The 117,463-nt window shown below is 40.4% G+C and overlaps 9 protein-coding genes across 12 annotated transcripts; 4 read left to right on the forward strand and 5 right to left on the reverse strand.

Moving 5' to 3' along the window:
• Positions 1 to 7,930: 7,930 nt before the first annotated feature.
• Positions 7,931 to 58,821, reverse strand: LOC113010840 (uncharacterized). The gene is made up of 93 exons (XM_026150067.1): positions 58,683 to 58,821; positions 58,509 to 58,570; positions 58,372 to 58,410; positions 57,996 to 58,020; positions 55,909 to 55,977; positions 55,741 to 55,830; positions 55,589 to 55,657; positions 55,368 to 55,463; positions 55,137 to 55,223; positions 54,909 to 55,010; positions 53,457 to 53,522; positions 53,262 to 53,351; positions 53,088 to 53,174; positions 52,916 to 53,005; positions 52,693 to 52,782; positions 52,521 to 52,583; positions 52,332 to 52,385; positions 52,164 to 52,226; positions 52,015 to 52,083; positions 51,819 to 51,902; positions 51,536 to 51,622; positions 50,742 to 50,825; positions 50,603 to 50,671; positions 50,446 to 50,520; positions 50,247 to 50,363; positions 50,065 to 50,154; positions 49,835 to 49,897; positions 49,678 to 49,740; positions 49,534 to 49,602; positions 49,339 to 49,422; positions 49,153 to 49,239; positions 48,645 to 48,728; positions 48,486 to 48,554; positions 48,256 to 48,345; positions 47,914 to 48,003; positions 47,741 to 47,830; positions 47,595 to 47,657; positions 47,153 to 47,212; positions 46,997 to 47,065; positions 43,695 to 43,778; positions 43,448 to 43,534; positions 43,283 to 43,366; positions 43,111 to 43,179; positions 42,950 to 43,039; positions 42,819 to 42,869; positions 42,636 to 42,725; positions 42,457 to 42,546; positions 42,294 to 42,365; positions 42,098 to 42,160; positions 40,893 to 40,955; positions 40,736 to 40,804; positions 40,543 to 40,626; positions 40,357 to 40,443; positions 39,193 to 39,276; positions 39,034 to 39,102; positions 38,804 to 38,893; positions 38,462 to 38,551; positions 38,289 to 38,378; positions 38,143 to 38,205; positions 37,701 to 37,760; positions 37,545 to 37,613; positions 36,614 to 36,697; positions 36,379 to 36,465; positions 36,214 to 36,297; positions 36,038 to 36,106; positions 35,702 to 35,791; positions 35,521 to 35,610; positions 35,346 to 35,435; positions 35,165 to 35,254; positions 35,005 to 35,073; positions 34,821 to 34,883; positions 33,009 to 33,071; positions 32,770 to 32,916; positions 32,493 to 32,540; positions 31,685 to 32,238; positions 29,712 to 29,858; positions 28,241 to 28,306; positions 27,948 to 28,059; positions 27,802 to 27,857; positions 24,996 to 27,692; positions 20,684 to 20,830; positions 20,448 to 20,533; positions 15,257 to 15,314; positions 12,696 to 12,735; positions 12,257 to 12,399; positions 11,993 to 12,136; positions 11,663 to 11,858; positions 11,167 to 11,312; positions 10,671 to 10,778; positions 10,455 to 10,562; positions 10,070 to 10,364; positions 9,884 to 9,984; positions 7,931 to 9,798 (listed from the first exon to the last, which is right to left on the reverse strand). Exons 1-93 carry the CDS (start codon positions 58,756 to 58,758, stop codon positions 9,481 to 9,483), a joined length of 11,268 nt encoding a protein of 3,755 aa, XP_026005852.1. The 5' UTR covers positions 58,759 to 58,821; the 3' UTR covers positions 7,931 to 9,480.
• On the forward strand, positions 30,005 to 31,073 carry c18h14orf119 (chromosome 18 C14orf119 homolog). Of its 2 annotated transcripts, XM_026150900.1 has the most exons (3): positions 30,005 to 30,479; positions 30,627 to 30,758; positions 30,843 to 31,073. In XM_026150900.1, exons 1-3 carry the CDS (start codon positions 30,369 to 30,371, stop codon positions 31,014 to 31,016), a joined length of 417 nt encoding a protein of 138 aa, XP_026006685.1. In that variant the 5' UTR covers positions 30,005 to 30,368; the 3' UTR covers positions 31,017 to 31,073. The 2 variants fall into 2 exon arrangements, with proteins under 2 accessions (XP_026006685.1, XP_026006684.1); XM_026150899.1 differs by having other exon boundaries at positions 30,012 to 30,758.
• A 6,550-nt stretch (positions 58,822 to 65,371) lies between the features above and the next one.
• Positions 65,372 to 69,746, forward strand: dhrs1 (dehydrogenase/reductase (SDR family) member 1). Its single transcript, XM_026149512.1, has 9 exons — positions 65,372 to 65,525; positions 66,100 to 66,252; positions 66,455 to 66,598; positions 66,725 to 66,804; positions 67,785 to 67,917; positions 68,010 to 68,141; positions 68,232 to 68,301; positions 68,512 to 68,592; positions 69,147 to 69,746. Exons 2-9 carry the CDS (start codon positions 66,109 to 66,111, stop codon positions 69,281 to 69,283), a joined length of 921 nt encoding a protein of 306 aa, XP_026005297.1. The 5' UTR covers positions 65,372 to 65,525; positions 66,100 to 66,108; the 3' UTR covers positions 69,284 to 69,746.
• Positions 69,747 to 72,635: 2,889 nt separating this feature from the next.
• On the forward strand, positions 72,636 to 75,934 carry homeza (homeobox and leucine zipper encoding a). Its single transcript, XM_026150262.1, has one exon. The coding sequence runs from the start codon at positions 72,658 to 72,660 to the stop codon at positions 74,608 to 74,610; it is 1,953 nt and encodes a 650-aa protein (XP_026006047.1). The 5' UTR covers positions 72,636 to 72,657; the 3' UTR covers positions 74,611 to 75,934.
• A 152-nt stretch (positions 75,935 to 76,086) lies between these two features.
• Positions 76,087 to 82,904, reverse strand: LOC113010960 (RING finger protein 212B). 2 transcript variants are annotated; one of them, XM_026150263.1, is made up of 13 exons: positions 82,830 to 82,904; positions 81,708 to 81,820; positions 81,530 to 81,579; positions 81,362 to 81,436; positions 80,585 to 80,691; positions 80,391 to 80,493; positions 80,284 to 80,312; positions 80,163 to 80,203; positions 80,026 to 80,050; positions 79,882 to 79,945; positions 76,615 to 76,666; positions 76,451 to 76,481; positions 76,087 to 76,331 (listed from the first exon to the last, which is right to left on the reverse strand). In XM_026150263.1, the coding sequence occupies exons 2-13, from the start codon at positions 81,805 to 81,807 to the stop codon at positions 76,268 to 76,270; spliced, it is 741 nt and encodes a 246-aa protein (XP_026006048.1). In that variant the 5' UTR covers positions 81,808 to 81,820; positions 82,830 to 82,904; the 3' UTR covers positions 76,087 to 76,267. The 2 variants fall into 2 exon arrangements, with proteins under 2 accessions (XP_026006048.1, XP_026006049.1); XM_026150264.1 differs by lacking the exon at positions 81,362 to 81,436.
• A 1,467-nt stretch (positions 82,905 to 84,371) lies between these two features.
• On the reverse strand, positions 84,372 to 86,253 carry LOC113010553 (zona pellucida sperm-binding protein 3-like). Its single transcript, XM_026149657.1, has 9 exons — positions 86,168 to 86,253; positions 85,905 to 86,071; positions 85,725 to 85,828; positions 85,532 to 85,620; positions 85,274 to 85,454; positions 85,085 to 85,190; positions 84,917 to 85,002; positions 84,695 to 84,786; positions 84,372 to 84,627 (listed from the first exon to the last, which is right to left on the reverse strand). The coding sequence occupies exons 1-9, from the start codon at positions 86,229 to 86,231 to the stop codon at positions 84,572 to 84,574; spliced, it is 945 nt and encodes a 314-aa protein (XP_026005442.1). The 5' UTR covers positions 86,232 to 86,253; the 3' UTR covers positions 84,372 to 84,571.
• Positions 86,254 to 88,807: 2,554 nt separating this feature from the next.
• LOC113010543 (zona pellucida sperm-binding protein 3-like) lies at positions 88,808 to 91,157 on the reverse strand. Its single transcript, XM_026149646.1, has 9 exons — positions 91,064 to 91,157; positions 90,769 to 90,953; positions 90,577 to 90,680; positions 90,398 to 90,489; positions 90,146 to 90,326; positions 89,959 to 90,061; positions 89,799 to 89,887; positions 89,402 to 89,493; positions 88,808 to 89,275 (listed from the first exon to the last, which is right to left on the reverse strand). Exons 1-9 carry the CDS (start codon positions 91,128 to 91,130, stop codon positions 89,154 to 89,156), a joined length of 1,035 nt encoding a protein of 344 aa, XP_026005431.1. The 5' UTR covers positions 91,131 to 91,157; the 3' UTR covers positions 88,808 to 89,153.
• A 1,689-nt stretch (positions 91,158 to 92,846) lies between these two features.
• On the forward strand, positions 92,847 to 94,514 carry nedd8l (NEDD8 ubiquitin like modifier, like). The gene is made up of 4 exons (XM_026149593.1): positions 92,847 to 93,006; positions 93,784 to 93,831; positions 93,914 to 93,996; positions 94,090 to 94,514. The coding sequence occupies exons 1-4, from the start codon at positions 92,989 to 92,991 to the stop codon at positions 94,211 to 94,213; spliced, it is 273 nt and encodes a 90-aa protein (XP_026005378.1). The 5' UTR covers positions 92,847 to 92,988; the 3' UTR covers positions 94,214 to 94,514.
• A 75-nt stretch (positions 94,515 to 94,589) lies between these two features.
• ap1g2 (adaptor related protein complex 1 subunit gamma 2) lies at positions 94,590 to 109,739 on the reverse strand. 2 transcript variants are annotated; one of them, XM_026149592.1, is made up of 23 exons: positions 109,627 to 109,739; positions 108,938 to 109,036; positions 108,106 to 108,310; positions 107,516 to 107,640; positions 107,217 to 107,358; positions 106,736 to 106,832; positions 106,562 to 106,638; positions 106,369 to 106,464; positions 106,065 to 106,145; positions 105,173 to 105,271; positions 105,018 to 105,073; positions 104,159 to 104,272; positions 103,271 to 103,411; positions 101,854 to 101,908; positions 101,338 to 101,460; positions 100,670 to 100,759; positions 99,347 to 99,474; positions 99,150 to 99,254; positions 98,867 to 98,993; positions 98,112 to 98,274; positions 97,717 to 97,868; positions 97,252 to 97,350; positions 94,590 to 95,844 (listed from the first exon to the last, which is right to left on the reverse strand). In XM_026149592.1, the coding sequence occupies exons 3-23, from the start codon at positions 108,304 to 108,306 to the stop codon at positions 95,746 to 95,748; spliced, it is 2,370 nt and encodes a 789-aa protein (XP_026005377.1). In that variant the 5' UTR covers positions 108,307 to 108,310; positions 108,938 to 109,036; positions 109,627 to 109,739; the 3' UTR covers positions 94,590 to 95,745. The 2 variants fall into 2 exon arrangements, with proteins under 2 accessions (XP_026005377.1, XP_026005376.1); XM_026149591.1 differs by lacking the exon at positions 109,627 to 109,739 and having other exon boundaries at positions 108,938 to 109,082.
• Positions 109,740 to 117,463: the final 7,724 nt, after the last annotated feature.

Here is a 117,463-nt window from a genome sequence, read left to right on the forward strand (position 1 = left end):
GCAAGAGAAAAGAAATGCTTCAGCATAATTCTTCCCCACAGTCCTCTTTTCTGTGTGTGTAACCGGAGAGCTTTTCTTCACTGTCTGCAAAATGACTTCACAAAGCCCAACAAAAGACCACACCACAATGCCCCGGCCTCTTCCAGCCTTCTCCCATCCTCCAGTGCTCACATTTCACCCATATAAATGCAAAGGTAATTCCTGCATCTGATTCCACTTTGTCTTTTTTTTAAAGGCTGATTGACAAATTCTTCTATCCACCCCCCCATGCCATGTACTATTTTAATCTCCTTCTTTAATTCAATCAAGTTTTTAAGTCAGCAGGTTTCAATAACAAGCTGGCTTTATGTTTTATATTTCTCTGAGCTGGACACTTCCTGTCCTTCTGTCAGCTGTGTGGCCTGTAGGCTGATGAATGCAGAAAAACTCCCAAAGAGGGGAAGTCCTGCTTGGACCTATTGTGTTCCATAATAGCCATTACACCATAATTGCGAGTTCCCCGCTGAATGACAAAGAACGATGAGCAACAGCATTCTGCCTGGTAACAAGGATGTGGGCAGAAAGGTGGCAGCTGGTGAGTGTCTATATAGGTTACACATGGTTTTCATTTGCATCAGTTGAAGCTCAGTCACATGCTGCACTTCTCTTATTCGCACACAAACACACAAGGATTACACAAACAGACACATGGTGGCAATCGCGTCGCTTCTGATCACCACGTCCTTCGCCAAAACTCGTCTAAGAATAAAACATCCTGCATTTCCTATTATGTAATCTCCCTGCATCTTATAGGCCTCAGTCACGTAGGGCTAAAGACCCCACTGTGACCCGATACCAGGAAAAATGTGCATAACAGGTCTGCAGCAAATGGACGGAGGTTTTTGCACGCAGCATCGTACACTTCTTTAAGATCAGCTTCACCTTGCGACTGCCACCAAGCTTTTGCAGACTCGCTGGGGAATACTTATTTTTCCCTAGAAACCAGCGGTTGCCAGATGGTCACCAGCCTGTGTGCCTGGGATGTTAGAAAACAATTTTATTGTTTGGAAGATGCCTGTGGCTGCCAGAATGTAACAGAGGTCTAGTCTAAGTTTAGGCCAACTCCAAGCTTTATTGAGTTGCATGTAGGCAAATGCAGACAGAGCACCTCAGTCGAGCAGCTTCTTTAGTTTTAAAGCCATGCCTGTTCAGTACCAGTCCCATTCAATCCAGCTGAAATAGTGTGAATAGAGAGCAGTCATTGTTGAGGTTATCTACTAAACCTGTGTGCTTCTGGCCAAAAATGTGCTAAAAACGTCCCTTGGTGCTGTTATCTTTGCTTTCCATTCAATTGCTTTCTTGTATAGTTTTATCACACAAAATATGTTGACCTTTAAATAAGGCGCTCCGCAGTATTCCCAAGCGGTCGTGCACACAGTTTATTTGTGGCGTACGGGAAGAGAGATTAATACCTTATGCTTCTTTTTTTCCCATTTCAACTCCATATTAATATTCCATTTAGCTACACATGGAGCTATGCATGGAAAAAACTTCCCTTTAAACATATTTTGGCGTTGCGTCAGGCATTCGCTTTAACGATCTTCGTTTACTTGATCGCGCAGTTTTGCCAGACTCTGGCCCATCGGTGCTTCAACACGTCTGTTTGTATTACACTTATCACAACATCTGCACTTTGAAATGGGTGGTTCAAGTCACTCCGGACTTTCTGTTTTTTTATGTCAGAGTGAGGTGCTGTATGAGTGAAAAAAAGGAAGTTGAATAATCAACATTTTAATGCACTTCTTATTCTCATGTGGTGTGGTTTTCCCAAGCACTGCAGGAAAACACCTACATCATAGAAGATGCTGATTCAGGCTCTACAAAACCAGACTACCCTCGCCCCGACCCAGCTATAGCCACAAGGACACCCCCCCCCCCCCCCCCAAACACACACACACACACTTTCCCATGACACTCAAATGTGCATACATTTGCTATCTGAGCTCTTTAAATCACCAAAGTGAAGCAGCAAAACAACCACAACTCCTTATTCTTCCTCAGTCTCCCACATCTCCTGCAGCGTGCTAATGAACTAGCATACAAACTCATGCTTAGTTTTTTTTAACTCACTGCCTCCTCCATCACAACAGGCCACATCTGGTTTCCATAAGCATATACAGTACATGTCATCGTACAGAAGAGGAGGGGGCTGAAAGGAGGTAAGGACTTGAAGAGGAGGGGGAAGGGTTGTGTGGATCTATACTGAGGGAATTTTGTTCTTCAAGGAGTGTTAAAACTCTCACAAACCTCTTCTCGCATGATATGAGGTGGCCGGGGTCAGCTTCCTGTCAATAAAGAATACAAGGAAACTGCCATCAGCAAGTACACACGTGCAAAAGACAGTAAGGATGAGGAAACCAGGGGAACGGGATAAAAAAGCAAGAAATGCTCTTTGAGAAGAGTCAGTGAATCACGCAGAGATCAGAGAGGCCACATCAGACATCGCCTTTGAAAGGGGAGCCTGGCATTTCTTTGTGCCAAGATCCTAACAGCGGTGGATACGAATACCTTATGTGGTTACAGTGACGAGGGGAGGAGAAGGGCAGTCAGGGGGACTGCTTACAGAGCGAAAACATATTGTTCTTACTGCCTGTTAAACACCGGTAAGAGCGGACTCACTCAGCTGACAGGGTTTTACCAGTGACCCGACCTCTACTGTGGTCCTCCAGCTGCTGTTAGCAGCTTTGCAAAAGACCCACAGCTGTAGAAACATTGTTTTGAGTCATCTCTACATATGTGGACACTGCACAGTCCAGCCACTTCACTTCAGATCTGCTGGCTAAAGTTATGAAGCCACGACTTAAACTCAGAGATCTCTGTTCAACTTAGGTTAAAGCAACATTCAGTGGCTTAGCTGCTGATGGCCTAAAATGGCAGTAAAATAGGATTTTTTTAGGGTATAGTACTCCATTCCAGCAGACAGGTTGTGGATGAAGTAAAGATGTTCAGCTCAGTTTGGTGATGCCAGTTTTCTGGACAGATCCATACACTGGTTACTGTATAAGCTTTCAGTGGAGAGGTAATATTAAAGTGTGTTTAATCAATCAGTATTTTCTATCAACAGTACAAGAGTGAATGTAAACCGTAGACTTAAAATAAATGTCTCCCCACAGTTTACAGGTACTGTATTTTTCAGATTATAAGGCGCATTAAGCGAAACCAAACAGTCAGATAAGTCAAACTTTACTCAGCTCATTCTTCTTGCTTCCGCCACCTGCGTACCACCAGTGTTGGGACTAACGCGTTATTAAGTAACGCATTACAGTAACTACGTTATTATTGTGGTAATGAGCACGGTAACTAGTTATTTTGCCAAAACCAGGAACACGTTACTCGTTACTGGGATTTAGATAGGCGCGTTATTCGTTACTTCGTGTGGTGGCTATCGCGGAGCTTCCACAGATTCAGTAACATTAGCAAGTGGTGGAAGCCAGCAGGTGGATGAAGGAAAAGGGAGGCAAGAGGAGAGACCCGAAGCGGCCGCTGGTCCGAGAGTGTCAGGTGAACTGAACTTCAGGTAAGAAGTTATGACCTGCAGTCCATCTGGGTCAGATATGAACCAAGTTTAGGCGGAGTTTATTTTCATTATGCTGACTTTTTCGTACTGCGTGCTAGCTCGCATGACGGACTTTCTATACAGCTGGGTGGGTGCTATGAAGTTAATGATGTTGAACTTTATTTTGTTCATACGGTTAATTATTAGAGTTGCCAACCGTCCCGTAAAAAACGGAATCGTCTTGTATTCAGAGAAAATATTACGCGTTTCGTATTTAGGTGAAAAGGAACACAGTTTGTCCCGGACTTCAGCTACAATGAAAAAGACACAAAGCTGGAGTTATTCTGTGTTTACACTGCACAGCTGCCTCTTCTTCTCTCATTCTCTCCCCCCTCCCTCTCCTGTTTCTACTTCAATCATGAAACTGATCAATGATCAGCTGATTGGCTTTTCTCTCTTGTTTTTTTATCGCCCACTTTGCGCCAGAAAGAGGAAACCAGCGGATGTCGCGGTAAACAACAGCAGCACGTTTAAGCTTGATCAGCTGTTGTTAGAATTTATTTAATATTAATTTCAAGTATCAGCTGATGTTTGCTGGAGCCACAGCTGTAAAAGCTGCTGGTCATGATATCAGTTTGGTTATGTGGTGAGAGGGAAACATGAAGATGAAACCAGGAGATGTCCTTACTGGATCATCAGAGCTGAACAGGTGATGGAGAAACAGGTTTACCTTTTAGTTAACATGAATGAGTTGAAGGGAAGTTATGAACTGTTTCTGAGAGACAAATAACCCCAGGATCCTTTTTTAGGTAGCTGACAGCTGGTAACTGTGCAGGGGCGGGTCTAGCAAAGTGTTGCCAGGGGTCCATGTAGGGCATTAAAAGGGAAAGGGGGGCACAAAGAAATACTTTCTTATTCTCATTTAAAATGTCTCACTTTTAAAAAAAATAATTATCTGAGTCTTACAACAAACAATTGATAGATTAATACATATATACCATCAGAACAGTGTACATCACTGTCACAACAGTGTTTATTTTCATTCAAAGGCTTTATGATTTTTCCTATAATGGCGAGCCGGTCTCTAGTCAAAATGCCCGGGACTATTTTTTTGTCCCAGTCCAGCTCTGTATGCAGCTCATCTCGTCTGGTGTTACCTACATCTTCCTATTCAGAAGGCAGAATTTCCGAGTTCTGAGTACAATCGAAAGCACCACAACTGCAGTTTTTGTGTTGGATGTAAAAAGCAGGCTAGGATAGAATCAGGTGTGGGATTTCTCTCGTGGAAATGTGCACATTATTTTTTCCTTTCTATTGGTAGGTGGCACAGTGCACTTGTGGCAAGTAAGCAAGCTAGAAGACTGGCAATCTTGCTGGGTATCCAGTTACGGAAGCAACACATTAACAAGAGAATTCTGAGTAAAACCAAAGTTACTTTCCCTAGTAACTAGTTACTCTGAAAGTAACGAGTAACTTGAAGTAACTGAGTTACTTTTGATAGAAGTAACTAGTAATGTAACTAAGTTACTAATTTAAAGTAACTTACCCAACACTGCGTACCACTGATTCATTAATGCTGAACTCTCTGGCAGCGACTCTATTCCCATGTTGTTGCAGTATATTGATGACTAGCGTTGTATTGTGAATGGATTATCTCAGTTGTTCTCCTGACTGACCTTTAATCCGTTTACAGCATCCTGCCATGCGATTGTATTTGTCCCTGACCATCGGGAACCCTCACATTAACTTTTATCGAGTGGAAAAAAGTTAACATTCATCCTCCAGTTGCACTGTTTATGTTATGCTAACATAGCTGTGTTGCTAGCGATCACGTAGCACATCATTATATACCAGCTAGTCCAACTTCAGTAACCCCAGAAAAGTAACTGCTGTTTAGTTTTCTGTCTTCATTTATGTTGGAAGTGATAGCAGAGCTGTAGGTTTTAATTTTTTCAGAAATCTCTCGGTCAGAACATGGTATATCATGTTTAGGTGTAAACTAGCGAGCTTAACTTCCTGCTAACTTCTAACTCCGTTAAATTTAATAGATTCTGTTTTCATAGATGCCTGGATGTTAAACTTAATTGTTACACCTGGTAAAGGAGCAACGCTAATCATTTTATTAAAGATGACAGAATTTAGACAGTTTCTAACGCTCAGTGACACCGCAGTGCTCATTTGACTTTGGGACCTGAATCAGACAGAGTTTTGGACCCAGATCCAGTGTTGCCAACGCCTCAGTAAGGAAAATCGCTATTGGTTGTCCTAAAAGTTGCTAAATGACATCATCGCCTAATTTGCATAATTTGTCACCAGTGGTTCCCAAACTTTTTTTGCTAGGCCCCCCTTTGTTTTACAGGAAAAATGTTCGCACACGCACACATTCTCCAACCACACAAATCCATATTTTGCTCGTTTGCGGTTTATTTCACACCTCAAACATTTAGTAAACAATTAAGCAAATACAAGTAATCTGCAATAAATGACAGGTAGTAATAAAATAAACTACTAACTCTTTTATGCTACGTCTGCACGGGTATTTTTGAAAACCCAGCTGTTTGTCCACACATAAACGGCGTTTCGAATCACCGAAAACTGAGATTTCTTTAAAACTCTTTTTTTGCGTTTACGTTTGGACGAGAAATACAGAGTTCGTCATGCAACGTCAAAGGTATGCCTTTTTTAACAGGCAGTGCGCCACGTTATTGCTTACATGAGAGGAATTGCAGAATGACAGATAGAGACGAAATACTGTTACTGTTAATCTGACTATCTTCAGTTTTTACACGCTTACATATACACACGCAGTTACTGTCCCTCTTTAGAAAGGCAGAGGCTATTTACGTGTAGTTGTTTGTTTTTTTTCCTGTGTAATAATATTCAACATTGCTATCAATACATTTTTCAAAAAAATGCCTCTCTTTGCAAAATGGGTTTAAAAACATAAACAACTATGGGACAATGTTTGCACGTGATTTGAGGGAACAAATTGTGGCAGGATCAGCCTGATATTATTTGTATCCCACTGTAACTTTACTGTATAAAGAGCTAACTTCTCCAAAATGTCAGTAGTTAGTCATTACAACAAGTGTTTGTGAACTAAAAATCAAGAATCTGGGATACTGTTTGCCCGTGATTTGAAAAGTCCAGCACGTGCTCCTGACGAAGGAAAGACCAATTCTGCAGGGGAGACCATCACCATATTTTCTAGTCTTTGGCTTAGAATGAAGTTGGTTTGGAAACATATTCAGTTATGCTTCAGCTCCTGCTTTGCGTTTCTGTGGCCGCCCGTGCTAGCAGTGTCCAAGCGTTTTGTTAGCGTTTAAACCTTGTGATCCACAAAACAGCATAAGAGTAAAAGAAGAACTGACTGCGTTACAGTCAGTGCGGAAGCAGCGGCTTCGCTCATGCGCGATTCATTTGCTGTTTGGACGCATAGGTGTGAACATCTTCTGCCCTGATAGCGCTCTGCCCGTGAGCGCTTTGGAACGGGCGAAGTGCCCATGGCAGCACCCGTTGCTTGTTGAGAGTAAAAGCGATATGCGCTTTCACGTCAAAAAGTCGTCATAAATAAGTCTCCAATAACACCAGAAAAAGTCGCCAGATTTGTTGCTGGTAGCTGAGGGGGTCTGAAAACTCGCTAAATATAGCGACAAAGTCGCTAAGTTGGTGACACTGCCCAGATCACTCCGCGAGGCTCCTGACTACGGTAGCCGTAATGCTCCGACAATCAACTCCAAAGCACTATCAAACTATAATTGCTTACCAAAGTCGTACTAAAACATTTTTTGACAGATTTTTGAGTGTACCACCACATAAAATTGGTTCGAGGTCAGTAAGCACAACCAGAATTCATACATATGGCCACCGGATTAAAAAAGCACTGTCGATTATTTTTTTTCAGAAAATTAAAGGATTTTAAGTTCACCTTATGGTGCGAAAAATACAGTATATTATTTAATCCAGGGTTCAAAAGGCTGACATGATTTTTTTTATATTTTGGCCAGTACTGCAGACCCACCCCTGAGCTGGTATGGTGATGTGAAGCTCCTAGTTTGAAGCCCAGCTGAGGCCATTCTGTGTGGAGTTTGCATGTTCACCCTGTGTCTGTGTGGGGGTTCTCCCACAATCCAAACACATGCATGTTAGATTAAGTGGAGATTCCAAATTGGACAAGGATGATCTGTAAATGATTTAGAAGTTGCTGTGTGAATGGATGGTTAAATATCCAACCTGCAGTCATAAGTGCTTTGAGTGATCAGTAAGACTATGCAAGTGCCACGTAAATAAAATGTCATTATACTTAAATATAAACTACTATATACTGAACTGTTTGATGTTTATGAGCTGTCTTGTGTGAGAGAGGGGTGGAATTTGAAAAGTGAAATGTCATCATTACAGATGAAACTCTTTGTCAATCCAGCTTTGCTGCCCCAGTTAGAACTTTGCTCTTGGTCTGCCAGAGATGCCAGCTCAAGCGATTTGCTGGTCCTCGCAGAGTCCAGCCACACTGAGTTGTATCAGGGCAAAAAAATGTTATGCTCAGCGACCATAAGGCTGTAATTACATAGGAGCAGTGCTGAGCTCTGCAGGATAAACGTCAAGACCCAGAGAGATGGCACAAAGCAACTGAAGAGGGGAAATGTGGACACATTTACAATAAAGACAAAGAAAGTCAGGGCGACACAAAGACAGCTAGTAAATTGAGTAAACTGTAACAACTAAGAAAGCAGGTAAAAGTTAATAATCTGAGTCACCCAATAGCATTAGATCATTCTCATTCCAAAGTGATACATGAGTTGAGCCACAGCATGGTGTGACTGACACCTTGTGGATTCCAAGGATAACTGCTGAAGTCACATATTCCTAGTATTGCATCTCTACAGTACTTTTAACTGTTATCACAGAGAAACAAAATTGACTTCAAACTCAATCAGCATGGAGAGCGGAAAGAAACGTCACAGTCGTTTCAAACTTCAATTTTTATTATTTGTACATTCACCACTGATAGGCGTACTCAAGAAGAAATTAAAAAAACAAAAACAAAAAACAAATCTTTGTAAATGATAAAGATACAAAAAAAAAAAAAAAATTAAAACCATTGGTGAGAAAACTCATAATGCAACCTCCCCTCTCAGGCCTGTACTGACTACAGGGTCAGAGTACTGGAGGAAGAGGAGGAAAGGGAGAAGAGGAGAATCAATAAGGACATAAACATAATCTGTGTCAGCTGTGACAGACAGATTCTCTCCCACAGAGAATAAACTCATCTCTTAACAGAGACAGAGGAACACTGCATTGCCTTAGTAGTTATTCCACGCTTGTTTAAAAATACCCCAGAGCTGCCTCATTTAAAGACTTGATTTGAAGTAATCTTAAGTCTGTACAAAAAGCCAAACACACCTATTTCAGTATTGTCTGATTTATGCAGTCCTCTCTGCAGAGGACCGAGTCTTCTCTTTAGGCAGGACTGGCAGGAGGAGCCTTGTACTACATGCAGCAACAAAAGGATTCCTCATCCAAATTGTTAAACACAGAGGCGACAACAAGTGACTGCAAATCATAATTGGCACCCACACTATGAGGCAAATGGGGCACGTTGGGCTAAATAATCAAAATTACCCAGTGAGTCAAACAGCTATGCTGTCAAGACAAAAACTGAAGAAAAAGAGGCAAATGTAGAAAGAAAAATATCAAACCTTGACAGTAACGCCACGGACAGCGCTCTGAAAAACAACACTGCAAAAAAAAGATCATGGTCCCCTTAAAGCATAAATGTGTGTAGGTGTAAATGTGCTTTAAAATAAAAAAAGAAGATGACAATTTGAGAGATGGTAGCGACATCGGTTGGTCCTCTGTTGGGTCTTAGTTGTAACAAAGTACATGTAGTGAAAGGCAAATGGAGGAGGGCGGTCTCTAGGACAGTTCCATCAGTTGATTGGCCATTAGCGCCGCCTTTCTCGTGGTTCGCTGCGGCTGCGTGAGCGTCGGCCTCCGCCCGCCCCGCTGCCCCCGGGCCTACGGTAGCCATCCCTGCGTTTGTCGTTCTCCCTTTCCCTCTCTCTCTCCCTGTCTCTATCTCGACCTCTGTCTCTCTCTCTGTCCTTGTCTTTCTCACCCTCACTGCGTTCTGTTGTGCCTCCTCCAGTTTTCACCCTCTCCTTGCGCTCCTCTTCCCTTTTTTTCTCCTCCTCTTCTTGCTCCTTTCGCCGTTTCTCACGTTCTTTTGCCCGTTCTGCTCTGGCAGCTTCCCGCTGGGCAAACTACAATGAAAATGTAAAAAAAAAAAATGCTTTTTAAAAAAAAACCCAAAACCCCCAAAAGGTATGAAGTGGTTTGTTTCATCACCTGTTCATCTGTAAGTGGAAGCCAGTATATGCAAGGGGCAGCTTTAGTCTTGCGGAACAAGTCATCAAGCAGCTTTGCAGGGGGATCCTCGGCTATTTTCTCTGACAGAGAATACACACAACATTAGACAAGAGAACAGGCCTCTGGCAGCGGACCCGGTACACTGAGTCTAAATCCACGTCTTACCTTTCTTCTCCTTGCTCTTTCCCCTCTCCTTGCGTCGCCTCTCTCTTGATCGCGACCTTCGAGGACCTCCCTCCTTCTCTTCTCCGTGTTTTCCAAACTCTCTAACCTTGTCGCGATCCCACTCCCGCTCTGCTCGAGCTCGCTCCCTGCGTTCCATTTCGCGTTCCCGTTCAGCCCACTGATCTCGCTCAGGAAGGAGAGAGGGCAAGCCCGATGTTCGACCACGGCCGGAGCCAGGACCATGTTCCTCTGCTCCAGGTTTGTCACCTGCACCCAAACCTTTGTGGAAGTCCAACTACAGGGCAGAGACATGTTCAGATTACAGATAGCCAAACATTTAACACTTATGGAGGGGAAAAAAAACTCAAAACAAAAATATTCTTACTTCATCCTGCTGGCAGAAGTCAACAGTGAGAACTTTTGGGTTGCTCTGTGGCCATTTCACGCCATGAAGAGCTGCTCGTGTGGCGACTGCCTCCTCTACACTTGAATACTAGACACGGAAAGTATAGTGGAGGACCCGTGAGAGAGAGAAAATACTTCCAATGTCTAAAAGCAGTCTGAGCTGCAGATATATAACTCAATGCTTTTAATAACTTACAGTGACATAGCAGTGGGACTTGATTTTGTCAATCCAGAAGCCCTCCTCCATCAGACTGCCAGTTCTGCTGAGCAGTTCCTTAAGCTGTCCCAGAGTGAATGGCCTCACCTGAACAGTGTCACAGACTCCATTACAATATGAATAAAGTGCGACTACTAACAATTTACACACTGCAAACAAGATAAACACAGTGGAACAATTAAATAAAAACACATGCAATAAGAAGTCAGCAAGATTACAAGAGGAAAAACTGAAACCTTTCCATACAATTATTCTTTTAACTTAATTGTTTTGATTTATTATAAATTAACTGGGTCTATGACAGTAGAAGACAATATATTGTGGAAGTTTTATACCTCAACAAAAAAAATGAAATAAAAAAAATAAAAATCTAAAATCAACCCCAAAAGAAAGAAAACAAAAATCCATGTCCTATAGCTCATATTTTAGAAATTTGAGCCCAACATGGGTTTGTTCATGGGTCCTATTCTCTCACCAGGTTGCAGATGTGAACAATAGTGGAGACTTTTCCGCGAGGTGGTGAGGGCTGCTTGGCCGTGCGAACAGGGTCATCAATTGTGATGGAAACACTTGTTTTCTGCTGGCTGATGGAGCGACGGATGAGGGTATCGCTGGGGGTCACTAGAATGAAAAACAGTGAGCAAAGTGTCTCCATTACATCACTGTCTTTGTAGTTCTTATAATAGAACATATTTTCCTTTACCGAGACAAGAGATCTGTATCAAGTGTCAAATAATTAAACTATTTGAATTGCTACACCCAAGATGGCATGCCAGAAATCAGCACCGACTGAAAATAGTTGTTTGAATCCATATAAAGAATCATTCAAGTCTTTCTGTCAGCCTTTCTGTTATGCACCCATTTGACTTTCTTAAACATAAGGTAATATGAAAATTAGATTTCAGGAATACATTAATTAATTCTGATGAATTTATTTCTGCAGAGAAGCCATCTTACGGTGGATATCTTACCAGTGTTGATTTCTACATCATGGCTGGTATGTGTTGGTGAATGAGTTTCAACAGCTACAGGAATAGAGGTATCCATCTGCTCTTCATGAGCCTTTGTCCTTTCTTGGTCTACCTGTAGATCATCTTCCTCTGCCTCCTCTTGCCTGCTCCTCTTTGCTTCTCTTTGCCCATTCTCCTGGCTTTCTGAATGCACCACCTTAAATACAAGATATCACACCAAGCAATCAACTGAGAGATAACCTCGAACAATCTTAAAGAGCACTTTACACTTAATGAAAGTGAAGATACTAGCGTCAGGTTAATCAGTAGTTAAACACTAACAACAGTAACCTGTGTAACTGTGCGTCTAATCTGAAGGTCCTGATCAGAGCGCTCCCTGTCTTCATCATCAGCCCCAGAGAGGACAGCTTCCTCTGGATGCAAGTCAACTACTGCTTCCTGTCCTAGACATGGCCTGATGTCTGGGATCAGAGACTACAGGCAAAGCGTGAGGAAACAACATGGTTAAGCTTTCTACGAGACAGTGTTTACAATGCATCTGTGAGAATTACTGTTAACTACAATGTAAAACAAATTATGCTTTGCTGCAAATACCTTGAGTGAGTCAGTGGTGATGCTGATGGAAGGTTTCTTGGCAGTGACAGCTGTGCTGGAGCCCCACCTCCTCTTGCGACCAGCCACTGTCCCAGACTCCTGTTCACCCTCTGCACTGCTGGTGCCCGGGGATGATTTACTGCCTGGGAAGTAATGGAATCAATACAATGCTCGACGTTTATGCAACACATCAACTGGAAATATATACAGACAATGGTCTTTTGAATGATTACTGAATTATATATTCTGTTGAATAACCAAATTTAAGAATTTTTTAACGCTGCTGTGTTCTCAAACCTTAGCGTATCAATGCTGCACCTCCCCTATCAAAAATATTTGTAAACTAGATAAATACAAATATGAGGAGAAAAAGCCACAATATCAACATGAATAATCAAATGTTAGTAAAGAATGGAACAAGGTGAAAGGTTGTACTCACTGCTAAGAGAGATCTTACGAGCTGAGAAGGCCTTTGATTTCTGAAACACAAGAAGATAGAAACAACCCGATATACATGGGAGAGGTGAGACGCCGACACCATGGAATGAGACAAATGGTCAAGTTGAAGAAAATGTGGAATAAAAACAAGAAGTGGGTAAAGAGAACTGAAAACAACACCTCGCCTTAAAACTCGTTGTTTATTGATGGCAAGCTATGTTGCGTTTGTTTATGTTTATGATGTGTTCTCCTAACTTTTGAAGCTCTACACCTGTAGATTTTTGAAAATATTTCTTACTTTTAAAGATTGAACTTCTCAAACTTGAACTTTCTAAAAAAACAAAACAAAAAAACAAACAAACAAAAAAAACAAAACCCAAAACAAGCCCCCCCCCCCCCCCCCCCAAAAAAAAACCCAAAAAACAAAAAACAAGGACCTAGTGGAAACTGTAATGTTTCAATTTAAGCACTAAAATGTTTTGTTTTTTTAAATGTTTGTAGACAAACTCCAACTAGTTCAACAAAACTAATATTTAACTACTTTAGTCAGCTAAAAGTAAACTAATACACAAGATCACCAAATAGGGGTTTAGAAATATTTTTGTTAAACTGCAGGAGGCACAATTAAAAATCCAAAGCTCATTCTCCATCAGTGATTAAAAAGAATATAAATTAATATTAAACACATTCAAAATAAGCTATGAAATACAGCACTGAGTAGACATCTACTTATTCCCTGACACCTGATCCTTACTGTTTTGGATATGGCCCAATCACGACTGCATGTACTGTATTTAGGGAACAAAAGGTCCAATCAATGGTGGCTGGATGAAAATCTGAAATCTTGCTGGCTGGTAGGTTGGGCTCAATAGTTCATTTGGGTTTGGGCTTTCAAATGTTCTTGGCCAAAGCAGTCGTCTTCAGATGTTAGTCCTTTTAAAGATGTGGCAGACTTTTATACTGGCAGAAGAGAGTGATCAGTCCACTTAAATTGAGACCAGATAATGAATGCTGTCAACAGTCACTGTGGAACAACTCCATAAGTTTGACTTAAAAGTTCTGCTGTATTTAAGAAGCAGTCACATAGTAGCAAAACTCTGGCAACAAATGGCAAGTCCTTTTTCAGGAGAAAACATTCCCAGCCTCTTGCAGTCCAGATATTTGCTTTAAGCTATCTGAAAAAGTGTCCAAGCAGCAGATCTCTCTTCCAACAGATACACAAAAACTCGAAATGTCCTTCATACCATTCTCCAGGTCATAATCCACAATGCCCACTTTCTTTGATCGTTATGAGATTTAAAAAAATGTCTTTGATAATAATAATAAAAAAAAAAAACTTCTTTAAACTTGTTCACAGCAGCCTTGAACTTGGCTTAAGTGAGCAAGCTTCTTTCCTCATGCTCTCGATGTAGACTTTAAGGGTGTGGGGCTAGATTGGTAAAAATCAGGCTGCAAGATGTGGGCAACATTGACTAGCCAACCCCCTTTTTAAAACTTCTGGTCCAATTAATAGTTTCTGTCAGCCATATCGGTGAAAATGAGGCAGACTTTGTTGCCAGGGGTGTCCCTCTGTAGTGCAGACTTTGGGGCTTATCTGTGGTCAACTCTGGATTCTTGGGGACAGTGGAACAGGTGCAGCAGTAGCAGTAGTGCCAGAGGTAGTACGCAGGTACCAATAGGGGCAATGGAAGAAGCATGAGCACCTTTATAACAAAGGAATCATTTGGGGTTTAAACATCAGCCACAGTGAGAAAACACCCTTGCTGTTTGTTCCTATGACAGTACCCAAGGTTAACATACTACCAAGTTTGAAAATGGCCCATTAAACCTTCTAATGACCCTTTCTTGTTGTTTAAAAACAAAACAAAAATCTAAATACTTACAGTAAAATGTAACATGTTTAAAAACTAGGAATAATTCAAAAAGTGCACTAAAAAAAATCTAACTATTATGGATGCCTGTGACTAATTGACTAGACGTTTAAACACGGCTGCCAGTTAAATGTATTATTATGTTATTACTATACAACAGCAGTTGCCATTTCAAAGATGCTGCTGGCCACTCATGTTGCCTGCAGCGCTAACACCAGCTATGCCTCCGTCTCTCTACCTATCTCTGTGGAGGAAAGTAACGAGCGAGGGGGGGAAAGTAAACCGATGACAGCCGAGACAGCGAACCATCGCTGTTCTTCAGCACTGTTTAAAAATAAATAAATATCGTTTGTGTCAGAATAAACTGGAACTAAACCCCCAAGTAATCACACTGCACTGTGGTGCAGGACATTGTTACAGTTCATACTATAGTTCATATAGTTCCACAAACACACATGCAATACCTTTTGGGCCAATGTTGAAATTTGTCGATCAATTTGTGTCCAGTTTTTAATATAGTCAGAGTTTTCTGTCTTTTCAAGTAGATGAATAGCTAAGCTTTCTCTCTTGTTTAAACAACTAGTAAATTAGTCACGAGGAACATCCCTAAAAACTGCATCTCCCCTGCAAAGTACTTAATTAATGAAAGCCTTCAGAACTGAAATTATTTGGGATTCTCCAGGTGCCTTACCTCCTCACTGGTTTCTTGAAATTTCTCTGGATCTGCCATGGTAGTCTCCTTCATCTGCCTGCATATTGTTAAAAATAAATACACATCAAAGAAAAGAGGTAAAAAAGGAAAAAAGATCATCAGTATGAAGAAAGAAAACTCACTCATAAGATGTTAAAAATATTAAATTAATAGCTTAACACAAGCAATCAAAACACTATGTAAATGTTTAACAAAAACAAAACATGTCAAATCTAAAGTATTAAAAATATTCCTAGCAATAGGAACAAAAGGATTAAAATCAGAAACTTAATTGCTTCCTAAATTAAAACTGATTTAAAATGGATATGCCTTTGTAAATATTGCCAGTAGCTGGGCAGTGCATGCAAAATTAATACTTTAGTCCTTTAAATGTCATTACACTGCAATCATAATTCAAAAATTCACGTTTTCTCAAACACGTGTCAAGGAACCACAACACAGCATAAAAACGCGTTAAAATCTCAGCAAGTGGACCCACTCCAATGTAATGCACAAACAGCAACCAGCAGATGCTAAAATTACTGCGCCTTCACCGCATCACACGTTGGTGACCACATCAAATGCGCTGCTATCGTCCCCCTCAGGGTTAAAGAACTGAGCCGAGGCGAGAAAAATAAAACAGAAATTAAACGCAGTTACCACACTCCTTATTTAGCCAAGCTGCGCCCGTCCAGATCCGACACGCACCACAGCTACACGGTACCTGACGAATGAGCGTACGCCTCACGTCGTCACACCATCCTCGTGAAAGCACACGCGAACAAGTCCACTCATTGCGACTGAAATCAACTTGGGGAACTTCACACCACTGAGACCACGCCGTGCTCGCTCCACACGCAGCACACAGACTGCGACTGCCGTTAAAACGACTGCGTCGCAACGAACCGCTTCTCTTCCCTCCCTGCTGTCTTCCTCTCTCCGAACACTACTCCTCTGTGAATACGTCCATGACCGCAGCGGCTGTCAACCGGAACCTGCAGCGGACAAAGTGTCGCCTGCTGTCTAGCTGAGCCGCGGTGTGGAGAGCCAAAGGCCGGCATAGGCTGCTAAACCCGCCGACTGAGCACAGCCATGTTGCAACGAATAAAGAAAAAAAAGATCTTGTATTAAAAAAAAGAAAAAGGACCCACATCTTTTCTAGCACGCCGGATTTAAGGTAGTCTCATCAATCGCCTGATGGGAAATTCAATGCCCAGCCTTTTTTCTTACACCGTTTTTATCAGGTCTTCATTATAATGACATCATGGAAGCGTTAAAGTGAACACATCAGTATGTCATTTCATAAAACAATGTCCACGGAACTGGCTTTTTTTCACGTGCTTTTTCCACAATATGTAAATAGCGATGTGCAAAATAATTACTCCACTCTTACCGTTGAGGAGTTGTTGTTTTTTTAAGTAGAAATATTTATGAAATAATGAGATTTAAAAAAAGAAGAAAAAAAAAGAAGAAGCTTTCGGTCATTTCACTAGCTTTGCGCCTAAAGGACAGTTTAAGCACAATAAAGCTACATTATATTTTGTAGGAGAAACAACCTGAAATCTTACTATGATGATCGTAGGCCTCTCTTTTACACTGATCATCCATCTTGATGAAACTTACAATAAAAACTGCCTAGAGTACTAGCATTAACATCTTACTTACTTCTTACTTAATTTAGTAATTACATTATAGTTACAATTATGTCGTTGTTATGTTAAAAAATATTCTTTAGTTATCTGCATGCTGCAATAGAAAGAAAAATGCATATCTGTAAATAAGAGTTAATCAAAGACTGATGCTAATAAGTGATTATGCATAATCTGTGAATGGAAAAAGTTTGGAACCACCAGGTCTCTTCCTAGAGCTGGCCACCCAGCCGATCTGAGCAATTAGGGTAAAAGGGTCTTAGTCAGGAAGGTGACCAAGAACCCGATGGTCACTCTGACAGAGCTCCAGTGTTGCTCTGTTGAGAGAGGAGAACTTTCCAGGAGGACACCCATTTCAGCACCACTCCAGCAATTAGACAGAAGCCACTCCTCAGTAAAAGGCACAAACGGCCCACCTAGAGTTTGTCAAAAGGCACCCGAAGGACTCTCAGACCACGAGAAACAAAATTCTCTGGTCTGATGGAAAAAAAAAGCCAAGCCTCTTGTGTGTGGAGGAAACCAAGCATGACTCATCAACTGGCCACTACCATCCCTACAGTGAAGCATGGTGGTGGCAACATCATGCTGTTGGGATGTTTTTTGACACCTGGGACCTTGTCAGGGTCAAGGAATGATGAACGCAGCAATGCACAAAGACATCCTTCATAACCTGCTCCAGAGCATTCTGTACATCTGATTAATCTTCAGATTCATCACATTCATCTTTCAACTGGACAACGACTCCAAGCACACAGCCAAGATAACCACACAGTGGCTTTGTGACCGCTCTAAATGTCCTTGAATGGCCCACCCAGACCCAGACTTGAACCTGCTTGTACATCTCAGGAAAGATCTGAAAAACGTCTGTGCACTGACACGCCCCACCTAATCTGATGGCGCTTTAGAGGATCTGCAAAGAAGAATGAGAGAAACTGCCCAAAAATAGGTGCGGCAAGCTTACTTTAAAAAACAAAACAAAACAAAACTTGACGCTATAATTGCTACCAAACGTGCTTAAACAAAATATTGAGCAAAGGCTGTGAATACTTATCTACATGTTAAAAAATGTTATTATTAAATTTTCCAGTTTTACAAGCAACCTTTTTTTTTTCCACTTTGTCATAATGGGGTATTGTGTGAAAATGAATTTATTCCATGTTGGAATAAGGCTGCGTTCTGACAACTTGAGGGTGCATGGGAGTTTGCCCAACCAGTCTACATGTGTTTTGTGGACTTGGAGAAGGCATTCGACCGTGTCCCTCGGGGCGTCCTGTGGGAGGTGTTGCGGGAATATGGGGTGTCTGGCCCATTGCTACGGGCCATTCGATCCCTATATAACCGTTGCAAGAGCTTGGTTCGCATTGCCGGCAATAAGTCGGACTCGTTCCCGGTGGGTGATGGGCTCCGCCAGGGCTGCCCTTTGTCTCCGGTTCTGTTCATAATTTTTATGGACAGGATTTCTAGGCGCAGCCAAGTGGCGGAGGGCTTTCGCTTTGGTGGCCTCAGAATCTCATCTCTGATTTTTGCAGACGATGTGGTTCTGTTGGCTTCATCGGGTGAGGGCCTCCAGCTCGCACTGGAACGGTTCGCAGCCGAGTGTGAAGCAGCGGGAATGAGGATCAGCACCTCCAAATCTGAGGCCATGGTTCTCAGCTGGAAAAGGGTGGAGTGCCCACTCCGGGTCGGGGATGAGTTCCTGCCCCAAGTGGAGGAGTTCAAGTATCTCGGGGTCTTGTTCTCGAGTGATGGGAGAAGGGAGCCGGAGATCGACAGACGGATTGGGGCTGCAGCTGCAGTAATGTGGACGCTGCACCGGTCCGTCGTGGTGAAGAGGGAGCTGAGTGTAAAAGCGAAGCTCTCAATTTACCGGTCGATCTACGTCCCTACCCTCACCTATGGCCACGAGCTGTGGGTAGTGACCGAAAGAACGAGATCGCGGATACAAGCGGCAGAAATGAGCTTCCTCCGAAGGGTGGCTGGCCTCTCCCTTAGAGATAGGGTGAGAAGTTTGGCCATCCGGGAGGGGCTCAGAGTAGAGCAGCTGCTGCTCCACATCGAAAGGAGCCAGCTGAGGTGGTTCGGGCATCTGACAAGGATGCCCCCTGGGCGCCTCCTGGGTGAGGTGTTCCAGGCATGTCCCACCGGGAGGAGGCCCCGGGGCAGTAATTTTATTAGTAGCTTTGTATGTTTGGAGTGGTGAATGTGTTGACCTATGTGGAGTTAATCCAGTGTTTTATTACAATTTGTTTTGTTTTTTAAATTTTTTAAACTTTTTTTATTTTTATTTTTAAATCTGCCAAAAACATGTTTCTATCATTTTGTTTTTGTATTTTTTTTGTAATAAGAAGAGACATCTTAAAAGGTCCTTAAGAAGAAGGTAAAACAAAAGGGTAAAGCAAGCACTGGAATGTGAAAAAGGTTTCCTACCCAATGTTGCTCATCTATCATATTGTTTTTCTATGATGCTTTTCATTTGTATTTGTGGATTTTGGGACAAACTGTGTTACTTGACACTTTTGACATACAAAATCAGGCAGCAATTTCCTCTACAGACTCAAGTCTGATTTTACTCCAGTGCCACCGGAGGGGCTGAAGATCAAGGCTATTCACAAATTTGGTCTTGTCCCTAGTTTAGATTTAAGAACCTTAACTGACATAATATATCATAGGAGATGAAACTTCTTTGCCATTGTTATCCATTGTTTGTTTTTTCAGAAAGTGGAAAACCTCTACACAGCAATGTAATCAATTCATGTTTCAAGAAATGTTTATTTTGACTGTATTGACAATTAAGGAACTATCAGTCCAAATTTTTCCAGTTCTGAGAGTTATAATGCCATCACTTCAGGTACAGAGAACATCATACATGAAATAAATACAACTCCTATATTTATTTGTAAATAAAATGATAAATGGCTTCAGGACCAAAATACATTTTTTAAATTTTATATTTGTTATTCACCTAATTAGCTGCACTAGTCTCATTTCAGCTTACTGTGGGCATCAGCCTGACGCCTACGGCTGTCATTTACTGTCCCACTAGCTTCTTCTTTCCAGCTCTTTACTCCAAGTGCATCTACTGTCACACGGGCACATGTGGAATGGAGCTGAAGAGACTGGTGAAATGAAAACTATAAATCTAGCTGACAACAACACTTTCTAAAGTAAAAATAAAATATATCTTTCCAACCAGTTTTAAACTGAATATAAAGAGGGGGAGGGGAGGGAGAGAGACCCCCTAAACAACTGAGCCTTTGCTGTAGCTCTTCAATTAGCAGCGAGTGCATTAGTGTTTGGTGTGTTGTGTGGTATACAGAGCAACAAAGCTAATTTGAACAGACTGGCCCACCGTCCACCTAACAGGGCCAAACTGGCAAATCCCCACTCATGATGCAGAAGAGGTCAAATAGTTACTGAGCATTGTTAACAGCCTCTATACTTGCATGTTAATAAGAGCACAAATACACTGATCCCAGTGAGTAAATCTGACACACAAACAAACTATAAGATATGTTTCAGAAAACTGGGACTGAAAACCAGACCTTTGTTTGTCCTTTTCCTCCTCTTCCTCACTGTCTGTTCTCTTCCCATGTTTTTCTTCTCCAGTCGGTGCTTTGGAAAACTGTGCCTGGGAATTTTAAAGGGCAGGGAATAAGATGAAGAGCAGACAGTGTGGTTCATTTATGGCAAATCTGTTTTATTATCAAAGACCTGCCCATTCTGACACAGATATTGTGACAAGGTGAATCTTCTGGGGAACTTATTCTAAGCAACTTACCACGTTGTGACTGTCTCCATCTGCAGTTGTGTTAGCCTTCTCTGCAGACGTCTCTCTTTTGCAGGTAGAGGTTTTTGAGGATTTCCTTACATCCTCATGCTGAGCCGCCATGTGCTGTGTTGAGGAATCTCTTTTAGATGTCTCCTCCTTGAAGGAAAAAAAAGAGAGCAGTTCAATATTTTATTTTATTTTTTTTTGCATTGGAGCAAAAATATATAAAGTCTACTTTGAATTTATTTTTACAAAATAGGCATGGTAAGTTTTTTTTTTAAAAATAAACATTTTCAGTTTAAATAATATGATTTATAATAATATGATTATTCAGAAATGGTAAATGGCAATTAATCTTTTTATTCTATTCATTAAAAATCAATGGAAACAATAAATGACAACCTTTATTGCTAGCTGCTTTTGTCTGCTCCTTTATTCAGCACGGGTCACAGGATATAGCTCTGTATATATTTGATTTAGCAAAATCTCCTTGGAAGCCCTTTTCCAAGGGTTCTGCACCTACTTATGCTAACCACTATGCTAAGGGCTAGTCATGCAAGTACTCACAGTTACATATACAGTTTTAATAATACGTGGCAGTATAAAGAGATGGACACCATTCCACCTGCTTTCCTCAGTGGTTGTTAATCCTTTTCATGTATTAATAATTAATTATCAGGAAAAAAAATATTTCACCATGTGTGCACAACTAAAATCTTTTTCATTTATTGTTTCATTTTTTTTAAAGAAGCAAAAATTTTGGCTTTATCAGAGTTAGCAGAATTGAGGACTATATAGCAAAACAGCAAAGGAAATAGCTTGATTTTAAAACTCTGTCCTTGATAAAGGCTGTTATCCCCCCTAAAAACACAGGAAAAAACTGTCGACTTCATGAAAGAATGTTTATGATATTTTCACAATCTACAGACACAAACTGAAAAAAAAAAAAAAAAAAAAAAAAAAAGAAACGAGGGGCCCCAGTGATGTACAGAACAGGGCATCTGAGTCGCTGGTTTGTTAAACAAAATTAGCAGCGCCTCTAAAAAGAGCCGCCCGCAGAACCACCCCCACCCACAGTCTCAACATCAATGAAATCCAAGATGCTGATCATTACTAGAGTTGGTAAGTAAAGCTATATCTGAGAGCGGCCAATAAAAGGAAAAGATTAAGATGGCAAGGCAAGCACAGCTACTGAAGAATTACAAAATAAGAAAAGCTTTTGAACATAAAGTTCCAAGTTTGAGGTGACTGGGTAGAAAAAAACACAGAAGAACATCTGTAAAAGAACCTGAAGGGGTGTTTGATGCCACCTGTCATGACGGATAAAACGGATGAATTTGGGTGCTCTGGCATTGGTAAAATAAGAGTTTTGCACAGGATGAAATAGTTGTAGAACAAGGACAGCCATCACTCCATTTTTGCAAAACTGCGTGAGCCATTGCCTTTGACTGGAGCCAATTGCCTTACAGGACAATGACCCAAGACACAGCTCCAAACTATAGAAAACTATTAGAGAAGAAGCAGTAAGCTACTATTCACAACGGAGTGGTTAGCATTCTCCAGGTATCTTAACTGTACTGAGCAGGTGAGAGAGTAGTTTAACTGTTAAGACACTGATCCACATTAATGGTGATGTTTCAGGCAACACAGAGTGAAATGTTACCCCAGCAAATAAACAAATAGACTACTAAATGGGTGTGAGGCTGTGACTGATGCAAATGGAAGTTCTCTTTTTTCTTTTTGCAAAAACAAAGTTTGACGAGGAAAAAAAACCAATACTATACCAAATAAAAATTGGTTACTAGCCTAGTCAACAGAGTCTTGAGTTACCTTTTATTCTTATTTACCTTGCAACTCACATGATGATTAAACATTGATAAAATTAGTACAGGGATACAAATGTTGTCATCTGACTTGTGCTATTTATGCATCAAGCACAACTTTGGATTTAGCCCCACAAGTATTAAACTACCGTATTTTCACAACCATAAGGCGCACTTAAAAGTCTTAGATTTTCTTCAAAAAGTACGGCACACCCTATAGCGCAGTGGGCCCTGTGTGTTGTAAGGAGGACGTAGTAGAGAACACCATGAGAGCGCTAAAGGGTGAAGTGTGGGCGTTGATTGTATATACCGGGACAATCGCACATACCTGTTCTTTTATACAGGTATGTGCATTATGCAGGACATCGTTGTTTTAACAACCCTGAAAATGGCAAAGAGACACGCTTACGAAGCACAGTTTAAACTGAAGGCCATCAGCTACGCGGAGGAACATGGAAATCGAGCAGCGGCGAGAGAATTTAAGATTAACGAATCGATGGTTCGCAAATGGAGGAAGCTAGAAAACAAGCTCCGGCAGGTCAAGAAAACGCAGCTGAGTTTCCACGGACATAAGGCGAGGTGGCCTGAGTTGGAGGAAAGACTCGAGCGGTGGATCATCGAGCAAAGAACGAGCGGGAGAAGCGTTTCGACGGTCACCATTCGACTAAAAGCAGTTTCACTAGCTGAAGAGATGAACATTGAACATTTCCAAGGAGGTCCGTCTGGTGCTTTCGTTTTATGAAACTGTGCCATTTTTCCATCCAGACCAGGACTACGGTAGCGCAGCAACTTCCAGCGGATTATAATGAAAAGCTGGCCATTCTTCTGCTCCTACTGCAGCAAACACATCGCCGACAAACACATCCAGCCCAGCCACATCACAAACATGGATGAGGTCCCGCTCACTTTTGACATCCCGGTGAGTCACACTGTGGAGAAGAAGGGGACCAGCACGGTAGCGATACGCACAACGGGGCACGAAAAGTCTTCTTTTACTGTTGTGCTTGCCGCCTATGGTGATTTTTAAGCGAAAGACTTTGCCTAAAGAGAAGTTTCCAGCAGGAATCATCATTAAGGCAAATGAAAAGGGCTGGATGGATGAGGAAATGATGAAAGACTGGCTGAGGGAGGTGTATGTAAGGAGACCAGGTGGTTTTTTTCCACGCATCACCATCCATCGCTCTTAATCTGTGACTCTATGCGTGCCCATCTCACAGCCGATGTGAAAAAACTAGTGAAACAAATGAACTGTGAGCTTGCTGTCATTCCGGGAGGCCTGACAAAGGAACTCCAACCGCTGGACATCGGTGTGAACCGCCCATTCAAAGTAAGGCTGCGAGCGGCCTGGGAGCGATGGATGACCGATGGAGACCACAGTTTCACCAAGAGTGGAAGGCAGCGCCGGGCGAGTTACGCCACAATTTGCCAATGGATTGTAGATGCTTGGGCTAACATGTCTGCTGGCACTGTTGTTCGAGCTTTCGCAAACGCCGGCATCATTTCCGAGGAGCCGCACGGCACGGAAAGTGACTCTGACAGTGAAGAAAGTGAACCTGGAATGTTTGATGGAGATTTAGCAGACACAGAGGATGAGGACTTCCATGGGTTTGATTGATGATAAAAATGTGAGTACCAAACTTTGTTTTGCTCCTGCTTTATTTTTAAATACGCACACTTGTATGCTTGTGTGTTGTTGATGATGATGATTACCGGTAATAGAAATGTGAGTAAGGTACCGAACTCAGGTTTGCTCCCGCTTTATTTTTAAATACGCATACGGTACTTGTATGCGCCCTATAATCCAGTGTGCCTTATGTGTGTGTTAAATACAGTAATGGCACACATAACTGAGACTGCGCCTTTTAGTACAGTGCGTCTTATGGTCGTGAAAATACGGTAAGGAACTATAGCCAACAGCATCTTAAACGCAAACCAGACAGTTTTAACAGATAAAAAAAAATTAAATTGAAAAATTGTACCCACTCGCTTGTATTCAGAGATACTGCCAGAAAACACCTGCTGTGATCAGAGACTAATACCACTCTGCTGAGAGCCCACTACACCCAATGAATACAGATCCCTTTAAAAGTAAAGTAGCCTTCTTTTTAAATGATTAAAAAATAATAATTTTAGCATAAAGAATTCAGCAGACTGTGGAGAAATGCAATCTGAGCAACAATATGATTTAAGATAAATAAATTGGTATATTATACAACTTTATAGTCACAAGTGTGACACAAATAAATAGTCAAGCATCTATACCATTGCCAAATCATGATTAATGACTGCAAATGTGTATGGTGCCATTGTTCAAGCTCTATGTAAATTCAGAATATGTCCAACTGCTGGAAACAACACAGGTGGATTTTATACCTTGATTATTAAGGTGATGGATATTTATCCAAATATGTTCATTTTGGAACTAATTTAGTTTGGTTTATATAGATTTAATACAACTTTGCATTAATGCCAAAGACAGACAGATCATTTATTCTTACCTTTGTAACTCTGGAGGTGGAGTTCTTTTTCTCTTGAGAGGACGAGGATGAACCGGATGATTGAGAAGATGAGGACCCAGAGTCCGATTCTGAGGAAGAGGAATCGGATGATGATCTTTGTCTTGTTCGTATCCTTTCCTTCTTTGAATCTCTTCCTCTCTGCTCCGCTCCACTCACTGAGCTTGACAAACCCTTGCTTTCATCAGCTTCTTTTACTTTTTTGATGGACTCCTTGGCAACCTGTTCAGTCTTTCCTGAAGCTGCCTGTTCTTTATCCTCCAACACTAGCCTTGTGGCTCTTTCTTCTTTGGGACCCATTTCAGTAATAACAGCAGTGTCCTCCTCAGACTGGATCCTCACAGATCCCGGTGGTGCAGCAGCAACCTGCTGATTTGTCCGTAGCTCTGAATCTTCCTGTTTAACTGAGGGCCTATGTCCTTCAGACTGTCCTTTCCCAACAGTGGTGGGATAAGTGACAGGTGAGGTGCGAGGCTGTGGGCTATCAGAAAATGTACGGGGCCGCTTAATAACCATAGACGTGGATGAGGGTTGTGCTCGGTCCATTACGAACCGGAATTTTTTAAATGACGAGTGTGGTGAAAGAGATGTTGTTGAAATGGTTGCACTACACTCTGCTGCTTGGCCTTCGCTCTGGGGTTCTGGAGCACGGATTTGTTCCCGGTCTCCTGCCTCTGCTGACGAGTTTATAGCGGGTCCTGTGGAGAGGGGGTGAGGAGTTGGCAGGGGTGTGAGACCAGCCTCAAGGCCACATTTGGATGGAGAAAGGTGACTCTCACTCTCCTTTTCAGCCACCCCAGTTTTATCTTTCTCCAGCTCCAGCTTCCTCTCCCGCTCCTCCTTTTCTTTCTGCACTGCTTTCTCATTCTCCAGCCTTTCATGTTCAAGAGCTTTTTCCCTTTCTTGCTCCAGAGCTCTCTCCATCTCTTTTCTTGCCCTTTCTAGTTCTTCTTGCTGTAGGGCTCTCTCTAGCTTTTCCTTTCTCTCTTTCTCAATTCTCTCCTGTTCAAGAGCCGCCCGTCTCTCTGCCCTCTCTTTTTCCACCCTCTCTCGTTCCAAGGCCTTTTCCCTCTCTATCCTCTCTCGCTCTAAAGCTTTCTCTCTTTCAACTCGTTCTCTTTCTCTTCGCTCTAACTCCAAGGCCTTCTCCCTCTCCAGCCTTTCTAGCTCTAAAGCTTTTTCTCTTTCTCTTCTCTCCAACTCCAAGGCCTTCTCCCTCTCCAACCTTTCTAGCTCTAGAGCCTTTTCTCTCTCGATCCTCTCTTGCTCTAAGGCTTTTTCACGTTCTATCCTCTCCTGCTCCAAAGCCTTTTCCTTCTCTAACCTTTCCCGTTCCAGAGCCTCTTCTCTCTCAATCCTCTCAGCCTCCAGAGCTCTTTCTCTTTCTAGCCTTTCTCGCTCACGCTCCAAAGCTGCTCTCTCCATTTCTTCTCTCTCGCGCTTTTCCCTCTCCTCCCTTTCTCTCTGCAGCCGTTCTTGCTCCAGAAGTTTAAGTCTTTGAAGCTCAGCCTGCCTTTCAAGCTCCAAGGCCCTCATTTGCTCTTCCCTCTCTTTAGCCAAAGCTTGCTCCCTCTCCTGTCTCTCTTTTTCTAGAGCAAGTTCCTTCTCCTTCTGCAAAGCCTTCTCTCTCTCTTCCTTTTCTAAGGCCTGCTGTTGCTCAAACCTCTCTCTCTCCAAAGCTTGCTCTCTTTCTCGCTCCAGTGCTAGGGCTCTCTCTCGCTCTTCCGCCGCGGTACGTTCTTGCCGACGTTTTCTCAGCTTCTCTTGTCTTTCTAGGTCAGACTCCATCTCTCTGACCCTCTCGTCAGGCACAGTGGGCTCAAGTGTACTCACAGGTACTTGAATATGAGCTGAATGTGCTCCTGTAACACCCTGATTGGTGCCTGGCATTATTGGAAATGGTACATGCTCTGCAGTGTTAGAGGTGTGAGTGGTGGCAGATACCAGGCTCTCTGGTGGTCCTCTGCCAGGAAATGATGTAGCTGAGGATGAATTGCTTTCTTGCCTATCAGCTTCGCCATCAGTGCCATGCCATCCTCCTCCGGAGAAAGCACCTTCTGACTCCATTTTACGTGCCAGAAGGGTTAGTGGGCCAGGCCTGCGTTCAGCATGTCCACTCCTTTGTGGCTCAGGGCTGCTACTACGGCTACCACCGCTGGAGGAACCAGAGCTGGAAGAACTGGGGGAACGCCTGGCTTGGGGAACATCTGGACTAGGTGGACTCTGTTTAGGGGTGTCAGGCAAAGGGAATGATAATTCTGGTGGAGGGGAAGGAGGCGGTGTTGGCTGGCGGAGTTGAGGTGACAAAAGAGAAGGGATGTGTTGCTGCTGCGGTTGACGGGACGCTGCAGACCTCTCCCTTGTTGTGGGTCCCCTGGCTGGCTCTCTGAAGTTTCTCCTTCGAGCGCTGCTGTCCCAGTCGTCATCGTCACCGTCCTCGTCACCATCCTCGCTGTCGTCATCGTCGCTGTCACCTGGGACTTCACTTGATGCAGAGCCTCTCTCTGGCCTTTGCTCAGCGGCAGGAACACGCATGGGCACAGAGCCAGAAGCAGGTGGACTGGACATGTCAGCCTCCTGGTTTCTGTTTGCTTGGCCCTCATTTACCGCACCCAACAATCCCTCTTCACCAGAGGTGCCAGCTGGCTTGTGCTGCTCAGGTAATGCTGGTGTGACATCCTGACAAGAACAGAAAGGGAGTGCAGATTTATTTATTATCCCCTCCCACAAGTTTAATCAGAAAGTTACTTTTACACCTAACACTTAAGAAGAGAAAGTACAATCTAACCTGGGCTGGAGGAGGACACGGTGTACTATTGTTGACTTCTGCGTGCTCCTCTTGCTCTGTTCACAAAAGAGAAATAAACATAAAAATCACAAGATTTTACAATAACCATCCATAATGTGTACAGTATTTTATTCAACACAACTTGCCATTTGTATCATATGCTTCACGAGCCTCTCTCTCCAGACGCTGCCTCAGTAGCTCCTGTTGCTTAGCCAGATACTGCTTTATAAAGCTGTTCTGGCTCATTTCCTCACCAATCTAAACACACAGAGAAATTTTGAAATACAATGCAAGATCTCAAGGCTAATAACGCATACTTTTTGCAGACATTTATGAGGTTGTGTAAATGCACGGTTTGCCATATATACATAAAAGGCCATCACTTATCAAGACACTTCAGCCTTTTATATGAAACTAAAACTATCTTTGAGATTCACACCTGAGAGTTTGGCTGTAGTCCAATATGAGCTGTGGAGGTCCTCTGCAAGTTCTCCAGCATGAGAGCCTGTTAGTGAGATAAGAGATGTTTTTAGAAAAAAGGAGAACACTCTTTCATGGGCAACCTTGTAGCTGCACTCTATTCAGTAGTATGTTTTATCACATCCGCTGATATTTCCGCCCTTGACAAAATATAATGAGTTTCTATGTACTAAATGTAACAAATATCCTTAAGCATCGCTGCTCCTCTTTTATAATAATGTTAGACTTGGAGAATTTTGTCTTTGATACTTTTTTTAGAAAGCCTGCGGTTGTGAGAAACTACAAAACTTGTTGACAAACGAAGGAGGATGATATGCAACAATGTTCCCATGTAAGATGGTAAAGGACATGGGAGTCTGTCAAACAATAATTGACAAGGTTACTCTAAAGCTGTGGTCAAACACCAACCAGTGATCAACTTATCTTAAATTTCATTGATCACCAATGAAACACCTTGTATAAATCTATGCACTATTACTACTACTTTATTCATGATCTATTACTTTGCACGTAGACATAGTTGATCTTTTACATTGCTATTATGTCCATTATAATGTCACTGTCATTATCAGATGCTGGTAGGACGAAACTGTTAATAACCCAATGGCTTTATATGAGCTTTGCAAGTACGTTAGCTGGTAACTACGACTAAAATAATCAACATATTCTGGGTTTTGTGAGAAAAGAACCACTGTCTGGCGTAATATAGGTTATATAAACGCAACGCAAACAAACAGTAAAGCGTTGATGGCTCAGTGAAATAATGCAATCGGGACTGCCCAGTAACAAAAAGAAAAGAACGCCTTAGCTATCTTAATAAGGTTTGACGATCTGTCGCAATGAAAAACAAACAAGCTCAAGACCAACGGCAGCTCACGGGCCTGCTGCAGATTTTGAGGGAAACTACTCCTAAAACTAGCCAATGCGTTTACCAACAAAAACGGCAAGAACGTTAATTAAAAATTGCGGGTTAGCCGCTAAAAGTTGTCGATTTTCTCATTAACTCTAAGTGGTGAAATGTTAATCTGCTGGACAAACTCACAAGAGCAGTGTACACATCGTTAAAAGCAGCATACACAGCAGCAAGCGAGTCGCTAAGGCCACTGATCAACTCATAGCGTTAGCCAGGAGAGCTAACGAGCTAACGGGACAACATCAACCCGAGACACAGTTTAGGATTAGCCGATAAGTTGAGTGAAGTGCCAGTCTTTCCGTAGCTGGAACATTTCTACAGGGCCACAGCACTGCATAACCACAGCGCTGACAAAATAAAGACATTTACAGCTGGTGAATGAGCTTTAACCTCGATAACTCTACTACGCTCAGCAGTAACGATACTCAGTTGTCGGCCCTCGAGAGAGCATCAGCCCGTCTCTTCGTTAACGTTAGCTTGCAGCGACCGTGGCACCATATATCGCAGTAAAACTCACCCCCTTGAGTCTTTTGATGAGAGTATTCTTCTGGCCGCTCTTCGACAGCCCCCTCTCCTCGAGAGCGGCCTTTAAGTCCGCTACTCGAAGGGACTGGAGCGGTCTCCCGTCCAGCGTAACGTCTTCAAGGTCCGCCATTTTCCGTTCCTCTTGTCAGTTCCCAGCGAGAGCGACGATCAACGCCTTCATCGACGTCACGTCATCGCCGACGACTTCCCCCCGAAATCAAATATCAAATAAAATAAAACGTTTATAAATATTTTAAATCCCAGACTAAACCAAAATTACTTTCATAAGCCAAATGTATTACTTGAAATGGCATCGTTAAAAAATTATGGTATTTATATTTAGATGTTGTATGCGCCACATCTTGCGCAACATCTGCGCAAACCTGACTTCCTACACAGCACAACTAGTTAACTGCACCCCCGCTTCCTGTTAGCAGCTCTGGATTTACGTGACTGTCGTTCGGCTTCTCTGCACCTCGACTATGTCGGTAGTGAGTTGATATACGTTTTAAAATAATGGGGAGTCACAACTCCATATCTTAAAGGTAGTTATTAGCTAGCAATAGCGACTTTAAAGTCAGAGCCCGCCCGTTTGTGCTCCTTAAACAAAACGTTAAGCTAAGCTAAATGGATTATTGAGCTGTTTAAGATGTCGTGGTTTAATTATGTCAGTCAAAGCTCAAGTCAACACCAGCCCACTGACAATCAAGGAATTGCAGGCATCCTGTGCAGTTCTCCCAACCCAGTGTTCACGTGCCCTGTAAGTTTCCCTTCTCCCAGCTTGGGTGAATTTCCCCCAGCTCCTCAAGGTGTAGTCAGCCCTCCCAGCCTCGAGAAGCTGTCCTGCGCTTCTCCGAGTGCAGGTCAAGTTAGAGAGCCCGAACCCATCTCCTACGTAACCTTCCAGGAGCAGCGGTGTGTCCTGAGCTGGTTCCAGAGCTGGACTCCCGTTCAGAGGGAGCGGTTTCTCCAGGACCTTCTGGGGAAAGCTGTGCCGGGGAAAGTGTGCACCCTCCTAGACTCACTCAGCACTCTCCAGGTACTTTATGCAAACTTGCAAACACATGGTCTGGAGAGGAGTGCCATTTCTAGTAAATAACTGGCGCTTTCTTCCTCTGTGTAGGTTAAAGACAAACTTCCAAACATCTTTGAATGCCAGCTCCGCCTGTGGACGCAGTGGTTTGAGTCTTGGGGAGAAGAGGAGAGGAATCATTTCCTACACATGCTGGAAGAGCGGGACCCGGATTTTGTTACCCACTTTTACAGGAGTGTAGCGGGTACAGCAGGAAGAGACTGAGCAATGTTTGCATTGTGATAGAAAAGCAAGTAATAAAGGGGTGATGTGTGGTGTGGAAAACACATTCTCTGAGTCTCTTTGTAGAAAATTTAGCCTTCTTGTAGATCGTAGTGTTCGTATACGTTTTGTAAATAAAATTCTGCATGCCTGCTCCGCCGGGTTTTTTTTAAAGTTTTTAATTGATTGACACGAATTTGTAAATAAACAGGTTTAACATCTAGCTGTGGGTTAATATCTAAACAGGCTTAGCTCTTCTGTGAGGCAATTAACACATCTGGAATAACATGGACAAGAAACACTTTTTTTTGATAACGAGAATAAACAAAATATTTTAGTAATGAATTTTATTAATAGGCACCTGCTGAGACACTCAGGGACACCTTACATAGAATCAAATATCAAAATCACAGTATTGATAAAAATAACAGCTGGTAAAAACCATAGAGTTAACAGCATGATTCAAATCAAAGAGAGTAGGCAGACTTAAGGTTGGCTTTAAAGACAGGGAGAGAATGCTGCAAGCATGGTATATTTGTTTTACTGTCTGAAGCATTTAATAGCAACAGTAGCAGAAATATGTGCACTTATTCTTCAGTTATTTTATTTCCCATACTCGTAAATGTCACACATTTTGACATGGGTGCGGACAGAACTTCTCGTGACCCTTATTTTATCCAGTCAGTTGCTCCAGGAGTAATTAAAACTACTGGATTTGGAGCGCTGCCATCTTCTACACAGAAATTGACAAATGGATAAATTTTTCCTGTGAAGCGCTGACCTACAAAAGAATACATATGAGTTCTGGACCCTGAATCATAAAACGAGATGGTTCCCTTTTTGTAATCTAGCAGGATACCCAGGGTAACTGGTTGTATCTCAGTAGGAATGGGAACCGTTCTCCTCTGCTCTATAGCTCTGTACTGACCCTGTTTGTCCAGGACTATAGTCCAGTAATCATTGTTTGGACTGAAGGGTATTGATCCCTTTCTTCGAGAAGATTCACTGGTCATCCCAAGGTGGTAACAGGTCTTTCCAGCTACTGAAACCTCCCAGTAATGCTTGCCAGATGAGAAGCCAGTGGCACCTAGGGCCCCCAGAATCACATCAAACCGTCTTGGATTGTTGGGGACGTCTTGTATAAAATCTGCAGTGGACATCTCGGTTTCATCATCAGATAAAACTATTCTTGGGTGCGCTGTGTCTGGATCGAAGGTCATCTTTGCTGTTAAAAGAAACACCATCTGAAATCAGCATGCAGTGAAACAACCCTGATAACACAGATGGCATAATTTAACCTTAATGTGAAAAATGTAAGGGTGTGCTTTAAAGTTATATAGACGTTTTCACACAACAGGCTGTTGTATGCAGCGTGAGTAGTCGTGTATTTTTTTTTCATGGCATCTGTGCAGCTTTATTAGCTTTAAACAAAAGTGCAAAGAAAAAGAAAAAAGAAACAAACTTTCGTGTGTGACTCACAGGTATGGATGGTCTTTTCTTCTATATCACCTAGTTCCCTTTGAAGCCCTGAGGGCAGAGTAAGAAGAGAATGTCTGTCAGAGGATTTTGTGTCATAACAGTTTACTCTTTGTATGTTTCTGGGCTAAACTAGAAGTTCTACAATTTCCTGAGGTTTGTTTTTCTCAGCTTGCAGGTCTAACAAGAAGATTAAATTATCCAATTAAGAATCTCACATTCACTACTACCCACTTTCCCATATTATACTGAATCTGCTCATTCTGTGGCTTGAACATACTGTCAATATTATTCTGCAGTTTGTTATTCTCCCTGTTCTGTCTTTGTAACTCCTGCTCCAACTGGTTGAGCTTGGCATCCTTCTGATGTAGCTCCTGCAGCTGGCGGTCTGCATCATCATGGCACTGCTGCAAATCTCTTCGCAAGTCTGTTTGATGAAATACATACTTCAGAACCTCAAGGAGTGCATCTGTACAATATATCCACACAATAATAATGTGGTCACATTGGGAATCTTACCTTCACACTCCTCTGGCGGTTGAGAGCAGCACATCTTCAGCTCTGTGACTTCCTGCTTTAGGTCTGACAGAGGGAGAGAGATTAAACATGAACCAGCTAAATGAGAGTCACATTTGGATAGTTTTGGATGTTTTGAGAAATGCATTTATTTGTCCTTGTTTAATTTTAGATGAAAAGATGTCAGAAAGTAAAGTCTATTTATTAAGCACTTTTCATAGACAGACAGTCGCAACATGCTCCAAAGAAAGTACACTCTCTGTCAGTTCCAAGGTTTGATGTTTCCAGACATAAAGAAAATCTGGTTCTTATCATACCAGACAGAAATTAAGTAAATACAACCTCAGATGGACAAAAAGTAGTTCAAAAACAAGAAGCAGTGTGTGGAAAATGAACTACACCATTAGTGAACTACACCACTCTTTCAATGATGAGGATGTAACATCCTGGACAGGGAGGAACGGTGATTTGAGCGTGGAGTCAAGGAGGCCATTTAAGTGAAAAGGGAAAATCATCTCTGAATCGAGAAGGGGGCCTAAGGGTACATCTTTTGCCATCTTACAATGCTGTGATTGCAGCCATTCCCCAACTCTCTGTGAATGGGACTCATGGCCATTGGTCAGTGGTCTTTGATCAGTGGTGGTTGATCAATGGTCATGAGAATTTGCATAATTAAGATTAAGGAACTGACCTCCCAGCCCATTGTTCCTCAGTGGGCTGGTTTCAGTCATTATGCAAATGTACTGTTTATAAGATTGGGGAGACCTGCAGTCAGCTGAGACTGAAGAAGTCACTTGGATGAGTGACGAAACGTTTCTCCCACTAAAAAAAACAAACAAACAAAAAACGCCACATCCAGATGAACAGAATCAACTTTGGGAGAACTACACCCTTATTGCTTCCATAGGAATTAGGAGGGTAAGTGGCAGGGTTGAAAGGCCATTTCCAAAAAAAAAAAAAAAAAAGTCCCTAATTCTACAGTGAGAGAATCGCGAAAGTGGAAAATATTCAAGACAGTGGCTAGGATATTGCAGCAAATTTATCATGCTATACTCAGAGAAACTGGGGCAAAAAGTGCTACATCTGAGACTCTATAAGCCTCAGTTCACATGTTAAATGTTAAAGTTCATGACAGTAAAACTAGAAAAAGACCGAAAAAGTTGTTTGGAGAAGACTCAAGTGAGAGAGTTTTATTGTGAAATACGGGACAGCCTGATAATCTGTCTAAGGGCCGAGAACAGAGTATCGTTACTGCCGAGCGTAGTAAGAGTTATCAAGGTTAACGTTCATTCACCAGCTATAAAAGCCCCTATTTGTTTACTGCAGCCACAGGACCCGGGCACCTCACAGTCACTGAGTCACTCATAAATGCATCTGTTTTTCCATACAGTGCTTCTGCCTTTTGGTTTAGGTTTTGTTAGGTAAACAATGACGGTGTAATATATCATGTTTTGCAGTTCATCTGTGCTTGTATTTAAGACCCAATACTTTCTTTTTACACTGACTGATTGTATTGCCACTAGCTAGTTAGCTTAACATAAAGACTGCAAAAAAAGGGAAAACAGCTTGCCCGCCTCTATTTCTGCTCAGCAATTTGTCTAATCCATACATGACAAACATCGAGTTAGAAAATAGTCGAGTACATAACAAGTAGAGAAAGCCAGGTTAGCTGTTGCCCATAATTTTCAGTTCCTGTTAGCTAAATGAATGCATTATACTATAAGAGTTAAACAGATGTTTAAATCCAACCCTGATACATGTTTGCGACAAAATATCAAATTAATTTTGTGACTACCTGCAATATAAAATACAAACCTTTGTTTGCAGCTTCAAGTTTTTTATTCTTTGTTTCTTGTGTTTTTAGTTTCTTCTCCACGTCTGACAAAGAAAGTAAAAAAGTACTTTTAAACAGGATTTAAGATCAAGCAGAAATGTGTTGCAGGTCTTCAAAATATTAATGAGATTGACTCTACATGCACTAAATTGTTAAATGACTGACCTTTGATTTTGTCAGATGTCTGCGTTTCAGCCTCTTTCAGTTTCGCCCTCAGATCAGCAATCTCCATCACTAGTGGAAATACAAAAAACTGGAATATTATATCGTACTAAAAGGACATGAACAGCATGACACCAAAAAGCAAATTCAACAATATTCATACCATATTTAAAATTCTCTGCATCTATATGCTCAAGTTGACTTTCAGTGTCATCCAACTGCCTCTCTTTCAACTTTAGTCTCCTTTGAAGGTCTGAAAATGCGTCGAGATTAATAAACACAACCATTAGCTTAATATACAGGTTACTTCATGCAAAATATAGATTTCAAAGTTTGTTCTGTACCTGCAAGGCTCTTAGTATGAGCCTCTTTGAGGGCTGCTATGTTATTTTCCAGTGGTTTAATTTGCTCGTGAAGCTCCATAATCTGAGCAGCTAAAACAAAACACAAACATTATGGACTCTGATGCTGTTTGATATTTCATCCTTGTTGCTGACTGAACCAGAGCAAAATACTTACACAGATTAGCAATATTTATATCTTTTCTATCCAGCAGGTCTGTCTTTTGTTGTATCTCATTCCTGATGGCCTCCAGTTGATCTTCCAGATCTACAAAAACAGGCAAAAGTGATGTTTTATGTCCTTAAAATATCTGTAGTATTACTATGATCACATCTGAGGAAAGCCCACTGCATCCCACCTTTAATTTGTGCTTCTTGTGTCTCATTCTTCCTGTTTTGTTGCTTCTTCAGTCTTGCTATTTCATCTTGCTGATTCAAGATCTGAAATGCTATTAAAAAAGAAAATCATCTTCATGCATGATCAGTGCATCCAGGTAAGGAAATCCCCGAAAAATTAAGTCTGTTCATCCGGACGTAGCGTTTTCAGTGGGAGAAATGTTCCGTCACTTGAAAACACTCACTGAAAGCACTACATTCAGATAAACAGACTTTTTGTGATAAACATACATGTGCATACATATTAAAGACAAAGAAGAAGAGAGCGAGGGAAGTATTTTATTCTGACTGTTACTCACTCAGCTTAATATTTTCATTCTGTTCATCTTTAATTCCCTCTATCAAAGAATTGAGCTCTTCTTGACGTGCTGGAGAAAAGATGAGGAATGACTTTTTTTTTCCCACCGAATGCATGTATTTTATTTTTTAAGAAGTCATTGCTTTACACTATGTGCAGGTAAGATATGTCACTCACCTTTAATCTTCTCGTCATCTGTATTATTTTCAGCCACAGTGACCAGTTTCTCGATTTCTGTTTGTAGTGCAATAATCTGCAGAACTGAAAGAAGGTTGGAACACTGATAAGTATTTGTACCTCAGTTAGTAATCTGGATTCTTTCAGCAGGTTGTTTGTACTCACGTCGTTGTGGTTGAGTGCTTCTCTCTTTCAGCTCTTTTGTTAGTTTGTCCAGCTCCTTGTTCTTTTCATCTATGGCTTTTTGGAGCTCTGCAGATCAGACAAAACTTTGTTATGAGTAAATGTAAATATTTATTTAGCTAATATTAAAGCTGTACAACAACCCTTTAATGTACACCATGTGAATACTGGACCCCAGTAGCGCTGCTTACTTGACTTGACAATGAAACACACTCACCATCAACCTTGGATTTGGACACAGAGTTGTTCATTTGTGCTTTCAGTTGCTCCACTTGCTGAGTTAATGTAGAAATTTGTAGAGCTGAAAGAATCAGTCAGAATAAACATCAGCGTTCACTGTTCTCATCTAAGACACATGAAAATGTGCACAACATCTGCGAATAGTAAAACATTGAGAATGTGGAGAAAGAAATCATGGCAATATATTTTTTTTGACATATTAAGATATATTCAGATATTTTAATATTCAGATAGTATGATGTCATCATATCACATAGCAACCACCCAGTAAAGGGCTAAAAAGTTCCTTTTCTTATCAATTATGCTCCTATAAAAACATAAATGTATTTTTATTGCACAACATTAACATCTACTTTAAATTCAAAAAGTCTGATTGACACCATCCTATTGCAAAAACCTAGCAAGTGGCTAAAAATGACATTTTTTGCCTTTATGCACCTACATGCACCTCCTTTTATTTGGATATTATCTTATTATGAGGCAGCTAGTTTTATTTATATTCACAAAGTTGAATTACACATGCCTACCAACCACCTAGGACCTTGTGAGATTACCCCAACCCCCAATGTGATTAAGTATATCAATCAGCCAGCTGCACAAATAGGCCAAACACTACAGTGGCACTACTGTAGCGTGGGCATGCCATGTAGTAGTAATTATAATAAATAATGCAGTACATTTGCAGCTCTTGCTTGACCATGAGTGACTCAGGCGTTCCCCTAATAACTACAAAATTGCATCATCATGAATTAAACCTTTTTTGTTGAAGGTGATAAAAAGTTAAGTAAAATATGATTTACAGCTTCTAAAATCTTCACTTTTAAATCAATATCATAGGGAAAAAAATGAATATATTATGATGAATTTGACAGCTTAGAAAGTTTTTTATTCAGAGATTCAACACTCACCAAGTGAAGTAACAGAGCTCGATTTGGACTGCAGCTCCTTGATTTTGTCATTCAGGTTTTGCTGCAGATCTGCACAGAGACATTTATTATGGGTGCTGATCACAGACAACAGTTTTCTGTATTTAGCAAGAACAGCAAGTCAAAGATTACACTCACCTGTAATTTTCTGCTTATCATCTGAACATCTTTCTGTCTCGTTCAGTTTTTCCTGCAAGTCTAAGAGAAAGGTTACATTACTAAGCAATAGTCTAGGCATTATTTTTTGATACAGGTCAGCATGAAAGCTCATATTGTTATATTTTGTTGGCTTTCAGTGGGTTTTGACTATGAGTTTGTAAAACTATTAATTCCAGGTTTCTCCAATAATTCAGTTCAGTTCACTTTTATTTATACAGTGCCAAATCACAACAACAGTTGCCTCAAGGCGCTGTGCTTTGGTGACAGAGGGAAGGAAAAACTCCCTTTTAACAGGAACAAATCTCTGGCAGAACCAGGGAGGGGCAGCAATCTGCGGAGACCGGCCGAAACTTGCAAGCATCTTAAAATCAACTTAATCCTTCTTGTTGCAGAAACTTAAACATGCCACGGATGAACTTACCGAGGATCACTTCCTGATCACGAGAATGCTCCAACTCTTTAACCTTCAGTTGTTTTCTGAGATCTAACAAAATGTTAAGTTAGCTTCAGGTGAAGAAGGTATCAGAGGTGATACTTGCTTTTAGAGATCAAAAGAAAAATACTTACTAGAAATTGTAGCAGCACTTTCTTTATCCTCAGCTGTCTTAACTTTTTCAAGGTTTTCAAGTTGGCTTTGCAGATCAGTGATGTTCAAAACTGAGGAACAGAGGAAGAAAGAATCAAAGCAGAACTTTTTTCCTTCATCATTTCTGCAGACACTGCAGTCTTTCTTGACTTACTCAGGTTGGCATTTTCCTGGTTCTTCTGTTTCAGCTCATTGACATGTTTCTCCAGCTCTCCCTTCTTGGCTGCAAGCTCATTTGTGATCTCTGAGGTCATTTTAAAGAAGTTAAAACAGGTTTATTGGTCAGACACGAGAGATCATCGTACACGTTTTGTACTGTGAATTACAAAAGCTACCAAGTTTCTTTATCTCTCACACTTATTTTGTTTTTTCTACAAGGATGGGGAAAACTAAAACTCTCACTTGCCCCACATCTGACTCCTCTGTGCTTCTGCCTGCTCACTTGTATTTGTCACACTCTTATCACTAGAGGAAAAGCACAATGGGAGATACTTACCAGTTAGCTTACTGGTTTGTAGAGTCTCGCGGTTTGACAGCAGATTCTGCAGGTGCTTCACCTGACTCTGCAGATTCAGGATTTTCAGTGCTAAAGCACAAAGAAGCAAAAAGAGTAGTTTGCTATAAGACATGCTGTGAGAGAATTACTTCATGAGAGGGAAAAAGGCAAAAAGAAAGAAAATTCAACTTGTCAGTGAACCTTTGTGCTCACAGTTACTTCATACTCACTCAGTTTGGTGTTATCTCGATCACTGCTGCCTATTTGAGCCATGAGTGTGTCTATTCTGTTTTGTAGCGCTGCAAAAAACAGTGAATTGTATTAATAACATTTAGTCATCTACTATGACTTTGTGTCACCCTCAATCAGCACCTTAAACCTTAAAGTACCTTTTATCTGGTCACCAGCTGTCCCATTCACATCCTTGTTCTGCAGGTCCCATATCTCATTCTGGAGCTCAATGATTTGTAAAACTGAAACAAACAAACATCTGATGAATGACAGGTAAGGTTTGGTTGTGAAATGTTCCTTTTTGACAAAGTTTATAGTTAGGGCTGGATCAAATGACTCTGAGCAGTTACACTGCAACATGCTGAAGCTGCTAGTGTTTCATCTTCACTAACCCGAATCACCTTTTTGCTCTCTGTGCTTATATCCCACTTTGCATTTAATGATTAGTTATTGTTCTGTCTCCCTCTCCTTATCCTCATCCGGTAATGGCAGATGATTTCCCCTCTGCCTGATTCAGCCAGGGGTTTCTTCCTGTTAAAAGGAAGTTTTTCCTTTCCACCATCACCAAGTGCTGTTTTCTGATTGTTCATATACTGTGCTTAGACAGTATTTTGAGACAGATGCGACAGGTGAGCAAATTCTTTATGAAACCATTAAAAAGTATCCCAGTTTTTCAACTGTGATGCTTCTTAAGACACAGCAGTTAACATGTCCAAACCAAGGGACTACATGTATTTTCAGTCAGGATGGGTAAATAATGGCATCGTGTGGGAGCTGAAGAACAATAAATTTATTTTTAAAGCAAAGGTAAGTGCTATATAGCTAGCTTAAACAAAGTACCATGCGTAAATCTTATGTTTTGTTGACCTGGACATTTACAGTGTAGAGCCAGAAAAGTTCTAGTAGTATTAATATGTCATATTATTGTCATAATATAACATTAAAGTTAACAAAGTAGTTTTCCAGTGTCAGGTAAATCATTCCTCTTAAATGACTGCCAATGACAGTCCGGATTTCAGTGGAGAAGCAGGGATTTGTGTGATTTGGACTGTGAGGTGTGGTTAGGAGAGGTGTGCTCACGTTTTGCTGCATTTTGGCTAAGTTAAATTTGAAGATAATCAAAGGATGGCTGGAGGGCAAAGGGCCACTGTACTGTTTTGTCCACCAGGTGGGCATGTCCCAGTAGCTCTGACATCACATGGAAACTATGGTTTGGACCAAATGTTGTCAATTGCCCCCAGAGGCTTAGTGTTGCAATAATAGGCAGCGGGTTGTCAGACTGTTTAAACAGTGTTGATCACAGAGTACAGCAGTGCACTCACCCACTCTCGGGTTGGCAAGCAATTCCTCCATTTCTGCAGTCTTAGTAATCAGTTCATCTTGCTTCTTCTCCAGTTGCATCTGCAGCTCTGTGGGGAATCAGAGAGAAACAGATATATGACTTGAGGTCATATTTGTTTCACATTTTTCCTCCAGGAAGTGTGCTGACTATGACAGCTGATACTCACGTGAGATGATTTCTGGATCTTTTGAGTTTGAGATCTGCTCCTTCAAAGCCCTCACTTCAGCCTTCATGTCGATCACATTCAGGACTAACAGAGACAAACGTGAGCAGATATGACGGCACAGATTAGTTCTGAAATATAATGTGAGGATGTGAGCAAAAAAAAAAAAGAGAGACTTTAACTGCACCGCACTCACGCAGAGCAGTTTTGAAGTCTTTCGTTTTGTTCAGTTCTGCAATCTTATCTTCAACTTCAGTCTTCAGCTCTGATTAAAAAAAGAAAAAAAGAAAAAACAGTCATATCAAAAACTCAGGCTCAGAAACTTTCAGGTTGAAGTCAGATTTACAACTTACGGTTTCGTTGTTGCTCGAGTCCAGAGCATTCTTGAGTTTTTAATTGCAGTTTTTTCTCCAACTCTGAATCAAAAGAAACAAACAACTAAAATTGGATCTCTGCACAAAACTCTTTAATATGATGGATATATTCAGAAAAAAACCCCTGATTTGTGTCTTTGTCTTTTTAAAAAAAGAGATCTGGAGGACTTACTCAAAACAAATTAAAAGGACTGAAAGCGCCTTTTCCATTAGTCTCTACTGGGATGGGCTCGCCATGACTGCAGGTAATTAAGCTAATGGAAAACTCTGAAAACCGTGGCAAGTTGATCCGAGTAGATACCGGTACTATAAGGGGCTAAAGATTATGTTGTAAATTTTTATCTCAAGATATAAAATGCTATATAATGTGAATGTTAGCTTACCATAAAGATTGGAAAGAAGGGGAAACAGCTAGCCTCCCTAAAGCTAACTACATGATTCCTAAAGACAAATTAACATGTTTTACTTTATTTGTTTAATCTACAGCAAAAGCCTTGCAAAGGAATTACATGTCACACTTATTCTGCTCATGTTCAACAATTACTGTAATCCATATGTGCCAAACAGAGTTGGAAAATAGAAGTAAGCAGATAAATCCAGGCGAGCTGTTGCTCATTAAGAGGATGTGTATTGTTAGCTTAGCCACTGAAGCTAATTTAAGGAAGTCAGACTTGAATTTTGAAATGAAATTATACCAAACTTTTTTTTAGAGAATTTGGCTATATTCCATTCAACACAGTGCAAATAGCTTGTAACTGAAAAACTAAAATGTACAAAAATGGTCCCAGGGCCTCAGAAGGGTTTTAATTGTAGTCTGTGTGCTAAGCTAAGCTAATGAGCTGTTGCATTATACTATAAGAGTTAAATAATAATAATGGATTGGATTTATATAGCGCTTTTCAAGTCACCCAAAGCGCTTTACAATGCCACTATTCATTCACTCTCACATTCACACACTGGTGGAGGCAGCTACAGTTGTAGCCACAGCTGCCCTGGGGCAGACTGACAGAAGCGAGGCTGCCATATCGTGCCATCTGCCACTCTGGCCAACACTAGTAGGCGGTAGGGTAAAGTGTCTTGCCCAAGGACACAACGACCAGGACAGAGAACCCGGAGATCGAACCGGCGACCTTCCGGTTACAGATACGCTTCCCACGGTCGCCCAACAAAAATAAAATACAAACCTTTGTTTGCAGCTTCAAGTTTTTTATTCTCAGCTTCTTGTGTTTTTAGTTTCTTCTCCACGTCTGACAAAGAAAGTAAAAAAGTACTTTTAAACAGGATTTAAGATCAAGCAGAAATGTGTTGCAGGTCTTCAAAATATTTATGAGACTGACTCTACATGCACTAAATTGTTAAATGACTGCAAAAATCTCAAACCTTTGATTTTTTTGTCAGATGTCTGCGTCACCGCCTTTTTCAGTTTCACCCTCAGATCAGCAATCTCCATCACTAGTGGAAATACAAAAAACTGGAATATTATATCGTACTAAAAGGACATGAACAGCATGACACCAAAAAGCAAATTCAACAATATTCATACCATATTTAAAATTCTCTGCATCTATATGCTCAAGTTGACTTTCAGTGTCATCCAGCTGCCTCTCTTTCAACTTTAGTCTCCTTTGAAGGTCTGAAAGTGAGTTGAGATTAATAAACACAACCATTAGCTTAATATACAGGTTACTTCATGCAATATACATTTCAAAGTTTCTTCTGTACCTGCAAGGCTCTCAGTATGAGCCTCTTTGAGGGCTGCTATGTTATCTTCCAGTTCTTTAATTTGCACTTCAAGCTCCATAATCTGAGCAGCTAAAACAAAACACAAACGTTATGGACTCGGATGCTGTTTGATATTTCACTCCTTGTTGCTGACTGAACCAGAACTCATGACTGAACTCATACCACTTCTTGTGTTTCTCTGATTTCTCATGGCCTCCAGTTGATCTTCCAGATCTACAAAAATAGGCAAAAGTGATGTTTTATGTCCTTAAATATTTGTAGTATTACTATGATCGCATTTGAGGAGAGCCCACCTTTAATTTTTGCTTCTTGTGCCTGATTCTTCTTTTCTTCTTCCTTCTTCAGTCTTGCTATTTCAGCTTGCTGATTCAAGATCTGAAATGCTACAAAAAAGGTTTATGCATATATAACAAGAAGAGAGTGAGGGAAGTATTTTACTCTGACTGTTACTCACTCAGCTTAATGTTTTCACCCTGTTCATCTTTAACTCCATCAATCAAATAAGTGAGCTTTCCTTGAAGTACTGGGAAAAAAAGATGATTTTTTCAAGAAGAAAAAACAAAACAGAAATGATCCTATTTTTGCTTTACACTTGTTACTTTACGCAGGTAAGATATGTCACTCACCTTTAATCTTCTCCTCATCTCTATCATTTTCCGCCACAGTGTCCAGTTTCTCGATTTCTGTTTGCAGTGCAATAATCTGCAGAACTGAAAGAAGGTTGGAACACTTATAAGTATTTGTACTTGAGTAAGTAATCTGGATTCTTTCAGCAGGTTGTTTGTACTCACGTCTACGTGGTTGAGTGCTTCTCTCTTTCAGCTCTTTTGTTAGTTTGTCCAGCTCCTCGTTCTTTTCATCTATGGCTTTTTGGAGCTCTGCAGATCAGACAAAACTTTGTTTGGGGGGGATTTATGCGTAAATGTAAATATTTATTTAGCTAATATTAAAGCTGTACAACAACCCTTTAATGTACACCATGTGAATACTGGACCCCAGTAGCGCTGCTTACTTGACTTGACAATGAAACACACTCACCATCAACCTTGGATTTGGACACAGAGTTGTTCATTTGTGCTTTCAGTTGCTCCACTTGCTGAGTTAATGTAGAAATTTGTAGAGCTGAAAGAATCAGTCAGAATAAACATCAGCGTTCACTGTTCTCATCTAAGACACATGAAAATGTGCACAACATCTGTGCATGTGCCCAATGTAAGTTGTGTTTTTAGCAAAGGCTCTGATTTTAACAACTATGATCCATATAAGAAATTTTGTGAATACCAGCTAGGACACTTTCTATTTGGACAGGCTGAGCATGGGGCAAATTAGCTGGATCACCTGCTGAGGCATGTGTGTGTCCAGAGGTGGCCTATCAGCTGTCTAAACACCTATTAAAAGGAAGCTAGCTGGATACTGGAGGAGAGAGGCCCCAGATATAAGGAGGAACGCGCGAAGGCCAGGAGAAAAAGAGGGACCCGCTGGTTGATCGTGGGGGTGCGGTGCCTCATCTGGAGACGGACCAGTCAGCATGACATGGCAACCCAGTCCCGACAGCAGGAACGGCGACAGTAGGAGACAACGTGTGTGATTAGTAGCAGGGGAGAGGTATACCTCTGCCTACATTTGTGAGTAGTGTCTCCACTGTCATTCACTGGGTGCAGCCGTGTTGGCAGAGGGTTGCCATGGCTATAAGCCAAGGCCGCTTCCGGGACGATGGTTCTAGCACCTATTTGTTTATTTACAGGGCGATGACGCAAGTGGAGCCGCGGTGGTATCGAGCGACGGACGCCAGTGTGTGATGGGCCCAGTGAGAGGACGAGAGGGGGATAGACCCATATGGAAAAGATATGTATAAATCTTATAAAGTTTGCATCTGTCTTGTGTGAAACTTGTATGAAAAGCATACAAGAGTAAAAACAGATGTAAGATCCCTTGAAAAATTATATAAATGAAACTTGTATGTTTTGGATACTTACTAAAACAATATATGAAAGTGGCCACTTTCATGAGTAAATCTTATAAGCCTTATATGATTCACTATATGAAGTAGGCCACATCTTATGCAAGTCTTTTATAAGTTTTTACTATTTCTTTTCCATATGGGGAGGCTCCTCCCCGTCAGCCTGGGACGAGGCTGGCGTGGACCCCCCTCCGCAAAGGGAATTTCTGTCCAGCTCATGAACACCTAACAAACATTCATCCTGGACTGTGGACAGTTACATCAGGGAACCGAATGGGATTTTAGTGCATGCAGAGAATTATATTTTTAGCAGTTTTTGAAGTGGGTTTTTTTTTTATTCCTGGGGGATTTTAGTATATTAATAACATTTTATTGTATACTTTTTTCTTATTAGTATTTGGGTTGTTTTATTCCTACTGTCCGTCTCGGGAATAAACTGTTTCTGATCAGGCCTGCTTCATCATTGTGCCCGGGGTTTCTGATTCGCTCCCCCCCCCTGTATTTAAAAGAACCATCCTCTTTAGTATGACATTCTTGCTCACCGGCTTTAGTGTCTACATTACATCTCTCTCAGGTTGGCTTCACCACAAACTCATTAACTGTGAGGAAGTATAATAAAACACTGAGAGTGTGATGAAACAAGTCAGGGAGACAGTTTATATTAGTGACACATTATTAAAACCTTTTTTTTTTAATATATTAAAATGCTCTGTCTGTCTGTGTGTTTGTTTCTTTGACTGCAAACTAGACCATCTGGAACTAAGCATTAAAAATTAGCATACAAATACATCTCAAGCTCCTGAAGGTTCTAACTTATCAGATATTTTGGCCTCATCATATTGCCAATCAACCACCTAGCAAAGGACTTATGTGTCCCTTTCTTTGCAATTATGCACCTGTAAGACCACATAAAAGCATTTTTATTACACAACATTAAAATCTGCAAACAACCCTGCAATGGGCTAAAATGACCTGTTTTTAGGTTTTATGCAGCTTTAACACCTTGTGAAAACATCCTTATTTCCATTCCAGAATAATAGCATGTCTCTATAATAATTGCACAAATGCCGTCATATCAATCATTAACATCTATATATGTTTTTAAAGAAAACATTCAAATTATTTGGATTTCCATATGTATTATATTTCTTCCATTTCCCACCCCAATATCACGTTTTCCATTTGCATTTGTTTCACCTGCCTCTTTCTGTGTATGTCACCCGTACGTCACTCAGAGGTCATGAAAATTTGTTCAAGTCACCACTACACGAGGAATGAATAATTAGAAATAAAATCCTTAAAAATCAGCATGAGCAGACAATGGTAATGCTGAAGACATTTGACCATGAGGACTGCAGGAACCATAGCACCATTACTGCTAAATATTATGAAAAACTACATTTTTAGTTTAAAATGTTTTGTGGCTGTTGTTAATCATTCCTGCTGTAGTGTACATTGTATATTACAATTTGGATCTTACATTTTTTTGACCAAAGATATCAATACATTTGCTATACTCCTTAAGTCTCTCTTTTAAAGCTACAGTTTTCACGTGTACGTTTTTGTGATAGTCAGGGGCCATGCCAATATTACAGCAGTCCACGTAAATGTCAAACCCAAGCTTTACAGGTCAGGTTTTGTTTGTTTTTAAAACTGAACGTACTATGTACACCGAATAATCATCCAACTCATCATCTCAAAACAATGTAAGAGCTTACTTTTTTACTTAATAATTTAGGGCAACTTATTCATTGACTATGTTGTCTCCAAAGAATACAAATATCATTTTTAATGGTATATTATGTTTATATTTTTTTTGCTCTTTGTAAGAATTTTTTAGAAACCAAATATGACTATATAGTCACATAACAAAAATGTTAAGAATGATGAGAAACTAACCACACATCTCTGTGCCATACATGAGCAAAGCAAAAAGCACGTTAGCATTATTTAGCCACAGAGCTGAATTAGGCATGCCTGCCAACCACCAAGCATTAAAAGAGAAAACTTTGCTCAATATGATTATATCTGTTGGCCAAGTGCACAAACATGGCAAACATTAATATAGCACTATCATTGTGTACTATTAGGCATGCACCACTAATGATGATACACAATGCAGTAAATATCTTGGTGTTATTCTTATGGTCTTTCAGGGTTTTTAATCAGTAAATATACCTACATGTATCATGATGTATTATTTATTATTGTCCTGTAATGTATCAAGTGTTGCAACACTGTGAGCTTCTTAACGGCTTCTAATATCTTCCCTTTTAAAATAATTTCACCGAGATCAGAAATAAATTGGTTAAATATGATCAACTGGATGGTGGAAGATGGAGCATATTAATACAGTACAGCTAACAGATTCAACACTCACCAAGTGAAGTAACAGAGCTCGATTTGGACTGCAGCTCCTTGATTTTGTCATTCAGGTTTTGCTGCAGATCTGCACAGAGACATTTATTATGGGTGCTGATCACAGACAACAGTTTTCTATATTGAGAAAGAACAGCAAGTCAAAGATTACACTCACCTGTAATTGTCTGCTCATAATCTGAACAGCTTTCTGTCTCGTTCAGTTTTTCCTGCAAGTCTAAGAGAAAGGTTACATTACTAAGCAATAGTCTAGGCATTATTTTTTGATACAGGTCAGCATGAAAGCTCATATTGTTATATTTTGTTGGCTTTCAGTGGGTTTTGACTATGAGTTTGTAAAACTATTAATTCCAGGTTTCTCCAATAATTCAGTTCAGTTCACTTTTATTTATACAGTGCCAAATCACAACAACAGTTGCCTCAAGGCGCTGTGCTTTGGTGACAGAGGGAAGGAAAAACTCCCTTTTAACAGGAACAAATCTCTGGCAGAACCAGGGAGGGGCAGCAATCTGCGGAGACCGGCCGAAACTTGCAAGCATCTTAAAATCAACTTAATCCTTCTTGTTGCAGAAACTTAAACATGCCACGGATGAACTTACCGAGGATCACTTCCTGATCACGAGAATGCTCCAACTCTTTAACCTTCAGTTGTTTTCTGAGATCTAACAAAATGTAAAGTTAGCTTCAGGTGAAGAAGGTATCAGAGGTGATACTTGCTTTTAGAGATCAAAAGAAAAATACTTACTAGAAATTGTAGCAGCACTTTCTTTATCCTCAGCTGTCTTAACTTTTTCAAGGTTTTCAAGTTGGCTTTGCAGATCAGTGATGTTCAAAACTGAGGAACAGAGGAAGAAAGAATCAAAGCAGAACTTTTTTCCTTCATCATTTCTGCAGACACTGCAGTCTTTCTTGACTTACTCAGGTTGGCATTTTCCTGGTTCTTCTGTTTCAGCTCATTGACATGTTTCTCCAGCTCTCCCTTCTTGGCTGCAAGCTCATTTGTGATCTCTGAGGTCATTTTAAAGAAGTTAAAACAGGTTTATTGGTCAGACACGAGAGATCATCGTACACGTTTTGTACTGTGAATTACAAAAGCTACCAAGTTTCTTTATCTCTCACACTTATTTTGTTTTTTCTACAAGGATGGGGAAAACTAAAACTCTCACTTGCCCCACATCTGACTCCTCTGTGCTTCTGCCTGCTCACTTGTATTTGTCACACTCTTATCACTAGAGGAAAAGCACAATGGGAGATACTTACCAGTTAGCTCACTGGTTTGTTGAGATTCGCGGTTTGACAGCAGATTCTGCAGGTGCTTCACCTGACTCTGCAGATTCAGGATTTTCAGTGCTAAAGCACAAAGAAGCAAAAAGAGTAGTTTGCTATAAGACATGCTGTGAGAGAATTACTTCATGAGAGGGAAAAAGGTAAAAAGAAAGAAAATTCAACTTGTCAGTGAACCTTTGTGCTCACAGTTACTTCATACTCACTCAGTTTGGTGTTATCTCGATCACTGCTGCCTATTTGAGCCATGAGTGTGTCTATTCTGTTTTGTAGCGCTGCAAAAAACAGTGAATTGTATTAATAACATTTAGTCATCTACTATGACTTTGTGTCACCCTCAATCAGCACCTTAAACCTTAAAGTACCTTTTATCTGGTCACCAGCTGTCCCATTCACATCCTTGTTCTGCAGGTCCCATATCTCATTCTGGAGCTCAATGATTTGTAAAACTGAAACAAACAAACATCTGATGAATGACAGGTAAGGTTTGGTTGTGTCATTTAGAGGGATATTTTAAATGGAAATGTGTGTCAGTGCAACTAAATTGCAAAAACATGACAGAAACACATTCTTTTCCCAGTATGATGGTGATTTTACAAATCTTAGCTTCTTCTAAAATTATGCAAAGTTACACCCATCAAGATCATTTGTTCTTTAACACCATGCAGACATTAAGCTAACTGATTTATAGGCCTTTTCCAAGTAGAGAAGGTCCCCATGTGAAAAGTATCCACTGCACAGAACGCACAGAGCAGGAAATCCTGGCCCCCAAATGTTGTCAATTGCCCCCAGAGGCTTAGTATTGCAATAATAGGCAGCGGGTTGTCAGACTGTTTAAACAGTGTTGATCACAGAGTACAGCAGTGCACTCACCCACTCTCGGGTTGGCAAGCAATTCCTCCATTTCTGCAGTCTTAGTAATCAGTTCATCTTGCTTCTTCTCCAGTTGCATCTGCAGCTCTGTGGGGAATCAGAGAGAAACAGATATATGACTTGAGGTCATATTTGTTTCACATTTTTCCTCCAGGAAGTGTGCTGACTATGACAGCTGATACTCACGTGAGATGATTTCTGGATCTTTTGAGTTTGAGATCTGCTCCTTCAAAGCCCTCACTTCAGCCTTCGTGTTGATCACATTCAGGACTAACAGAGACAAACGTGAGCAGATATGACGGCACAGATTAGTTCTGAAATATAATGTGAGGATGTGAGCAAAAAAAAAAAAAGGAGAGACTTTAACTGCACCGCACTCACGCAGAGCAGTTTTGAAGTCTTTTGTCTTGTTCAGTTCTGCAATCTTATCTTCAACTTCAGTCTTCAGCTCTGACAAAAAATAAATCAGTCACATCAAAACTCAGTCTCAGACACTCTGAGGTCAAAGTCAGATTCGCAACTTACGGTTTCGTTGTTGCTCGAGTCCAGAGCACTCATGTGTCTTTAACAGCAGTTGCCTCTCCAACTCTGCTCAGTGAAAAAGGAAATCCAAGTTAACAAAAACTGTCTCTGACACAAACTGTTAGTTATGGATCTATTCAGAAAAACAAAATCAACTCACCTGCGAATTTATCCTTCATAAGAGCATATTCCCTGTTTTTGTTTTGAAGAAACATCTGAAGGACTTTAAAAGAAAAGAAATGGACTGAAACACTATGGTGCAAATTAGCAACATGAACATCCTGCAGCAAACAGCTTTCGATCTCAGGCATGTGGCATGAATGTTGTTCCGTTCGCTCTATGAAAGCCCATTTTGCTTGAAGTGATACAGTGATTGTAGGACATACTTACGAGTTAATGTTAAAGAGGATTCTGCGTTATCGTCACGATTTTCTCTTTCAATTCTTTTGAGATGTTTGTAGAATTCAGCGATAACCAGAACTACAGAAAATACAAAAGTCAGGGTGTACAGAATTATGTTTTAGGCTACTTCACAACAATCAAGATTGATCCAAGTGTTTTTCTGGACTTACTTAATCTGGCATTAGCTGGATTCTTGTTATTCAGCTCATTGATATATTTCTGTAGCTCGGCTCTCTTCAGTGTAAGCTTATCTGTTAGAGTGTTCCTTATGATCACCATGCTTGGAGCTGAAAGTGACACACATGTCAAGTTGCTACAGTAACATTATGACACTCTATGCTAACATGAGGTCTTGGGTGAGATACTTACAGTTTGAATTGTAGGTTTGTGACAGCAGCGTCTCCAGGTGCTCCAGCTGACTTTGCAGACTGATGATTTTCAGAACTGAAAAAAAGGTTAAAAAAAAATGTAGCTGACTGCAAAAGATACGACTGCAGAGAGTTTTAGAGTTTCTCACAAGACTCACTCAGTTTTGTGTTTTCACCGGCTCTGTTGTTGATTTCATCGATGAAGCCGTCAAGTCTGTCCTGTAAGTCTGAGGAAAAGGAAAGTATGTATTTAGATTATATTTTGCAGGTTCTATCTTGACTTTAAACAACACTAACCCTCTTCTCGATCGCTTGTGGTTCCATTGGTGGCTTTGTTCCGAAGGGTCCATAACTCATGTTGCAGTTCAAGGATCTTTAAAACTAAAGCAAAGCAACGTGCAGTCTTTAAGTTAGAAAATGAATCTTACTGCAACAATGTCTACCAATTTTTTGCTTTTTGTAAGCAACTCAGAATCTCATTGGTTCCCTTCTTTCCCTGTGCCACTCCAACAAGTCTCTACTTTACACTCTTTTGAACTAATGATTGATAAAACATAAACCCCCAAAACATCCAGCATATCAAGCAAAGCCTCTCACAACATTATTCTTTCACTCTGCTGTTAATTCATTTTCTTTAATCTTGGTTTTTGCAGGTTTACATGTGACCTGAGTTAGATTTAACCATAAAAGCCATGATATGTGACAGTCCAGGTCTCATCTGTATTCAGTTTGTGTTTGACTAGCTTGTGATTTAATAGCACGACAGCTGAAAGCACAAGGACCTAGCAGGGCGACTATTGGTGGATTTGTCTAAAACAAGGATCAGAAAGTCGTCGTGCATTTCAGCCGTTTATTAGCAGCTTCACATTAAATGATTATACTTTACAATCCTTAACTCTGCTGGCCACTAGAAAGGAAGCAGTTTAAGGTTCTTCCACACTAGTTTTCCCTTTAAAACTGGATGTTATGTCCCTTTTTAATATGCACTTTATGTACATAACTGTGAATGTCAGTTTGAGTTTAGCTTAAAAACAATGGTTAGCGTTCAAACAATAATTCTGGTTCACATAAAGTAAAGTCAAGAAACTCACTTGCTCCTGGGCTAGAAGTCAGACGTTCTATGTCTGCAATTCCTGAGCTCAGTTCTTCTTGTTTTCTCTCCAGTTGTTTCCGTAGCTCTGTTGGACAGAAATAGGGGTTATTAAGAGATGTTAAAAATATCAGAGAAATTCCCAGTTTTCCCAAGGAAAATGTAAAGATGTAATTTAATTGTCTCAAGCGCAAAACTGTTTAAAAATTGCTTTAAAAAAAATCCACTTAATTAATAGAATAAAAACAAAGGTATGGTATATATCTGTGGCCTCTGTCCCTCACCGGAGGTCAAGTCTTTGTCTTCTGAGAGAGAGATCTGATCCTTCAAAGCCTTGAGTTCATCATGCAGGCTCATCAGCTTTACAACTGGAGCAGAAAGCAACAGAAACATCACTACACAGATTACAAATTCAACACAACGAGATTACAAGCCGAGCGAGAGACACCGCTGGACACTGCGTACGGCAACGTGACTCACTGAGAGCTGGTTGGAAGTCCTCGGTTCTCTTCAGTTCAGCAATCTTGCGGTCAAAGTCGATCTTCACCTCTAACAGAAACGAGACACATGCTTTAAAATCAAGCAGGAATAATCAGAGGTTGTAGCTGAAAGCCATTTTAAAAACTTACGCTCATATCTTTTCACAAATTTGGAATCTAATTCAGTCTTCAGTCGCAGTTTCCTCTGCAGCTCTTTTGTATAAAAGGATAAAATCAGGTACTTGAAGCTCTTATCAGACAGTTTTCAAAATTTCTAAAAAAACAAAACAAAAAACAAACTACACACCGAGCACTCACCTCTTATTTTGGCCTGAGCTTCGATGTATTCTTTTTCTGTAACTCCACGCACAGCTGCAGATTTAAAGTATCATAATGTAAGATCGCAATCTTAATGTCAAGGATTAAGAAAGTATTCTCTGCTCAGAAAACAAATGATGTTAAATGTTTTTCTGAATTTAACACTAAAGTTAGTGCAGGTGGACTTACTGGTGCGCTGGCCTGTCAGGTGCTGCTTTTTCATTTCTTCTATTAGGCTGATGACTTGCACGACTGTTCAAAGACAAAGAAAACACCATTGTCTTGAGTGTTGGGCCTTAGCAGCACATTTATACGTGGTGAGGTTGGTGAGGTGATCATTCCGCCTCTCCTTTATACTTACTCTGCTGTGCCTTAACATACTCCACTGCTTCCAGTTGCCTCTGTAAAACGTCATGCCTTTGCTTCTCTCTGTCCAACAAAACGCGGAACCCTGGGATGAATAAACAGCTATTAATGTTTCTACTGCAATTAGCAGATCATAATTTGGTAGTTCCAAATAAGACAAGTACATATGTGACTTGACTTCGTAGTGTAAAGTTTCAAAGATTTGTGCTGCCATTTACCTTGAATTTGGGAATCAGTGATGTTTTTGGCGTTTCTCATCAGCTGGTCAAAATGTAGCACCTCGGCCTGCACTCTCATAATTTGCAAGGCTGTTGAAAGAATCAAGAGGGTGTCGAGTTGATGGCGCAATAACTACACAAAGGACGTGCTCGACGCTGAATGTTCACTTACTTAGTTCCTTGTTGTTCTCGTCATCTTTCAGCTGTATAATCAGCTTTCTGAGGAGAGCAGTCTTTTGCATCCATTGCTTCCTGGCATCTGAATTTAAAAAAATTAAATAAATAAAGTAAAAAAAAGAATAAACGTGTGCTGCTCCACAAAGGAGAGACGGGATCTACAACTCACCAGCGGCGAAGGTTTTGGATTTCTCAATAGCATCGATGATCATCCTCTTCAACTCTGCAATCTTCGTGCGCACATAAATCAGCTCCAGCACTGGACAGCCAGCAGAGAACGAAGTGTTGGGAAATGTTGAAAGACAAGCCTTTAACGTTATTACTCACACAAGAAATGCAGGCCTGTTTAGAAAGATTCACTTACAATTAGCAGAGTAGCCACCTCCTTTTTCTTGCAGCAGAACAATCTTCCTGTTGAGCTGTTCTTTCACTGAGCAGCAGAAGAAAATGGTCAGGATACAGAAATATAATAACATAATAAAATGAAAGAAGATGACCTTTTCTCCCAGTTTAGCATTATATTAATCTGAAATCTAAATAATTATTAAATATTTCATAACACCTATTGTAAATTCCTTAAGATTCTTTTTTTTTTTTACGGAATATGCAGCCATGCATTAGATCAATTTCAGCAACCATCACTTCTTTGCTCCATTTTGTCCTGAGCAACCAAAAAGTTACCAAAAAACTAAATGGATTTCATATAACAGTGTGTTATGCAACCATCACGCAGAAACCGACTGTGACCAAGAAAGAAGGAAGTGGGAGACCACAGTGCACAGCTATGCATATTTAGGAGTTAAAATGGTACCACAGGAAAAAAGCCACACTTGAGCTGTGGCTTCAAAAATGAACCAACTCCCAGAGATTGCCACATTGATGACACTTCTGCTGCATCTTTTTTTCCAAAGAGGTAGCCATCAGCTCCAGATCAATATGTTTGAATTACTACAGATACCAGACACAACCCTTTATCTCAACTTGGAGCTAGTACTAGAAATACTCTACGTTGTAACCCCATAATGCGAGGTTTATATCCTCTCCTGGATCTTTTGCGTGGGGGTAAATGTATTAGCCACTAACCACAGTGCCACTCGCTACAGTAGCTACATTACAGCATTAAAAAGCATAGTTTCAGGTGCTGCTTTAGTTTAGTGTAGTTGACTGGGTGACCACTTGCTACAAGGCCAAATAAAGTTGCTCACCTTCAACTCTGTACCCAAGGCCTCTTGTTGTCTAACAAATGTTAGCCTGAACCTTCCTGCTGTTATACTGCAATGGGCCTACCTTCACTCATGTTTTTTTTTTTTTAATTCTTTGTGTTTATACACTACTTTGCATTTAATGACGAGTTATTATTAATCTATGGACCCATCTCCAACCAGTCACGGCAGACGGCTGCCCCTTCCTGAGCCTGGTTCTATTAAAAGGGAGTTTTTTCTTCCCACTATCGCCAAGTGCTTGCTCATAAGGGGTTATTTGATTGTTGGGGTTTTCTCGCTATTATTGTACTGGAATATGCTCTTTGTTATTTACAACATGTCTGATGTTATATGAAGACAAACACTTTTTCATGAATAACTGACATTTAAAGGGTAAGAACTTTTACGTTTTAATTGCAATTTATTTAGACAAAATACTAAGCTGTTGTTAGCAGCACTAATAGAGAATGTGAAATGAAGTTTAAAAAATTAGCCACCAAGGAATGGTATAGTTACTGAACAATGTGTCAATTTTTCTGCCTGAACTGTGGACAAGCAATTTTCACATAATAAGCAAAAGTTTTTTTAGTTAAATCAAAGAGCCCGCAGTTTACCCAGAGTCATGCCAATTGAACTCCCAGAGTTTGGTTTTCCCCCTCTTGTTTCTGCCTCTTGTAAATCCCAGAGCTGATTCTGCAGGGAGATTATCTGAAGTACTAAAAGAAGAGAAAAAAAAAAAGAAAGCAATGAGCCATTTCCTTCTGCTTATATATGCATTCGCACAACACCAGCGCCTTCGGTTGACCTTCCGTTCCTCAAATGTGGTTCAAAAATACACTTACTGAGAGTTGCATTTGAAAGGCTTTCTTCAGCTTCCTGTATCTGATCTTTGAGTTCAGCCGTCGTCTTGTCCAGCTCTTTCTGCAGCTCTGCAGGAAACCAGTTTAGAAATGAAACATCTTCATTCAGTTTCTGTGGCTCCAACCAGAAGAATAGCGCTCAAGTGGAGGCAAATTCAAACATTTCTCAGTACTGCAAGATAAGCACATCATGCTAACGATAAAATAGCTCACCTGCGATTTCGTCTGCAGTTCTGTTAGAATTAGTAGCAAGCTTGATCTTCTCCTGCAAAGTGCTCACCTCCCCGGTGAGTGTCATTATTTTAAAAACTGAAAGAAAGAAAACACTTTTACATAAAAGCTGAACTGTGCAGCGTCATATGATTAAAATTGAATTAATTATGATTAAATCGTGACCTGTGCGAGAGATTTTACTGTATTTCCAAAAAACTTACGGAGAAGTGTGTCACCATCAAGCTTCTCCAGCACCTGCTTCATTTTGAGCTGCAGATTGGGTTGGTACGCTGTCAGGAAATCACACATGCATTTTAACTTTTGCTGATATAAATTGTTTCCAACTGTTACATATGTGCAAGGAAAGGCTTACTGCCAGATGTAGACGATGTTGTTGACATGCATGCAGCAAGTTCCACTTTCAGCTGTATGACCTCTGTCCTCAGCCCAAAGGCCTCGTCACCTGTAAGAAAGTGTACAGGTTGCAACAAACCAAAGCAAAAGTAGGCCTACTTAAACTCTTCGCTGGATGTATGCTCACCGAGTTGGTTGTAACGGTGATTCGCCTGCTGAAGTTTCCTTTGTAACACCTCCAAAGTTTCTTTCACACCTGATAAGGAAATGTTAGGGTGACACGAATGAGGACCCACACACACAACTTTCACCTTAATTGTTCGGTACTTTTCACCAACACTGTCCCAGCTTTGCAGCTGCCACCCACACACAACACCCCACCATCTTTTATAGGGGAGACATGATCAGATGATGGAGCTCAGGTGTGTGTCAGCCTCCCCTGACACCGTAACCTGAACCCACTGCTCCACCCCTCCCCTGCAGCTGAGCCACAAACCCCACCCTGCCACTGTTAGCAATGCCACATATTAAAGCAGCAAGATAAACAGTCTCACTGCTCACCCACTGTTTGAAACTAAGTATTTCAGCTCCTCCCCTCCTGTCTCTTTAAGACTAATTTCTTCTGACTGGCTGCGCTTTGCAAACAGAAGATTTGAACAGAAGGTAAGTAGCGCATGTCTGCTCACAGCCAGAGCTCCACCTGAGAAGGCCAAATGTGGGCAACTGGCTAAAACAGAGGGCCTAGAGCAGTCTGAAGTTTTTGGCTCATTTGAAATAACTTCTCTATAAGCTGACCTCTTTTTTTTTTTTCTTACTTTGACCATGTTTAATGTATTAAATATGTATGTATTGATTGATTGAATCAAACACAAATTTTTTATGTAAATTTAAGAAGTTCATCCAATATCCTTAAAAGTTGCAGAGGTAATATAACAACAACAACAACAACAACAACAACAATAATAATAATAATAATAATAATAATAATAATAATAATAATAATAATAATAATAAGCAGACATCTGCCAAGGCAGCTCACTTTCTGTGCAGTATTTACTCTTAAGGGAAATTGTATTGTATTTTATATATATTTAATTTCTTTGTACTTTTTAAATGTACTTTAAGAAGTTAGTAGCGCAGTAAAAACAAGAGCAACGTGCAGCCTTTTGTTATTCGCCCTGCTGAAACCCATTTTAATATACTCGACATGATTCTGTTTATAATTAGTTTTACACAATTATATATTATATATAGTTACTTATAATTATTTTTTTATGTGGCTATAGCATGTGTGCAACATTAATTTCAGTAAAATTTGTTTAAATATTTAGTAAATAAATATCAAGTGGAAAAGAGCTTTTGCACACGAGTTGATTTTGTTTTCAAAAAAGTATTCGGGAACATTGTACTTGTATTCAAATGGTTATAACCTGTTAAAAATCCCCATACTGGGGTGGCTGTAGCTCAGGTGGCAGAGCAGGTCAGCCACTAACCAGAAGGTCGGTGGTTCGATCCCAGGCTGCCTCCTGGCTGCATGCCAAATATCCTTGGGCAAGATACTAACCCCGTGTTTGCCTACTGGTGGTGGTCAGAGGGCCCCGTGGCGCCAGTGTCCGGCAGCCTCGCCTCTGTCAGTGCGCCCCAGGGCAGCTGTGGCTACAATGTAGCTTGCCGTCACCAGTGCGTGAATGTGTGTGTGAATGACTGAATGTAGTGTAAAGCGCTTTGGGGTCCTTAGGGACTGAGTAAAGCACTATACAAATGCAGGCCATTTACCATACTGTATATCATTTCCTACACGCCTATAGAAAGTAGTAAGAAACCTAGTTTTAAAGAGCTCTATATAGGAATATTATCAAGTCAATCTATTGACCTTAAAGTTGGGGTTAGAGGTCAAATGTGACAGGAGGTAAACATTTAAATGTAAGATTTTAGATTTAGTTTTTCAAATCTTTATTTATCTGACTAATAATGTAGAGACAACACTAAGACACTCGCTCAGCTAAATACTGGCATCACATTTTGAATCTGTGCAATGCACGCTCAATAATCCAGTTATTAAATCCCAGAAACTTGGTTCTGTTCATGTGGATGCAGCATATTCAGTGGGAAACATTTTTTACATCACTTATCCGAGTGATTTGGACGTCGCTTGGATGAGTGAATAAAACGTTCCAGATTAGCAGAAGCAGCTTACTGGGAACATGTTTTTGGATTGTAGTGTATTGTTAAATAAAATAGATGTAAAAAAATAAATAAATAAAAATCACTTACCGGTGCAAGTTTTGATGACAATTGACTGTAATAAAACATTTGATCTTAGATCAGATGAAGATAATATAACAAGTTCCTTATATCTATCGTAAGTAAGTAAGTAAGTAAAACTTTATTTATATAGCACCTTTCTAGATAAAAGATCACAAAGTGCTTCACACAAGGATAACAAAGCATAAAACAAAACAGACGACAGTTAACAAACAGCAATTCTAAAAAGATGTGTTTTTAGTTGTTTTTTGAAAGAAGCTACTGAGCACAGAGATCTTATGCTCAGTGGGAGATACAGATACAGATATACTAAAACTTTTATTGATCACAATATTTATAGAGATAAATCACATGATGTAATAACTATTTAATAATTACTACTTACCGTCACATTTACAGGGCTGTTTTGAAAGTCAGTGGATAGCTAAGGTAAATGCACAAGAAGAAATGTATCATTAGTAGTAGCAGCCAAACTTCTGCTCATCTCTAAACATTTGCTAAGTCACATTTTCTGGGACTTACAAGGATCCTGGAAAGGATTGCGTCCAAGTCGGGATTCCCAGTTCTGACCAACCTGTTGTGGCCTGAAATAAACGAGAAAACATAAATATTTACTTTTTTGTTGTTGTTACAGGTATTTGTTTAATTCAACCCCTATTAACTGACAATAAAAAGGACGATATTATTTCCCCCTACCAGCTCTGGGATCAGAAGTGCAGAGTACACAGGTGAAGAGGAGCGGAATCCAAATGAATTGAGAACCACCAGCCATGGTTTTTCCTTCCAAAACCTTCCTCTGCTGTCAGCAGCAGTCAGCGGGCCTTTTATAAGACTCTGACTGATCAATGTCCAGGGGTAGTGATGACTTCCCAGAAGAGGCGGAATAAATAAATGACTTAATTTGCTGTAAATGGCAAAAGTTAAACACAGCCAACTGTGCACACAAATAATAACAAATAAGCAACCGTGTCTTTAAATTAAATTCCTTGCCAAAAAGGAGAAACCTTATTGTCTGATTTATTTTGACATTTTTATTTGTCTCAAACAAACATTGCGCTAAAGCTCAAATAAAAATCAATCACGTTCAAAGTACCAGTACGAGAACTTTTAATCACATACAATGCCTCAAAGTCTGTGAATTGCTTTGGATTTTTCTCAATTTCCACTCTTAGCTTACAACCCCCCCTCCCGAAGATAAAAGATAAACTTATTAAACCTAAATAGATAAACATACAAACGTCATCATCTTTGTTTGAGGAAATGAGTAATGCATATGTGCAAGTAAAGAAAATAGAGGAACCTTTGCTTTATTTTTGCATTTGCAAACATAATTAAAATGATCTTTTTTTCTTTTTTTCCACCCTGTCTTGTCAGGGAGCTTTTGCAATCAGACACATTTTGCTTTTCCGAGATTAGCGCTGCAAACGCTCTATAGGCTCCTCTCATTCATGTGTTTCTGCAATTACACATTTAAGTGTAACTCTGGGCTCGGTTTCCTCATATGAACTGGTCGCTTTCAGATCCTTCCCCAACATTTGAATTGGAAGTTCAGGACGTTGACTTGGCCTTTCAAAAAAACCAAAAAAAACAAGATTCTGTGTAATGGATTTTACGCATTTGTTTCTAAAGCAGAAACGCCTGTAGGTTCAGTTGGAGCTACTTTTATGACCACCAACACGGTGAAGGTGCAGGGTGAAGCATTGAGGTGTGTCTCTGGTCTATGCTGAAATGACAGATGATGTGATTTTTTAAAATTACATTTGTGGTGGAATGCAGGATTTATTGTTCCATCAATAACAGTAAGACATCCGGCCTAACCTGGCACCGTAATGCTGGAATGAAATGCTTTCCTTTCTCTCAACTCATTTGAAGTTAAAAGTCAGATTTTGCTCTCATCCCTCCACAAGACATTGTTCTAACAGTCTTCTGGCTTGATCTTTATTGAACTGCACAGGCAGATGACCTCTTGGAGAAACTGACTCTGTTCCTGCGTACTTTGGTGGGATTCTTCATATGAACTATGCATCAGGTTCATCACCAACATTTCATGGATCAAGGTGAACCAAATGACTGGGTCAATCCAAAACATTAACCTGACTGTGACTATTTGACCTTTCCTTGGTAGAAAAACAACATGTGTTATGTAAGGTGCAAGACTCGCTTCCTCTTATATTGAGATACAAAATGTGCTGACATTTTTGTTATGAAAATGTTGCTATATTTCCAAATGGCCTGACGTTGGTAATGAATGTTTGTGACCTCCTGAACTGCAACACTCCTTACAGTTTGAGTGAACGTTCTTGGTCAACCACTTACCCCCCCAAAAATCCTGGGTATTAGTTGACTCCCTAGTCTTTCTTGGGAAGTGGTTGACAAGGAAGTTTGAAAAAACTTCCTCTATTATCTATGCAACCTGACTGTATATTGGTGTAGTCCAAATGTGTTAACCTTGTGACCTTTTCCAGCCTGATGAGAATCAAAAATGCTAAAGTGTGAAGTTTTCAGGAGTCTTGTGTTTTTGTGCCATAATGCACTTCTGACCAAAACGTGTTGTGAAGATTAAACCCAGATAAATCTGCTCATCCCAGAGTTTAACATACTTCCCTCCCTCAAAGGTAAAATTCCTAAATTTTAAAAAATGACCACAGAAGAGTCAGCATACTTCACTTTCCTCTGGATTGGGTAAGTCTTAAGTGACCCAAGTCCTACGAGATGCTTCTATAACCCTTTATGGCAGCGGTCCCCAACCTTTTTTGCGCCATGGACCAATTTAATGTCAGACGATATTTTCACAGACCGGCCTTTAAGGTGTCGCGGATAAATACAAAAAAATAAAATGATACGACCAAGACAAAAACTGTGTATTTTGTAAATATAATAATAAACGCAAATTCATTGTGTAATTGTGTAACTTTATTGGCAGCGTACTTCTTAAATGTCCCTTAATGCTCTCTGGTCACTATGGTAACGCATAAATATTTCTTTCAAAATAAGACACACAACTAAAACACAGGAAAAGACCCAGGGAAACCGAGTTAATGATAAGAACCCTTAAAACCGCTAAACTTCACACCCGAGCTTCAACTCTCGCGGCCCGGTACCAAACGACACACGGACCGGCACCGGCCCGGGGGTTGGGGACCGCTGCTTTATGGTGAAGATCAGCAACTCAGAAATAACCTTTGTTCATGCCATGATTCACTTTCACAAACATGCATCGTGTAGATCAGACACTGAGAAATCTTCTTTAAATAAAAACAAGACACTCACTCTCACATCTGTCATCGCTGAAAGCACTAGACTGGGAGTTCGTCTTCATATTAACATGTTTAATTTAATTTAATACAAAGAAAACAGAAAACCCCAACAATCATATGAGGTGAGGGGTGGAAGACAGAACAAGATGCACTATGGAAAAGAGTCCGGGATTAATAATGACTAATAATTAAATGCAGATTGGTGTGTAAAAACATAGAAAGTAGAAAAAGGTGAGTGAAGAACAAACAGTGCAATGTGGGAATCTCCCAGCAGCCTAGGCCTATCGCAGTGTAACTAAGGGAGAATTCAGGGTCACCTGATCCAGTCCTTTATCAAAAAGGAAAGTTTTATGGCTAAATTTAAAAGTAGAGAGGATGCCTCTCTCCCAAATCCAAAGTGAGAGCTGGATCCACATAAGAGAGGCCTGGAAGCTGAACAACTAATCCCAAAGGTTCACCTTCTAAGGTCAGTAGATCCAACTGACCACTCTGAGGATCCAAAAGCAGAAGCATGAAAACTTACAGCATTGAACTGAAAACAAGCTGTTTATTTAGGCGAGCAACACAAAAAGGGAAACCTAAAACTTGGAGACTCACTAAAATGATCTAAAGAACAAGGGGAGACAGCAACTATATATACAGACAACGAGACAAGGGAAGCAAACACTAAAAGCAAATCAAAGGGAAGGCTAACTCTTTTAGAAATAAAGCAGAAGGTGCAACAACTAAATAATGGATGAACTTAATACAGGAGACTTGGCACAAGGGAACAGAAAGAACACTGAGGGAAGAATTAAACTCAAACATCATACCAAATGTGGCAGGTTTGCAGTTTATTAGGATTAATTTCTGCAATGTAGACATCTATCAGGATGTTCTCCTAAATGCACACGTAGAATGAGGAATGGAAGACAATAGAAGCTTGCGACATTTGCCCTGAGGCACTATCAAAGCACGGCCCACTGATGAGAATAGTTTGGCTGATTAAATACAACTTCCAGTCTGAGTTTGGTTATCTCTTCCGCTCAGCTTTTGTAATAATGCCAGTAATCAAGAATCACTGGGTTCATGCCCCACTACCAAGTGACAAAAAGAGCAAAGGTCAACAAACTGTAGACGTAACTTGTGACCATGTCGACCTGTGCGAGTGAGTTCAGGATGATATGTTGTACAACCATGTTTGCAATGAAAAGAGAAAACTTGTGTTTCTGTAGGAAACACTGTGAGTATTTGGGAAATACAGAGTTCAACAGAATGTTTCCCCCATTCTTGTTAGATGGCAAGTTTTTAATGATGCCCCTGATGATTCCAGTGGGCAGTCTGAAGGTCATGATGAAAAGGTATGCCAGATGGGTTTGAAAAGAAGTAAAGCTCAGAGTTTGTAGGAGGGACCCACACAACCTTCAGGATTTCACGACTGTGAGGAAGAATGGACAAAAATCACACCTGAGCAACGCATGCCACTAGTCTATATGCGGGAGGCGTCTTCAAGCTGTCACCAACAAAGACGACCTTGTACAAAGTTAATTTCAATAAGTGCGTTCAATACTTTTGTTCCTGTGTCATTTCTCACTATTACACAAAACTTAATTCATGAACATCTATTCTTTGATTAATTTGCATGTGTGGATTGGATGGGCTGTTACCAACATCTGGTGAGAATTTCATGTCAAGAGGACTTTTAGAAATATATTTACTTACACAATTGTTGACATGTTCAATAAGTACTTAACTGCTGTGCATATTTCAGAAGCTGCAATGTGAAATAAACAAAGACTCTACAAGTAATTAGAATTTTGGCAACGCTGCAAACAGTTTGATAAAAGTAACCCAGTTCAACATGAGAAAATATTCCATAATACTACAAAGTGTAAAGTGTTATTGATAGTGTTTGTGACGATGTTGCTCTTTTTACTACAAACTATTAACTGAAAATAACTGGTTCTTGGTGAAGATATGCTGGGAACTGACAGGTTCTGACAATGATTTACTAGATCTGTTTTAACCAAGGTCATTTTAAGTGAACTGACAACACCTTAGCAAACATTCAGAAACTAAGTGCAAACAGTGTCATCTAGTCCAAAAAACAACTTTGAAATTAAAAACCAATCCAGAGAGATCTTTTTACAGTTTAGCTACTGTAAATGTATTTGGTGATGCAGAAATGAGAACGTATACGAACTCTGAAAGCTTGTGAGTTTATACGTACACTGGAATCAACACCAAGGAAAGTTTAAGTAAAAGACATAAAGAAAGCTGAAAAATGCTGGCTCATGAAAAGAGCAGCAACTACAGAGATGATTACCATGATTTGATAACAAATTAATATCATCTCAATGAGGCTGACAATCAATTGTACACAGACACCAATATTTCTCCTTTTAAAAGGACACAAACAATTTCGATAGCAAAAGTCCTTTAATGACACAGTTTTGATTAATGAGCACTCGTTTCTATTTGAATATATTTGTGCTAACAATACCGCTGTTCAGAATGTCTTTTAGCTTTGTCAACTCAGAAATTGGATGGTGTAAGTTTTAGGAGACGAGGGCGCCATGGTGTGGTGTTGTGCGGTAAGAAGAACATTCACCCTGTCTGATCTATCACCAAGTAAACTGTCACCAACTAAACCAGAAATCTACAAATCTATTATTTGACCACAATGGCGCTAGAGTGAGCTGCAGCGTGGCCTTTTTGTGTTTCAGATATGCAGTTTTAAGTGTTACCTTAGTTATTTAATTCATTAATTCATTTTAATTTTCTTTACTTATGCTTTTAGCATGTACAGCACTTTGTGAACTCTGGTTTTATGTTAAAGTGCTTTATAAATAAAGGTGGTATGGTATGGTATGGTATGGTATGGTATGGTATGGTATGGTATGGTATGGTATCCACTTAACGGTTACCCTGAGGTACCCCTGAGCAAGGTACCGTCCCTATACACTGCTCCCCGGGCGCCTGCTTAGTGGGCTGCCCACTGCTTCACTGAGTGAATGGGTCAAATGCAGAGAAAAACAAGTATGGTATGGTGTTTACAGCTACCAGCAGCATTTCCTGCAGAAAACTCCTTTCCTTGCAATGTGTCTTGGAGCTAACTTTTGTGAACTTCCATCATAGCATGGAAGGTAAAGGCAAACTTCCATTGTCGATGACTTAACAGCAAACATGCAAATTGAATTATCAAGAGAAAACAAAATGAAACATTAGTATGAATCATTCTAGCTCTTGTGGGTCTAACCACTGAGGGACTTCTCCAGCACACTGATCTAGAGTGGTAAACCAGATAAACCAAAGAAACCACTAGTGAACTGTCTCTGTGTGAGGTTGAAGATAACATAATCTGTGTCTTAGTCAACACGTTCAAAATTAACAAAATAAATCAAAGTATGGATCAAAGTACGGATTACTTTGATTACTTACAGGATTATTGTAAGTATCTGAAAATGAATGGAATGGAATCTGCAGCAGTACAGCACGGCAGAGATAAACGGATATGAACATTCACACCAAAGTAAAAGAAATCTGCAAAACTGCATCTGTGAAAGAGACAAACATCGTTTGAGGTTATTGCTTCCATCGATGTGGTTCACTGATACGGGCGCTTCCCAGAGAAGCGACCAGAGGCCAAAATGGGTGACTGTTACATTTACAAGAGCCTAACTTGTAATTTGAACAAAAGAATTTCATGTTTCTATCATGAACAGAATTAAATCGTGAAGGATCTGCATAAAATTCAACAACTTAATTTATTCTTTCTTTATTCCATCTCCTATGTGGGTATGAGTTTCTGTGAGTTTGACTCTATTTATGTGTTTTGTTGTATGTATATCGTCATAAGTGTTTTGTGAGTGTTGTTGCTCATCACAACAATCAGATAGGCTCATGGAGTTTTTAAAAATTGCAGACCTAATATTGCACTCTCCTTGGCATATCAAAACACTAATATGACAAATATTTTACGTACTGTCCCGTCATATGTACTAAATATACTAAAGTAGTGCGCGGTGAGCGTATTCTGGGGAACCTGGACGATGCTATTCGAACGAAGGCGGAAGTTAGTACCAGTGAATCCTCTTGCACTCGTTTTTTCGTCTGTCATCTTCTCGCGATATTACAGTAGACTGACTCTGGTTATTGCAGAGTTGAGTCTCTACGGCAACATAAAAAAGCAGTGCCGACGAGCTGCGGTACTATCGCTCATACATTTCCTTGTCCTGTTGTTATTGAGACCTGACAAACCAGATCCTCCGCGTGCTGTGTTGGACGGTATCATTTTGTACAGGTGAGCGGCTTCGGTTTATTTATTATTATCATTATTATTATTATTATTTTTAACTATGTGCCCTGCTAAATAACTGCACAGGACTGACACTCATTATGATTTGAGATAGCGTGACAGCGAGCGCGTTACATATAATGTTAATGCACGTCAGTTAGAAGCGCTTTGACATCGTGTTGAACTTTCCTCTGGTAAAATCAACATCAGCTTCGTTGTTAGATTTTTATTGTGCTATCAGGGTAAAGTTCATGTAATCCTTGTGTAAATAGTCTTTTAACTTATTGCAGATATATCAGAGTGATTATCTATTATGATCATCAGTGTTGGTTGTAAACTTCTTATGCAAAATGCTGTGTAACACTGACTGGACCTAAAACACTCATGTAAGGAATGATGTCACTGCTCTTACTTCCAGATAAACTCTGGACAATGGTTCTATTATGCAATCATGTTGCAACGCCTTTTAAAGTTCCAGCTGACTTTTGATCACATGTAACCCTTCATGTTGGGTATTTTGCTCACATGGTGTAATGGATCTCACTGCTGATTGTATATGGTGTTATTACTGCTCCTCCAGACACTGAAGATGTCCCTGTCTGGCTGGGTATGCGTAGTAACTGGTGCCTCCCGGGGCATTGGCAGAGGAATAGCTCTACAGCTGTCTGAAGCAGGAGCCACAGTCTACATCACAGGACGCCAGGAGAAGACTCTGAAGCAAACTGCTGCACAGGTGGGCTTTTAACACTTGGAGTCTTCTAATAATTAGACAGGGAGGCATTTTTAAATGCAGCTTATTGTATCGTGGCTTTCATTTGTGATTAGTGGAGTAAGTTCTGAAGTAAAGCAGATCCTCCCCTCATGTCCCATATCAGTGTTGCAGCTAAAGTGTTGGCTCGTTCTGCTATGTTATTATTTTTTCACTGTTGACACAGGTGACGGAAAGGGGTGGGAACTGTGTACCAGTTATCTGCGATTCCTCAAAGGAGACCGACATTCAAGGACTGTTTGAGCAAATTAGACAGGAACATAACGGCAGACTGGATATACTGGTTAATAATGCCTATTCTGGAGTACAGGTTGGATCACTAATGCTTTATCATTTCCTGGTAGAATTATTTCAGAAGCACCTAATATGGAGTAAATCTGCGTGAATGAAATGACATATGTGCTTTACTTTAACAAAACACGTGGTATTGTTTCAGGATATCTTTGAGAACATGGGTAAGAAGTTCTGGGAAACTGAGCCTTCTATTTGGGATTCCATCAACAACGCAGGCCTCAGGTACTGTGTGCTTGGGTGTTTAATCATGAGATAACTCACTCATTGTGAGCAAACGGCATCCTATCATGTAACAACTGGCCAATACACAGATGCTAGAAAAAAAAGTTATATATTAATATTATTAATAATATTTGCAGGTCATTAAATGAAATAAGTATTTGATCCTCAAACAAAACTTGAGTACTTGGTGGAGATATCCTCGTTGGCATGCACAGCAGTAGGATGTTTCTTGTAGGCAAACACCAGGTATACATGCATCTCAGGAGGGATTGTGGCCCACTTCTCTTTACACAAATGACTTCTGTTTGGCAACTCAGAGCTTCAGCTTAGAGATCTGGCGACTAGCTAAGCCACTACATGACCTTAATGAGCTTCTTATTTAGCCGCTCCTTTGTTGGCTTGGTGGTATTTGGATCATTGTCATGCTGGAAGACCCTTCATGACCCATCTCCAGTGTTCTGTCTGAGGGAAGGAGTTTCTCATTCAGGATTTTAAAGTCCACGGTCGTGTCCATTGGCCCCTCATTGCAGTGAAATTGTGTTGCATGTTTAGCAGAACAACAGCCTCAAAACATAATGTTTCCACCTCTGTGTTTTTGACCATTGGTCACCATCTCTTTGGGTCATATTCCTTATATTTCTTCCTCCAAACACAACGAGACCTTAAGTTTTGGTTTCATCTGACTACAGTACTTCCTCCAAGCTTTATTAGACTCATTAAGGGCCTGTTCATGTGCATTCTTGAGAAGGGCAGATTTCAATTCATTACAGCATAGTGTGTTACCATTGGTGTTCTTGGTGTCTTTTGAGATGATCCACTACATGATCCACTACCATACTGTTCAACTCTTTGGAAGTGAGCAAACTTACAAATTCAGCAGGAGATCACATGATGCACACAATCCAACCTAGAAATGTTTTGAAATAAAGTAAATGGTAGAAATATTATATGACTTACTTAAGTTTTTCGACATCTGGCAGGGGGCACTATTTTTTCTCAGTTTACGCAGCCCGGTTGATGGTGGCTCAAGGTCGGGGTTTGATAGTGACCATTTCTTCTTTTGGAGGGATGCGGTACCTCTTCAATGTGCCATATGGTGTTGGTAAAGCTGCTGTAAGTTGTCTTCTTGATCAAGTATAACATGTGTTACTGATATTACTTTCTGATTGTTTTAAAGGCCTTTATTTTTTGTGGTTTGTTCCCAGTGCGACAGACTGGCATCAGACATGGCTATCGAGCTACGCCGCAGAGGTGTAGCTTCTGTCAGCCTGTGGCCAGGAGCGGTAAAAACAGAACTGGTGTCTCAGTTGATACTGGCGAAAGAGTCACCGTCTAAGGTAGATTCCCTGTAATGAAAACTCCTTTTTCTGGTTGCTGCTTCAATTGTAAGCTAAACTTGTGTTTTTTGCTTTTTTTCTCCCCAACAGTTTAAAAACGTTTTTGCTGATGGAGAAACCACAGAACTGAGCGGGAAGTGCATTGTTAACATGGCAAAAGGTACAACTTCAGAAATTGGTGCTCACCTCACAGTGAGACTGTTAAATAGACACCAACACCCCCCTGATGGACATTAAAATGTCTTTCTGGGAGTTATTGTTCCTAAGAAACAGATACCTTAAATGCTGAGGAATTCTCAAGAGTATTTTGAAAATGCTTTTTTAAGTGCACGCAAAGAAACCATATTTTGATTTCCTTTTTGGCCGACAGATAAAAATCTGATGTCACTGACTGGGAAAATACTCATGACTTCTGATCTGGCAAGACGCTATGGAATAAAAGATGTCGATGGTAAATTTGTGATTTCTTTTTTAAGATTTGAATATCTTAAACTTCACTACTTGGCGCTTAACAAATCTATTACGCAAGCTTTATGTCCCAGTTGCTCTAACATATCAGTACTGGTAATAAGCAAAATAATTTTGAATGTATGGTCAATCCACCAGTGTGCACAAGCTCTTTAATCGAAATTATATTTGTAATGCTAAAATATAATTATTGTTGTTGTCCATTAACTTTCAAGTGTACTGTTTTACAAAAATCAGAAAAAAATGTAAAGCACATTATTATTTTTTGATTAACAGGCCAAATTACAGTTATTTACTAACATCCTTAAACGGGAAAATTAGTTTTAGTGGTTGAATGTTATGCTTGATTCATTTCTCAGAGAAACCCAGTGTAGCGGCTCAAATTTGGGAATAAACACGTGAATTATTTTGTTATTTTCTTAATAGATACCATAATTTATTTGTTTTAAGCAAGTTTTAGACAGACTTTTAAATATTGGTGGTCTAATAAAGTTTATTAAGAACCGTACTCTGAACTTATTGTCTGCTTACCCACAGGGCGAAGTGTAGCTGATTACACTTCGATTAAATACCTCCTGTCCCAGGTCCCGTACCTGTCCTGGCTGTCGGTTGCCGTGCCCTCATTCGTACGCGTGCCACGCTTCGTGATGACCCTGGCATTCAGCCGGTTCTAAAGATTTCCTACATAAACTCTCTAATGGCAGTGTTGTCTACAGTTGCCATTTTGTTTACTAACAGTTGAAGGGTGACGAAAGACTTAAGATGAGCACTTTTTTTTAAAGGAATGTTTATCATTTTACATATGTGCACACACACAAACACACACCCCTGTGTAAGTACTTAATGACTGTGATTCTGTGGTGGTGGAGGTAAATGAAGTAAACACAAAGGATGTCCCTGTATAATTTTCCTCAGATGAAGACACAATGTGAAAACCTGAATGTCTTATTATAACTACATATTATGGTTTTCTTATATATTACGAAGCTACGAATGATATTTCAGAAACAAGTGTATTTTGCACTTATTTTTGCATTTTATAAAAACTGTATTACGTATTCTGGACACACAGTACTGCTAATACTGCACCTGGCTGGCTAAATAACAACCAGTTAAATAAATGAGTGCTAACCTGTTGCTGTTTATTTGTTTTGTTTTGTTTTTTCAAAATATCAAAATTGAAAAAAATCTAAATTGAAGATTTTTTATTTGCAGACATTTAAAAGAATGAAGGCTTAAGTTATCTTGGCTTTACTTGTCCGATCTAGCAGTTATGCCCATCTTTTATAATATTCATGCTTCCAGGTCTGACAAGTGAAGCCAATGTGGAAATGCCTTTCTTTCTAATAACCAAGAGGGGGAAACTGTTACATGTAGAAAAACAAGACCTCCTGTGATATTCTATGGTAATACAGCCATTATTTCCCTTGCTCTGTGCCTATGTCAACACTCTCATGGTCCCCAGTAGAATCACAGAGCAGGACAAGCTAGTTTTTAAAATGTGATTGACTCGTCATTAGCCAAAGAACAAACAATCTCCCTAAATTTCACAGTCAGATCCATCCTGTGCTCATGATGCCTAGAAATGCACAGCTTGAGATTTCCCTAAGCAAGGACTGATACCACAGAGCTGTGTACTTCCAACTTGTCTGCAGTTGCAAGTATCACAAAGATGGTTTTGAGAATGTTGAACAGTGTTTCTGTGAATTTCATCTGTGGACAGACTTTATTAACACAACAGTGTTACAAGGTGAAGTCACAAAACATGAGAGGTGTGAAACGTGACAGCTGTTCAGAGATAAGTGTAGACCATGAACTCAAGAACTTCAAACACGTGTACATCAGTAAGATAAACCCTTACTTCTGTTGTTAGTTTGCGAGTTCACACAGAGCCACTTTAAAAATATATATACCGAAATCAAGTCTGTGCAATGCGAGTTGTTGTGTTTACTAAATATTAAATATTCAGTGAACTGTTCTACTTCATTTCTCTGTGTTTCGTTAACTTGTAAACCCACAGATGGCCAAAGGTAAGGATCCTAAATAGTTTGTAAAACCAGGATCAAAGAGCCGGTTCCTAACGGGAGTTCCTGGAAGAGAAAACAAACAAAAAAAGATGCTGACGAGAAGTACTCCAAGTCAGGCGGGGAGAGTTGATGGATGACCAAATGATCAAATTTACCAACATGACTGTAGTCGGAAATCACATCAAATTTTTGTCGGCCGCTTAGGACAGCGGGAGGGCGGAGGGGAGCTCTGATGGGTGGTTGACGTGAAACTGTTTAGCCTACTGTTAGTGATATATTATACAGGCGTTTCCTCCCTCCAATCCAAGGCCTGCTTTTCATGGACTGGCACACCCACACCCCGCCGTCACTGTTGGAGAGTCAGTTGGGCCTTCTGGTCTTCCTGGTCCTCAGCTCCGCCTCGCCTCGATCTGGCCGGACAGGGGAACCACTTCACAGTTAAAGAACAAAAGCAACAACGGGAGGACCGAGTGGCACGAAATAACGGCGGCTCGGATTGAGAGTCTCACGGATTGGAGCTTTGTGCCGTCTTCGGCAGGAATTAGCCGACGACTGAACTCCTAGAAAACGCGACAAACTTGGTCGCCTCGGATCTTTGTATCCTGACCGTAATCCGTCGAGGTGCTTGATAAATAAGACAAGGGTCAAACAAACGGACGGACGGTATCGTTTCCCAGCTCTGCCTTTAAACTTCGGCCATATAAAGCGAGGTGCCAGGGGGGAAACCTGATTTTCTTCGCTTTTCCTTTCGCTCAAACGGACCTCGGGAATAAAAAAAAGGGCTTGTTTGGCATTTTTTGGTAAGTTTATTTTTATGTTTCACTGAAGCGTGTCTGACGACGAAGTGCGCCTGTGCAGTGTGAAGCGTTTTAGTTAGTACGCCATAAAGAGGGGGGGAGACGCTGGACTGCTATTGTAGCTGACACGGTCAACATTTTTGAACTTTTGGAGCTTTTTCTTCTGCGAAAACAAAAACATGGTGTCTAAACTCCCAACGGTTTAGCGGGTAGGGGGATGAGTAAGACATGAAATATATATTTAAAAAAAAAAAGATTGTGGGGGTCGCCACATTATCTCATCCCCGTGGGTTTAGTCTACCACCAATGAGTAATTCAGTGAGTTCATAATTGTTAGCTAATGTTTGTGTTACACTTCAGCATTTCTTTTGTGGTTCAGGCGACCTAATCGCCGGCAGTGGCTTAACCTCGCAACTAAATGCGCAACTATTGCTCTTCCAAATGAAGATTAGAGCCTTCCAAATTAAGAGTAGCCTTCATATTATGAAACTGTACGTTGTGAGGTGTCTCCACCCCTGATTGATATAATTGAATAAAGACTGCAGTGGGACAAAATGTCAAACAGTGGTCTAGCACTTATACTGAATCACTCTTTCATGTATGTAATAGAAGCTTTTGTGAATAGTTGGAAGCAACACCTGTTGCTTAAAAGCAATTTGATAATAATGGTATTAATCACCTTAGAACTACTTTAACTAGGAATATTTGATTGTTAATAGTGTGTCTGGACTTAGACTCGAGTACGACGATGCAAATGTTTTGGTGGCTGCCTTTGTGAAGAGGCTACACTTATCTCTTCGAACTGAGAACTTGGAAGTGGAACAAAGCCTGAGTGGGAAGGGGCGAGAAAGCAGACTGTGATGGATTGCTCATTCTGCCCCCACCCTTTGCAGCCAGTCCCCCCACTCATACAAAACAAAAGTCAGCCATCACACTCTGGGGGAGGGGAGACCCAGTCTGGATAGAGTGTACCACTAGTTTCATTGAGAGTTCAGAATAAGGAGAGCAGGGTGGGGGTGGCAGCTGTCCCATAATTGACTTTGAGAATGAATGAGAACATGGCGATCTTAAAACATCTGAGTCTGTACTCTTGAGAGGACGTAGGCCTTCCTTTTGCGATGATCTTGTCTTTAGTTTAAACAGTTTGGCAGCTGGGAAAAGCACAATACTAAATTATGGTTTCTGATTCTTTTCTAGGTGAAAGCACACATTTTGATAGCCCAGATGGCTACATACACTGAACATAACGGCAGACATGGACTACCTTTGGACATGAAGGAGATGCTAGAAGAAAAAGTAAAGACAGAATGTGAAGAAAACCTTGAATCCAAATGCTCATCCAAGGATTTGCGTGACTCTCCCTGCTCAGCTGAAAGCAACACAAGTGGGGTGGCTAGTTTCACCACCAACCACAACTCTGTTGTGTGCCTGCCTCTAGTGTCAGAGGGACTGAAACTGGTATGGACACAGTCTGATCAGACCCGTGAACTCGACACCATCCCAGAGCTGGTCAAAGCCTTCAACTTATTTCCCTACCCGTCGTCTCGGGAGGTTAGCGCTCTAGCCCGGGTCTGTGCCTTGCCACTGGACAAAGTTAAAGTGTGGTTTATGGTGCAGAGAATTAAATATGGAATTAGCTGGTCCTCGGAAGAAATTGAGGAGACACGGCGAAAGCTGGCAGTGCCGGAGCTTTGTGATGACTCAATTGAAACAAATGAGGAAGACAAAATGAAAAACAACACAAGTTATGAGGAATTGATAATTGAAGACAAGGATAGTGAAGAAGAGGAGAGTGCTCTTTCTAACTACCCACCTCAGACAAACGGCCCAAAGTGTGAGTCACTAGATTCATACAAGCCAGCCAAATCCAGCACACCGTGTTTCAGCTCAACCCTCCCACCGCCTCAGGATTCGTACTTCTACCACCCACCAGCAGACACGCCAGCAGCCGATGTTTCCTTTGACCTTTCAGACTCTTCTCCACGACAGCACCGCCATGGACGCTACAAAAAGTCTAAAGCTCAGCTTGCTGCCCTTCGCAAAAGTTTTCTAAGAGAGAACTGGCCTGCAGAGGCAGAGCTTAGACGCTTGCAGGAAGAAACGGGGCTGAGCCGTAACGACATTCGTAAATGGTTCAGTGACAGTCGTTACCAGCTGCGCGTCGGTCGAGGAAGCCTGGCAGCAGCCCAGAACTTTTCTCAGCAAGCTGCTGTGGGAAGTAAACATGATCAACAGTCTCAGCCTCTTCCACTTATTACTCAAAAGTCTCGTCAGCTGAATGGGGCGAAAGGCCATGAGCCAGCACGTAGCAATGGGATTAGAAATTCACACTTCTTCCAGACCTTTTTGTCAAATAGCCTGGAGGCATTTGGGGAAAGGGTTCTTGAGGCACAAGGGCACGATGTTGTTGAGGATCTTTCAGGGGAAGGAGACACTTTCAAAGATGAGGAACAGTGTGATGAACGACCCTTACAGTTGACAAAGACTTGCAAGATTGAGCCAGATGTTCCCCTGGAACCATTAAGTATATCCAAATACTCTCCTTATTCTTCCCCCTCAGACAGCCCACCATTGTCTGTCTCACCTAACAAACCATTTTCAAATAAAATCACCACATCAAAGAAGCTAGGCCAGTCAGCCAAAACCAGTCCCTCCACATCTACATCCCCTGCCCTCACTCCTGCTGGGCGACCAAGAAAGACCAAGGAGCAGTTGGATGTGTTAAAGCAGCATTTCTTGCGTTGCCAATGGCCTAAGAGTGAAGACTACACTGAACTTGTTAAGCTTACTGGTTTGCCACGGGCAGATGTTATTCAGTGGTTTGGGGACACACGCTATGCTGTCAAAAATGGCCAGCTGCGCTGGGTAAAGGGGGTCCGTGATCAGTTCTTGGCAGAGCTGGCTTCCCAGCAAAGCAGCTGCGGTTTAACAAACGGAAGTGGAACATCCTCTCGGCCCGGGGGTAGCCGTAAACGAAAATCTCAAGCAAATGGAAGGAGTGCAGATTCCCCAGATATCCAGCCGTTGGTTAACTATTACCTTTCAAATGGCACACTACATGAAAAAGACCTTGATTCTCTATGCAAGAAATCGAGAATGAGCTACCAGCAGGTGCGGGATTGGTTTGCAGCTCAGGACGTTGGGGAAACTGAGCAGGAATCTATTGTTGTTACTTAATAACATTTCTACAAGTTGAGGTGCTCTTCAAATAATTTGCACCATGAAGCATAAATATTACTTTGGTTAATATTGCTTTAACTGAGCAGGTTTGTAACATTCAGTCTTCCCACTACAAGCCCAAAGTGAGGTTTGTGTTTTATATGTGCTGCATTCCCTGCTTTCCCTAATATATTTGGACTTGAAATACCATTGTGCTGCCTACATTACTGTAAATAGCGCAGCAACTTGTACACTGGTTTGCTTTATTTTTTGAGCTTATTATTTTTGTTTAGATATCACTACAGAATTTCTAGTATATTATGTAGTTTTATAATTTAAATTGGTTGTACATTTGGTACCTGACTGTAGCAAACAACCTACTGCTCCATAAAATGTCTACATTGACAAATTTGTTGACTGATCACTGTGTGTAACCATTCCTTTATAGCCAACAAGTCCTCATCATGAAAAGCACACTGGACATGTACACTTTAAATTGATGTCTTGCACTTTGGTTTATGATCCTGCTGCCGTTATGTTAATTAAATCCAATTATTTCACAGAACATAAATTCCTAATTGTACAGTGTTGTTCTTGATACTTTTAAACTCCTCACTTTTCTTTTTAAGTTACAGAAAATACAGCTAAATTTAATAGCTACAGCGTATTTTTGAAACACATTCCTCAATATCCATTTAGTCTCTCTGCTGTAATTCTTAGTAAATAAATAGCTTGCATACAAGTGCACCTTTGTGACAGTAACAGTCAACAGTACTAAGAAGCAGCAGACACATCAATGGCATACAAACACCAACCCACTCATTGATTCAGTTTTGGGGTTTTTTTGTTTTTTTCTTTGGTTCCACCCCCCACCCCTATTCTGTCTTAGTAGTTAACTTTCAGGTTTATAATATAGACAAAAACAGTACTGTGTAATCCAAAGAAGTTTTGTTTTTCAGATAACATTATGATTCATAACCCAAGCATTATCAAATTGTCTTATCAGTTTATGTATTTATTAGTTATTTCCTTCATGGCTGTGTTTGAGAGATGAAAAATGTTTTAGTTGACATACCAAGAATGAAGTGGGCTTTAAACAGAGTCCGTTTAGTTTCTTAGAAATGCCTGGACAAAGGCTGGAAATGTTACGAAGCAGTGTGCATCACTTTGTTTTGTCATCCTGTTAGTCAGGAAAAAGCTAATGTGTCATACTTTGGGGAAATGTTCATAACATGTAGTGTCCTCCTTGGTTGATGTTCTCTTTTTTTTTTCCCCCCCCTTGTTGGAAAACTTCTTATTTGCACATTTGTGTCACTGGAAACCAGTAAAGCATTGACCTTTATAACTGTGTGCAAAGTTTTTTGTTGTTGTTGTTCAATGTACTCTATGAATATATCTGACTATTTATTTTTAATCCATGTTAAGTTTTGTTGTGAGTGTGAACCACGTGAAATTAATGCATCAGCAGTGTACTTGCAGAAAGATTACGATGACTCCAACTAAGTTGTCAGTTTAATTCCTTAACAGAACAACATAGTAATATCAACTTCCATTAAAAGTAAAACAATTTATACATGCCTTTTTGTTATCAGGGCAAAACCACACAACAATTTCATAGTCCTAATGCACAAATCTCAACTAATGAACGCATCCAGGGGTGTAAATAGACATTTAATCAGTGCCTAGGTGACTGAACTGATAATCCACTTATGAACTGTAAAAGACCAGGAGTCTGGGTTCTGGGGATGAAAATGAACTGACTCAGTAACGTGAAAATATCAAAAGCTTTTATAAATCTGCTACAATGTTTGATAAAAGTTAGAATTTGTAAGTAGCTGCCAGGTAACTTTTCCCTCACCTGGTAGGTGTGCTTAATGATGTAGGTGTTCCTTTTTAAAACAAAGAGAAAGATTTTGATTGGGGATTGGAGGCGCACAGTATCCAATTTGATACAGCACATTTTCCAGTTTGATCACAGCATCCATGGCAGAGCTAAAAGAGTGTGTTTGCAGCCACACTTACTGTATTCATGAAGAGAACTATGGCTGGAAACTGAAGCAGCTGATCCAGGACTCTGACAAAACACAAGCACAAGAAAGTTTCCTTTGGTTTTTAATTTTGTAACTTCAACATTCTAAATGGAACCTTCAGTAGTTTTAATAGCAAAATACTTGATGTACTTGTTAAAGCTGATTTTTGGTAATGAGTGAAAAAAACTTTCAGGTTTTATATCTCATGGAAGCTCGTTTTTTATCATGGAGGTACCATGAAGGAAAACACCATTCCCTTATTTTATCAGCAACTCAGCCACTTCAACAATTGCGTACAGGTCCATAGACAGACTTATATGTTTACAGGTTTAGTCAAATCTTTAGTAATTTCAAACACATAATCCCCCCCCCCCCCCCCCCCAAAAAAAAACAAACAAACCCCAAAACAATTCAACAACAAACAAACAAGCAAAAACATTTAGATCATTAAGTGTGACTGCCTGGTTTATAGTCGGCTGTGGGCACAGACAGCTGGAGAAACGACAGCCGATTAGACATTCCTGCTTTACATCTGGGCACATGTGTGCCTGGTGCATAGTAATGTAAATTCTCCACAGATGAGTCTCCACAGACACAGAAACCCCCCTCAAAAAACAGACAGGCATGTGGACCCTCGTGCTTACTGTATGTCACAGACACCTAAGCGTCCTTGGACTCAGGGACACAGAAAGTAGAAAACCCGCTTTTAAGCTGTGCCTTTTAGCTTCATAGTTCAACTAACCCTTCCAGGCAGCTCTTATTTGTGTGGTGACAGTAGATGAGACGACACATTAGGTTTATTAACAGTTGTAGCTCAAATCCGTGATGTTTAAACCAAGGAAGGGGGTTAATTTAAGCCCAGCTGGGCTTGAAATACACTTGTGTAAACCCTAAAGATGACGTTGATGATGAAGATGGTAAGTTTATGCCTTGAGAACAGAAACTGCTGCTTGGCAGTTAAAGCTGGAGCCTGAAAATGCTCACAAAGCTGACTGCATTCAACATTATTTACGAAACAGATGAGAACAAATTATTAGCTCTCCTATGAAATTTAACCTACTAGGACCTGGCATCCACATATATAGACATCACATTTTGGGGTGTCTAGACCAGTGGTTCTCAAACTTTTCACAGTGAGTACCACTTCATAAAATATATGGCTCTTGAAGTACCACCCTTACGGCCGAAATTGAAGTACAGTAGTATAGGCCTATTTAACACCACATGCAGTTTACACAAGACAATTTTAAATCTTATATGAATGTTATTTATTTTAACTGTCATAAACAGGATGTGACGAGTGATAATAATACCAGCTGTACTGTATTAAAACATTCACAGCAGGTGGGATGTCCAATCTTTAAGTGAAGACCTGATGAAACCTGCTTCCGGGTCCAAACTACTCTTCATTTATTATGTCTGCTGTGTTTTTAACATGTTTTAATGCTTTGTATCTTGTTCTATTTAATCTGAACAAGCCCATAAAAAAAGTTATCACTGTTGGCCTCTCTCAGTTTTTATCATCACTATTCATTTTAAAGCTCAGTTTTAAAAAACCTTACGATGTAACAACAGCCCAGCCCATGCAGCAGTATATTAATGACTAGCCTTATATTGCAGTTGTTCTCCTGTCTGAAGTTTGGTCCATTTACTGGAGTTCATCCTCCAGTATTACTGTGTTTATATTATGCTAACCATAGCGGTGTAGCCCACACATCATTATATACCAGCTAGCCCAACTTCAGTAACCTTACAAACACCACTGCTGTTTAGTTTTCTGTCTTCATTTATGTCGGAAGTGATAGCAGAGCTGTATGTCTTAATTTTTGCTGTGGCGGTTAAGCTGCTGAACCTCCTTCGTGGTTCGTGCACGTCAAAGCTCACTTTGCTCTTCGTGGCGTTTCAGCCGACGACACGAAATAGCATCATGTGGTGGCCTCGCTGTCTACCCGCTGTGTGATGACCCTCCTCCAGGATCCGCCCACCCAAGCGAAATACACCGCTCTCAAGGCTCTTCTGGCTCCGGCTCCCAGAAGAGCCTCGGGAACTTTCGTGTCGTCTTTGCATACCTCTACAATGGTATATTATTTAATCTTTAAAAAACTGGGAGATTTCCCACATACCACCAGAGAGAGCCCAAGTACCACTAGTGGTACGCGTACCACAGTTTGAGAACCACTGGTCTAGACCACAATACTAAATTTTGCTCTACAAGGGCCTGATATCCACTTACAAGGACATTATACTGCCACTGTTCTATTGAAATTTAAAACGAATGTCCTCTTATCATTTTTATCAGAAACGACATCAGGTAAAAAGACAATTCTTTATTTTTACATTCATCAGGTGCCAATCAGCCCAAATCGGAAAGAGATATTAAAAATGCATGCCATGAAAGAGTTTGGGTCTTAGGAGCTTAAAGTAACTTTTTCTGAGAATCCTTTTTAAAGGCTTGAAACTTTCCTTTTTGATAGTTTATAGTAAGGGCTGGATTAGGTGACCCAGAATCCTCCCTTCGTTATGCTGCACTGGTGGGCTTCCCATGATGGGCTGAGTGTTTCTTCGTCACTCACCTTTCCCCCTCACTATGTGTTTGCACACCACTCTGCATTTAATTATTAGTCATTATTCCTCTCTGGCTCTCTTCCACAGCGCAATTTTTGCCCCGTCCTTCTCCCCTTATTTCCAATCAGTCGCGGCATATAAAGTGCCTCAAGGTGACTTTTGTAATTTGGTACCATATAAATAAAATACAATTTATCTGAGTAACTGACTATTAGCTATTATAAGGAGAGGTAATAATGCTGATCTGGTAGTTTTTGGTGTCTGTGATGTAATTGTGTTTCTGTGTGCAAAGTAAAATAATGTAGGGATCCTAAATAAAATTAGAAAGTTTGAATAAGCTGTGATAGAAATGCATTTCTTTGTTTAACAGCACTTGGGAAATTATTTTTAAAAAATTGTCAATTTTCATAGGAGAGCAAATAATTATAAAATAATAAATATAATATAATAATAGTTGTATTATATAGGTTTATTATTATTATAATATAATCATAGTTGTCAAACTCAATCTAATACTTTTTACCTTACAGTTATTTTTTAAGACAAACATGTCTTGATATATTTTCACTTTTGATCTGTATTTCCTTCACAAGTGCACTGCGAGCACACATTTATATGAAATTTTAGTCTGATATATTTGGTCATTAAATTTAGGTTCAATAAAATAATACACTGGGTAAAACTGGAGACTTACATTGAGGGAGAGACTAGGACCTCTGTGCATGTTCCACCTCTGGGACTCTGCTGAGCCTATATGACTGACACACATATATCATATTTGAACAGTCACATGATACAAAGAAAGAAATCAACTACAACATGACAATAAGATGCTTACCTCATGGTTCTTGAACGAGGCGTAACTAGAAAAAAAAGAAAAACACAAGCTCAACATGAACATGAACCAGAAACGATTAAACTAAGCATCAGCGGTTAAACTGTAACACTTCAATCAACACAAATCACTGGGGTTACCTGGGGAGGTGACAGCCACAGGGAGGGACATCCTCTGAGTTCTGTAAATGAATGGGTTATTACTGCTTCATTTAAAAACTACAAATGAAGTGAACATGTTAAAATGAAAAAGAACTTTTACCCTTCAGTTTGAAATTGTCCTGGAGAGAGCTGCAGAGCAGAAGAAGATTCATTCAGATGAATCTTTTTGGTACTCTTGTTTTAAAAATTAGGCTTTTGAAGACTTACCCTCCATTGTGAAAGTGGCTTTTTAAATTCCATAGTTTCTTTCTTCACCTCTAAAAGCTGCTTTTTTAAGTCAGCATTCTCTCTTTGCAGGTCTGAGAGTTGCCTTGAAATAACAGAAGAAGAAGAAAATCACTGCAGTTGGATGGTTTTATTTACACTGCCACAGAGGAAATAATAGCAGACATTAAAATCACCTGTAACTCTGCTCGGTGACTTCTTTAAGGCGTCTTTCCAATTCAGCAGACTTGTGCTTGAATTGTGCCATGACTCTCTCCATCTGCATCTGCTGAAAGATGACAATCTGGGAACATGAAGACATTGTTACTAAATGATAATTCTGTGAAAAATGAACAAATCAAGTTTGACTAGTGGGTAATAGCTCCGAGTTTCCCAAATAATCATAGCAGAGAGATGCATTTCATTTTTCAATCTGTAGCTAATGACATACCAAGTTAATAGTAATTGACTGCATACACAGGTATTTAACAACCCGCTATAACAATTAAAAGGCACAGAGGCAATGGGGCTTGAAGTGGCACGATCTGATATCGTCGTGTTGGTGTTGTTCCCACATCATCATAATAAATGTTGTTCCAGGTTCAACATTGCAAGTGACCAATCACATTGTTGTGACGTAATACTTTTGCGGGTTTGGAAAAAACACTGTAAATAAAAATCTACATAACTTGCGAGAAACCGCCTCTGTCCGCCGATCCAGCAATTTGAATTCTTTGCATTTCAGGATGCTGTTCTTTAATAAACGGTAAGCATTATACATATTGTCCTTGCAACATTGGAATTTCATAAATGAATGAATGGCTTGGCTTGCAAAAGTATTACGTCACAACAATGTGATTGGTCACTTGCAATGTTGAACCTGAAACAACATTTATTATGATGATGTGGGAACAACACCAACACGACAATATCAGATCATCCCTTGAAGTGCATGCTGCCTGGCAGGGACAGACCTGACACATGTGCTCTAGCCGTGATTGGATGAGCTTCACTGGGTCGTTGAAAAACATTTTTTCCTGCGGCTTCATCTGAAGCAGAAATACATCCACATGACAAAGAATGTTGGATGTCTGAATTGAAGTCAAACAGTAAGCTGCTCTGATTACGTCAGACTCACCAACCTCATTGATAGCCAGATAGCTGCAGCTGGCCCCACATACAGTGCACGGATCTAAAGCAGATGGGGGGGGGGGGGGGGGGGTGTTTAGCAGCCTCAAACTTTGAGTTGCACTGCATCACAGTGGAGACATACTCATGAGGAAGTCTAGTTACAGCTCAGAAGCAAATGAACTCTCTCACTTGATTTAACGCATGCTTCACAGAAAATGTGGCCACAGCTGGACGCGGCAAACGTGGATCCTCTTCTTTTGAAGCACTGGTTACAGTGGAACCAGACCATTTTTGTGTGTTTCCTAAACACACACATACACACAAAACAATCAAACAGACACAAGGTTATTGCCCAGTTTACTGCAGAAGAACTGGCCCTTATTTACCTCCCCTTCTTTTTGAGCCAGAATAAACTGTTGCACACGCACCTGTCTTTAATAGTTTCATGGGACTCTTAAAAAAACAGCTGCGATCTTATTATCTGCAAGACCCCCATCAGTGCAAAATTTTATACCACACTCTTTTTGTACAGCTTTTTTTTTTCCGTCCTCATATTACACACTGGTAGCTGCAGGTAGTCCAACTTAGAAACAGAACTTATGTGTTGTCTTGCACACAACTCAAAATTACTCACATGAAATAATTACATAAAAGCCAAACCAGAGTTCAAAGGTAGGAAGGATAAAAGGTGATGGAAAAGGAGTAGCATGAGAAGAGGAAGCCCAAGAATAGTAATTTCAGATGAAACATGTCCAACTGTGGTAGAGCATGTTTTTCTTCTGGGAGTGGTTGGTTAACAAAACATTTTGAGGGGATTTTTTATTTCCTTCTGTGTATGCTTTAACGTCATTCCTGCGTGTACAGTGGAATCTTTTTTTTTTTAAACTTTATTAATCAAAATACTCAGTCTGCAGAGGCTTTCACGAGAGACGTCAGGATTTTATTCGAGCTTAACAATGCATATTTCAGTCTTTATATTAACTTATCAATTTGTATCCCTTCATTTAAAAAAAAATACTGAACAGAAGTAATTTAAAAATATATTCTCAATGAATCCCTCTCAGTTTCCTCAATTACTCACTACAAAGGTGACTCTGACATTAAGCTAAAAAAATGGCTTTACTCACTGAAAACTAAGTTAAACTCAAACTGTCACAAAGTATTAGCTTGCTAGCTAATTAGCTTAAGTTGTAGAAAACGGCGCTCAATCAGCCAAACAACTGGAAACACTGGACACTGGCAAAACACTAAAAAGAAAGGACCCTCATATTGGCTTCCTTTTTTTTTTTTTAGGTGTCTTTCTAACCTTACCTGCTACACGGAGCCGCTGCTTTGACACAGGAGCAGTTAGCTCAGCAGTCCCCGCCTCGGGAACCCGGTCTGTGTTGTGATTGGCTAATGAATGGTGACGTACGTGAAGTCTGTATTACGTACACTTTCTCCGAAGTGGAAACGTTTAGAATAAGACCGTGCTAGGATTTACTATACACAAGTTCTGCTTCTCAAACAGCAGTCAAGGATATCATGCCTACCATCTCCAGTTTAATCACTGTTTGGCTATAAATATTCGGAAGAATTTCCTGTCCGATTAACATAAGACGTGAGGAACACGAGGACGCTGTGAAGCTTGTAAGTGCCCTCTGTTCCCAGGAATCTCTCTAGAAATACACTGCTCAAAAAATAACGGGAACACAAAAATAAGACATCCTAGATCTGAATAAATGAAATATTCTTATTAAATACTTTGTTCTTTACACCGTTGAATATGCTGACAACAAAAATCACAAAAATTTTCAATGGAAATCATATTTAGCAACCCATGGAGGTTTGGATTTGGAGTCACACTCAGTATGAAAGTGGAAAAACACACTACAGGCTGATGCAACTTTAATGTAATGTCCTTAAAACAAGTCAAAATGAGGCTCAGTGTGTGTGGCCTCCACTTGCCTGTATGACCTCCCTACATCGCTTGGGCATGCTCCTGATGAGCTGGCAGATGATCTCCTGAGGAATTCCCCAGACCTGGGCTAAAGTTCCTGCCAACTCATGGACAGTCTGTGGTGCAACGTCGCGTTGGTGGATGGAGCAAGACGTGTCCAAGAGTGCTCAATTGGATTCAGGTCTGGGAACGGGCAGGCCAGTCCATAGCACCAATGCCTTTTTCTTGCAGGAACTGCTGACACTCCAGCCACATGAGGTCTAGCATTGTCTCACATTAGGAGGAACCCAGGGCCAACTGCACCAGCATATGGTCTCCAAAGTGTTCTGATGATCTCCTCTCTGTACCCAATGGCAGTCAGGCTACCTCTGGCGAGCACATGGAGTCCGTTTCTGATTGTTTAAGCAGACACACACACACACACACACACACACACACACACACTACCTGAGCCACTTGTGTGGGTTGTAGATGCCATCTCATGCTACCACTAGAGTGAAATCACCTCCAGCATTCAAAAGTGACCAAAGCATAGGTACTGAGAAGTGGTCTGCTGTCACCACCTGCAGAACCTAGGTCTTGCTAATTGCCCATTTCCCACCTTTCGCCTATTCCATTTGCACAACAGCATGTGAAATTGACTGTCAGTGTTGCTTCTTGCGTGGACAGCAGTTCAAGTATGCTGGTGGTATTGCCTAGAATTCATATAGCATATTTAAAAATAAAATTTTACAAGCCTCGTTTATAGTCACTTTTATTCCATGTACTGGAGTCTTTAGTCAACTCCCCTACAGCTTTCTTAGAATTAGTTGTCCCATTAGTTGCAAAATGCATGCCTTTGGATTTTGCTAGTTTGTATTTGAACATTGATCGCTCAGTACATTTTTGAATAACTGAATTAAAAGACACCCATGAATTCTTAAAGGAAAGTCATTTATTTACGCAGCTTTGATACAATTGCACAGATCTGAAATGCAAAGAAGCACCGACAGCCTGGAAGTTAAAAACCTCAGTTGAGCCTGAAGTCACATGGATGGAGCCATTCTTGAGAGCCGTCCGAGAAGAGGATGTCTGTACCACTATTTCAAGGAGAAGCTTGCCTTAGTGACTCATTCTAATCTGTGATAGTGAGTGGACCAAGGACTACGTTTTGTACTGCACCATGCTTCCCTGTGGAAAAAACAGTGTTGAGTCCTGTACAGCAAGAGCACAGTTATAAAAGTGTAGAAATGTATACCTGTCACTAGATCCCTCGTCTTTCTGGCCTTGCAGCTGGACTCACAGCAGTCACATAGACTGCTGTGTGAAGGGTCGTCAAGCAACTCCCAACTGAAGTAGGCAGGAAGAAATAATCACTGAGCTTCTGCCGATTCCAGGACAATTTAGTCATAGCTCAGCATTCAAGCTGAACTACAACATATCCAGTACTACAAACTACAGAGTCAAGTATGCGTTTTACCCATAATCTTTGATGTAGTGGCAGGCCTTCTTAGTATTGCCAAGTCCGTTGGGATCCCAAGCCACAAGGCTGCAATGAATAAACACCTGCAGGATGTATAGTATTCCACGATTAACCAACAATCTGCTTCGTTTCCTACATTCAGTTCTTGCAGTTAAAGACATTTACCTCTCCTCCCACAGCAAACTTGAAGGCTTGAAGGGATAGCCGGATCTCTGAAGTCTTTTGCCTGGGTTCAAATTTTGAGCGCGATTTCTTACTGTCGACAAGACATCTGAGGTTCAAGAGAAACAGATTATTTCAAGGTCTAGTCAACAAGAATACCCAAGTCAGTGCTTCTTGATAGCACAAGTTTACCCCTTGTTGGTGATTAATGGGTATAGAGAACTTTCAGGCTGCAACTCAGGTGTGGTGGCAGCGACACATTCATCAATGAGTAGCAGCAATGGCTGATGGGTCTGCTGCTCCACGCTAGCCATGATGGCGATGATTGAGCCCAGAGGGAATCTTGTAGATTCAGCAGGGCCTGAAAAGTTAGCTAGATTTACACAGAACAAGGTGAGTCGCAGGAATGTTTACGACTGCTTCTATTTTCAGGCACTTTCAGATACCCACCATTCATGAGTCCAATATGAAATACTAGTTCTTCTAAACCATAGGTACTAAACACTGGCTCATAAACCAGGGGGTACCAATCTCTGGGCCTGCATGAAACAGGTTAAAAGGTTGCATTTTTTTTTTTTTTTTTTTAATTAAACATACATTTGCTTTTTTGTTCAGCATTCCATGTTACAACATGTCCACTTGCCTCTCAAATTCACAGACAATCAAGTCAATGTACGAAGGGATGACAGAATTAGGTGGGGTAATGTACGTCAGGTCATTGGCGTAGATTAGTCGTTTGCCAGTAACCTGTGGGGAGGAAAGATGAGTCACCAACCTGTAGGGATAGACTGTTCTTTCATGCACATAGTTCTGGGCTACTCACAAGCCTCCTGAAGTTACAGTCATTGAAGTCCACAGTGAAAACAGCTTCCCTGTCTGTGAGGCTTGTGGGAAAGCAGCTGCCCAGACGGAGCAGTGAAGTGTCCATCTGAGATCTACCGTCTGTCCACACCAGTGTCACAAAACCACCTTTACAATCCAGTTTCATGTCTAAGTAGAGAGGGAGGCAGCAAAGGGGATAATTAAAAACATAAAATTCTTACCCTTAAATTCTAAAAAAGAAGCTATTTCTCATTTAGACATTACCTGCATTTACTGAACCTCTTGCCACCAGGCCCAAAACAGCTACACAATACCAAAGGGAGGCCATGATGACTGAACACTTGGTGCTGGTGCCACTGGTGTTTTTATTCTCTTACTACAGGCTAATCAACAAAACCAGGTTCACCTGCTGTGTGTTCGCAGCTACAGGTGCAGCAGCAACAAGGTGTTTGCAATAAAGAGTTCAGTTGATTTTGATGTGATGTGAGTCACATGATGCAAATCTTAATATTTGTCCAGTTTAGTCAGTTTCACATCACATTACGATCATGAAAGCAGTAGTACTGTAGTCTGAGAAGGTAACGAGATGTTATATCAGTATGAGGCAATTTCAGATCTAGACAGTCAAATTCAGAAAACAAAACCGGAACATTTACAGCCGGCTTGTTTCACGTCATCTCACAGAGAGCTTTAGTATTAAACTCAGACAGAGTCAAATGCCAGGGAATAAAAATAAGTTTTAAATCTAGTTTTAATGTTGGAATGCTGTTCCACAGTGTGGGGGCAAAAAATGTCTGAGTTTAACTCTAGATTGAGGGACAGTCTGAAACATCTGACGGTCTGATTGGAGGGACCTGGAGCATCACAGGGCTCTAAGAGGTCAGAGATGTAGGAAGGAGTTAAACCATGAATGACTAAACAAACAGGAGGATTTTGAAATCAATTCTGAATCTCAGAGAGAAGCTAAAACAGGTGGTTGTGAGGACCCAAGGAAAAGCTGCACAAGCAAGAGACAGTAAAGTCAATTGCAGTGTAGTCCAAATGAGAGGGATGCCTCTCAGATGGAAAAGCCTTAATTTTCCAATATGGAGCAGAGGGGTGGGGGTGTGTGCGCATATACAGTCAAATATTATACCAAGACTGATCACCAAGCTCAGAAAAACATCCATCCAGTTTAATTCATGGTTGTAGAGGGGCTGAGCCAGTCAGAGCTAATAGAGAAAGACAACTATTCATACCTGTTAACGCTCACACATTTGAAGTGTGGGAAGAAGCAAGAATATCCACAAGGAAACTGAACACATGCAAGTCAACTTCAGGGGTCCGTTCTTCGTACCTCGCTAAGTAAGTTAGCTGGATTTGATTGTTGACGATTTCGCGTGATCTCCGAAGCTCATCCGGGACTTGCTGTCATAGCAACAGATCCGTAAGCGTAAACCTGCTCGGGAGCAGGCTCACTTTATGTAAACAGGATTAGATCGCGGCCACTCAGGTATGTCCGCTTCATGTATAAGAAAGCAACAGCGATATTTAACCACTGTTTTTCCATAAATAAATATTATCAATGTAACTAAAGACAATGGATTTGATTCTTTTATTGATTCCATACAGATACATACAGGTCATTTCCTAAAAAAAGGGAAATGTACTATTAATCATTCTATTTCATGTATTTGATTATTTCAGATGTAATTCATATTTTAGAGTTGTAATTGTAAATTACTTCGTGTAATCAAGATGAGAGACCACGGCTATAAAAGCGAAGGTGGATTTGGGAAGTCTGCCGCAGCCATGTCCTGTCCGTATACGCGAGCAGCCCATTGCGGAAGGTGCAAGACTGATAAGGAGAGTCCTCAGAATTCAGCGTATATTGCGGGACAGACAGGATCCTTTAGCTCAGCGCGACAGTGTGCTCATTGAGAGATATCGATTTTCCCGTGAGGGTATTATTTACTTAACCAACTTGTTGACGAGGGGGTGCAGGACCACCACCTGTCTTTTTTTGCTCTGCCCTTTTCTTGGTTGCTGTTATAAACAAACAGATTATTTCAGGGACTCTTTTCAAGAGACTAAAAGCAATATAAGTGATAAATATTACCATTCTGTAGAATATTATATTTCACTTTTACTTGTTCCCATGTTCTAGTGGGTCCTGTCGTGGCTCTAATGTGAAAGAGGATATAATGTAATATAATATAATATAATATAGTGTAATATAATAAATTTACCCTACCGCCTACTGGTGTTGGCCAGAGGGGCCGATGGCGCGATATGGCAGCCTCGCTTCTGTCAGTCTGCCCCAGGGCAGCTGTGGCTACAACCGTAGCTGCTTCCACCAGTGTGTGAATGTGAGAGTGAATGAATAGTGGCATTGTAAAGCGCTTTGGGTGCCTTGAAAAGCGCTATATAAATCCAATCCATTATTATTTTTATTATTATTAAATGACTTACTAGTTTAATTTGTCAGCAACTTTCTGCCAGCCCTCTCTCCTTGCTTTTGCAGCCTTTGCAGTGTTCCCTTGCGTTTTAATTAAACTCTGAAACTCGTGAAATCCCTCAATCAAGAGTTCTTGCTCTGCTGCCGAAAAATACTGAGCGCGCTCCTTCGACATTTTCGCGACCAAAGGGTTGCCGATCAATGTTTCTACTATCGATGCGTAGCCCCTGTTAAGCCACCCAGTGATCTCACATTACTTCATCCAGCTGTACTAATCGTCAACAACAGGTGTGTTCGCTCAAAGTTAGCGCGATGATTTGATCTTGGATGTAGTAAGCGAGGTACGAAGAACGGACCCCAGTAAAGCCCCAGCTTATTGTTTTGACCCAAGGACCTTCTTGCTCCGAGGCAATAGTGATACACCAAATGAGGTTTTGAAAATACAAGTATCTGAAGAGCACACACTGTCAGTTTATACAGAATAGTCATTTATTGGATTCAAATGCAATTCCAGAAATGTGACTTTTACATTTAGAAGGCATTTGACAGTAGGGCCCACCTTCCTACTGATGCACAGCATCTCTGAAAAGCAGCAGTATCACATAAAAATGGCTGGTGTTTGACAGAACAAGTAAGAGTTTACAATGTTTTAGTTATATCAAGAACAAGTATCATTTTACAGCAAAAACCCCAGAATAATGAATACGCAAAACAAAAATCACACAATCGTGACGTCCTCGGAGGTTATCCGCCATCAGATCCTTCAGTCATACTGCAGTCGATATCCGTTTTGACCAAGCTTCGTCGCACAGCTTATTTGAGCTGTGGGTCAGCTGTAGTGGCAGACTCCATCATTGTGTCACTGTCCCTCAAGTCAGATTGGTCCACAATGATTAGGGGTCCCAACACAGAATTGTGACTCGGACCGTCTGATGCTGCAAGGAGAGTTGAATTCATGAGTGGTGAAGCACAGCCCGCTTCTTTAAAGCAGATGTCATTTGAATCCCTTTGAAAGTACAGGTCTGATAGCATGCAGTCACATTAAAGACACATGAGGTTACCCCATTCAACACCCCTCCTGGACCGAGACTTGCAGCTCAAGTCACAGCAGTTACAGAGGGAGCTTCGGGATGGGTCATCAAGCAGCTCCCATCTGGAGATGGGGACAAAAAGAAAAGCAGTCATGTGGAGCATAACTTCCATATTCAGCAAGCAGTGTTCAGCCTGTTAAATGAAGAATTAAAACACAAAACCCTGTAGTTCAGCAGTATGAAATACAGTTAAGTACAATTTTGCTCAAGAACACTTGAACACTTTAAGTAAATCTCTTTTTTAAGAGTTCCGATGCTAAAAAGCTTATTAAATGAGTGTAACAGTAATGTCATTTCCATTTATCCAGAGACTGAGGAAAAAAGGTAAAAGACTTGTGAAGTACAAGTTGTTGAACTCAATAATCACCTGTTAGTTCCCTTTATATAATGACAGGCCTTCTTGCTTTCGGCAAAATTTTGAGGATCCCACACAGCCAGTTTACAGTGGATGTACACCTGAGGAACACAGGGCTCGAATTAAAGTTCCTTTAAATATTTATTCTTGAAATAATTTAACCTGTTCTCACCTCTCTAAAACCAAAGTTGAAGGACTGGAGGTAGAGGATGATTGAAGACGAGTGGTACCGAGGCAGAAACATCGAATTTTCTTTTTTGCTTTCTAAAAGACACCTGGAGAAATTGGTAAGTCAGATTACCAATACGCATCGTTTCCACTACACTGAGTACAAAGTCTGAACAGTACTGGAACCCTACCCCTTGTTTCCAATGATTGGGTAAACCTGGCTGCCGGGCCGCAGCTCAGCTGTGGGGGCTGCGACACATTCCTCCATGAGCAACAGCAGTGGCTGATGAGACTTCTGCTCCACTGCTGCCCATATTGGCATGGGGGAGCCCAGAGGAATGATGTTCGTCTTTGCTATGCTTGATAGCTCCTCTGTGGAAAAGTAAATGCTAAGTAGTGTGCGTTTTAACACGTGCTTGTAATTTGGCATGGTGAGAAGTTACCATTGAGAAGTGCCATGTGGAAGACCAGCCTGCCGTGACCCTCGGAAACCACATATCCAGGGTTCACGAATCGGGGAATCCAATCCTTGGGTCTGAAATAAAAAAAAAAATATTAAGAATGGCAAGATTCTACATTTCATACAATTTCAGTTTGAGAAAAAAATACAAGTGTCACAAACCTTCTGTAAACACATTCAATGGGATGCACAAAATCTGGAGGGTTTGGCTTTGTCTGTGGCCTGTAGCTCATTTCATTCTGATAGAATATGCGTTTTCCCTTTACCTGCAAGACGGGAAAGCAAACAAGCGATTAAATTAGAGCTCACAAGTGAGTGGAAGCTACTGAAGTTGCATCTCTCAGAGTACAGTACCATTTTAGTAAACTTGCACTCGGAAAACGTATAGTTAAACTGTGCTTCCCCCTCTCCAGAGGGCAGAACCTTCCACTGAGATGCCATGCAGTTTCCAAGAAACAGTCGAGCTGCATACGGCACCAGCTCCGCATTCACCCTCCATGTCACCCTCACGGAGTTGTTTGCACAGACCACGTTGATGTCTGGAAAAATAAAACAAAATCACAGTCATCTTTTATGTGGACAGAAACACTTAAAAATATGCATTTGTGTCTATATGTCTGAAATCCTCCCCCAAAAAGAATATATATACCTGCATTGGCAACAGTCATTGCAAAAACAGCCAGGACAAGCAAATCTAGGTAGAGATGAGTCCCCATGACTAAACAATCCTGTACACATTGGGACCAACATGCTTTATGAACTTCTTGCTTAATGACCTCAACCATCAACACCTGTGTGAAAGCAGAGCCCACGAATCACAGACTCAGAGTGCTCTATGAGCTCATCACTGTGTGATCGGGTGGACCTTGAATGAGTGGTATCTTTACTTTTACATTTCTTTTTCTTACTACATTTGCTTGACAGAATTTAAGTTTAACGCATTTCCTTCCTCTTAATCAGCATCTTTCTTCATCATGAGAAAAGATTAATGTTAGACTTGTTTTTTCTAGTTATCTTTGGAAATGCCCAGTCTTACAGAAGAAAGTGACACGTGTCATATCATAGGCCACTGAAACTTAGAGTATTACTTTCCATAAAGCTTACAAACTCTATGTGGATCAGTAACTTGACAAGCTTATTTGAGTTTACTTTTGTTGACATACATGCAAGACTTGGAAGAAATATCCTAGAAAGCATTAATCAGGTAAACTTACATGTGCACGTTTAGTTGGCAGTTGTCTAAAATTTTATTTTTGCACCAACAACATAATTCCCAAAGAAAGCTGAAAAGTTTTAGCACAGTGGGCAGTGTCCTTAATGAACAGCTAGAGCACAAGAGAAGAAGAGGGAGGACTAAAAGATTATCTACAGCTGGTATTCAGTACCTGAAAGTCATTTCCTTAGGAAGGGTGGCCGTCAACAAGCCATTCTTAAGGAAGGAAGAAAGGGGTGAGGTATACCAAATTGCTCAACAACTGGACTGAAAATCAATGAAACAGGTCTTGGAGTGATGAGTCATTCTGACTGGAATTATGGTCTGTATGTATGGAGGAGGTTAGGAGAGAGGTGAAATAGTGAGTGTCTATATGGTGGAGGCTCTGTCATTGTTTGGGTCAGTATTTCAGCCACTGCTGTTGGGGATCCTGACAAAACCATTAATGCAGAAAAGTGCCATCAGACTTTAATCCACCATGGGAAAACATCTGAATGGCAACAGTTTTATTTTTCAACACACACGCTGACAATGCAGTAAGAGCATATGTGAAGCAGTGTGGGATCACCATGACAGAGAATGGGACAAAAGGCAGGCGACATCCAGAGAAGAGCTTTGACTGTTCTTCAACTTAAAGGCTACCTGAAGAAATGACAAAAAAGCCGCCTAAGAGAGTTCAGACTGTGATAAAGAATAAAGATGGTCATACCAAATATTAACTTTCAAGCTCATTAGAATTGTACAAACTGTTTTTGCCTTATATTCTGCATTTATGTGTATTTTGTGTGCTTCAATAAATCACATTTTCCTGGGAAATTATGCGGAAATGACGAGTGATTCAAGACTTTTGCACATAAGGACTACTGTTTATATTTGTTCTTTTTGCAGTTCAAAATAAAGTATAGATGAGTACAATTCAGCTGTCGGAGGCAATATTTTTATATGATGTTGCATCACTACTGAAAATCGATTACATAAATCTATAATGGTATAGCTTTTTGGAAGTTTGCTTTTATTTAGCTGCCATGATTTTACTTACCAAAGCTTTTGTACATATGGGGTATAATTCAAGCCGTACAAAAGTACATTCTTTTGTTCACGTGAAATCTGCCTGCGACTTTAGAAATAGATGTATTGAAATAACAGATATATTGAAATAACTGATCTTGTATTTAGAAGTTAATACGTCAGAGAGGAACAAAAATGCTGGTGTGTTGTGACGGCGTCATGTCCGGAATGTTAGCCCGTGACACAGGAAGTAAAGTCCGGTTAGCAGAAGAAGTAGATTGTTATTCGGCAATTTGCTGTTTAGTTCACCAAGCTGTTCATAAAATTTGTTAGTATTATTTTCTTCATTCAGCATGTTGATCAAAGTCAAGGTAAGAACATTACTTTCTTTGATTCTAGCCCGGGCTCCATGGGTGGTGTTCAGTCCCGTCTCTGTTTCTCGATATCCCGCTAATATCACAGAGCCGGTTCGCTCATTTATTTCAGGGCCTGGGGCAACAGAAAACCCAACTTGCACCCGACATGCTGTGAAACAGATCAGTGTTAAGCACCCGATCATTCAAGCGAAACTGCTCTTTCTTCACTAAGTTGCTATTGTTTGACGTTTTCTAACACTCATCGTTGCTAACATCTAGTTTTGGTGACTGAAAACAGGTTAGCCCGTGCTGTACTACAACCAGTGAATACTTTATAGTTGTGACAAAGCAAAAAGGGCAAAAAATGTTTAGGGTTTACGCTACCGATGACACGAGACTTCATTGTGTACTTGCGACCGAAATGTTGACGTGTTTCTAAAGTTTAACAGAGTCTATAAACAGAGATATGGCGACTTGGCTAGTAGTGAAAATAATCAGTTTTTCCATTAACCGACACGGGCATCCTTTTCGAAACCGCTGTATGCAAATCCAGAGTTCAAATCATCTGGCAAAATTACATCAAATTTTGGATCAAAAATTTCCAAAAAAGTCCCAAGACATTTATTTTAACCGTAACTGTGTGACAGTGTTTATGTACAATAGTATAGTAGCTGAAATTCCCTGGCAGCTTGGCTCGAGCCCAGAGAAAATCCTTGGTGAATTCCTCCTTCTTCTTAACCATTTAGGATTGTGAAAGTTCAGTGTTTCTATAATCGTTTTGTTATGTTTCAGACTCTCACTGGAAAAGAAATAGAGATTGACATAGAGCCCACAGATAAGGTAACATCTTGTGATAAATAGTCCTTGTTATATGCAGCTGCTAGATTTTGTTGCTTAATCTCTTGTTTTTGCTCAAATCAAGGTGGAGCGGATTAAAGAAAGAGTGGAAGAGAAGGAAGGGATCCCACCGCAGCAACAGAGACTTATCTACAGTGGAAAACAGATGTGAGGCATTTTGCTCTGCAGCTATCTGCATATGATCTCCAGGTGTTCTCCTGCGAACTCTAATCATCTCCTGTGTTGTCTTGTGAACCTCAGGAATGATGAGAAGACGGCAGCAGACTACAAGATCCAGGGAGGCTCAGTGCTCCATCTTGTGTTGGCGCTAAGAGGAGGATCAACAAACCACAGTTGCTGCTTACCCCTGTCCTCCACGTCATGAGTCGCTGTCATCATGGGAAGCCGGCCGAGTGCCAACGCTTTAGGTGTCTGTCATCGTCTAACCATGTTTCAACGCAGAAATCTGAAATCCTCCGTTTCCAGGCCGACGGAAACGAGAAAACAAAACAAAACAAAAATCAACCGGAAACATTAAAAAGAAAAAAGGACGTTCTAATTCCTTTGTACTTGTTTTTGAAATCCCACACTGGCTTTCTGAGTTTGACCAGTTAATGCAGGCACCCATGAAGAGACAGTTTGACAACACTGTGGTCTTTTTGCTTGTGAATAAATGATGAAGTTGATCTAAGTGTTGTCCTCTGATATATATACACATATATATATATACACACACACACTGAAATCAAGTCACAGCTGAGGATTCTGGAAACAGTTTTTAATTAGAAAATGACATGAAATTGAAGATTGAAAGACAATCCAAACTGCTGTCAAATGATTCCTTCTGTGTCTATAATTTAGTTAAGGTAGTGATACAAACAGTCTGGTAAAGACTCCAGTGAAATCCATGTAGAGCACCGTTGCTGACATCCAGTACGCGGAGTGGTTTTAAAAGGGGTTAAGATGAGTTATCAAAGTCATATGCTGGCTTTGTTTACAGTCATAAAACTCTTGTGCTTATACTTTGAATATCTAAAATATACATTTTCCAGACAGCATCATGCGTGTTTTTCCTTTTGCGTCACCATACACTTACATCAGAAAATAACTCATTTTGGTAAACAACAGACAAAGAATAGCATTAAGGAAAATCCTTGTATGGGAGTGATTAAAAAAACAAAACAACTCAAAGTTAAATAATCTTGGCCTCAAAAGCTAAATATTACATTTTAAGAGAGGATGAAAGGCACAGGAATGGTTCAGGACATGGATATTGCTGATCAGGTGAATAAAGGGGGAAAAAAAAGATGAAGGACTCAAGGTTGTGTTTAAAAGCTTCCTTTCATCCATATTTCATATATTTGCGTTTCCTAATAAAATGATGTGTATCTGATATAATAAATTAGTTGTAGTAGCTCATTAATTAGTGTTTGCCTCCTCTCAATCAGTGTAAAGACAAATTTATTAAAAGCATGCATAAACTGCTGTGTGTGTGTGTGTGTTGATCTGGTGGATGACTGACAGAAACCCCTCAAAGTTTATATTACTGTGGAGTGAAACACTGAATACAATCAGCTGTAGCAGCTTGTAAACAAAAACCCTGAATGATATCTAATAGACAGTTGTCGATGCAACATTTAAAAAAAGTATTTTATGTTTTTCCATTTTGTACCTGCATATTCCAGTGTCCACTCCAATAATCTCCTTGATCTATTCCTGAGGAATGGACAGATGCAACTCCATACACGAGGCTTCTGAGAGAACCGTGTTTCTTACACATAGAAACAAGAGATCAGGGTAACCGAGGACCGGCAGTGTGTAGGGTGTGTCAGTAGAAAGGCTGCGTCAGAGAGAAACGACGCCCGCTCATTCACCCACAGACTGGTGTCTCAGTCCTGTTGCATTGATTGGCTGAGATCACTGACCGAGTCCAGGGAAGGAGTCGATCTGGACCGTATCCTGAACAGCTGATCCTTGGCTGGTGTAAGAGATGCGGAGCCTCATTTTTAGATTGACCTGAAAGGAGAAGCAGGACTTAGATACACACTACTACACTGAGCACTACGTCTCCTGTGATTAGAATACAATAAGCCTGACGTGGGGCACATATTGCAATGATCATGTCAAATACAAGATATTTGTTCAAGATGAGAAAACACCTCGTATTTTAGCATTGACACAGAAAGATTGCAGATACAGTCATGCAAAAAGTAAGTGCAACCACTGAACCTGTTGGCTTTTTGACAGAATTTAGGAAGCAAAAATTTGGATCTCTTTAAAAAGTGCCTGATATAAAAACACATTTTTGTTGTCGTGCTCATGATTTAAATGAAAAACACCTTCAGTAAATACACCTCTGCATTAATCACACCTAAAATGTGAAAAAAATGAATATGACCCAGTATTTCCAGATGAGTTGCCAGTAACTGGTTTCTCTTTAGGAAGTCACAGGTGAAACCTTTGTTTCGTAAACCTCTGACATGTCGGCTCTGGTTTTCTCTTTGTCCTTGAAAGTGAGCATGAGTATAAGAGCATAGGAGATTCTTTGAAATAAATCACATGACTATAAGGAAACTCATGTACAAATGGCATAGATGCGAGTAAACCCCAATTTGAAGTCCAATGAATATAAGGACAAAAATCAGGCCTTTTGAAACAACTTGCTCTGGAGAGAAAGTTGAAACAGGGTGCTGGAAATGTTATGGTTTGGAGTTTTTGCTTCTGGTTCCTGTCTTCTTGCACACACCATCCATCCATTCTCTTCTGATTATCCAATTCAAGGTCAGAGGGGGTTGGAACTATACCTGCTGTCAAAGACTGGGAAGTAAGGTGCACCCTGGACTGGTTGCCAGTCTGTTTCAGGGTTAATACAAAGGAACAAACAACCAATCACACTAGCATTCACACTCATACCGGCCAATTTACACTCACCAACTGCATGTCTTTGGCCTGTGGGAGGAACCCGGAGAAAATCCACACAAACACAGGGAGAACATGCAAACCCCACACAGCCTAGCTGGCCAGTGGATTCAAACCCAAGATGGCTGTGTTGTCACGTGACATTACAGGTGCTGCCCACTGAGAATCAAAAAGGTTCGCACCAAGCACACTTGATCTAAACTGATTGGAAGCTAAGCAAGGCCGGGCCTGTTTAGTCCTTTGATGTTCAAGGCTGATTAAAGCAAATCTGAGCCTCTGTCTAAAAGCCGTGAACGTTTTTAACATGATGAGCCCAAGCACACTGGCAAAGTCACTAAGGACTGCCTCAGGAAGAGGAATTGTAGCAGCTTAGGCAAGATAGAAATTCCACATTTGAATCATGTTGAAATGTTACAGGTGATTTGAAGCAAGCAGTACAAACCCTCAGATATTTTGGGAGCCGAAGGTGAATACCAGCTTTATTTGTGTGTGTGTTTACACCACCTTATTGGGGTTGTTGAGGACCACCATCTGGGTCACTTTAGCTGTGCCTCTTGCAGGAAGAGAGTCCCCGCTGGGGGCCTTCATGTGTAACTGGACACTCTGGAAGGAGGATCAAATGAAGCTTTGAAGTTGAAAGCACCCAAACCCACACACGTTGTTCAAATCCATTTGCTGCACTGGTGTTTACCAATGAGACGTGACAGGGGCTAAAAGTGACACCTATCAGTAGGGCTGTAGGGCAGGACATTAGAAATGCAGAGGTCCTGCTTCTAAAGGTTTTACTAAACAAGCTGCACAAAAAAAATCTCAGAGCCTCAGAAACAGTAATCTCACAGCAGCCACTGCGCTCCTGCTATAATCCGCACATACTGGTTAAATGTGCGGCAGACGGTGGCTCTTGAACAGCAGTTTAATCATCTATCAGTGAATGATTAGCAGGATTTTATTGCTGGTACTGATACAAACCTTGGGCACTGCAGCCTGCAGGGTGAAGCCTCTGATGTCTGACTCAGTGGAGTTGGAGGCGGTGAGTGTGACGGTCAGGCCTGAATCGGACTGTTTCTCACAACTCAGTGTTACAGTCACACCGTCCTTCTCATACACAGTCACTGTGGCAACTATGGAAAATACAGTGTAGAAGGCTGCATTAGCTTAAAATCAGTATTTAGCCACGGAGAGTGCATCAGTCCCTTAAAGAGCAAACTTCAATTCAACCCTATCCACCTGGTTTCTTCTAATTATCGTGACATTCCAGAGATTATCCAGTGACCCGATTCAACCAATTCTCTAGCTGTGTGCCTAAAAATCACGCCCTGTTTCCTGTTTCTGTAGTTCGTTGTGTGTATATGTGAAGGTCAGACCTGGCGTGATGGGAGTGGGCTCTAACCCTCCAAGCAGATCCAGGAGGTCTCCTCCAACAGTGTTGGGTGCGCTGACAGGAATGGGAGGAGCTGCGCTGCCTAATGCCGGGCTGGGCTGCAGAGGCTGCTCAGAGCCACCCAGCAGGTCCAACAGATCACACACCTGAGAGACACCACAGAGGGGAGGAGATAATCCAGCTGACTGCACATTATTATTATATGCAAAAGACAGCTTAACAGAATAAACTTTATCTAAAAACAGCTCTGGAAAAATGTCCAAAATACTACGATAAACATGAAACTGGCTGAATGAATAAGACCCACCCATTTTGTTTCAATCCTTATTCTTAACACCCGACCACAGCTGTTAAACTTAGCTTTACTGGAATTTGATTTGCATAATAAAACAGACAAGAGAAAAGCCCGCAAACATACCAATATAGCAAAGGATCTGAGAACACAACCACTAATGTTCATAAAGCGTTGTGGAGTTAATGTGAAACCAATATTTTTAATCACAGCCCATTACAGAATGACAAGCTAAAATGAAGTAAAGCCTACCCTATCACATGTGCAATTTTATGTTAGCTTATTGCTTTGGTCAAGTATTAACTTAAGTTTGAAATCTAAACTAAAACAATAAATTCTCCAGAGGGGCGATCTCTCTAAAAAGGAGGTCAGACCCAGACACTGGGATTGATCTATTCAACAGGCTAAAGTGTGACCCTAACTGAATTTTTCCCATCACCTTGTACCTGGTTAGCAGGCTGCTGTGGCTCTCCTGGCTTGACTTTGACTGTTTGACTCTCCTTGATGGTCTCCCCGTTGGTGTGACCCTGTGAATTCTTTTCAATCACAGGCATCCTCTCAAGCACTGCTGCCCTGTGAAAAGAAGGACTATTTCAGCTCTTTTGGTCAGAAAAAAACATTTTTATTCAGTAAATTCCTCAGTGGTTATAATGACAATATATAAAAGGCCTAAAACAGCTCCACATCTCATTTTCTAGAAAATGTTGACCTAACCACTCCCTTCAGTACCTCATGTGGTCATATTTTTTGAAAAGAGCGTTGTATTCAACTGCCCTCTGCTGGAGCTCCACGTCTATACAGCTGCCGTAGATGCTGACGATGCTTCTGATTCGACTGTCGGAAGTAGAGTTATGAAGAGAAAGAGGCGCAGTTAGGGGATTCACAGGGTCACAGTCACTGTTTGCTGCTACACAAGAGTTTCTTACTCCACATTCTCAGTGATGCGCGTGCTGAGTTTCATTGTAGCGGTCAGAGCAAAGCCCCTTGTTGACGGGGACGACATGTGGGACTGTAGCACTGTTTCCAAGACGTCCAGGACGTAGTCCTCTGTGACCTGAACAACAGACATGTAAGTGCAAGGTTTGACAGCTGGCAGCACATTTTTTAATCTAAAAAAGAAACGCAGTGCTCGTAATTTCAGCTGAATTTATTTATTTAGCAAACAGAGAAGATTATCAGAAGACACAGTCAGTAACTAAGTAATGTTGTACTAACACTTTTTTCAGTCTTTTTAGATCAGCGATGTTACACTTGCTACTGAAAAAGTTGTGGTCACTTGTTTTATTGCTATACAATAGAGACGTGTTACAAAACAGATCATCAGAGAGACACATGTCGGCATATGTGTCCCCGTACTGGCTGACTGACTCAAGCATTAGCCAGAGTCAAATGTCACCTGATAGGTTGACCTCTGTAACCACTTTACTGATGAGTTTATGAGGGAAATCACTTATTTTGGGACAAAATGAATGAAATATGAAGCCCATTTTGTAAATTTTGTTCATTCAAAGTATCCTTTGAGTAAAAAAATGCTTGTGCTCATTGGCTAATATGGTGCAATTGACAAGTTGTCCAGTGAGCGTGAGACTTTTCAGTCAGATCCATCCTTTACTTGTCACATCTGGTTTTAAAGCACTGAAAACGCCGATCTTCAGGCTTTTATTTGAAAATTCACAAGCCACTTGATGTCACTGTGGCTACGTCCATGCAACAGTGCACAACAATGCAGTTTTACAGTGAAAAGTGCTTCATTAAAAAAATCAATGGACTTTATCAGCTTTTTTTCTGCATGTTGGAATGTGTGTAATTATGGGTTTATGAAGCATTTGATCAAGGAGATCTATTTTGAAGACCATCCAATGACATGAACTACTAAAATATTCAGGGGATGAATATTTAATGAGATTTGAACAAAAAAAAAAAAAAAGGCTCCTGTCATTATCACCATTGCTAATTTTCAGAAGAATTTCAAATTTGAATTTCTGCTAATGCTGCTCCTTCCTTCTTCCCTGCTTGTGCCGACTACCTATTTATTCCCAGCTCAGAGCTGTAGCTGTGACTGCAAATTACACTGTTATCTTTGTGCCGGAGAATTTTTACATGGAAAAACCTAAAAGATAACGTGTATTTAAAATGACATCATCTGACAAAAAATTTGGATTGCTAATTTATTGCAGCAGTGAGCAGCAGAGAGCAACAAGCATGAATTAAATAAAAACCTAAACCAGTGTTTGCTGTGCTCTGTGTACCTGCACAGGTTCGGTCTCCTGACATTCTCCTGTCAGCAGCAGGTCTCCATACTCTCCGATACACCAGCACGCCACCTGGACCAGAGGTTGCTGCACATACAAATATTACATAAATATTACAGAGCACATAAAATATGTGATGTTGCCAGACTGGCCTGCATTGCGGTTTGAAATATCATAGCCATTTTCCCCAGATGCTGGAAAAATAGGAAACAGTGCTGGGCTGCAGATACGTAAATACTCATCCAGCTTGGATCTGAAAATAAAGCCGTCTGCATCAGCCAATTTCAAACTGAAAGCAAAGCAGTAAAGCCAAAGCAGCTCTGTCTGACTCAGGACTATTACAGCCCTTTCTCTTAAGAGGGAAATTTATCAAAAAATTCTAATTAACTTTAAACTCTATGAACACACAAAATTATGACCATCTCTCATCAGTGAGGCTGTGGACTGAGACCCACTTTCACTGACTCAAGTCTGATCATTATCCTCATGTTTAACGACACCACATCTGCAGTCAGAGCTGCTTTTTTTTCACGAGTTTATTGTTTGATACGCTCAGACCGTAACGATTTTATATTATATATCAAACAGGAGACCAATTTCTGTGTTTGAATTCTCAGAATTCTGAAATGATCTTCTGAGAACAGAAACCATCCAGACTCACAGACCTGCGAGATGTCACTGAGCAGAGCCCGGTAGAGCTTGTGAACGGTGTAACAGTGGAGCTCTGAAGTGTTGGTAATGAGCTGAATCAGGTTGGGCACCGTTTCGTCTCTCACGTCGCCCCCTGCCTGGCAGAATGGGTATCAAACACAAAACACCATACTAGAAAATAAACAAAACAGCTAATTTGGGGGTAACCTACATTATTCCTTCAGAGACAACAACCTCCCTTATGGGGAGATTTTCATAGCAATAAATACACATTATGAACCTTTAATTCTTCCTAGTTATGCTCTTCCAAGCACTTTTTCTATCCTGCATCATTTTGTCTGCACAGGACTAGTTTACACTTAACTATTCTCTTAGATCGGTGTAACATTTAAAGCTTTGTTATCTAAAAGCTTGAGAGATGAGGTACACACAATCTAGAAGTCTAATGTATTAAAAACATATTTTAACACAATCATAATGCATTCACAAAGAGTTATGAAAGAGGACCCTGTAAAAGAGGCAGCATTTACCGTGGTGAGGACATGCAGGATGGTGTCAATGTGCCAGCGCTGGGAGGGAGCATACCTGACAGAGACAGAGACACACACAGCTAACTCAGTGGTACACACACACACACACACACACACACACACACACACACACACACACACACACACACACACACACACACACACACACACACACACACACACACACACACACACACACACACACGCTACTGCATCTAGCACACATCGAAAAAGAGAAGTGCCTCAAGTTGTTGAATGATACACAGTAGAAACGCTGCAGGCTATTCACAGTCGCGGTGCCACTTAGACAGGAATATCAGTGTATGTGGAGACGGACACTGAGAGAGAGATGGGTGCATACAGCGTAGACACAGGCACTTTTCTTGTTACAGCTTCAAGGCTTACACAGCTGCATCACCGCATTTTGTCATACGCATGAATATACAGTGTATGTGCTCGCATGCATGCAGTGGTGATGAAAAGCCTGTGAATCCATCAGATTTTTTTTTATAACTCTGGCTAAATGTGACATAAAAAATCATCAGGTTTTTAAAAGAAAGATGAAGAAAACGCATGACACAGGTAAGAAATGATCATATCTGGTTATGAACTTATTGAGATGAAATGAAGGTGAATAAGAAGCTTTCATTTAGTGGGAGTACAGTGACTTGTGAGTGGGCGTTCTGTTTATATTTAAAGATTGGAGATCCCTCACACTCTGATGTTCACACTCAAAGCACAAACAAAGGACTCTGGGATGACTTCTAACTCCACCAATCAACAGACAGACAAAAAGAGGAAATTAAAAATCAGTGCTCGCTCAAAATGAGGCCTGTAATAGTCAGGACGCAAGGCAGCAAGGACAAAAAGTCCCTGCTGCACATCTGCAGTGTACTACAGATCACCAAGACAAATGAGAAGGCTGCAGGTATGCTATGGTGGTGGTAGCATCATGGTTTGGGCTGGTCTTGGTAGGACTAGCCTTTAATTGTGGGTGGTTTGCAAAGAAAAACTGTCAGAACTTTTGTTTGTAAAATGCTATTAGGTCATGCAGCAGCACAATAACCCTCAGCACACAAGTAGTTCAACCATAGAATGGTTAAATAATATTGTTAATGTTTTTTTAAACAGCCAAGTCAAAGTCCTGAACACAATCTAAAAGAAAAGCTGGAGCTGAAGTGACCAGTTCATAAGTAAACCATCAACAATCCAGAGTTGAAGCTGTTTTGTATAAAGGAAGCAGCTAAAACGGACATTTAATAACAATTTTTCTGACCCCAGAGTGACCAGATATTATATTGTTGTCTCATTTGAAATATACAAACTTCTAAAGGGTTCACAAACCTTGAAGCAGCGCTGCAGATACACTTTGTGTATGAAGTATATTACACTGCCTTCTCTGCAGCATTTCACCTACCTTTCAGCAGCATTGAATATACCGCTGGCAGTTTGAGACCTGAGCTCGGGGGGGCAGGAGGAGAGGAAGCTGAGCAGTTCCTTCATCATAGAGCGGATGTTGGAGGCTGACACCAGAGCCAAAGAAAGCTCCAAAGCACGGCTGGATGGATCGGAAAAGAGAAACAACGCTGATAATGCTGGATATACAAGCTGATCCTTCTGTGCTGTTACAGCTCAGGTCAAAACGTTCTGAGCTGATAAGATGTTTGCTTGCTCAAACTCTCCGTGTCCATCAACATTTACAAGTTTGCTGAAAATCCCTTTAGCAACACTCTGATCTGTCTGTAACACAACTCACTGGTTGGATCAAAATACATGGAGGAACTCTTCAACTAGAAAACATATCACCAAGGAGAAATAGTCCCAGAGCAGCATTACAGTTTTGAGTATACAGACTGGATGTGCAAACTTTTCTGATATTAGTCAGCAAAATATGCTTTTTTTAACTACTATATACTAGTTTGCAATATATTAATATTAATTGTATATGAACATATATATTAATTATTTTGTTTTTCTTACAGCACAATAAAATCTGTTTGGCTACATGATGAAACTAGAGATGGTAGTTAGCATCAAGCTTTAGTGTGAGGTTCAGACTGTTAGTGAGTAGCACAGTGGGAAGCTACACCTGCCAAAAATACAGAATGTTAATGTTGCCAGGTCAGTGGCACTGTTACGTCGTTTTATTGTTATTTCATCTATAAAAAGCAATCACTACTTAATGTGAGCCAATTAAAAAGTATCAAAAACATAACAGGAAATCAAATACTTCTAGAATCATTTTAACAGAACATCTACAGATGTTGAACAGCTGTGCTAGGCAAAAAGAAAAAAAGAAAATCACCGCTTAACAGAAGCATCCTGGTCTTTCAGGCAGTCTACTATAGTCCCTCGGTGGCGCTGCACTGCATTGTGGTCTGTCCCAACAATCTTCTGAAGAGAGGTCATGGCGATATAGCTAAACAGACATACACGAAAGCCAAAAATAATGAATGTTTTGAAAGTTTTAAGTATCATTCTCTATTATAATGAAGCCGAATTCGCTACACCAAGGTCATCTAAAGTGACTGTGTGTGGAAACGCATCCAGTGGATAAATTATTAAAATGTGATTTCAAAAAATGTTCAACCTGACAATAAAGATCAACAACAAAAGAAAATCTTAATTTTCTCAGCTTGCAAGCATGAATAATTCATCACTTCACTTCAAATAACTCATGGACTGATCAAGTATTTATGTGGACGCAGGAGAGACGCTACCTAGTCAGGCAGGTCTTGCAGGAATAAACCTGTCACTCTGCAACAGAGAGATTCAGAGGACCTGAGGGTAGAAACTAGACAGACCTGTCTGCCCACAGGGCCCTTATGGGGACGAACCCAGAAAAAGATTGTAACACAATAAAACCCTCAGGAAACCGCAGCAGCGCCTGCTGGAAAATAACATGGTCTGAAATTGAGAGCTCAGCATGAGCAGTGAGCAGCGTGACCTTCTGGTGTGGCTGTAGAGTAATGGCTCTAGAGAAAGTAATTAGTCAGCTCAGACGATAAGAGCCTGTTGGGAGATTTCGCTCTTTGGCTGTAGTGAGTTTTCCGTTAGCCTGAAAAGGTGAAATCACCCTGAGAGATAAGAAAGGGAGAAGGAATGCATACAGGGGAGGATTAGACAGGGAAGAGGAACAAAGATCTGAGGAAAATAGAACTAACCGAATGTTTCTGTCATTGTTCAGAAGAAATCTTCCCAGAATGTTCACGGCCAGAACCTGCAGCATGAGTAAAGGGAAGTGTATGTCTATGAATTAATAATTTGATCAGTCAGCAATATGTTCAATGTATTCACATCACTAAACACAGTCTCTTACTCTGAGGCCACTCTCTGACTTGATGTCCAGCACAGTGAGAACAGTCTCATACAACACAGCATTGCCCACAGTCTTTGTACTGTCTGTGTTGGTCGCCACCTGTATGGTAAACACAAACAGGCAGACACACAGCTAGTACAGTGCCAATTAGATAAGAGTATAGTTAAAAACTAGGGTATTTTTAACTACAATTATCAGATAAACAAAGACGACAGCTACATATCTGAAAACGTGTCTGCACTGGTAGCTCTTTAACTCTTCACCCTGTGAAGCTGAACTGAGCAGTTTCTGTCAAGTTTCCGACCGACTTATAGAACAAAATGACTGAGTTTGCATCAGACGTTAGTGAGGGTGGTCTCTGCCTACGCAGCTACCTTTGAAAAAACACTAGAAACTACTCTAATGCTTATCAAACCACGTCTTTACTGATATATACGGGGGTACCAAATTCATTAATAAAGGTAGAGGAGGCGTCAACGGGCGCTGTCTTTATGGAGGAAAGAGTTTAAAAAAAACTGCTCTGCAGAAAGGCCAGATTTTGGGTTGCAGCTTTTCTCAAGAATTAGTCACACATGCAACATGAGTGAGTGACTAATGCCATTTGCCACAGGAAACCATAGATATTAATAAATAAGATAGTTACACATGCTTCAACTCTATCTCTATGAGAAACAGTTTCAGTTTTGAGAAGAACTTTCTGGCTGGCTCTCATGTATCATAAAAATGCATTTCAGGTAAACTTTCAGGGTCATGTAAACAACAGGAGACAGGTGACTGGTCAAATGAAATGTTTGCTCATTCTGAAATGGCTGACATGTGGAAACTTTTTCAGATCTGACTGATGTGAACTGAGCCAAACAAAAACTTTTTTTGGTGAACGTGAACACTATACCTGAGCTAGGAGGTCGTTCATGGCATCGCTCGCTGCTTCATTGTTGCGACCAAGGATTCTCAGCAACCTTAAGATGCGTACCTGTGTTTGGAGACGCGACAGAAGGAACACGTGGATGGGAGGTGATTTTAGGAGGTGACAATAATCTAGTGTTTGTATTAGTAACACAGAATTAAACTACATTAATTGAAGATTTCGAGCCATGAAGCAGCACATAGTAGTAAAAATAAGTCCTGCTAGCCGACTCTGACTTTACACAAAGTGTAGCTGGGATGTGCAAGGGGTTAGTGGAATGAAATCCGACCTGTAGGAAGGGATCGCTGATTCCTGCCACATCGTGGTCTGGAGAATAACCCGAAATGACGAGACCTTTCATGATCTGAACCAGATCTGGTACCGTCTGGAATACACACAGCACAACCACATTGCGACACACATGTAGGAATACAGACAACATCTGATCAAGAGTAATCTGTGTGTGTGTGTGTCCCTCATACCTTCCTGAAGCGCTCAAGTGTTTCTGAGTTCCGCTCACACAGCTCAGTAATGAGCACCACAGCGCCGTGTACGACGCCTGAAGACAAATGAAAACCAAAAACAATAAGAAATAAACTGAAAATAGTATTCACAGCATGACGAGTTCACTGTGTACATCATAAAAGTATATTAACCGTGGTTCTTCTCAGTGAGCAGCGAGCGAGCGGCTTTGGTAAAGAGCTCTCCCAGATCGTGGACTTTTCTCACGATGTGAACAGCGCACAAAGCAGCCTGAAAGAACAGCGGAACAAGTCATCAGCAGCGTTACATCACACGTCCACTAAGCACATGACGGTGGGATGTTACAAGTTTTACAGCTCATGAAGGATTTGAAGTCCTATAGGGAACAGTACGCATCCTAAAAAGTTGTACTACGTCACACTAGATGATTATGATGAATATTTAACAATCAACCTGCACAAATGGATCCTACATACATAATACATTATCCTGACATTAACATGCTTAGGTCAGTGTTTTGAGTATAACATACAGCTTGCCAAATCACACACAACACAATACAGATTTGCTTTTAAACTGCCACCTCACTGGTAGTAATATTAATATTGGTAAAAGCTGCTGGATGAATAATTGATTCCTCGCAGAAGTCCTCACCTTCTTTTTAATGTAGGAGTTGGAAGCTCGGAGCAGCCTGTCAATCTCTGGCGCCAGATCCCTGCACATCTCAGCTGACCCCATGCAGGCTAGTGTGCAGAGAGCTAGAGACTGTATGTACTGGTTACTGTTTGACAGATCACTGAAAAACACAAAAAGATAAAAATATTCAGTGTTTTATTTAAATCATCATTATTTCAGTAAACCTTCCAAGATGTACAATTACACATTAAGGAATCTGTCATTAACTGCACCACCTTATATGAATGACAACAGCATCGAGTTTGGGTTATTCTTACTTCTTAATAGAGTTGGTGATGAGCAGGCTGGCGTCCTGCTTCTCATCCAGCAGCATCATGGCTCCCAGGTATCCTACGCGTTTTTCACTGTAGCGCGGGCTAGCAATCATCCGAACGCACTCCATCTAGTATGAACAGCAAAAGCTCTTTTAAAAGTGAAAGTGAAGTAATGCCCCCGGGAAAGTTCCCTACCATTTAACCACTCAACTGGAGGTCAGTCTCAGCTCCAGAGCAGCAGGGAGGGCCTCAGTGGCCCAGTTCCAGTGTCCACCCTCGTAGACACGAGGGCTTTCGCAGACTTTGCTTGAGGGCATTAACAACAATTCACAGTGCTCTAGTAACAGTAAAAGTACAAGCTTAACAAAGCACATACCAGCAACATTGCTAGCAATACAAGGGAGCATTTCCGTGCCTAACTTCACTGTGTGCTCATTCCTTGTAAGATGCACGTGCTGGACATTACGACTTCACGGCTGATATGGTGTGACGAAGTGAGCCCAGACCCTCCAGCTACTGTGACGGCTTCTCACCTCCCCTGGCTCATTTAACCCGAAGAAACCCCATGACAGGCATTAGCCAAATCCCCTCACCTGACCAAAGTGAGCTGGGTAGCCCAGCATGTGCACGTAGAGCAGCTTGGCCAGGTTGTGCGATCGCCCTCCGTTGTCGGCTTGTCTGAACTGTGCCCGGATGGCCGCGCACTCCCTCTGAATGACCCCCCGCTCCTCACACTGCGTCCTGGCTGACCTGATGGCCCGGATCATCTCCTGCAGGGGCACTGATGGAGACATGGCTCTGTGTGTGTGTGTGTGTGTGTGTGTGTGTGTGTGTGTGTGTGTGTGTGTGTGTGTGTGTGTGGGTGTGTGGGAGGGTAGGTGGGTGGGGGTGAATGGTGAGATGTGTTAGTATGCGTTGTTTTGTGAAGGAAAGAGCATGATATGTTATTAACAGAAAACAAGAGTGTCACAACACTACATATGATTTCATTTCCTGTAACAACATCTCCAGGCGTTTATTAAAGCCGTCACTACACCGCAGGACGTAGTAAAAAACACTCAGATGGGCTAATTCAAAAACAACTTAAACAACAGCTAGTGTTTTCCTTTCTTTTTTTCTTTGGTGACAGGCTGATGGAGCACAAATAAACAGAAAGTTACTGTCATCTACCAATACTTTTATGAATTAGACTTGGGGAAATATACTTAAATGAACAGGCTAACTAACAAAATTAGCATGACTCTTCCGTGGTCGGTAATGCATGTCAGAGAAACGAGCCAGAGGCTAGCGCACTGACCGATCCGAGCTAACCTTGCAGATGCTGTCAAGCCTGGCATGGAGGAAAGAGTCGAGCTACTGAGCTAGCCACGCTAGCATAACAGTCTGCTTGTGTGTGTGTTTTAAAGCGCCAAAATAACAACATACCTCTACAGTTCACAGAGTTGCCAGGTTTTGAAAAGTAAAGCCGTTCAACCGACGCCCCTCCAATACACGTCGGCAGTCAGTTGGTTGGAAACCCAATTACTGTATCCATACAGTTAGCGTTAAAATAGCAGGAGTTAACATTGTATTTCCTGTCACAACTTTCAAATTAAAGGTCAATTTGATAGTTATAACAAAAACAGTGAAACAAAATTAAATAGCACTTGAAACACAGTTAAATAAATACATATTTAATAATCCTATCAGTAATGAAGTGAGAAGAATTTCTTAAAGCTATTGTATATTTGAACTTTTAATCAATTAAAAAAAAAATAAAACTATTTTCTAGCACAAACTCACACGCACACGTGACATACAATAGAGATTTTACCTCTATATATCTCTGTTTATCTCTATATAAATCTCCATAAAAGTATAAATCACCTCGAGAACATATGCAGTCTCATCATCAACCATCAATTCTATTTAAAAGGGTTTTGTTTTTCACCGTTTTGTTTTTTGGGGTTGTTTTTTTGTTTTTGTTTTTTTTTGTATTTTTAAAGAAAGTCCCAAAATTCGCAATGTTACAAACGACACACAGGATCCGGTTACAACATGCAAACTTTAGCAAACAGCCAGTTTATAACACAAATGTCAGACTGCCAAATACACCAAGTACGCCACTGACTTACATGCAGGCACAGGTCACCAAAAAGCTGTAGACTGGATCTAGGTCTGGATAAAAGACAGTCAAGCTGAAAATTACACGCGAATAATAACATATGTCAGCTTCTGGCTCATCAAAAAAAATTAAACAAAAACAAACAAACAAACAAACAAACAAACAAACAAACAAAAGGCATGCAGTATTTGAATGGGGCATGGGATCAAGCTTTTATTGTGAAGGCAGAAGTACTTTTCCTCTTTAGCTTCGATGATGTGACATTTGACCCACCTCAGCTTACCGTACCTGTCCACTACTTCCGCAATTTGATCAGTCATTGTGGGTGGACTCCACCTAGTCTACGTCAGGCGTTTCAACAGGTGGATGAAACATTGATGAGAATGTGCAGCAGGCAGAGCAATACAAATGGCGTGCAGCGTGTGCTATAAAGACTTAACAGAGACTTTATGAAGACATCAGCACATCCCATTTTCAAGCACCATCAAAATGTGATAATTATTCAAGTTTTATTAACATACATCAAATTTACAAGATGAAAAAAAAGGAAAATCGTCTATAATGTGGCAGAAAATATATACATGTAATAAAATAATTATAAAGTGCAAAGACTTGTTTTTGTTACTGTAGTGGGGTGATAGTGCCAGCACATAATGCTATAAACAATACATTGTTTCACACACCCTCACAGGGACACAAGGGAGAAGTTTAAAAATGTTAAGGTAAAAAAAAAAATGGCACTGAATATGCATAAAGATGATATTGCGCCATTCAGTGTAGCAAAAGAGCTCTGGACTAAGCCTTTTGACGCCAGCAGTGCAGAACACTATGAGGTGTTTCCTCTTTCTAGGAATTATCTTCCAGGAATGATTTCTTCACACCAATGTGTTTACAGTCGTGTCAAAAAGTTAGGACACAATTTGTGTTTGTGACTCTTTTTATGTGTTTCTACATAAAAATAGTTTCTAGTGATGAATAACCACAAGGATTTCATTGGCAAATAAAGAAAAACTTAGGGGAACAAAGTTGATTAAAAACACATTTCATCAGGTGTTAATTCTTTTGTAGCCCCAGGTTCTCCTTCATTAGCGGGTATGCCACCACGTTTTTACAACAGATTAGTCATTTTCCTGGAACAAATTGTGAGGAAAAACCAGACCAGTATTAATATAATAACATTTGTTGTCACCTCTTGACCCCTGTATTTAATACTCTACCACACAAGCCTTACATGTTGTTTGTGCTTTCAGGCATCTCAGAGGTGAAATGCCAAACATGAAAAGATTCACTGTAAGAATCAGTTTATTCAGTCAGTTTATCGGTTCATTTTAGAGGAAATGCAACCATCTGAGTGTGTGGTGATGGGAAAAGGTTGTGGTGAGCACACAGGCCAAAAGCAATAAATAAAGGCAGCAGGCGTGGTAGACGGGCTTCTGTTGCACTGGCAAAACACAGCCTGAAAGCAGAACCAAAGACATAACATCCTGGGAACAGGAGCAGATGGTGTTTGCTTAACATGTGGACTTACCACTGGAGGAACAGTTCAGAAAATGGAGTACAACAAGACCAAGTAAAGAAAGTAATCACAGAGCACCACAGGCCATTATACCAGAGTAAGACGTTCTTGTAAACAAATATAATCATAGATTTCAGGTCTTCTCCATTTGACTCAAAAAATAAAGCTTAGCTTCTTATTTGCACCCTGGTTTTTTGTGCAGAATCCACAGATATTGATCCAAAATCATCATGGAAAAATATGAATTAAAGCACAGCAATTCCAGCTATAATGAAACAGGCAGGAAACGGAGGGGGGCAAACTGACTGCGACACTGTGAAGGCAGAGACGCTGACCCCTACGTAGGTGGAGAAATCCACAGAGATTGGCAATACTCACAGTAATTTTCTTCCAAGTGTCTCAAAGAAAGATTAGAAGCATTGTGATTATATACTCAGATATCACCAAACTACTAATTACATCATGCTTTTTGAACCACACACGAAACCAGACCACCACTGCCATGACATCCCAGGCCAGTAGAGGGCAGCAGACAAACACAACCTTGCTGCTACTATTTGAGTATCGATTTTGTTTACAACTCATTTTTTGTAATAGACATCTGTTCATCAGTTTGACATTTAGTTTTTCATTTACATTTTTTAAAATAAAAAACTATATATGAATATATGCCACAATAGCCTATGAAAGTTTCTTATTTTACAGACTCCCACATAAACACTTCACTGATGTCAGATATAATTAATACGTTCCTGTTAACCATCAAAGCCTTAACATTCTCATAAATAGTCAGTATTAATCAAAGCCAGTTCACAATAACTCTGGACAAAAAGAGACAAATTAGTCTTTCATCCCACACAAAGCATTAAGGGGCATTAACATGAATGAGTTGGTTTGTTGGATTGGCCAGTGCGTGGATGTGGATTAGAAGTGGGATGAAGAGCTATGAGGGACTGTAATCCCTCTTTCATGCTTGCTAGGATAATAAATCTTGTGAGAAACAAGGGGACTAAATAACGGCGGTGCCTTCAAAAACAGCATTTCTCTATTTTAGCATCAGGCGTTTACAAAAATAATTTACAAACTGACGGTCTGAGAATGGCTTATAAAATGTTTTATTACCAGTAAAACAGTCAGTTGGTAACTCCACTGGTAATGCCACTGGCACCGATCCTACCTCAGCTTTAAAAGGCTGTAAGACAAAAATATAAAAAACAAAAAGCAGCCACAGCCTTGTGAGGAACACGAACATAAATGAACTAAACAAACTGTCGGCAGAGATGCTGCAACTAGACAATGAAAGCACAGCAAATACTACCAAAGCACATTTGGATAACACCCATGATCATGATGAGGCCAAAAGCTGCAGTGAAGACATCTTGGCTACACTGTGAAGCGATTCACGCATGTAAGCATCAAGGACAGGGACACACTGCGCCAAGTTAGAGGCCATTTGTTTGGTCTTCGGGCAGCACAGAGAAAGAGACACTTTATTATCGCATCTTAAGACAAATGAAAGCAGACTTTTTGTAAAAAGGAAAAAAAATTTTTTTAAATTGAGCTGTAAATGAATGTGAGTGCGTTCTTAATTATAATCGTGCACGATGGCTGTGCAGGATATCGTTTTGTGTTTAATATTAAATATGTTCTGCCTTGAGCCTTTTTCACGTTAATTATGATTTCATGATTTGATTCAATAATTCAACTTATCGGCACAGCACCTGTGTGCTGCTCTGGGATTCTCACTAACGCTCAGCGCTGTGGCCTTTATAGCCTCACGGTGGAAGTTTGGGGGACGTGCCCACCGTGTTACACGGCAGGATGTCAAACCGACGAGGATGTCATTGAAACGGCTGGGGACAAGAAGGCTGTTTGAATTCTGTTATTTGTTTGGTAACTCACACTTCCAATTATTAATTAACAACTCTTTTTTATTGTCCTAACTATAACTCTACAGGCCACTGAGTGCGACACAAAAGCGATGCACTCATTTGTTTGTTTCTCGATTTAAACAAATGGCAATAATAATTTAAAAAAAGATGGACACAGAAAATGTCTGCATTTATTACACATTCAAATCATTTCTTGGGTGAACTTCTCTCTTTCTCCTTTCATAGAGGAAAAGAATAAGGAAGCACTGAGGCACATTTCCTGAGTATTCAGAGAAATCAGCCAGCTCTTATTGTAGCTGCCAAGCAGATACTTCTAAGTCACTTTTCTCAGTTTACAATCATCCTGATTCTTGTCCCTGCTCTCAAAGAGCCAATCAGCAGTCAAATCGGAAACATGCACCATGTGTTGGAAGTGTATAAAGTGTGGGAGGAAAACAATTCTTAAAACTTATTTTGGGGGAAAAGTCGCCGAAACTTTTTAACCCATTGTTGACTGGATTTAACTTTCTCTCTATGTTCTTTTATATGGTGGACTCATAATAACATAATAACTCATAATAATAACGTGGAAATGACTTGATCTTAAAGCCAAGTCTACACTGAAAAAAATAATCAGTGGTATAAACGTAAAAAAATTATTGTAATCGGTTGCACGAAATTAAGTTATGTTTGGTTAACCTTAGTTTTTTATGTTATACCTGCACACATTTTTCTGGTAACACAAACATGACTTTTTTATGTTGTTGTTATGTTTTTCATTCCGGTCAAATATTTATAGAAACCACTTGTTTATCAGACATGAACTTTTTGTGTTAATTGTATTGGACTACTATGTGTTATATTGACAAGATTATTTTATGGTAAGCTTATTTTATTTTATAACAAATTTCTAATATATAATATATAATCTAATATATAATTGAGTGTTCAATAAGTAAAACTAAATTAAGGCTGATCTTACTGTATGTACTGTACACTTTCTCTTCAATCAAAGAAATAAGCAAAACATTTTTGAACAATGACCTGTGTATTTTTGAAAATACTACACAGTTGTAACAATGGACTTTCAATTCAGGCTTCCAAAATATACATGAGTCATATTTGTACAATGCATCTCTTGAAAAACATTCCACAACATTCCTCAAAGTTATCTGCTGGAACCTGAATTCAACATTGTGGGGCCCTATGACATCGCGCTTATGTAAAAAATAGTTTTTTTAAATGTAAGAGCCATAAGGTAATATGGCAACAGGGGTGTAATTATTAAAATGACACAAAGAAGAGACTTAAAATAACATTATAACCCACAGGCACACAACCAAGAGACCTAAACTGATTAGTATTGGCTTGCTTCTATCACTAAACATCATAATCACTAATACTAGACGATGCAATCTGTTTGTAGTGGTGCACCTTGGGAAAAAAATTGCAAACTGGTGAAATTGGTGCAAGGCACCATTTCCATTGAGAAAAATGGACATTCAAAGTTTGAATTTTTTTAAAAGAGCCATGGCTTGAAAAGTGAAAACTGCAGTAATAAAGGCCCCAAGTTGAAAAGTGCCAGAAAAATAAGTTTCACTATGTCCTGCAACTTTACCAGTGCTGGCTTAAAAGAAAGGATGGTACATATTCGAAGAGGTAAACATGTTGTTCCCACATCATAACTGGAAAACTGTTCAATCGTACAGTCTGGTCCTGAAAACCTGGGCCTTCTTTGAAAGGCTGTTCCTTTTGAGCTCCATAACCAGTTTCTATACCTCGAAGGTATACTTTTCCAGTGGGTAGGTGAGGTTCAAAGTGTACATTAGTCCAAACAGCATTGCAGCTGCTAGGGTATAGTTATCCAAATCCTGCCAGACTCTCTGGCCTTCAAGGACTATCCCGATGTCCTCAGGGCTGCCATTGGCATCTCTTGACTTTATGATGTAAATTCCCATGGTTGTTTCCTTATTAGATCGTTGGATAATGGCTTCATCTGTGGCCTAGAAAATGCAGAATTCCAAAATTTAATTAAACAGAACACTGGTCAAAGAACATTATACCAAATCTTATTTTAATCTGTGTCACTATTCCAAAAAATGTTAACATTAACACATTAGGTGAACAAAAATGGATTCATTACAGCATGTGATTTGAGTCCTCAGAATGCTTAAAAAGGTAATGCATGAAGTGAAATCTCCATGCAAAGAAGCAGAATACTGTCAGAGCATAGAGAGGTGTTCAACTATGAACTCCACACATCGTTCTAATGCAGGTAAAAGAAAAAACAAAACAAAAACAAAAACGCACCCATGGTAAATTGTGAAAATCCCAGGTGATTTTCAACATACTCCTGGCATAGAGTGACAAGCAGCATTTTGTTAAAATTATTATTTTCCCTAAAGTGTATACACAAATGAATTTTTTTCTTACCTGGGCCGTGGGCTCCAGAATGTTCTGCAGTCTTCTTCCTATTTGTCCTCCTCGCCTTTTGAAGACCTTTATTAGTTTGTCAGATAGCACATCTATCTGCGAGAGTAATATGGACTGCAGTGGCATGGTGGTAATGCGCTTAAACTCTGCATTTATCTAAAAAGAGAAGTTGTCACATAAAAATGCTGTCAAAATCTCAAATCTCACAAGGTTACATCCACACAAAGTTATATTACTATTTATTAGCTATGGGTCCCATGTTGCTGAGCAGTTCCATAGTTGCCCTTACTTCCAAACCACCCAAAGCCTGTTTGCAACCACAGCAGTTGCCTCCTTCTGGCCATTTTGCAGTTCTGCCAAATGACCCAGAAACGACATCTATTATTGTCATATACACATCAAGGTCTTTCATTAATACTTAGTTAAATTAGTTAATTTGACCTTTCCAGAAAATTTACCTTACAGAATGTGAGATAACATATGCAAATCTTCACTAGTAAATAAAACAATGTTATTAAAACCTTAACTGTAACACCTCTACATAACAGCGCTAGAGAATTGTTCTGAAGCAACACCAATCTGCCCTTCAGCAGCGATAAGCACCATATATCGATACAGAAAAAATAAATTTAACATATTTATATTGTCATTATTTTTATCTCTTTAAGCCCTCCTCTCAGTCTCTCTATAAATCAGTTAAAATAATTTGTTGGGTTTTTGTGTGTCTTTAACATGTTATCAGTAGATTACATTCACTGCCCCAGAACATGAAATAAAGCCCCACGTCATGCACTTCCTCTCCTAATGAGTACTGCATAGGTGTCATGCCCTAAATAAACCGACTTTAGTGAAGACACCCCCCCCAACACACACAGAGCCCACCCCATGGCAAACTAGCTTATTTAACTGTATAACTAAAACATTTTAGGTACAACCAGTTAACTAAATGGACACAAGTTTGTTAGTCTGTATTCACTGAGAAAAAACAAGCGGATGTGACTGGGCACACACTGAAAAAAAGCTAATGCACATAATATTGTCCCGCAGCTTAAGCTAGCATTATCGTTAGTTAACTTAAGGAATGACTTGTTTTTTCCATTATGTTGCTCAACAGCAATTCATGAGAAAAACTTCCCCATCTAATGGATGCTCTCTTCGTTTCCTCTCAAACATGTAGTTTTCAGTTTACCTCGACAAAGTAAAGCTCAGCACCAAACGTAAACGAAGCGAAGACAAAAAATGGCGGACCGCCACAGTGAATTTTCCCTCGTAGAACACACCCTGGGAGGTGGAGTTTCAACAGAAAACATAACTATTTTCTGTTATTTTGATATGACTGGTTTTAAAAGACTGAACATCCTTCTAAAACAAGTGAAAGGCGTGAGACTTAATTATGTTTAGACCAAAAATATAAATGATTCATGTTGGATATATTTACTGTATTTTTACTAATTTAACAACCTCATCATTACATTAGTTGCTTTATGCTATAGCATTACGCTTACATTAGCTTGAAGCTCTAGGTCGTCATTTTATTTAATTTCTTTTTCTGGGCTTACAAACAGGACACACAACATTTAGATAACCGTTACACTGAATCTTGGGTCTGTGTTGAGTCTTCCAGCTGCTGACTACAGAAGCTAGATTGACCTTTCAGCATGTTTATAGCGGCTGTGGCTATGTGCTGGTAATGTTACCATGTGTGAGCAGTCACATTGGCAGCAGACATGTTTCAACAAACTAGTCATATCCCAGCCCTACATTAGCTTGTTTAATGGTTAAGACACTGCAGGTACCACCACTTACTACAGACACCGATGCAAGTTTGTAATAGTCTGTTAATTTAGACTGAAAGAATATAGAAACAATATTAACTCACATTATATATGTTAATTACTAATTTGCTTATCGCATAATTTCGGTTACCATTAGCTAACTGGAGCTAGCTAACATTGGCCTTTCATGGTTTTCGATAAACAGCCCACATACCTGTAAAATAACAACACCCAGTAAAAGTCCACATATAT

The sequence above is a fragment of the Astatotilapia calliptera genome, chromosome 18 (assembly GCF_900246225.1).
Source record: "Astatotilapia calliptera chromosome 18, fAstCal1.2, whole genome shotgun sequence".
Taxonomy (NCBI): Eukaryota; Metazoa; Chordata; class Actinopteri; order Cichliformes; family Cichlidae; genus Astatotilapia; species Astatotilapia calliptera.

Excerpts from the sequence above, each read along its gene's own strand:
- c18h14orf119 (XM_026150899.1), top strand. The coding sequence starts at position 30,369 with ATGTCGTGGTTTAATTATGTCAGTCAAAGCTCAAGTCAACACCAGCCC. Across the intron at positions 30,759-30,842 it reads ACTCACTCAGCACTCTCCAG|GTTAAAGACAAACTTCCAAA; the intron begins GTACTTTATGCA and ends TCCTCTGTGTAG.
- LOC113010840 (XM_026150067.1), bottom strand. The coding sequence starts at position 58,758 with ATGGCTGGTGGTTCTCAATTCATTTGGATTCCGCTCCTCTTCACCTGT. Across the intron at positions 43,779-46,996 it reads GAGCTCTGTTACTTCACTTG|CTCTACAAATTTCTACATTA; the intron begins GTGAGTGTTGAA and ends TGATTCTTTCAG. Across the intron at positions 15,315-20,447 it reads GAGGAAAAGGACAAACAAAG|GCAGATGAAGGAGACTACCA; the intron begins GTCTGGTTTTCA and ends AACAATATGCAG.
- dhrs1 (XM_026149512.1), top strand. The coding sequence starts at position 66,109 with ATGTCCCTGTCTGGCTGGGTATGCGTAGTAACTGGTGCCTCCCGGGGC. Across the intron at positions 66,805-67,784 it reads ATCAACAACGCAGGCCTCAG|GGGGCACTATTTTTTCTCAG; the intron begins GTACTGTGTGCT and ends GACATCTGGCAG. Across the intron at positions 67,918-68,009 it reads ATGGTGTTGGTAAAGCTGCT|TGCGACAGACTGGCATCAGA; the intron begins GTAAGTTGTCTT and ends GTTTGTTCCCAG.
- homeza (XM_026150262.1), top strand. The coding sequence starts at position 72,658 with ATGGCTACATACACTGAACATAACGGCAGACATGGACTACCTTTGGAC.
- LOC113010960 (XM_026150263.1), bottom strand. The coding sequence starts at position 81,807 with ATGGTCTGGTTCCACTGTAACCAGTGCTTCAAAAGAAGAGGATCCACG. Across the intron at positions 81,437-81,529 it reads GCTATCTGGCTATCAATGAG|ATGAAGCCGCAGGAAAAAAT; the intron begins GTTGGTGAGTCT and ends TTTCTGCTTCAG. Across the intron at positions 80,204-80,283 it reads GGACAATTTCAAACTGAAGG|AACTCAGAGGATGTCCCTCC; the intron begins GTAAAAGTTCTT and ends ATTCATTTACAG.
- LOC113010553 (XM_026149657.1), bottom strand. The coding sequence starts at position 86,231 with ATGGCCTCCCTTTGGTATTGTGTAGCTGTTTTGGGCCTGGTGGCAAGA. Across the intron at positions 85,621-85,724 it reads ATTGTCTGTGAATTTGAGAG|GCCCAGAGATTGGTACCCCC; the intron begins GCAAGTGGACAT and ends TGTTTCATGCAG. Across the intron at positions 84,628-84,694 it reads GACGAGGGATCTAGTGACAG|GGAAGCATGGTGCAGTACAA; the intron begins GTATACATTTCT and ends TTTTTTCCACAG.
- LOC113010543 (XM_026149646.1), bottom strand. The coding sequence starts at position 91,130 with ATGGGGACTCATCTCTACCTAGATTTGCTTGTCCTGGCTGTTTTTGCA. Across the intron at positions 90,062-90,145 it reads CCAATCATTGGAAACAAGGG|GTGTCTTTTAGAAAGCAAAA; the intron begins GTAGGGTTCCAG and ends CAATTTCTCCAG. Across the intron at positions 89,276-89,401 it reads CAGGAGGGGTGTTGAATGGG|CATCAGACGGTCCGAGTCAC; the intron begins GTAACCTCATGT and ends CTCTCCTTGCAG.
- nedd8l (XM_026149593.1), top strand. Across the intron at positions 93,832-93,913 it reads ACATAGAGCCCACAGATAAG|GTGGAGCGGATTAAAGAAAG; the intron begins GTAACATCTTGT and ends GCTCAAATCAAG. Across the intron at positions 93,997-94,089 it reads ATCTACAGTGGAAAACAGAT|GAATGATGAGAAGACGGCAG; the intron begins GTGAGGCATTTT and ends TGTGAACCTCAG.
- ap1g2 (XM_026149592.1), bottom strand. The coding sequence starts at position 108,306 with ATGTCTCCATCAGTGCCCCTGCAGGAGATGATCCGGGCCATCAGGTCA. Across the intron at positions 98,275-98,866 it reads CACAGCAGCCTGCTAACCAG|GTGTGTGATCTGTTGGACCT; the intron begins GTACAAGGTGAT and ends GGTGTCTCTCAG. Across the intron at positions 97,869-98,111 it reads GCCCACTCCCATCACGCCAG|TTGCCACAGTGACTGTGTAT; the intron begins GTCTGACCTTCA and ends TATTTTCCATAG.